Source organism: Parus major, chromosome 7, assembly GCF_001522545.3.
Source record: "Parus major isolate Abel chromosome 7, Parus_major1.1, whole genome shotgun sequence".
In the NCBI taxonomy this organism is placed as follows: domain Eukaryota; kingdom Metazoa; phylum Chordata; class Aves; order Passeriformes; family Paridae; genus Parus; species Parus major.
The window spans coordinates 11882952-12004847 of record NC_031776.1 but is presented as its reverse complement, the minus strand read 5'-3'; the positions used below and the strand labels follow the sequence as shown (position 1 = coordinate 12004847).

The window sequence follows — 121896 nt, the reverse complement described above, 5'->3', positions numbered from 1 at the left end:
TGCTGTGAATTCACAGCACAGTGGAACACTCCTAATCAGTACATAAAAGCTTTACTGTTCCAAGAAAGGAGAATTTAGTATTGCAGAAAACTGAACGGATCTATCCCTAGCGTCTAATCCAGGTGATAGGGCACCTGGGTGCCTTTTGGAACTTCAGCACAACAACAAACAAAAAAAAGCACAGTACTTGTAACAGCAGAGTTATTTGCTTAGAGAAACAACCCCTCCTTCTCCCCTCCCAGCTGGCTACTGACCTGCAGACTAGCCAAGATAGAAGTTTATACACCCGAGGGTTAAAGAAGAAAGTGGCACCACCAGCACCAACTGATATTCCTGTGAGCCTGCAGGTTTGACAAGGTCCTAAGGACCTTTGGGTGGGAGTTGTGCTGAATGGCACCTTATGCTGTCAAGCTGAAGGAAGTGCCCAGACCCTACAGGCACAACACACCACTATTTTCCACTGGTCAGTGGTCCGAGCTGCGTGGCCACAGTGTTGGGGACACCAAGAGCTCCACCTGTCTATAGCAAAGCTTGACTTTGTGTGACTGCACTAAGATGCTTCTACTCCTCTCATCAGTTATGTAAACAGAGATGTTTATCTCCCTAACAAGGACCTCTTCCCAAAACATGATTTATAGCAGTCTGGTTTGCTCCAAAACACACCAATAATTGTGTAATTAGAGAATAAACATACAGAATTTGCAGTAGCAATGCTCATGGTTTTGTTAAACAGTCTCAATCTGTTCTTTCAAAGAGAAGGCTCAAGTTACTTTTAAGTACAAGCACCACAGTCTAAATGTCTATACTCCATTCATATATTTATGTTGGGATTTGATATATTCTGACCATTTCCTCCCCAGACCTTTTCCCTTGTCAACATGCCTCGTTCTGAGGGTGGCACAACAATGAAATCAGATGGAGGCAAAGTGCACAAGCAAGCCTATTTCCTTTGCAGTCAGTCACTTCTCCCCTATTTCCTTTCAGGCACATCTGAACTCTGTAATGCTATTTCAAGACTTGCTCCATTATGAAGTTACTTTTACAGATATTGTTAACAATAACATAGTTTACAGACAATAAATGCTTGACCAGGATTTCTGTGCAATGAAAAAGCAGTTCCAAGAAATGCAACAATTTTAGTGCCCTCCAACATTCACTGAAAAGCTTCAGGAAATTAAAGATTTTAAGTTCTGCTTTGTGTAATAAGGAGATCTTGAACACAAGACTGAAAATTGCCTCATTTGCAGAAAGAAAGAAAGAAACAATTCCATTACATTAGAGACTCCTGTGTGCTGTTGGATCAGAGGGCTAAGCAGGTAGGTAAAAGATTCAGGTCCATTACATTTTTGCTTCAGTTTTCCTTCCTCTGATTTGGCTGGGTATTTTTCACTTCAAACACAAGATCTCTAGGACAGGGCCTCAAAGGTGACCTTTAGCACCTAGGCCAGGGATCCCTGGGTTTAGGCAGAGCTGGTTGGCTGATAAGTTTGAGACAACCCCCCTCCCCAGGTATTCAAAAGAACTATAATCTTCATTAAATATGCTTTTTTTTTTTTAGCTGTGCCTAATCAGTAAAATGACAGGAAATAAAGGACCTTGTTGAATCAAACTATAGTATTTTCAGAAATTCCAAATTAAACTCACTACATAGAAATCCACTCTAGTATCACCTTTGTCACATCCCCTTTGAGAATAGGTTTCAAAGGGTACTTTTGTGAAATAAAAATGGGAGTTTCAAAGGCTGAGTGGTCTGACCTGATAAAAATAAATAAAATATATACTCAACTTTTTAAGAATACCCCTAAATGTTCTATCTGCCTCTATCATATGGTTCCTTACTGATAATGTATGTGTTTTGTCTCATCTAAGTATTCTAAATGACAGAACTTGTACGTCACTCAGAAAAATCACTCAAGAAGGTAGATTTCTCAGCCAATAAATTATTCATGACAGATCTGGCATATTAAAAAAAAACCAACTTTCTCCTCTGACAACAGTAGTGTACTTATAAGGCTTCACATCTGTCTTTTGAAGAGTTGCAAGTACTTTATAAGTGCCAAAGAACCCAGCAGGAACTAGTAGCAGAACACAGAGCAAAGCAGATGGTCCAGCAAACAGTCTGAGAATGAGCAGGCAACCAAGGAGAGACAAAGATCCCACAACTCCCTTTCACACAAAACAGAGTATATATCCTCATTACAGAATCTCCTGTTACCTATTTCTTGGCCCCAAATAATTTGCTATCCCTCTCCAATTTCTTCTTGAAGACTATTTTCCCAATCAGCTTTGAGTGGGAATGTGCAGGCTCCCAGCATGGGGGCATGGCTGCCAGAGGAGTGTCTGTGCTGTAGGGCGAGTGTGACAGTGGTAGGGCTGCCACCCCTCCTTGGCAGCCAACTGACTGCCCTGAGGGAAGTGTGCTCAAACACCTTTTTGTCCCAAGAGCTGCAGGAAAGAAACGGCCTCAGAGTAAGAAAAGGTAGGAGACTCCACACTGCAATCCTGATCAGCTTCAGGAAAGAATGTGCTGTCAGAGATTTGGCTGTAACTCTGAGAGAAACTGATCCCATTGCTTTCTTAGACTTTAGTGGCAGTTTTATGAAAACATTTGTCACTGAACTGCTCATCTAACTGGGACATCCCCAGGGTGACTCCCTTTTGCCTGGAGTGCTGAAGGTGAGAAGGGTTTCTCCATTGTCTGTGGGAACGTGAGGAAGCAGGAGGGCTGAGTCAAGAAGAACCAATGACTATTCTGGAACGTGCTGATATCAGTCCAGCACCCAAATGGAAACAAATTCCTTAATTCAAAAACCAATAGTTGTCTGGCTATAAATATCCAGAATACCATTAAAATGAACCCAAAAAAGCTCTCTAACTGAATGGCTAATGTGAGAGAACTTGCCCAAAAGATACGAACAATTAACGTTTAATGTATTATACTATCAGTTTTGGGTTTTTTCTTATTTTCTTGGAATGTTTTAGTCTAGAGAGAAATGTGGTGACATCCTTTACAGAGGTCATTTGCATTTATAGTGTTACCTATCACCAGATTATGTTTTCAAAAATATATGTTAATTTTTTAACCAACATTGCTTAGCTTGTAAAAATAGCTGCTCCACACATCTTTTCAAAGGCTGTGTTAAATACATTTGCCAGGAGAAGTGTCACCTCTTCCACAAATTAATTTAAATAAGTGGCTTCAACAATGAAACCAGTCACACTTCTGACATGTCACCTAAATTTGCTCTTGGGGAAATACTCCAAATATGGCTCTGAAGACAGAACTGCTCACATACAACAGCTGGTAAGCATAGAGAGAGAGACACACATTATTAAAGAAAACCAAATCTATTCTAATGGGGAGCTGCAGTTCCTCAAAGCTTCTAGCAGAAGGCCACTTCTCAACATGGGCCAGAGACATGCCACAGTGTCCACAGGACTCCAGCTTCTGGCACAGAAATACCCTGGTCTCCTGCCTGTCCCATGTTTTGTCTGCCAGTTCCATGGAAATGTTCCAGGTCATCAGCAATAGTGTACAGCACCAAAGAATTGTATGTTTAAGTAACTACATCTTTCCACTGGTTGGAACTGCTTAAGTGTTGCATCACACCCAGTGACTTTCCTTGCTGGCCATTTCAACAGAGAATAGACCTAGAGGGTTGTGTGGGGTCATCAAACATTTCAGGAGTAGAGATTCAATCCACCAAATAAAAAACAAAACAACACATCAAAAGTTTAAAAGAACATGTTTAGATACTCCAAGCTCTCTACATATAATTTTAAAAACGAGTATAGAGCTGAAGACTTTAGATCAAGTATTTAATTTAATTTCCAAGAAGCTTTTAGGTATGTTTGTCAGGGAGCCAATTTTAATGACACTTTAATCTTCTGCTTAAAAAGAGAATTGGAAAAGTTAAAAATAGGAGTAAGATTCCACACTCTGTTTTTATGGATTTTGAAGAAAAATCATGCCTCTGCCAGGTACCATGAATTTAAAGCTAACAGATCTCTGGGTTTCCTCCACTCTGAGAATCACAAGTTTTGCCTTTGCTGTCACTTAGCTAAATTTCACACAAGGCTGGAATAATTTGGAACCCAAATCAGCAAAACACAAACTTTCAGCTAAGAATATGTCTGTAAAGCATTTTTTTTCAGTAAGCCTAAAAACAGGTGTCTTTCATCATGTGAGACATTTTGAAAAGCTTAATACTGCATTCAGGTGTGGCTGCTTATGGAAGTAACAGGCAAGCTGTGCATCCCATCACATTGCTGTCTCTCAGTCTCAGTGCTGAATCCCTCTTTTTTTGTGTGTGTGTAAATTCTTACTTAGCTCAAGCAACCATAAGCCACTGCCTATTAACTTAAATGTTAATTTTAAACCACATCAGAAAGTTTGCTGGGAGCAAATGCAGGAAGGAAGCAACTGTGTGTATAGTTATTGACACCTTTGCTCTATTCAAAATGCAAATATCAGTGAAATGACTTCCTACTTTTCTTACTTATCCCTTATTCCTTTATTCTGGAATTCCTTTATTATTATTTTATTTTTATATTTTCTTCAGGTAGAAATAGCATCCTTTCTGTAGTGTTACGTGATCTGAAACCTCTGTCTCATCTATGAGTAAACAATCAACTTTTCTTGATAAAAATATCCTTCTGCAAATGGTTCTGGATAAGACCTACAGCTCATGTGTATTAAATTCATAAGAGATGGAGACCCATAGAAGATATGAACACTGGTTGCCAGGGGAATATATCATGTGCTGCAAAGAAAGATTATTGATAGCTTAAGAAGGGCACAGAAAGCTTTACTGAAGGAGTGTGTGGAACTGAATCCAGTCCTGGTACATTTCTTCTCCACTAGGAGGCTGAGGTGATCAACCTAATTATCAAAAACCTCTTTCCTAGAAATAGGATATAAGTGCTCTGGTTCAGAGGGAGCAGAGTGTAGTAGGCTCAGGAAGTATTTGTGGAGCCTATTTTATCTGTAGCAGTATTTCCCTTGAGCAGCAACTCTCATGTCTGTGAGAGCCCCAGGTTCAATACCCTTGGGTCTGCCAGGATTCGGAGTGGAATGAAACCAATGTTGTTCTTGATTAGAAACCAGATAAAGCGCAACCCAGAAGAGACTCAAACTCACTTCTTAACAATGAATCCACAAAGGTTGCAGGTTGACAGAAATTTATCAACTCACAAGAAACATGTTATCATCTCCTCTCCATTTGGCTCTACCTTTAACAGCATGGGGCACAGTCCTTAGAGCTCCACACCACAGACACAGAACCAGCAGCAAAAAACACTTCTATGGCATTTTAATCTTGCTCTGCTCTGGCCCCTGCAGCTGGGCCAGCCACAATCACAAGCAGCCCCAGAGCCTCCAGGTTCCATCACAACACCCAAGTTTTACCTGCACACTTTCCTTCTCTCCTTTGCCTGCTTCAACCCCCAAATGCAGAGGGCAAGGAGAAGCACACTGGCTACTCACTTGCCAAGGGGGCTGCAGATTGCAGATGGGTCCAGAATGGGGTACAGAGCAGACTTTAAAAAGAAACAAATTAAACCAAAAGCTGATCCTTCAGGATCATTTCAGCCCAGGAGAAGGAAGTCTATTGGAATAGCCTGTATTCAATAGAACAGAGAAGAAATATTGGAGATCCTACATATGAGAGGTTACCCCCACCACATTGCAAGGGCCCCTTGAAAGGTATTACACTCTTTAGTTCATCCTGAAGTCCGTTTCAGCAGTTAGTGACCACTATTCCTGCCATTCCTAAACTCATACTTCAAGCCAAATAAATGGAAGATTTACAAGTTGGCCAAACTCCTACAGTATAGCTATTTGCAAGAGTTCTTGTCAGTGTTCTCTCATCCCCAGAAAGTTCCTTGTGCTTTTGTTAAGCAGTAGCCTACACAAAATACACTTTCACAGGGATGCTTATTGAGGAGATAAAGCATCAGAAGAAAAGCAGTGCTTATTGTCATAAGCACATTGCAAGTCAAGTTTCTTCTTGGTTTGGAAAGGAAGTTTCTTCTCCATTTACATGGACTGGATGCACAGAAAGAATGAAAACTATAAAGGTATTGATGAACATCAGAGAAACCAGTATCTCAAGCCAACTTTCCAGCTGAAGAGAACCAGTGTGGCCCCACTGACTTCAACTAAGCTAAGTCCTATGCTACTGAAGCACAGTTGCTTATTGGGGAAGGGATTATGATTTCACTTGAAGTTATAAAAGGGAGCTGCCGGTGAAAGCCTTGGAAAAACAAGTAGTTTGCTGCCCAGCTGGTATGGACTTGTACAGCTGCACTGGCTTCAGGCAGGCATCACGGTGCTACATGATTTGGCCTAAAAACTACAAGAGTGAGGAAAAAATAATGGTCTCACCTGACTATTGCTTCAAATAGCCAGTGTTAAGCAAGTTCTGTCCAACAGTGCTTATCAGCATGGTCACAGAGCCCCAGCACTTTAAGCAGTATGTTTTCTGTACACAAGGGGATCACAGCAGGCACAGTGAGCGCAGGCAGAGCTGCGAGACAGCCTTTTCATCAATACTTTCCTTTCACTTTCCTACTAGCTTAACTCATTTCTCCAATACATAGAGGTTTGTCAGCTGCTACACAGAAGTCACAATCCAGCTGAGAACCTCACAGAAAGGAAATGCAGCAACAGTAGACCACTTTATTGCTCTTGGGAGGAAAAACATAACCAGACCAAACTCTCCCTTGGAGAATGTACAGCCCTCTGAGACAGCTCTTTAGGTAAAGTTATGTAAATTGAGCTGCAGTGAGCAGCTCAGCCTAACTACTTCAACTAATGCCTTTAAGTGGAGCCCATCTGTGGCTCTTCTCTGGGTCCCTGCTTCAACTTCCAGGAGAGGCTGACCTGCAGCATGTGGGCTGAGCACTAGCCAGCAAATAGCTCTAGTCGTGCCACACAGACTCCTGCTCTGGCGTGGAGGGATCTGCAACAGCCAAGCACAAAAAGCAAGATGCCTGAGGTCTGAACCAGCTCTGGACAACATGAGTTCCAAGGGTAGGCTTGCTTTCTACTCTTCCCCTCCTGCCCCCATCGCCGGTGCAGCGCTGATAAGAGAGGGGGCAGGGGGAGGGCCGCAGCTTTTCCACCTCTGTTACTCTTCTACTCCGCTGCGCGCCCCTTCCCCTCGGAGAGAGGCAGCACGGCCACCAGGCTGCCCCGGGAGAGCCGGGGTCCTCAAGCAGAGGACAGGCGGGGTGGAGAAGCGGAGCAGACTTGCAGCAAGGACAGCTCCGCACAGAGAAAGAGGGAGCTCCGGGTGCCGGGGAGCAGCGGCCGGGCCAAGGGGGTGGGGGCTGCTCCCGAGCCCTGACGTAAAAACTAAGAGGGGCTGCCCGCTCCGGCTTCTTAAGGAGCGCGGCGGCGGCAGCGGGCTCGGAGAGTCCTGCCCTGGCCGGAGCGCCGAGGTAAGCGCCGAGAGCCGCGGGCGGAGCGGGACGGGAGCGGAGCGGGGGGCGGGAGCGGCGGCGGAGCCGGGAGCTGGCCGGAGCCTCGGGAGCCGCGCGGGACTGCCCGGGGATGCTGCTCCGGAGCCGGCACCGGCTGCCCCAGCCGCACGGCCGACGGACTATCCGTGAGAGCTCCAAGTTACATGATAATAACAAATTACCTGATTAACTTTTAAATTATTGTAAGGCATTATCCGTGACGGGAAGTGGAGCAGGAGACTAAACTGCGAGGAGAAGCAGGGATGGGGAGAGGGTGGGAAAAGTCAGAATAAGGAAACATAAATAGCACTCACATATGCACAAACTTCAGTGTATGGACAGAAATACCTAAAGATTGGAGGGTGTAGGGGAGGAATTGCATGGAAGCATTCACCACATGCACAGATAAGAGGAGAATGAAGTCTGTCATTTCCTGGGCACGTCCTCCAGCTCTCAACTAACTAAACATACAATCTTGAACCTCGTGGAAGACTAACATCACAGTGCTGCCTGAGTTTGACCAGACCATAAGGACTAGTGGCCTTTGCTCCTGGCCCTTACTAATGCCATGAACATCATACTTTCAAGGGAACTATTTCTCATATAAATGCTCTACCGACTCCCTGCCCAGGGCTGTGCCTTTGTTTCGACAAATCCAGAACCCTTGTCTTTAGCCAGTTTTGAAACTTATAAAGTTTAGAATAGGTGCTGGGAAGCAGAAAATGAAAAGCAACCAGTTCAGTTTTTAACCTGTACAAATTAGATGGGCTCTGTCAGTCACAGAACCATCACTTGAAGGATTTTAGTATTATTTAGTATTATCAGCCTCTTTTAGTATTATTCCTTTTTTGAACACTGTTACTGTTGGGGCTCCCCACCCACTGTCCTAAGTCTGTCTTCTCACCCTCATGGTCATACCTGAGACTGCTAAATTGCTTTGAAAACCAGAAACTTGATAAAGTTAACTTGAAAACATCTCAGTAAATAGATATATGTGCATACTGCATGGCATGTATACATAGGTGTCTGTGCCCAGTGGAAGGGCTCTGATGCACAAACAAGAATCAAGTAGTGACTCACAGGATGTTTTTGGCTTGGTTCTGAGAAAGAAATCAAAGCCTGCCTTGTGGAGTAGGGTACAGAAGAATGAGGTTTCTTGGGAATCTTGGGAGCAGCAGGAGGACATATTACTACTGCCACTGTCATAAGTGACATCCACTAGGCAGAGCAGTGTGGGAAGAGCAAACTGTCCTTCTTTTGTTCCTCAAATGCGATGTTCAGGTCCAGGGCTGTCAAGCCAGTCCTTCTCACAACACCCAAACTCAGATTAAAAAGTGACTGTAAGCAGCTGGGGATTAAAGTCTGAATACCTCAAAAATGTTCCCAGAACCTGACCAGGTAGCCAGACGGGGTGGCCTAGGTAAGAATAACATTGCTAGGACTGAAATCTCTGAAGATCCCTTTAGCTCTACAATGAAATATATTCCACAAAGCAGACTGCTCTTCCCTAGTCTCACACACAGGCTGTGGCTGGACTACTTTTCATGTACAGTCCCTCTGCACATCAATATCTGGTTCTTGGCATTTTTCTTCACACAGCAAAGGAAGACTTCTTCAGGATTAGTCATGGAAGAGACTTTCTGCACAAAAAACAGTTGCTTATCTAGCTCCTTAAGAAGTAGCTTCCCCACCCCCATCAACCAAACTGAAAATGTAGAAGCACGACAGATCAGTACATACATTAAACAGAATTTTGTTCTGAATGCTGATCTCCACAAATGGGAAGTTTTCCATATGTCATGAGCTACACTAAAAACAACCCCCAAACTCATTCAGTATCAAAAATGCTAGAAGCATGTTAGAAAATGCAACAGAATTACATACTAGAAATGAAATCTGATAGAGACAACTGGGCCTTTCTGTCCACAAAAGGTTATCATTCTCAGAAATTCTACCCATCCATTATAGATACTACTTAGTAAATGTTACAGTTTTAACAGTTGATTCTTAGTGATCTGCAATACACATCTGCACTTTTTTTATATACATAAATACATCTCAGCACAGGAAACACATGGACCTGTTAGAATAAGTCCAGAGAAGGGCCAAGAAAATGATGAGGAGGTGAAGCAGCTCTCCTGACAAGACAGGCTGAGAAAGTTGGGGCTGTTCTACCTGGAGGAGAACAGGCTCCAGGGAGACCTTGTTGCAGTCTTCCAGTAGTTAAAGAGGGCCTATAAGAAAGATGGGGACAGGCTTTTTGCAGGGCCTGTTGCAAGAGGACGAAGGGTGATGGTTTCAAACTGAAGAAGGATCAATTTAGATTAAAGAAAAAAATCTTTTACAGTGAGGGTGGTAAGACACTAGAACAGGCTGTTCAGATAGGAGAAGATGTCCTATCCCTGAAAACAGTCAAGGTCATGTTGGGCAGGACTTTGGGCAGCCTGATGTGGTTGAAGATGTCCCTGCCAATGGCAGAAGGGTTGGACTAGAGACCTTTAAAGGTCCCTTGCAACCTGAACTTTTCTATCATTCTATAAGCATGGGTACATGTTGTACAATGCAGCTGCTATGTGATGGCTTTTAGCCATCTTTTCTGCCTTTTAGCACCTAAACCACTCCTAGTCAATGGATGAAACTGAAACCTGCAATAATTAGAACCATTAAAACACATTTTCAACAAAATTTTTCCACCTGCTGTCCACTGATCCTTGTGATTCTGAAGACTATTTTAAAGGGCTCATAAAACTTTGAGAAAAGCAAGACACCTAAAAGCTTAAATTATGTAAAAATGAATGGATTTTTATTGAAAAAGATTAGGGATCTGTAAAACAAAAATGGAAAAAATCTTTCAATATTATGAACTTCCAGATGAGACAGTTCATCATTCAGATCTGAGGATGATTAAACATTTTTACATGTTTCTGCTGCACAGAGCATTGCAAATCCTCTAGTATTTATATACATGCAAAAAGCATACACAAATCTTTAAGGAGCAGAGAAACAATATCTGAGTGCCTTGTATATCATGCAAAGTAACAGGATGTTATTCCTGCATCTAAGAGTGAGACTTTTCCAGCTTCTCTTGGTTTTCTTATATTTCAGTGACACAATGCATCTTGGAAGCAGAGGAAGAATCCACTTCCCCATGAGACTCACCTGCTCTCTCCTGCTCATGGCAGTGTTCTGTGTGACACCTTTCCTCTGCCACAGTCAAATGGATCCACTGGCTCTTGGGCGGGCAGACCCCCAGTGCTGGGAATCCTCCTCTGCTGTTTTACTAGAGATGAGGAAGCCTCGCATTTCTGACTCTGTCAGTGGCTTTTGGGACTTCATGATATTTCTGAAATCCTCAGAGAACCTGAAACATGGAGCTTTGTTCTGGGACCTAGCACAGCTCTTCTGGGATATCTATGTGGACTGTGTGCTCTCCAGAACCCATGGCCTGGGGAGAAGGCAGCTGGCAGAAGCTGAGCAGAAGACAGCTACAATACATTCTCAGTTCACAGGGAAAAACCAAGGTCACTACTCCTTTAATATGCATCTAATTGGCAATAATTAGACTCTAGTGGGAAAGAAAAGAGATTGAGGCCTATTGTTCTATGTGGTAATAATACAGAAACAGAGGACAGTGCTGTGCAAAAACACCCTAACTCTTCCCTGTGAAGTGCAGAGCTGTGCTTATGTTCAATGTGATCTCAGTAAAATTTGACATCCAAACAACCTGAACTCTAACAGCAGCCTTTAAGTTTCTTATTGATAGGGCAGGAAAAGCAGCAGAAAGTGGAATACAGGAGGGTTAAAAAAAAGAAGGCAGCTCAGCAGCTGAATCACAGAATCACTATGTTGAAAGAGACCTTCAAGACCAAGTCCAACCCAGCCCTAGCACCTCAATTGGGCCATGGCACCAAGTGCCACCTCCAGTCTTTTCTTAGACACATCCAGAGATGATAACTCCACCATCTCCTCAGGCAAACCACTCCAATGCTTCATCACCCTTTCTGTAAAAAACTTTTTCCTAACATCCAACAATATATACCAATATATTCTTCCACACCAGCATTTTTACCACAGTTTTGCTATGAACAGGCTAGTTCTGAACTCCACATTCTGAGAGGAATGCAATGCACTGTACTCTTGGGGAGAGTGTCAGACTTTTGGCAGAAGGCTAAGGGTATGTCTACTTGCCATCTAGCAGTCAGCCACTAGCTAGCTTCCATTTCCATACTGGTAACTTTACCCAACATACTATGGAAACAGATCTAGGACTTAGATGCATGCAGGCTTTCAGACACAACTACAGCTCCAGGAACAACACCACTACCTGTGATACTAAATGCTGCAATTCCTGGTCTCCAGGTTCCCAGACCCCTCCATATACACGTCAATTACCATCCTCATTCTCAAAAGGAAGATAACAGTGTAGCTTTTCCTAAATCTCACTCCCAAGGCTTCAGTTCTGATTTCGCTACCAACAGATATATCCTTGCCTGGAGAATATCCACTTTCAGGTGCTATAATTTGATGGAGAGGTAGAAGTGCTGTTGCCATCACCAGCAGTGTAGAGCATGGGCCCACAGTGAGAAGGTGGAACTGCCTTTACACTGCAATGGATTGAGACTCTTATCTCCACTTCCTTGAGCAGTGTCTTATTTTTAAGATGATTGGGGGAATGTTCACAGAATAGCAAAGAGTCCCTCTGAGCAAGTACCCATTAGAGTGTGTCTAAAAAATGGACTAAAACTCAGGACTCTCACACCCCAAGGACAATATATCACTGGACCATCCCGCTCTTGCCCACCTAAAACATTTTTGAGTATTGAAAGCTAGAATCTAGGATAGGAAGGACTGAGAGGTCCTTACCCTATTACCTACAGGCGATATCCTGAACTTTGAGGTAGGAGTTGAGTTTGAATCGACCCCCTCAGACTGAAAAACTCTCACACACACAGGGTAAATTTCTAAACTATGATGGTCAAACAACCACTACCTGCATTTTAAAAGTAAGAACAGGATCCTATCCTGCTCTGCAAAGAACTTGAGTATTAATGGGATCTTTACTGTGTTGGCATGCAGCACAGAACCATTTCTAGTTTCCAAGTGGTCTTAGGCATCACACAGACAACAAGTTGCTCAATCCTTACCAGACTGACACACTTCTGGGTGCAAACAGAATGCAGCTTTAAACACACAAGACAGTACTATTGTCTAAAATTGAGATAACCCACCAGGTTAAAGCACCAGATTAACTTTTGTTTGGGATTTCAGCTTTGAATATCACTGTCTAAACTCCCCCTTAGCCTTTTGTTTATGCCTGGCTCTACATATCTATATTACACTGTGATTTTCCTAAACAAAGAGCTTTTGTTCCAGTCAAGATTAAAGAGTCTGATGTATTCTGAAGTATCAAATTAAGGGTCTTATGATAAATTCTGACTACTCTTTACTCTTATACAAAGAGATTTTAAGTACCAAGTAGTCACAACCTCTTTGTTTTTGTGATTTGTAATCAGTTAATCTGGTTTCTCTGTACAACTGATAAGCAACAGTCTGTAGCTGGCACCTTACAGCAGTGACAGCCTAATTCATTTATTTTTTTTTTGGAAGAACTATCTAACTTCTCATCCAAGTCCCACAGTTTCTTAACAAAGCCAGTTATTTTAATCTTTGTAACCTGTGATCCTACTGCCTTATTTCACCAGTGAAAGCAGAAATCAATCAGTAACAGTTGCAGATAGTAATCATATAGCAAATGATGAGGAATAGAATTTCCACTTCTTATGAATAAAGAGAGGTACAAGCATGTTTTCTCAGCCCCACAAGCAGCACTCTAACAGCACTTAAATTACCTTGCACACTTCACATCTACATGGGTGGGTGTAAACAGCTTTCAGTATGCTTGTTCCAGAAATCCAAACACAGAGCAAATATTTTTTTGCTTTATGCTGTTACTTTTGCAACAGTTGATAAGTTTGTGCTTCATACTCAAATTTTTAATTTTATTCATCTTAAATTGTTAAAATTTCAATCTGTTTGAGGTTTGTTTTGGTTTTTTTAACTACAAACAGGATCATAAAGCAGGAATAAGGAGTAATCTGTAACCTGCATTCACTGTAGTTCTTTAAACATATCACTGAATTGGAAATAGCAAGTCAGAAATCTGAATTTGGCACAGAAATACTGATATTAAGGTGTTATTATTAGAATTTAATTTCAGAACTAACAGATAACTCCTACTTGTGAAGACTGAGAATCATGAACTTTTCTAAGGAGAAAAAAAATCCTCCAAGCAAAAAAAATCCCCAAACAAAACAACTTTATCACATCTTAGAGGCACTTCCACAGTTACCCATACTTGGTTCTCCTGGGAAACAATTCTCCCCAAGTGTGCATCAAGAAGTGGGGGAAGTAGCCCAGTTCTAGACTTACAGATTCAAACACTGTTCTCTGGACCAGTCAAACCCCTCCAGGTTTTTGACTGCATTCACGTTCTGAAGATACTCAAAATCTACACAATCCATGACAAAGACTACAAAATCAGAACAGCTGAATATGAGTAATCTGACAAACTGTCTCAATCTACCTAAAACCCTGCTTAACCCAGCAGCAATTCAACTTCCCTAGAACTTCTGCAGAGAAGCGTTAAGCAGCTTTAAGTAGAGACAAGCATGGAGAGTTTTTCAGTTACCTGGCCAAGCTATCTTTAGTAACTCATCCCTTTCCCCTAACAAAATCAAAACAGTATGAAAAAGCAGGTTTCATAAATGTATTTCCAATCTATTACAACACTGTAGTTACATTACCATTATAATAACTCTTAACCAAAACAAGAGTTTAGAACCACAAGGAAAATATAGCTTTTGTACTCACAGCAATCTTTCAGAAGAGCAGCTATATAAGATTCTCCTCAAGAAGCCACATAGCACATCCTCCCTAGAAACATCTGAAGATTACAAAGACGAACCTTCTGCTTCTTTTTTCCTTGCCCAGAAGTCCCACTGCCCACTACCACTCAGTGGCCTCAGCTGTGCACACCTCCCTCACAGCTGCAGGTGGTTTGGCTCAAGACCAGCCCTTGCACCTGGCCCAGGAGAGATATAATTTGCTATCCCAGCTCTGCAGGATGCCAGGATGGGTAGTGGGCCAAAGGTTATTCTACAATTGAGGTCTGGTAAATAAGCAGGTATTGTGTTAATCAGTTACTTTTTCAGAAGACAAATATGTTTAAAAGAAAGAAAATCAACCTGCTGCCTTCTAGAGATTATTGCAAAGAAAACGACATATAGTTCCTCAAGGAAATAATAAATGTGCTTCTAGACAGTGTGAGCGATCTCACCCGCTGAGAGGTTGATAACATGCCAGTGAGTTAGTAGGATTCTGAGCAGACTTAAGCACTTTGATTCTGCTAATTACAAGCAGAAGAGTTTTATTGGAAGACTTAAAGAAAAGGTCCATACTGGGAAAAGATCAAAGTGACTTGACACTGAAAGGCGACATGCAAATGGAGGGATATGGCTACCAAAGAAAGAGGCTTGGGGGCAATGCTGATAAGCAGTAGCTAAAGGTAGAGGAAACATTAATGTGGGAAACTGAGTATTCAGCTGCTCTTTGCTGTTTGGAAACTATTTACTTATATGCATTTTCATGTCACTTTTCAGGGACATTTTCTCATATTCAGAGGTCACCAGTTCTGAAGAAGAAAGACTTATTTGAAGATTTAATAAGTATCCACATACATAAGAGTAGATCTATATTACTTGGAAGAACCACTGGAGAGCTAGGAAAAAAGAGGAAATGACACATTTAGTCTAAGCTTTTGATTTGCAGATAATTCTAAACTATTTTTCTTTATGTCTTGCATTTTAATCCCCATTGATGTCAATTTATGTGGTGGAAGAAGGCATGTAACCTCAAGCACTACATCTCTGATTGACTTGGACTTACGGGTTTTCTTAATTACCTATTAATTTAGTCTCCTTACTAAACTGCATGATTTATAAGCAGTTGCCTACTTCAATCTGTGTGTATATCAGGCTTTTTGCAATACATGTGATCTGTTCAAACTATTGTCTTTTGGGTGCTGAAACAGGAAATAACTGATCCTTCAATAAAATATAGACAAGCAGAGAAGGAAGTTGTCAAAAATCTCCCCTGGCTCCAAGACAGGACTACAGAAAAGATGGTGATGTTTGGTTGTATGCAGAGTTCTACACTTGTGCAGAGCAACTCCTGCTCAGAAACATCATCCTACTAAAGAAAAATAGTATACTTCTACATGAAAAATACCTTCCAAGAAAGTTTTCAGTTTTCCAGTAAAAGGGTTACCAGGTTTTACCAGCTCCTCTGCTTTCACACTTAAAATGTTTAATCCCAAAAATTCTCATACATAATTTGCATTTGCTTCTTTTTTTAGTTCACAAGTTCTTTGTAGAAAAATCAATCTCTTCTGACTCTTATTGATAACCCTAATAGGCAATTTGATATTAAACTAATGCAAAACAACTTATGGCAGGTAACATATGATTGCTTTTATGATAGAAATTATTTCCATTGCCAGACTGGCGGGATGAAACTATGAATTTCATCTTTACTAGACTAATACATTTAGTTGTTCAATGAAAGTGTCTTTCCTTGAGCATGTAGCAATATTTGGTGGGGTTTCTTTATTTTTCCAAATGCCCACAGAAAAACTGGCTTCCGGGTTGCTCATCAACTTGCAGAAATAGGTTCAAGTAACAAAATGTGTAAAGAAATCTTGAAATGGTTACAGGCCTGAACAAAATAAGGCTTAATCACAGTCCCATAGAGGGAAATCCTGACTTAAGGAAGCAAACAAAAAACTCTAAGAGCAAACCATTTGAATGTTCAAGAGACAAGAGAACACTAAAGTAGGATAAACACAGGAACACACGGTTTATTGGTCAGCAACAGACCCCCAGTTGCAGCCACAGGGTATGAGAATGCTTTACTACTACGAGGGAGGGTAGCAGGCAAATTGTTACAACAGATCTGCTCTCTCCTCTACTGATGTTGTTAAATAATTACATGATTACAATATATCTAAAAGCCTATTTGCAACTTTGTATCAATATTAGATATTATATATCTTCACTCACAGTCCCTAAGGCTACCACAACCAGCACCTGACAAAGAGTGTTAAGGGCTGGATGCCCCGGGAGTAGAGCTGATGTTACCTGTTCCCATATGCTCCCAAGCTCTAGAAAATGTGAGATCAGACATATTATCTGAACAGGTCCTGTTTATTGAGATGTTTTCCACAGGGCTCTTTGGGCAGATACCAGTACTTCCACTTTATATAGGTCCTACCTGCAACAAAAGGATCCCTCAGGAAACGGCTCATGGCAACTTTCTTCCTTCAGACAGAAATAGCACTATGGGCCAAGATGATATTTAATTGAATAATTTTTAACATTAAAATGAATTTTGCAATACTTCTCTGCTTCAATAAGCTTCTTAATTAATAGGCTGTAGCAAAATTCAGCCTCTGACGCAAAGGGCAGGAAAGGATATAGAGGCAAGACTGACAAAACAGACGAATCTCTAGGACAGATCACACTATGGAGAACATTTGGAAACTGCTGATGTAAAGAGACAATCTGTGTTATTAATTGTTCTGAAATAAAAAAGGGGATGCAACTAACTACATTTAAACCCACAAGTGACAGAGTGAAAGTGATAAAAGTGTCTATATTAAAAAAAAGCAAGGGGTCTCAGTATGAGATGAAAGTAGATCTGCTATACAGGAACATTTAAAAATGTCATTGTGTTTAAAGACAGGATATTGCCTTCTACCACTGCTCCTTATAAACTTCATGGCAGATCTTTGAGTGAGCTAGGATTGCTTTTGCAGATACTGTTCCTGGCTTACTGTTTCTCAGCCAGTGTGTCAGAAGAAGGATGGCATAAACATGTCTGACTGAAGTTCCTTCACTGTCAGCTGAACTGAATAACAACAAAATAAAGACCTTGTGATTTTGTCCCTTTCATCTTACAGGGATCTGTGAGCTAAACATCTGCTTCTTAGCATGGAAAAAAATTCTTTAAGTATTTACATACTGACATGAAAGAAGGATTCATGGTAGTCCAGTAATATCTCTTTGTAAGAATTTGTGCTCCAGGTCTCTTCAACATTGCTTCAGAAATTTGTCAGTTGCTACTGTTTCCAATTAAGTTTAATTCAGATGAAGTTTAAAGTTTCCCAGTTTAATTCAGAGGAACACACTAGAAGGAGATTTAAAGCCTCATCAGAAGCTGATGATCAACAATTAGGTTCCTTGGATTGTTGTGTGCATCTCTTGGCACTGGCGTATTGCCAAAGCTACTAAGCTTCTATCTCACAGTATGTTTATGTTATGATATGGGTATATCCACTCTCCAATTACCTCATCACTATTTGTTCTCTGGGGTCCTCCCTCCTCCCTCAATAAGTTTCTTTTCTTTAATTTTCACTCTCTTTACCACTTTGTTTGCTAGAGACAAATCACTTATTAGCTTCCAGTAGCATATGATTATTTCTTGCTGGAAAATTCTCGAGTGTTTGCAGGATGTGTCATTCAGGCCTCCTTTGAGCAAAACTAGCAGAAAGAATGAGGAATGCTCATTAATCTTACTACCACAGTGTAAGGTCTTTCAAGAAGATAGCTGAGGTACTAGCAACAGAAAATAAGATTTCTAGCCTCTTTAATGAATCAGGCAGTCCCTTTATCTTGATGATTATAACTCATTCTGAAAAATACAACACAAGGAAAATCTATATGGAAAATCAATGTGGAGTTCTTTGCTAAGCAGCTTTTCTTAAGCCCTATGCTTTTCATTAGCCTTTTCAAATCACATCAACCTAAACACTGTTTGATTATATATGAAACAAAGCTTCAGAATATAAAATTTACCTAACTTTTCTCCAAGATCTTCCAAAAATATTTTGTTCTCACCTGAATGAAATTGATTTTCTTTGTAATCACAGAAAAAATTCTGTAGAAACTCGGACTGTCTTCTTTCTTGGAAAGCTGGTATCATTTCAGTGACATAACTAAAATCCTTAAAAATATGAAAATTTTCTCAAACCATAAGTGGTCTTGAGCATAATAACTTACTTTTTTACTATTTTTATACACCTCCCACCAAAAAGTGATAGTAAATAACTCACTGTATATTTTTTTCTCTCTGAAGTGGTACTGAATAATTTCAATTTCTCAGGTCTTTAAAGTCATTCTTTAAGGAAAAAAAAGTTCTCGTTGTTGCTGGCATCAATGAATACAGCATCATTCCAAGGAAGTAACTTGACCATGGGATATCAACAGCTAAAGAGAGAGAGAAATGGGCAATTGTTTGCACTGCTGAGGAAGTCACAGCACAGGAGCTGGAGATCACCAACAGAAAAGGAACATAGCTCTCCAAAATGCTCCAGGTAAAGCCAGTAAATGCAGAAATCTGTCATGCTGTGTTATTACAGGCAACATCTGAGACACTTTAAACAGTATCTTTTAGAGACATGGCATCAATTACCATAAGTAGTTCACTGAAGTTGTAAGGTGAATGGTAGTTTCCATCATTTACAAGCTGGTGAAATTACTTGGTTGATGAGGTCAGAAAAGGACCTGCAAACATGCTCAGCTGTAGAGAAGAACTCCTGGTGCAAAGCACTTTGCTGGGCTGAAAAGTAAAACAGATTTTAAGTCTTTCCAAGCTTTTGGATGCTGTTAGAGCACTAGAAAACTCTTTATAAATCTCTAAGACCAGCTTTTTCTGTCATATTCCTTATTACATACTCATTATCAAAAGTGAGGCATCCTGAGTGTTGAACAAAGCTCTGCTGTGTAAGACCATTGCTTACAGAGGGGTTTTGTACTGATGGAAGTCTCCTAGGACTAGAGTTATAGTGTCACAGAAGTGGCAAGAGCAAAAACCTCTCATGCCCTCACCAGTTTAAGTTTGGTGTGATTGACTTAATTGACTGCCAAGGGTGATTATGTCTCAGGAGTTCTGATTCATCAAGTTCCAAATCAGTCCAACATTAGAGGCTATGTTTGGAATATGCTTTACCTTACAATATAGAATAATACTACAAAAGCTAAAGCAAGATTCTGAGTTTCCTCTGAGGGTTACATAATTATGAACAATATTATGGAGTAAATGGGATGAAGGTAAGAAAACAGTGACAAGATGACTGGAGAACTTATACCTGGTTGGATTTGGAGAGACAATGTATCCTTCAGTTTGATCATTAGCAGTTCCAATTCCTCTCTGACTTCCCTCTCATCAGGTGGTATCTGCGTTGCAGTGGGAATAAGAACTGCACTCCCCATTCCACCAAGAGAGTTTTCTGTCAGTTTAGGCAGATATGTTTGTTTCTCTTTTGCTTTGTTACGCTGTCCCATAAAGGGTTTGTCACTCCGCAGGGACACTGACTCCAGTGGGTCATCTGAGAACATAAATTCCACTGCAGTGGGAACCTCAGGTGTCTGTAAAAGTTGCATTCTATTTACAGAGTTTGGGGGATTCAAACATTTCCATTCTGCACATGTTCTGGAAGTAGGCCTTATTTGGGCAGGATTTAATTCACCCTGCATTCTCCCTTCCAGCAGAACATGTGGATTTCTTGGCATTGTATTATGACACTGTGCAAAAGGATGCTCTGATGACTGCAACATGGTCTACAATAGACAAAACACAGAAAATATGTTGGTAAAATAATTGATATTTCAGTTTGTCAGTAGTACTAAAACAGCATTGCAGAAAATGCTACAAAAATGCTATGGGGGGAGATATGTAAGCATTTTATTTGAAATAAAGGCCTTTTAAGAATCTCAGAAATAATTGCAATTATAAGAATCAATATAATTGAAAACAAAATATTTTCTATAAGATGATTGTATTACATCCCAGTAAAAGACAGCAACTAGGAACAACATTTTATTTCTTCAATACCAGCACTTTGACTCTTCTCTGAAGAACAGACTGCAATGAAGTATCTAACACTTCTGTTGGAAACACTTATTGGAATATTCATTACTTTCATTGCAGTAGTATTTAAATGTGCTAATGTGGATATCTGTGCTAGATGCCAGATGTACACAGAATGACAAGAAAATCCTTACTGCAAAGACCTTATCTGCTTTCCCTGAAGAGAAGAACCTAAGATGAATGAAAATAGAAGTAGAAGGTACACAAAATGGTATTAAGAGTGCTGGCCTACAGGAAAAGCAGTTGTTAGTGTTCCGTAATGGCTCATAACTGTGACAATTCCTGATATATTTATCACTATACCTTTACTTCTTCTTTCATGAGCTGCATTGTCATTTGCAGGTTTTCATGGCTTACTCTCAGTCTTTGGAGTTTTGCCTCTATTTTGTAGGTTTTTTCTTCCTGGCAGTTATGAAGAAATTGCATTTTGTCCTTCCATTTGTTGAACTGCTTCTTCATGTACCTACCAGAGATACAGGAGGGTGGGATTTTTGCTAGACCAGACATACACAAATATATGCAGTCACAGAAATGAGCAAACACTTCAGCACAAACTTTATCCCCTTTACTTGTTCAGGAAATTTTTGTCAGCTTTGGGATTAGAGGCCAATATTTCAGGAGCCGGACTGTATCCATGGAATTAGCAAGAGCATTAATATTCCAGATGAGGAAATATGAGAGCTGAGTAGAACTGTGGCCAGGATTAAACCTTGCATCTTGGGGTTTTACCTTTCCCACAAAGGTGGCTGCAACAGGAGAGACAATAGCAATCCCTCTGTATAGAAGCAAACTACTTATAGCACCTTCCTGACCTGCAAAAGATTCCCATTACTTGCCTGGGCAACAATAAAGTAAAAGCAGCTTCTACCCCTTTGAGAGAGTTTTGTCTTGCTTGTGGTATTCTCTGCAGTTTCTTTAATGAAGCCAATAGCTTCTGCACAGGCCACTGAAAAAGGATTAGAAGTGCCACCGTCCCACGCACATCAGAGATTTAGAAATTACCTACTCAGAGCACAGTATGGCAGAAACACTACTCATAATTCTGTTCTAGTTGTGATTTCTCTAAGAAGTCAGGGTAGAAATAGTTTTGCTTTCCTCACAGCTGAGATGCAGACAGTAATGTTTTTGGACACTACATTAATAAACAATTGATTCATATCACAGATCTGAAATAGTTATCTGCCTTGCTTAGTTATATTCAGAAGTTCACCTGATTCACTTCCTTTTGGTTATGCTTTAGCTTAGAGACAACAGCTTCATCAGTTTCACTTGAATTACACAAGATCTGTCTAAATGGGGCAGCAAGTCAGACCATTTAAAATTATAATTAATATTACAGTGGTCCCTTATAACAAAATTTGAGGGTTCTTCACTATAAAATGCTGTCCTTCTAAAACTAACTCAGAGCCCAGTTCTGTGAACAGGTGAATGCTGGAAGTTGGTCCACAAACAAGAATAAAGAGCTTCCCATGAGTCATATGATTCATTCACCCAGTTCTGTGATAAGCTCTGGGTCAAAGCAGCATTACAGGAGCAGGTGTCCCAAATATCCTCTCAACAATTGCTAATCTAAAAGAAAGCTGAAGATCTTTGCCATATCTCTTTATTTTCCCAAGTGAGAACAGACTTACAGTGAAATTGCTATTGTTTAACTCTAATCTTGGTGTGCCCTTGTGTGAACTTGGAACAGCAATTGTACTTGGAATGAAAGGGAACAGGAATAGAGGGGACTGAACATACCGAAGAAAATAAAGAGAGAAGATTCAAGATCGAATTCTACACTTCACTGTAATTCCATCACTTTCAGTGGTCATAGGCATGGTTCTACAGAGAGCACATTTATATACAACTACAAAAATGAAGGAGGGGAAGGCAAAAATGCAAGTAAAAGGCAAGCATTCTTGCTCACACACCAGCTTCCCCCCTGCCATGTCACCCAAGCAAACAAGCCTCCAACAAGACTTTTAATTTAGGAATTATTATTTTACAATGTTAAAGATTTGACTATTAGAAGGAACTTCTGTGATAAGCTATAAACTTATACGCTATATAAGCTGTGATATACCAATAGTTATTGTATTCATCCTATTAATCTCTATTTGATGTAGAGCATAATTTTTAGAAAGAAATTCTACTTTGATTTAAAAGCTTCATGCAAATTATGAAATCTGTTTTGATTCATTCAGAGAAAATTTTGAAAAAGTATGATATTCTGGCATTTTTATGTGGAGGAGCATCTTTTTGCCTAAAAATTACTTTTAGAAAAATAAATTAGCAATTGCAGAAATGCTGATGAAAGCAAACCAAAATGTTTTGCTTTGCCATTGTTTTTCCAGTGATCTTAATCTAAAATTTTTGTTGCAGAGTTTTCATTATTCACACTCATTTGATAAGTTTTTTAATCTCAAAATCTCCAAAGTATGGAAAAAAAATCATCTGTCTTCTAGCCCTCCAGCTGGAGCAGCACTGCCCACCAATCTTCAGGCAGTGTACAACTGCATTTACCTACCTGCTGTCACTGTGAATGCTTTTAATGGACTCACGCATTTTTAACACATCTGCTTCAAAAGAAGCTACTGCCTAAAAAAAAAAGAAGTATCTGTTCATAACTTTATCAGCAATAGCATTTCATTTTTTCATGCAAGTTTTATTCTAGAAGTGCATGGCAAATTTTGCATTTGGTCTGTTTAACAGATTTACTAGTTAACCTTTTTAATTTAGTGTATTACAATCAACTAATGCATTGAGGTATTTCTAATGACTGGGAAAATTATTCTATAGAACAAGTTCTTTGTTCTATGACAAATTTAAGTGAATGAGAATTTGTTTGAAATTAGAACAAAATCCATACTCCCAAGAATTTCTGCAAAATGGGAGTATTCTGATTTGGAAACAATCTCTCCCAAGTCCCACAACTGCTTTGAGACAAGGAGATGGAGAAAAAAACTGTATGTAGAAGAGAAAATAGAAACACCTGCTCTCTAGATGGAAGTAGCATTCTCTGGACCATACAGAGAACAGAAGCCCAGAAGTCAGGGAGACAAAGACTTTCCAGCTAAGCTACCTTTGAGGTATTATGTAAGTTGTGTAGGAATCAGGGCTGCCAGGAAACTATGAGACTAAGAGCTGGATCTTCCAGGACCTCCATATTCATCGATTCTATTAAAAGCAATCATTGGACTTACTGTCTACATCTTTTCAAAGTGGAAATAATCTGCACTATAAGATCTTAGAAATCAGTACAAAACTGCTCAAAAGGAATTCTCAGCTCAGAGAGAAAATAAACAAGAGAGCAATGCACCTGAGAGAATCCCAGCACAGGACTGCAAGTCCTATCCTGCTGCTTTATAAAATGACAAATGCCAACCATCAAAATTTTATGTTTAAGCAATGTCTGCCCACAACTTCTCCTGCAGATATCTGCTGGCACAATACCTTGATCTGGGAAGCAGAGTTCTAAAAGACAGGTCTTCCAAAGGGCAGCACAGGAGTAGCAGCCAAAGGAATGACCTGACACACAGAGGCTAGCTCTGTGTTACTGCACGCCTTGGCTCCTGGGAAGAATGAGATGAGTGGATGACACTATCTGGTTAGAACACAACTCAGTGTTCCCTGTATTCTGAACCAACATCTCAGAAAACATAGAAACAAAAAATTGTTATGTACTTATTTTTAGCTATTCTGTCCTACCCATTCTTTCAGCATTGTTTCTTTGGAGGGAAGCTGGGAATGGTTTAATGGAGACCTTTTGTGCATCAGCTATTTTAGTTGGAGTGGACACTGCTCTGGGTTTATCCTAAGAGGGCCCATTCTGTCCTCTTGCTATTTCCATGGTAACAAAAGTGGCCTGAGTCTAATAGGAATTCAGGCATTCTTCTTTGACATTTGCTTGAAGTAGGAAGACATGATGGCCTTTTTTACTGTCAGAATAGCAAGAGGACTCCAGACTCATCTAGACTTTAGTGTGCTACTCTATGACAGTTCAAAAAACCCCGAAGTAAATATTCCTACAAGTGCTTCTGAAGGTTGTGGAAGTTGAGGAGCTAGTGACTAATCTTGGGAAATCTTGGGAAGAAAACAAATTCAAACCTCACTAAGTTTACAGATGCCACATTTTTCACCATAAGCAAAGAATTAACAGAAAGGTGAAGCTGTCCATTAAATTTTCACTGGAATTAGAAGGCAATAAGATAATTAACTTGCTAGGTCTTCTTCCCAGCTTTAGTACTATTATGTCTTCACGTTTTACTCACCTGAGCTGTTGTCTTGCCTTGCTCTGGTGTCTTGTTGTTATTCTCACTCTTCTGCATTACAGTCCTGTTCTCAGGTATGAACCCGGCTGACTCTGGGACACAATTGTTCACTTGGAAAGACACATTTTCAGGACCTGGCAGTGATGAAGCACTCAATTCCACAGGAGGACTGTACACCAACGGGGAAGTAATGAGTAGGGAAAGGATCAGGACTCACATGATTTTGCTACCCAGGATGACCCAAGACAGACTGATGTGCTATTGATTAAGCAAGAAGTAAAGTTTAGCTATGCCTGCTGGCATATTCTGGTTGAAAGACTGAAATTCCTGAAAACAAATTCCACTCTCCCAACAGAATCTCAGCAACAAGCTCTTCTTTCCACCTACTTTATTCTCAGTCCAATTTGCTTCTTCTTTTTTTGCTTCCTTTAGCCAAGAGTTAAATATATTAGGAAATACAGCTACAAAATAAGCAAAGTATCCTGCTGTTCAGTCCATTGTATGCTAGGAAAAGCCTAGATGTTTATTAGTCCCACAGTGACACCTGTAACAGCAACCCCAGATTCTTCTTTGTCTCATTGCTACCCAAGCAGCCAACAAACCCCTACAGAATTAAAGAGAAATCTCAATTGCTTCCACAAAGATTAAAGTACATTCAAAATGATTAAATATTGTTTTGTTGCTGAATACAAGAGAGGAAATATTAACAGCAAAAGATGTTTTGCATTTCACCACATTCTAAAAAACAAACACTGAAATAATATTCTCCATGAGGATCACTGTAAATATCATCCATTGGTCTTACATAAAATATTGTTTTCTAACTGAAAACCTACCAGAGTAGAACAATCCAGTTTTATAAACAGATTTTTCTCCTCCTTCACATAAAGATGAAATTAATTATTTTAGAGAGGATTTTTTTCCCTATTTCAGCCTCACTGAAGCCTCATTTGGAGAACACATGTGAGATGCAAGACAGTTGCTAGATCTTTATACAAACAGGAAGGAATCTCACCCTTTGTATGTTGCTAGAGCTAATCTCCCTTCAGTTTCTATACTTAAGTATCAACCAGAATCTCATAGCAAGGAAGGAGAAACTACTGAGAAAATTCTCAACATAACCTCCAATGCTCACTATTAGCCACTATGATCAGTGGAAATACAGTAATGACTTTAAATATTAACCAAAGCAAAAGAAACAACCGATATGAAATAAGAGGAATGGTGAGATAATCTACTTGCTATTGGAATTCCACAAGCCTGCAATTTAGTGGGACTTGAGCAGAATGCTTGCCAGTGAATGCACTGTGGGTCATATGTGGTAAGAATTCACAGTTAATTTCCAATGGATTTGTCACAGAGGAAGTGCTTAAAAACCCATGCAGTTGTAAAGGCAGCAAACATTTGCAATGCTTGATGCTAGACTGAATGTAAGAAACAGAGCAGAGTGAAAGAGACAACATAAGGAAGGAGGGAAGCAAGACACAAGCTTGTTATATTTTATAAGACAACTGATCATTAGGTTGTCAGCATGGTAACCATAGTTAAGCTACAGAACGTAGCAACGTGTAGCAACTTCTCTTTTTAATAAAAAAATCATGACATGGTATCTCTCATAAAAAAATCCCTTGCTCAAAGAACTTAATCAAGCAATATTCCACAGCCTGAAATTATAATTATTATAATTCAGAAATTATAAATTCATCTGAAACCGAAACTCACAAAGTCTTTTTGTGAGCAGGGAAGGGCCTCTCCTCCACTGACTCCAGAGCTGTCCTTCTCTGAGCCTCTTTCCTTCTGCAGCGCTCTTGAAACAGGTTGTTCCTGATAGTGCGGAGAAAGTGCTTTGCATTGGCCTTTGCTGACATCTATTGGAATGAGGGATAATAAAGAAGGAAGTGACTTTCCAAACAGATAATGCCCAGAAACAGACATATTCCAAAGCAAAGGGCCACCTGTTCACCATCTGATGAGGCTCATGGCTACTATCTGAGCCCTAGAAGGAGAGCTGAAGTGGGTAATGCTGCAAGACCACAGCCAAGAACAGCTCCAATTCTTTTATGCAAAATACTGCCTGGATCAAAGGCAACCTGGAAATGCCTAATGCAGGATTTTGGTAGTTACAATGATTAAGCTCACAGTCTCAGCAATAATTCTGCTGACTAGTATCTAAGACGAAATACTTTTTTTAAAGTATTAAAAAAAGTATAAAGCATTTGTAGATATAGCCTTCCATGGCTCACATCCTCCTCTCACAGAATACAGTAAAATACACATTCATTTATCACGGGAATGACAGGCTCATGTACAACAACTAAGCCCAGTAGCTGTATTATTGGAGGATACAAAGCAGTTCTGCCTCAGGTGACTGCTGTAGAACATGAGGTGAGCCCTGACAGACTGAACAGGAAAACAAAGAAAACACACCACATGCCTCCTAGTGCTTCTTAACGTGGTAGTAACATTACCACAAGGTGTCAGCAGGGTAAGGAAAAACTCTGGTGATATTTCAAACCCCCACTCAGTAGCTCAATCCCTGAAAAAGAGTGTAAAAATTTACCCAGATAAGGACAGCATCTGCTAAGAGTGGAAGGTATGGGGATAGCAACTTACTGCTGATTATTTTAAGTCCAACAAAACAGATACAAAAATGGTATCTGTCATAGTGAGTAGCTTATCTTTTAAATTTTGGTATAGATTTTGGCCTGCATTGTAATATTTGGCCTATAAAGTAATATGTACAGGGTTTGTGTTAGAGTAGGGCTTAATAAAGGGAACCAAAGTTCAGTGATTAAATTGCAATTCTGCAGCAACAATGTGGCTGCAATCAAGGTTGCAACATCTCCTGTCTTGCTTTATCTCTCTTGCCCTTCCTTTTGGCGCTTCCACAAACACACATTCCCATTCACTCTCCATTCACACTAATTTTAATGTCTCTACTTTGAAATCTCTTCATGAGGAGGTCAGTTAACATTTGATTTTCCTACTTTCTCACAGATGGAGTATGAGGAAGAATATTTGGAGGACTGAACTGTTATTTTTAATGCAGATATTGAGCATCCAGATATAATTTCTCACAACATTAGCAACAGGGTTTTGTTTTCAAGAAGAGAGCAATGAATTGGCAAGAGTATAATGTTAACCCAGACAATGGGTGACTACAAGAGCAGTCTAACAGTCTTTAGTTTTAGTGCAGCCACTGGCTGCCCAGGTATCTTTCACATTAACTGCAGAGGATTGGGAAGGAGACCAGGAGATAAAGATTTCTAGGGAAACTTTCTTAAGTGCTTTCCAGCTCATTTACTGGAACAGAAAGATGCTGTGATACAGATCCACAAAAAGCCCATCTGCTGCTGTGTGCTGCTGCTGCTGTGCGCAAGATCTGGAATCTCCTGCTCAAAGCAGAATCTGGTCTTCCAAACACAAATTCCCAGTGTTGCACTTTGCCATTAATATGATGATAGCATAAGTTGTAACAGAATCCAGGTATGTGGTCTTACTTGGGCACATGCTGCCTCTTTATGCTGTATCTCTAAGTTAGAGAAACAAATGAATCAGAAAGGTTTACAATAAAGTGGAAAAACTGAAGACATTCAGAAAAGAGAGAAAAAGAAAGACATTTTATGCAGGAGTTTGTATAACTTTAGGATTAATTAATTTCTGGATAAGTCTGCATTGGGATTGGGATGAAGGAATATTGTGACATTGAGGGGACTTTTATAGGATTATCTGCTAACAAAAAACTTGCCATAAAATTCCTGAAGAAGAAGACTTGCACTGGGATATTTCATAGCCTATTCAGTTACTTCGAAACAAAACACTCATTCTAAAGTTAGAAGCCTGCTTTTGTCCTTTTCCCGTCCCCCTGTTACCAGACTAATAACGCTAATATGTCATGGCTGTTATGGCTAATACACACATAATTTTATAATACATGTAGTTCAAGAATCTACTGCCTACTTGCCTACATGAAGAACCTCAAGAGGGAAATGAACAAGTACAATAGGACTACCTGCACACAGTGTTCCATAACAGGATGTGATCTCTTGTGTGGTTTGCAGAGACGGCCAGTGAAATAGCAGGCTTGGCAAAGGTCAAAATTGAGACACTTTAAACAGCGATACCTGTGAGGGAAAACAAAGGGATTTATTTACCTCCCCACAAGTAAGAACTTGGTGTAAGTAAAAGTGATTACTGGAAACCCAGATCCCTGGGCCTGAAATGCAAAGTAACATCTTTGTTAGAATAATGACTTTCCTCAGCGTTCTCTGAATTCAAGTTGTTTTGTCCAAATGATTGTGGACTTTTCTCCTAACCCACCAATGGTTTTGATCTTATTTATTTGCTGCATTCAAATGCAGCCCATAGAAGAAACCATTGTTCTAGCACCATTTCCCATTTTTCAGAATGAAGTTACAAGTTCTTATGCTTCTTATGCACCAGTTTACCTCTATTTGCTGCTCCCATGGAACTATAATATTGATAGGATAGAATTCATAAACAAAAACCTAAAAATGCAAAAAACTAAACCTTACTAATGCAAGCTTACTATTAGTGAGAATATAGTAACAGTAAAATGCTTTTCTGAGCATTCTGATCAGAAGGTAATGGATAGTGTCCTTTTTATACCATTATGCCATTTTATACCTTTACTTAGATGACAAGATGCTAAGATGGAAAACTTAACCAGCTAGTTAATACAATTTGTTACCAAAAAATCACTAAAAAATGAGATACACAGGTTTAATTTGCTTTACCTTTGGACCGCCAATTTACCTTTGGCAAGATTTCACAGTCTTGTCTGTGCTAGTGAGCTAAAGAGAAGTAGCATTGAAGGCTTGAACATTAGACTGCACTTGTTCTCTCTATCCCTCTTTTCTGGTTAAATTAGATTATGTCCAAAGTTTGTTACTTAGTACTTCAGTTACAGCCTATAAGGTATGTAAACAATGGTAAGAACTAATTATGTGGATGCCAAAGACCACTGACACACCTGATGCCTGTAATGGGGAAAACATTGCAGACTCTGCATTTAGCTTGGTGAGAAACCATTTCTGTGGCTGATAATCTGTAACATGTAGGGAGCCACAGGAGAACAGCAGGCTCTGATCTCAGCCAAGACAGGAATTTTTCTTCAACAATAGCAGCATTCAAAACCTAGAAAAAATACATGTCTCAAGATCATACATTGAAAAAAACTGGTGTTTCATCTATAATCTCTAATAAAAGCTCTGATATTGGATTTTGCTGGCATAAATTTTCTATTCATGTAAAATATTACTGGGTTCCAAAGGTTTTGAAATAAATGCAAGTGTCCTCAGTACTATCTTACTGAATTTTTTTTCTACAGATACAAATCCTCCCATACTGTAAGATTGATGATCAGCCCCACGTCTTACAAGTAGATACTTGGGGATGTTACGTGGTGATACACTTGAAGTTTTAATCAATCAACAATATTCAGAATAATTTCCCAGGACATCAGAATTTCACTCACCCCATGGAAACAGTCATGAATCGCAATTTCCACACAAGACAGAGTGCAGCCTTCTCCCACAATGGCTGGGATCTACATCAAGAAGAAAGGCTCACAATCACCTCAATAAAAAACAGATGTTCCCATCATGCTCTGCTGTGATAGTGACAGCACACAGATGGTGAGGTATCTATAGCAATGTCATTTCACACACTGTTCTGAAGAAAACCCATTCACATTCATACCATCAGTATGCAGTTTCACAGTTCAGGGTGTGTCAGAATGATTTGTTTCCAACTCACTGTAATGGATAAACATACTATGTTTCCACACTATAATACTGAAGGACAACGAGTTTGAATCTCAGAGGTCATTTTCAGATCCCATTTTCAGCACCAGTTCAGCTGGAAATACCTGTATGTTAAGGCAACTTGCTGCAACTACAAGCTATTCTAGCGAGTACAGATATCTGAATTTTGGAGTTGCTTTAGGAACAGTTGTATCCAGCTGTTTCCAGGACCTGTAAGCTCAGGCAACATGAATGCAAAGAAGCAATCTCTAATGCAAGTGGTTATTTTGAGAAAAGGGACAGAATTTGATTCTTTTACCTACTTTGCATGATAGCTCCCTATGTCCACAGTGTCTTATTAACTTTGGTCCCTGATAAGATAATCAAATGTAAAAAGTATCAATCATGAGGGGTTTTTTTCTCCTAGGTTAGTACACTCCTACAAAATCTGTTATGTAACAGCACTGCAGCAACAATACCTGATTTAAGTCTGTTAGCAGGCTTCTCAGGGCACTGCGGGTAATCAAGGTCTCCTTCCCATCAGGGACAGCATAAAACTGGAAGAAAGCTGAAAACAAGGAAAAAAAACCCTGGAATCCTGGCAGAGCAACAACTCTCTTCAAGCTATCTTCAAACTGCTATGGTAATTGCAGTCTATCAAATAAACCCCTCAAGAAAGTTGCACTTTATTATGTACCTAACAGGCTATCAGTGACTGCTGTGACCATACTTCTCCCTATAGTGAGGGAAAGAAAATAAAAGCAAGGAAGAAAGCAACAAACTCATTCTTACAACATTAGGAAATATATTTAAATATGTTTATACAAGAAGTGCTCTATTTAAATTGTAAATTGCTAATTAAAACCATGGGGTTTCTGTTCTTTTGTGCTAGGCAAATAGAAGTTCTACTTAAACTTTACTATGACCTCTTCAGAGGCTCTTTATTGCAAAGATGGCTACAGATATTGATTGAAAAGCATTATTCTCCATCAGCCTTTCTCTATAACTAAGCAGTCAACATGATTTACTTTTTTCATGGCAGAGCTGAATTTTCTTTTAAAATAAAAAATTACAATGGAAATTTTCCTCAGTGTTCAGTATTTCAGGCAGTGTATAAAATCATACATTTCCCACCTCTGTATTTAGCCAGTAGAGTGTCTCCTGAAAGGGAAATTAAGGCAGCTGCAGCAGATCTAGTTTTGATATACCCTGTTCCAGACCTAGGAAAATGAAATGTTACTCTACATTCACTGCGAATAAAAAGACTGAAACTTTTAAAGAATAGAATATTACTATGTAGAAAGAAAACTTCAAAACAAGTATCCTTTATATATATATATATTTATATATTTATATATATATTTATGTATATATATATAAATATATATTTATATATAAATATATAATATATAAATGTATCCAAAGTAACATTTGAGTGATATTTTATGCCTAGAACCCTTTATCACTGAACATAACTTCTGAGTTAACTGTTCCAAGTACCATGCAATCATAAAACAAAAAGACAATATCTCCTTCAAAGACTTTACATTCCAAATAAAATATAATTTTACATTTACAGTGTATGTTCTACTTTTTTGTTTGTTTGTTTTTGGAAAGCCTTCCCAAATACAGTAGTGAATTAAGGATACAATCTGAGTTTTACGTATCTTATCAGGCAGCTCCACTATGGCCCTAGTAGTCTGCACTGAGCTTCTCTTGGGCTGATTACACTTAATTTCACTGAAACTCGGTTTAATCAAAAGGATATATAGAGGAGCAGGACATTTAGTTTTGACCATTGTATAATAAATAATGTAGATTTAGAACCCAATTTTGTGACATAGGCACCAAATGAAAAACACTATTTTTTTTGTGAAGCTAATGCAGATATTAATCAGAAACCACAAATCAGGAAATCCTAGAAATCTATATTTAAGACATTACTTTTGTAAAGCTTAAAAATATTGTTACATAAAACTGTTTTCAAGAGTCTTAGATAAACCCACATTGTGTAAAGCTGCAATATAGTCTCTAAAGTATGAACTGCATGGAAAAATGTTGTTTTTCCAGAAATTTCAAAGGAAAAACTCCAAGACTAAAGCTAAAGTATACAATCAAATTCCCTTAAGATATTTATGCAAGCTTATTAAGTAAACTACCACACAAACATGGAAAATTCCTATGTGCTCCTCCTGTGAAATACTTTCCAGTGTTTATAGTGGAGAACAGCACTCTACAGAGAAAACATGATTAGAAAATTAAAAGAAGCTTTTTCTATCTTATATACACTTCAAGAAATTTGTGAAATTCTTTTTAAAAAAAGAAATAGCAGCAAAAAGAAAATGACAGTCTTAAGAAAACAGACTAAAAGACCAAGATAGACCTGTTAAGAAGATTCTTCTAAATAATTTTCCTACAGTGCACACAAATTACAAAATATGCTTGAAGTTTCTAGCTTTGTCTCTTAATACACTGTTTATTCTTAGCCTTAATTGATTATTTTATGAAAAGAATTGATAAAACGGGACCTTAAGCAGTAGTGATCATATGAGTAACGAATAATACTTCAAGAAAAATCCTGCAGAACACTTATATATCATTTACTTTCAGTAAAAAACTTTGCTGATATAGATGGGAAAAATTTCACCTGTGGTAAATAACTTGTACAATGAACTTTGTCTTTTAAATCTGATAGAATCACAAACCAATCCTGCCTTTAGTGAATTAACTCATTATTCACAAATAATACATAAGAAAAATACACTCTGAGAGCCATTTCCTTATTTTTTTCAGAAACTTTGCTATTCACTAATCTGCTCATCTTAGTTATGAGACATCAATTTTGTTTCATAATTGGTAGATTAACTTTTTAAGGCTGAGAAAAATGAATAATGAAAAGTGACTGGCAAATTCCTGACCTGTACATGGGTACTGTTCTCCAGATGCAAATCTGGATTCTTTTTTAGGAGTATACCAAATTATCTTGGAAGTCAGAAGAACTACTCTGCAAAGGTTTTCAGAGAAAAAGTCAGCATGAACTGGCAAAAGTCTGGATTTCCAGGTAGTTTTGGGAATATTTGACTACTGTTTTTCTAATGCAGTTTTGTGACTCATATTTCTACAGCTGAACTACCCCTTGTTTTCATACAAAGCAAAACCTATCAAAATGGGAGTGTTTCACACAGAAATTGTGTGAGAGTGGTAGAAACAGACTTAATCTAGCAATACTTGGGGTTGGAGCAATATGATCTTTAAGGTCCCATCCAAAAAAACATTCTTTGCTTCTATGGTACTTCAATGGATCTACATTTATTCTTCTTCTCACCTGTCATACATGGCTACCAGCAAGCTAAATGTGAATTCAGCAGCTCTTGGATCTACCTGGCCTGGTTTTTCTAATCTTGTCCTTTGGAACAGTTTCATCAGCATTCTAGAGATTTGCTGCATGTTCAGAGAAATCCTCTCTTCCTTCTGGCTTTGTTCACTTGATAGGATGTGCTGAATCAGAGAAACATCAATCAAATCCACTGTGGGAAAATTAAGGAAGAAATGAATGAGGGTCCATGCCTTTTCATGAATAGAAGCATGACTGTTTTTTTATCAGAAATGCCTTGCTAAAACAAGTCTGTAAAATGAAGTCTAAAACAGTACACCATATACAAAGAAAACCAGTACCAGTATGAATTGGTACTTCCACATTGACACAGAGCATCAAGCAGATAAACCATATTAGGGCTGAGACCAGACTAAAAATATTCATAAGAGAGCATCCCCAAAAGAAAGAAATATACCCAAGGCAAACAAACTAGTCAGCTTCTCTGTGATACCCTGAAGACCTCACTTGCAATATTATGCATTTTCAGCAACACACAGTTTCAAATGGAAAATTCAGGATTTCCATGAAATTTAGCTCAATGTGGAATTTACATTCAGTAATTTCAAAGTGAGCTAGGTGACCGGGACTTCGTTGCACAACTCTGCTTGCACTGAATTCTCCCTCACTTCAAAGACAGGGTTACTAACCAGGATACTAACCAGGAGTTTTCTGGTCTATCATATTCTATTTTGCTTTCATTAATTCTTATAGTCCAGTCAATGCATTTTCAATAAGCCATGGTTATTTCCAAGAAATCAGCTCCTAAGAAACACGTTAGAATTTGACTTTTCATGACTGTAATAATACACAGATAAAGATTAAAAATTGTCCTTGATGTCTACATAGCAGGGTTGCAGATTGTAAAAATAAATCGATTCTCTCATAATTTTAGAATTTCACTAATGTATTTCCACTGACATTCAAAAGGAAAAAAAAATCAATTTATATATGAAGCACTACCTAGATCTTAAGAGTTCATAATCCGTTCTAAAACTCTAGGGTGGAAAAGGAGAGAAAAAAGTAGCATTATAAAACATGGTGACCACAATACAAATTTTATACAGATTCTCCTCCCTGTAAACACACAAGATTCTCTTTGACTACTAACACTGGCAAAGACTTTGTACTGAGCGTAGTTTTAGGGCTGTTCTGTATACGGAGCTCTGAACACCATTGAAGGCCTCTGTGAAAGAAAACAAACACACATTACAATAGAGTGGTTCATTCAAAACTAACTAAAACTCAAAACAACCAAATTTGGAGTTTCAAGTTGATCAGCACTCTGAAGGAATATTTTGAGGAAAAAAAAGAAAACAAAAATTAAGCATTTTCTTTTTTTTTTCAAATAACTTTGTGGGGTGAACAGTCTTCTTGTAAACAGTGAGTAAACAGATTTTAACATAGAGATCATACCAGCTTCTTTGAGAATCAAGTTTATTCATAGATCAGAACAAGGCCTGTGAGGGTTATGCACTGCACATACTTTTAACCAAGATCATAATGAAATCCTGTTTCTTCAGGCAAATAGGTTTGTTGATCAGAGACACTCTTCTGCAAGGAAGTTTGTCAGTTGTACAGCAGGGTTATGGTTTTGGATGCATATTGTTTCAAGCACTAAGCAAATCTTCTGTGAAGATCAAGATGTGGGATTCTTGCAGAAGAAGAAAAGACATTTACTAGAGTAAATTACTTTTGACATCTCTGTTTAGAAAACCCACTCAATATGCTTAACCAAATCACATACCCTTATATGATTTCAGCTTATTTCTTTAACATCACTAAAGGTTGTTTTTCTGAGTGGAAAATAAGACATGCTGACCATGACCTATGCCTGATACTTTGCACACATAACTTGAACTTCAAGACAAAAAAACAAGGCTTGTTCACTAAACTTCAGAAACTAGAAAGGGATTTATCTGTTATCCTTCTGTCCTCAGAGACCCTTTCTCCCTGTACTTCAGAGAGGAAGAACTACACACAGTTGGTTAAGGTTAAAGATAAGCAATAAATACGTATAAATGAAAAAAATACTTCACCTGTTCAGTCTGGAAAGGAGCCAATCTGTGTGCAATGGTTTCCAAGAAATACACCAGATTAATATTAATAGTCAGCAAATTATGGGCTCTGCTGGTTCCCAGATGCTGTCTAAGCTATAGAAAGATGCCAATAACTGCTATACCATCTGTTTAGTCCTGCTCTTGTCATACTATGTTTTGTGATATTATTTGGAGATGTAGTGTAGCATGTCATACAACGTGAAAAATGAGTTTTGACTTCCACGCATCATCAGTTCTCTTTCCTCAATAAACTGATCCAAGGCCCTTTTGAAAGCAACAGAACAACTCCCACAGTTTTCAGTAGGCTATGGATTAAGTTCCAAATGCTTATTTTCAAATACAAATGCTAGAAATATACATATGATTCAACTCAAACACCTTCCATCCACAAGATGATTCTTGAAGTGAAGGGAATCTGTTTTAGTAACCATCTGCTACTTAATTCGAGTCCATCCTTACAGACAAACTGTGGCCCCAAAGTGGGGCATTCTGTGCCTGTCAAGCACAGTTCCAGAATTAACTTGTGAGGACACATAAGTAAAATAGTAAAGCATTTTAAAATTATTATTGATGAGAGGCTATTTAGGGACATTATAATCCTTCATTTCTCACAGGAGGGGAGCTTTCCCTCTGGACAGAAAACCAGGATGTAATCATTCTGCTGTGGGTCAAATTTCACCTCAAGAAGTATAAATGCCCTTTGTTGAGTAGCAGACAAAGGAGTTCCTAAACACACAGAAGTCTGGTGATTCCTGACATCTTCAGCTGGTTACCTGCTATTCTGAATTTTGAGCTATTTGCCCTGTGGCAGATGAGGTACCTGCTGAGATTTTGCATTGAAAAAGGAAGTGTATGGCCATCCTTCATGCCTATTCCAAAGTACGGAAAAAAACTTAGCATTTAGTATAAATTAGGGATCATGGGCCTGTGTGCCTGACCATTCCATAAACTGATGTGATAATGGCAAGGAAGGTGTCAGGACAGATCTAACAATAAAAGTAGGACATTACAGCTGTGTAATCTGTCATTTAAGTGCTACAGTACAGAGATTCTCAAGGTGGCATGATTTCATTAAAATTCAGTAGTTTCTGTTCAAAAAGACACAGAAATTCCTTTTGAGAAAAGTTGGGAAAAAATAAGAAAAATCCTTACCCCTCAAGTCTGGATCCATTTGAAATTAACAGATGGCATTAGGCATTCTATAACAGAACAAACCAAAGTGTAAAACCACATATTCTAGGCAGAGACATATCGAACCATTCAAATTAAACCTTTCAATCTGAACAATTCACTGGATGCATTTCATAAATTAAATTAAACAGATTTACGTTAAACAAAATCATTTTGGTGCCATGTGCAGAGAAATTCCAGCAAATTGCAAGCTCTCTGCTTAGCATAAAATAGGAGTAATTCAAGTAATGGTAAAACTGTAGCAGGGCAAAACCAATCCTCAAAACTGTTTTAAGTACAGGAGCTGACATCTCTCACTATTAAGAGCCCAAATTTTACATGCAGGGTTACTACACAGTTCATAGTGTACAATTTCAGGTCACAGAGGGCATATCTACATCAGACTCTTTCCAAGATTCATTGATTGCAATTACTCAAAAGTATTTTCTAAAATTCTCAAGCAGAATTAAAGTTTTAGGCTGAGCTGGCATTATTTCTTTCTGAGCTGATACAGAAGGGGAAAAGGAAGCTTAACCATGAATATACTTATTTAAACAACTGTGAAAGCAGAAGTAGTTACGTCCCTGTAACAATGGAAACTGAATGTCTCCCCTCAGGATTTATTTCACTAATGTTCTAAAGTACATAATATTTCCAATCACAGAAATATAAACATTAATTAACTGCAGCAACTACCTTTCAGCTAACACTGCAGTTTCAAAGCACTAGGTATAATGGATCTAAGTCACACAAGATTCCAAAGGCCATCTATGTGGCTTATTGTGCAGAACAAAGTGAAAGTTTGCTCAAATAAATAAAAATTAGGTAGCTGGAAATTATCCAAAACTTAAGTAAAAAAATTGTTGTTAAATCTGAACTTAAACATATGTTCACTACTTACATTTGATATAATCATTGATGATTTGTCATAAACATGACAGAATACTGGCCAATTATGAAGCATAAGTATCCAATGATATAGAATTATTGAGTCTACCATAAATATGCTTCTCACCATTTTAATTGGTGAAAGCTGCAACTTTGTGTTTCTGTCCCTAAATTTCAGTCATAACCTAAATTTAGATACTTAAAATACTGAGATACAGATCTGCTTTAATAGTCTTTTTCATTCAAGACTATAATGCCACAATTTTTATTGTAGTCCTTCTTTGAAAGGAATACCACTATGCTTCTTTTCCACTCTTCTATTTTCTTTCTTACTAAGGCTTCTGCAGAACTACAGCTCTGACCAGCATTTACACAGGCACATAAGTTTGCCTATAGATATATATTCATATGCAATATATATGAAAATATGATACAGCTGTTCCTAAAATAGCTGCAATAGTAAGAGCCTCTGCCATAGTTTGACAGAAAAGTTCATGTACAGAAATCAATGAAATCAGAAGACACAGAGAAATGAATTAAACATAGGTGTTGGTGAAAGCTACATGTAGCAATCTAGAAGGTAGACTTAGACACACACAGCTTGCCTTCTTTATTTTCTCTGTACCAGAGGTACATAAAATAAAGAAACTGGATGGAATGAATATAAAAATATCCAGATTAAACTCACTTAAATTAGAAGTCATTAGAATTTGTTCACTCAAATAAGAACAGATCTACTGACTTACTGAGTTATACAGCATGCATAATCTATGAGTGCTTGATACTTACTGTAAGATGACCAGATCTCTATCCAGTACAGCACAAGGTCTAACATTTAAATTATCCACATGGAAAACCACTCTATAGTCTTGTCCTAGGTTATTCATGATCTCAAAGTTAATCATGTGTTTATGTGTTTTACCAAACTGGCCATCATTGTACAGCATCATATCTTTAAATCCTCCCTCCAAAAAGTTATGAAAGACATTATTAATGTATGTACAGTCTACATTTTCATATACAAAACTCTGTGGACAGTCCAGATCTCTACTGCTGTAGGAGTGTCTGGGTGAAATGAAGAGAATCTACTTTAGTATTAGCACATGAATACAATATGAAAGCAGAAGCAGTATCTGCTGCCCATGAAATCTGAAGTAACTTTGCCCATTGACACACTATTTCAGCTCATTTGTTATATTTCAGTTACTTGTGTGCTTTAATAGTGAAAATCACTTTAGAAAACAAACAAAAAATAAAAATTATGTGCAAATTTTCAGGAAATAAAATGTTACAGTGAACAATCCTGGTCCCATTAACATGAATATTCTTATGTGCACAACAATCTCTTGACTCTTAGTGGAATGTGAAAGAAAATTACTTATATGTACCTTGCCTTACAGGTTCTCAGAATATGTACTTTAGCAAATAAAATGTATTTTGAAGCATGCTACATAATTAAATTAAAGTACAGAGAAAGACAAGCCACATGAAGTAAGGCAGAAACCTCCCAGCAGATCAATTGACTTGATCAGAGACTTTTCTTCTTTTGAAATCAGACAACATGTGATCAACATCTTAAATATGCACAAAAGAACCTACAATTACTTTTGTTTCCTGTGAAGGGTGAAAACATTCTATATTTTGTTCAAAGGCCAAAATTATTGTCTCCCCTTAAATACAGTAGCTGTGCTTACCTTCCTCTCATTACTTACTAAAGGTCCAGAAGTCAGATGACATCGCCAGAGAAGTCCAGTAGTTTTACAGCACTTAAAAGTTGACTTCAAGACACAGTTCTAAAGGTTTTGCTTTTAAATTAAAGCTGCTCACAACAAATGCCTAGCAAAGGCCCAGATCAAAGTATCAGGTAATTGTCTAAGCAGTCAAAACAGAGAACACTAATTAATTAGTAATAAATATCCTGAATAATTAAAGATAAAACTTCTTTGATCTTTGTTTCAAAGTGCCTTTTTTTTTATGGTTGGAGTGCAATATTTCTAAATTGAGAGGCCTTCACTAAGCATCTCCGGGTTGCTGAGAAACTGTTGCTATAGAGATTGAAAATGAGGTAGAAGCTGACACAGTAATGCATAAAGCACAATGTGCTGTAACAAAGAGTTGGGGCAGCTATACAAAGAAGAAAAATAATAAGCCCTAGTGGTAATGTCCAAGAGCAAGAATTGCTCAGACCAACCACAAAGCTCTTCAGTACACCCAAATGCTAAGGTTTATGAGCAATCTATACATAACATTTGTAAGACACATACAACTTAAAGCCCTTTTTCATAAATTTTTCAACAGTTACCATAACACCCAGATAGCAGGAGTCCTCAATAGCATGAATATCCTGCATACATAGCATGACTTAGAGACTTGTGAAAAAACATGTCCCAGAAATTGCATATTACTTATAGAAAACCTAAACTTACTGATGACTAAGTCAATTGTTGTTTTACAACTGTAACTAGTTTCGAATACGTTACCATATTTTAGCTTTCCTATTTTTTTCTTTCTTTTTCTCCTAAACAAAAGCTAAGGAAAAAAGCTTTTCCATTCACTTTTGCTTCAATGAGGAAAGACCTGAATTTCCATGCAGACCACTAGACAAATCCAGTTAGAATAATCCCAAGCAGCTTTTTCTTTCTGCTCCCAGCCTCTGAGAAGAGAGGTTTTCAGCTGGTGATTCAGAAGTCAGATAAGCCTACTTATATATTGCAGGAAGATTTATTTTCCCTCTCATTAACAGCTGTGCAGTGTTGGTGCTTGAACTGCAGTTTGTTTGAACTATCTCAACAGGCAGAATAAAAAAATTCAGAGAGTAAGATTGCTAAAGCCTATTCATATAGAAAAAGCCCAAATGTAAATACACATTAGAGAAGCTAACTTTTCTATCTTGAAGAAGGAATTATAGAAAAATCAGGTAGTTTGTAGAGACTACTAGTAGCATCCCTCCCTGCTATTTTCTCCTGTGACATCTGCCTCCAGATGCTCCTCAGAAACTCAGCCAATCTCCTGTGCACACACTACTGGAAACTAATTCCCTGGAGATCACTTATCCATTAAATGAATGGTTCCTAACCCTCGTCTTCAGGACTTTTTACAACACCTACCTCTACAATTTCCATGTGAACTCTCATGAAGATATTTAGAATAACATCTCAGTTCCTCTAAATGTTGCTTCTCCCATATACACTTTACACAGAACCCCGCATTCTCCCAGATCACTTGTGATACCCCAGGTTTCCGAGCTCCTCTTCCAAAGACCAATGAGACATCCCGCCTAGTCCTGTCCTACTCAGCCAGTAACTTCTCTTGGTTTCCTTATTTAAGAGGTCTTCCCCTATTCAGAACTTGAAACTCCATTTGAACAGAAATAATTAATTCATTGCAACTGTATGTAACTGTATGTAACAAAGAACAGGAAGCTTTCTATTTTGTTTTAAACATATATGATAAAAAATTAGCAAGTACAGTAACATTTCATTAACACAGTCTCCATCATTTAAGACACCAAAGATGCAAGTAAAAGTGGATCCACAACAATTCTGTTTAAACAAGAATTCAATTATTTTGACTTAAAACACACGAGTATTCTCTTGAAACTCATGAAATGAATAAGAAAAACATGGAAATAAAGATGAACCTGTCACTTTGGAGATGTATAAACATATTTCTATGTTAAAACCAATTTTGCCCAAGAAGATACTTTATTACAAAATGTACTGTGTTTCAGTACCTCTGAAAAAAAAAATTTGGAATTATAGAACTTCTACTCTGTATGTGACAGTCCTGCTCAAGATTTTCATATGAACATTTCAGGCATTAAACTATATTTTAACAACAGTTTATTGGTCTGAAGAAATAAGTGGTTGGATGCAAATGAAATCCTAGACTCATTAAAATCAGTAGAAACTTTACTTTGGTCTACAGGTTAAAAACGTTACATTCACACTGGGTTTGAAATATTTTTCTACCTAGAGATTTACTGGGGTTTTTAATGAGGAAAATACTGCAAAAGCTACAGCAATGTTTAGACTTCCTTCTAGTTTGCTCTTTTGAGCAATGGAAACACTATTTTAATAAGGGAACTTCCGGAATTTTCTCTTCCAGATGACTCTAGCTACTCTAGCTAAACTGACCCAGTAGGCAAGGTTTCCATTTCTGTAAAAAAAAGGAAAAACATGAGCTATTTTTGCTAGCCTCCTAAAATACTTCTGTGTGCAAGGAGATAAAGCAGGACACTTTGGGAATACTTGAACACCTGATATTGATGTCACAAGAGGCCACAACTGAGCACATTGCTGCTAGCAGTGGGAAGGCCTCTGCTTAGCATTTAATGCACAAGAGGAACAGGACAGCTCTACAGAACAGCAGTACCATACAATTAGAGAGCAGATAAGGAAGGACACTCTTATCTAATAGGGAATTCCCTGTCTGGGTTAAACAAGGTCATGATTAGCCAAATAATTAAATTCTGCATTCATCAAGGATATCTTATTGTGTCTGTAGTCCTTTCCCAAGAAACAAGCATGGATGACCAAAAGACTTTATGCTTCAGTAGAGGCTCTGGGCATCTAACTCTGAATAGTTTCCCCATTCTTCAGCCTGTCCTTAATGGAGAACAGCTCATAGTACAGAAAGGGCTGATATAAAAGTACTGGAAAGAATCTGAAGGGAGGGAGAAAGAAAATAAACTAGGGAAAAGGTCTGTAGGAATGAAAATGAGAAAGAAATTGTGAGAACATTGGGAAAGTGCAGGAATTTCACAACCTGAAAATAGAGAAAAAAGTGAAAAAACAAAACTAAAACATGCTTTAGTGTCCATCTGTTCTTATTTTGATGAATGAGGACAGAGAACTTTAAAAGCAAATTAAACAGGAAAAGCAACAAAGAAACACTTGGAGAAAGTGTGGAGTTTTTATTCTGCTTCATATGGATGCATTTCGCTTATCTCCTTTAGTGCAACGAGCTTTTCCTAAATGGAAGAAAAGGCACTTTTAATACGACCCATTCTTTTAATCTGCTCTAATTACTAGCACAAACTTAAAATATGTTAAAACAATAATTCTTAGACATTACTAGTATGACTGAAGATCACAAAATCTGATTAAAGCTAGAATGTAGAGTTTAGGATCAGACTTTTTAAAAGTTTCAAAAGTACAAATGAATTATTTTTGTCTCACTAAGTGACAAGAAGTTCATGATGAAAATAATGCTCAATGATGTTTTATTTTCTGAAAAATCCCTAATTCTAGTAAGGTCTGGCATTCATTTATGAGGAGTCACAGCCATAAAAATGCCAAAAGATATGTCTTCTAGCACAGAAATACTCTGAATACCACATAAGCAAAATCAACATAGAATGTGGAAACATTAAACAAAGGGCAATATTTCTGTTTTGCAAAAAAGCCTGCAGAACTCTGGAGTGCAAACTCTACACTTACATAGTAGTGTAAACTTAAATAAGTAAACTTATTTTATCATCTCTTTTTTGGGCAGAAGAACAGTTGTCTGTTTGTTTCAATATACATATACTACCTTACACTTATAAATACCCTGTTTTTACTGTGCATAAGTGCACATGTGCTGTTTGTACATCTAACACTTAAAGGTTTCAGTGTTCCAAGTTGTATTACGATGTGCCCATAGGTGGCAGAATGGGCATACACGAAACTCAAGAAACCCTTACCTGAACCAGCTCATGGGATAAGCGTCCCAGAACTTTTTGGGTCGTTTCATTAATTTCTAATTCTGTCATGACTTCCCAGTTTCCATTCTGGAACCTCACTGGCATAGAGAAGATAATTCCTTCAGGAATGCAAAATTGACCTGAAGAAGAGGGGGGAAAAATAACAGAATACATTATTTCTGATTACATCACCAGTGACAATGCTAACTCCTACAGACTTGCAAAAATCTACAACTTTAAGATCTCATTGTAAATGGAGACAGCCTTTCTCAATCAACAGCTTGAAAAAGAATGTCCCTTTTACTGTAACTTTCAACTTTTAGTTATATGTGCATGAATCAGCATCAGATGGGTTTGGGCTGCAAGGGGCCTTTAAAGGTCTCTAGTTCTACTCTCCTGCCATGGGCAGAGACATCTTCAAATGTGTCTGAGCCCCATCCAACTTGACTTTGAATGTTTCCAGGGTTGAGGCGTCTCTCACCTCTCTCAACCTGGGCAGGCTGTTCCAGTGTCTTATCACATTCATTATGAAAAACTTAATTATATCTAATCATAATTGACCCTCCTTCACTTTAAATCCATTAACTCTTGTCCTATTGCAACAGATCCTGCTAAAACGTTTACCCCCATCTTTAATTGTAAGAACTTTTAAGCACTGGATGGTGCTATAAGAGCCTTTTCTTCTGTAGGCTGAACAACCTCAAATCTCAGCCTGTTTTCATAAGAGGGGCATTCATCCCTGTGATCATTTTTTTGTGGCCTTCCTCTGGACCGTCTCCAATAGGTGTCTTTCCTCTGCTGTAATAAAACAATTTCTGTACATCTTAAAAAAGGGGAAAATTAATTTATTTCATAAGGGTTAAATGCCTGCTGTGAAATATTCCATTTATTGGTTTACATAACTACACAAGAAAAACACACTTTCATACCCTAGGCTCTAAGAACTACAAAGAGCTCTTGCACAAAACACATAAATCAGAAAAACATTTAAACTAAAAGACTAAGAGATAATCTGCAAAAAGACAATATTAACCTAAGAGATGCCTGTAAAAAGTGAGCATTATCATAAGCTCTATTAGATTTGGAAATTCTTATCATGAAACAAACTCCTGGCCTCACATCATTTGTTTTACAAGTTTTTATTAAATTAAAAACATTGATTAAAAAATAACATTATAGATAGGGGAAAGCTACTATATGCAGGGCAAAGCTACAAGAGAACATGTGAAGCAAAAATATCTTTACCATGACTAAATACTCCCACAGAAACAATCTCCTCAGAAGGAGAGCCATGGTACCAGTATCGCAGTACCGTGGCTATCGCATGAGCAGGTAATATTCCTGTACAATGGGACATCCGGGAACTCAGTGTACTCTGTGCAGACAGAAATTCTGAATGGATCCATTCACTACCAACAAAAAAATGGAGAAAAAAGGGATGAAAAACTAAGATGACTGCAAGAAGAATAGTTTCCTAGAGAAAAAAAAGAACTAAACCTGAGGAAAGAAAATAGTCAAAACTTACTCAAACTTCATTGCTGAAAGCAAGGTATTTTTACAGAGAGAAAAAAAAAGTCTAATAAAACATAGCTTAAAAAGTAACCAGTCCTACTTTCCTATGAAACTTAGGTCATTTACTCAAGTCATAACCTCTCTTATTTTATATGTAATTTAATATTTCATATGTAATTTACATATTACTGTCTTATGTAAAAACCCAGCCATGAATCAGTCTGCCTGTGTGAGACTCAGTACAAGCCTAGAGCACAGAAATGTCTGCTCTCCAGTAAATGCTAAGTCTAGACCAGAGTGGGAGATCCAGGTAGCCAGGCCTGGGTGTATGTCACATCTGCTGCCTCTCACTGCACCCACCCCTTCTCTGCTGCTGTTCTTTTCACAGGAAGTTATCTAGCTGCCAGGTTTCCTTTTCACATATATTAACAAATCATCTGTTTTGGGAAACTGACAAACATTAGTATGCTCAGGCCTATTCCAGGTAATTCAGGCACAAATACCTGTTTATACTATTTCCAAGTTCCTTCATGCAAACTAGACTTCTAAGTCACGACCTGGACTTACATTACTTCCTATAAACTGCTCATGATATAAGAGAAATCCACTTAAAATGTAGGAAAAATATAGTTATAAACAGAGTTGGCAGGAGTGTCAGAACTAGGCACAGCACTAGGAACTACCTGACTTCTTTTGCAGATGGAATGCCTCAGTTTGTGTTTTCCTTTATGTACAGTGCCAATCAGTAAAGACAAATCTTAAAAACAAAAACCTTTATTGATGTTTAATTACACAATTCAGATAAACTTGGATTAAAAGTAGTTATTTGACTTTACTTGAAAGAAATAAATCTGTACTGTACCTATCATAAATCATATTCAACAAAGGACGTGGAAAATTAGGAGGTCCCCGAATAGCACAGTCATAGCCATAAAGTTTTGCATGTGACAAATCAATGTAGCTAGACCCAGTAATATTGCCCCAAACAATCACATCTTTAACTCCTGTAACAAAGGAAAGTGAAGAGACAAATACTTTAACAAAATGAGCTTCAGAAATCCTCTTCAAAGTGAATTATTCAAATCTGTGCCCTGCCTTGCTAGCAGAAATTATTTGATCTGATAAATGCAACCAAGTTCTCTGTAACATATTAAACTTCATCACAAGCTGAAAAAGGAGCTTTAATTTATATCATCTTACTGTAAATAAGTCAAAATTTAACTCTTAAAACAGTAACAAATCATATTGCAAACATACAGAAACCTTCCTTATAAAATCCTGTAAAAGCAAATATATAAACAATAAAAGCAATAATTAAAAAAATAAAAACTACCTGCTTTGGTGCAAAAGGATTTTCTCAAAAAACCTGTTGATCGGCTATTCAGCCTATTAACTTGCTTTTCCATTTCATTAGGCTCCAAAATACCTACACTTGTCATCAATGACCAGTTCTAGCTATGCAACACTTACAGAATCCTGATGCTGAGCAGACTGTCAGAGCACACCTTTGCTACGCAGTGCAAAACTGTGCAAATATAACAAAGGTGTAACAACTGACCTGAAAACGAAAGTTAATTAACCTCAAAATAATATTACAACACAGTTACACTTTACTGTCATTATCTGCACAGCAGTATGTTGCCATGTTTATTCACAGCTCCAAAATAACAATGCACTACAGACTGCAAATGCAGTCTTGAAGTCCTAGTACCCAATCTGCAAAACAATTGTCGTCCCTAGCACATTTCCAGCATGAAATATACACCGGAATGGCAGGGCTGCATCTCAGAGCAAGCAAAAGACACTCTGGCATTCTGTAAAGCCAAGAAATTCAGTGAGTGCACTGCTGTGCATTTCTGCATGCGCATCAACTGTGTTCTGGAATGAAATATGTACTCCCGAAGGTTTGCTGAATTCCCCAAATGCTAAATAAACACTCACCTGCTGTGTTCACATTCAGCTTCCTGGCCAGCATGGCTTTAGCTGCACTCTCCCAGGATGTTGCAATGGCAATGATATTTTCAGGCCTAATGGATGGGCCATATGTCCTTAACATTGTTGCCTTAAGGTTTGCAAAGGTTTTTCCTGATGAAATTACTTTGACATCACTCTTGGCATTCTTCTCAATCAAGGGAGCATACACTTGGCAGATCTCACTCACTTCTCTGATGTGGTTCTCACGGGATTGGACTTCAAGGTTTAAGGGGACATCATCAAGAACAATGATAATATCAGCATCAATAAAAGCCTGGTCTATTTTTGTGTGCTCTGAAATACTGCGGAGAAGTGGGAATGCCATGTCTTCAGCTTCCATTACGATACCGCAAAGAATTTCCTTAAACTGGTCAGTGTCAAGCAAATGGATGCTGATTTCTGTGGTCATCCCAAACACTTCTCCATTTGCCAACAGAGGGATCAGATGATAACAGATTGGAACTGATGCGCTGGTAAGAGAGGATGTAAAAAAGTTGCAGTTAACAATGAACCACTGCTTGTTTGGAAGTATTACATAAATACAAAAGTGTTAGTTTTTTACTTAATTACATTTAAAGACACCATTAGCTTGCATCCTTTACTGCTCTTTTTGTCATTTTAACAGGTTAAGAATTAAAACAGTTGGGTTCTCCTTTCATTTGAAGGCTTCTCCATCCTGTGCATCTCAATTGATGCCGTCACTTAAAAATTGATGTCTTTATAGAACCACAGTTTTTTAATGTGCTCTAATAGGACTACTAGAAATACAGGAATTTCTTAAAGCTCCAAGAGACTTTACCTACTCTGATATTTCCAACAACACTTAATGCAAGACAGTTGTGCTATAAAATTGCTAGCTTGTTTTGTAAATACCTGTTTTTCCCTAAACTGATGTGAGGTGTAAATGATGCCTGTTCATATCCCTCATTTGAACAGGTGTAAAGCGTAACAAAACAATAAATTATTCCTAAGTTATATATTAATTGGTCATTGTGAGGGCTACAGAACCCAAGTCAAATCATCAGATTACAGGGATTTGTGCTTAGTTTCAGATGGTTACACCAGTTATATGTGATAAGAAAAAGTGCATTCCTCTGAAAAGAGTAGAAGTTCACAGGTACTCTCTTCACTCTCACCTGGTAATCCAGATCTGCATAGGCTTGATAAGACTTTTAATCTCTTCATCGTCTTTTACAATTTCAAGATATGCCTGCAGGTTCTCCTCAGCAATGTCTAACATTTCCTCCATCAGCATCATGGAAGTGATGCCATAATATCGCTACAAACAAAAGGGATGATCTCTAACCAAATTATAGCCCAAACCCATCAAGGTAATTCTAACAATAGCTTTATTTTACATTTGAAAGAGGAAAAAGGAAAAACAATGTTGTAAAACATGGTCTTACAGTATTAAAGGCAGCTTATTACCTGAGCATATTCCAGAAAATCATTAAGTCCTCCCAGAAGCTGACCCTTCCCTCCACGGTCCAACAGCTCTCTCCAAATGATAGGAGACTGTCTATGTTCCCATCCATTTGTTTCACAAATGTCATGAAGCCACTGCTGATGTAAACATTCCCACCAGATGTTTTAATACATCATATTTGATAACATTTAAACATTACAGCTACAAGCATTCTTACTATTTCCTCTCAATATATAATTACAAGGTGCTTCAGAATTTATGTACCAGTGGGTACAAAATGGGGGAATAACACAAAGCAAGGTATGGTGATACACTGGGATAGCTCACCTCAAGGTCTTGATTTCACTTAGTTGTCTTAGTGGTACAGAAGAGAGCAGTGTTGTGAAGCAGCAAGTAATCTGAGGATTCTTACTCAGCCACAGAAGGTAAGTAAGGTGAAGAGGTTAATTGCTTTTCACTGAACTGTTCAAGTTACTTGGTGGAGGTGTCAAGCAAAATATACAAGGTAATAAATACCACAATACTGTCTGTGTCATGGAATAAGACTGCAGTTTTTTCAGAGCCTTATAGGTAGCATGTCTACAGCATAAGTACTCAGAAAGTACATCCACGCTTTAAACAAATATGTGATATTTGTTTTTTACTTCCACTGTAATTCAAAACTCTTAAATGCCCCAAAGGCTCTTGACAAGAAACATCTCGGAAGGTATATGTAATCACAGTGGGCAAAAGATTTACAGATTGAGCAGTCATTTATACTGTAAAAAAAAAAGTCAGAACAGACAAGCAAGCAAGCAACCAAAACCACCTTGACCTTTTTCTTGACACAATACAACTTTAGGCTAGTCCACACTTTGTGCCTATTTTCTGTGGTAAAACTCAGAGACGTCAGTTGCTCAAAACATTGTAACCTTTCCTCTGGCTGGCTCTCCTAGCCAAAGCTGCTCCTGCAGCACCTCTATCCACATAGCAGACCACCAATAGAAGAGAAGAAGAAACGTACTACAGATAAGCACATTTCTTGGTTTGTAGAGCACTGGGGCACCTATCGGCGACCTGATTTACAATTCCTTACCTCCCACCTGTCAGGCTGCTGAGTAATCTTGTGAAACCTGAAGTTGGGCAAGTTAGTCTGGAGATAGTCAGCCAGGAGTTCAGCTTTGGCATAGTATGGGCAGTTTGCCTTGCCTGTGAACATAGCAACAGCAGCACAATTGGATGATTTTGTCATTCACCGATAAGAACTTAAAAGACTAAACGTTGTTTAATGTGAGCCAGCTAAGGAGGGGTAATTCTGCAGGTGAAACAGACTCCCGAACCAGCGTCCAAGGGGCCGGGGAGCCCACTCCTGGAGGGACAGCAACAGGGAGGCTGACGCCTCACCGACAGCATGAGGGGGAACGCTGACCCGGGACCGGCTGAGGCTGCGCGCCGTGTGGACACGGCTCCCGGAGAGCCCCGGGCACGGGGGTGAGCCCGCAGAGAGGGGCAACTGCGGCAAGCACGGAGAGCTGCCCCCGCCCGGGTCCCGGTACAAGGTGCTGCCGTCGGGACTGCCCCGCCCGGGTCCCGGTACAAGGTGCTGCCGCCGGGACTGCCCCGCCCGGGTCCCCCCTCACCCGCCACCACGAATTTGGCCATGCGCGCGCCTCCCTCCAACGGCCGCTTCGGCGTTGCTCAGCAACGCGCCGCGCGCAGCGGCAGTTTGTCCCTCGGCACGCACCGTCCGTCTCGCGCGGCGCGCCGGGAGCTCGCGGGTCAGCGGGCCCGTGTTACGGCGGTGCCGCGTGCGAGGTAACAGCGGCCGCCGGCAGCCCCGGCCCGGCCCTGCCCGGCCGGCGCCGTCCCCTCCGTTCCTTCCGAGTGCTCCGAGGCGCTGCGGAGCCGCCGAAAGGTCTCTGTCCCCGTGTACTGTCCCGGCCTGCTAGGCAGCGCTCCCAGGGTCAGCGGGAAGTGATCCCGGAACCCAGCGGCTTCTCCCCGGCGCCGGGAGAGCGAACGCCCGCGGGTGTGCAGTGAAGGCGGCTTTACCCTATGGCATGGCAGGCAAGCTGGGACAGGCTGGCGGGCGGGATCCCGTTACTCGCTGCTGGTGGTCTGTAGGGGCTCTCTAGAGCCCTGTCGGGAGACGCCTGTGCATGGGGAAAGGTCCTCTAGGAAAAGGCTCTGCTTCCCGGAGCAGGCAGAGCAGCAAGGAGGAAGCAAGAGTTGATGCCCGGGCTGTCCTTGCGCTGAGATGTTTGACTGAAATGTAGGAGACCAAATAAAAGCCCCTCTGCAAGCCAGTTTCCGAGGATCTTTTACTAAATCTTCTCCCTTTTTGTAAGAATGCACAGATTTGGCAACTGAAACGGTGGGAATTGAAAGTCTGGTAACTAATCCATAATTTTCAATTGTTTTTACAGATGAGTGATCTTGTGCAGTTTCTCCAGAACTGTTTCCACTGGTAGAGTCATTGGATCCCTTACTTTGAGTTGGCATTTCAAATCTATTCATGAGGCATTAGTAGAAATGAATAATAAAATAAGTTATTTGTTAAATACTGTTAGATGTGTGCATAGGTACAGTTCTGTGCTCATTCCCAAATCTTCAGCCACAGCAAGAAAACACATTTTGTGGATTGGGAGATACAGAGATCCCTTAAGAAATGTGAACTTCAGGAAACTACTTTTAAATATTTTGCCTTCTCTGCATGGGTCGTCTCTTCGATTTCTATCTCAAAAGACAGATGTTTATAGCACAGGTGCAGAGGCTTTGGTGAGTGAGAAGGCTTCCCAGAGCTCCTTAGAAGTTGAAAAGTTGGATGATTCTGGGAGCTTCAAACCGAAGCATGTAGTGAATCATAGTGACCCATTCTTTACCAGTCTCCGGAAATGCACCTGTCCTTCCGATGCGCTGGACTTGGCTTCGGAGGCAGCTGTTTCCATTAAGCACTACACAAACTGTTTAACCATGACCTGGAGGCTCTTCAAGAACCTGTCAGAAGAGCAGCAGCGCTACGAGAAGCAGTTGATCTTTGAGCACCCGGCTTTCAGGAAGCTGTGCCAGCAGCTGCTGCGCGACGCGCGCAGGATGACGCGTGGGGACCTGGTGTTCAGCCTGCACGCCCTGGTGAACATCGGCGTGCCACAGAACACGCTCCTAGTCCAGACCTTGGTGAGGGTGTGCCAAGTAAGTATGAAAATCCTTCTCCTAAATTTGGGCTGAATTACCAGTGGATCATTCTGGGACACTGTGCAGCATCAGATAGAGTTGGATTACATCCCTGGTTTAGTCTGAGGTTCCATGGAAACAGTTCCCATATTGATTTGTGTGTCCTTCTAATTTCCTTAACTTTTGAAACCACTGCCTGATTTCAGATTTAAAAGAGAAGTTTCAAAAATCATTATCACTCCCAAAACAACTATTTTTGCCTGATGTGAGACCTTGTGGGCTCTGCAAAATTAGAACTTGTAAATTGACTTTTGAGGGGAAAAAGAAAAGGGCAGGTACAGATTAAGAGTGGTCAGGTTTTTTTTCTGAAACTTTTCCTGGTTTGAAGTAATCCAACATTGTCAAAACTTTTAACAGGAGAAGCTCAATCAACTGGATAACCGATGTATCTCAGTTTTGGCAACTACATTAGCAGGGATGGATAAAGACAAGAATGTGAGCGCTCTTCAAGCTGGATTACAGTGAGAAAAACACATCTTTTGTGTCCTTTGTATTTAAATGTTTGAATGCATGTCTGTTAGAAATCACCAAGGGTATCTCTACACATAAAATATGGTCTGTGTTTTTAGGATTTAAATGATCGTGTGAGGTAAAAGCTGTGTTAGAGAGTGAATTTTGGCACTGTCTTTGCAGTTTCAAGGAGGAGGATTTCCATTGATAAAGAATGCTGTAATGCAGGGTCTGCAGGGGATTGTGTTCTGACTGCAGCTCCACCAGTGTAGTTTTCTTGTGATGTTGATCAAGCCCCTTCACATATCTATCCCTTTTTCATCTGTGTGCAGACACGAGGTAATGAGACTATCTTGCTTAGGGACCTGTCTGATTTTTCATGATAAAAAACATTGTTTAACAGCCTGGTAATATTTTCTTACAGTTTAGTAAGTGAAAATTCACTGAATTTCACTGAAGTGAAGACTATTTGTGTCCAGCAAGTCCCTCTGTGTAGTGATTTATCAGAATAACTTTTGGTTTTTTTCTGAGCCCATGCAATTTACATGTGTAACCAATCTGCTCACTCCCATGAGATTGATTTTACTGAGGCTATCACAAAACTTGCCATGGATTAGTACTTTTGACCCTGTATCACGTTCTACTTTGAGAAGGTGGATGTGATACCCAAAAACCAGATTTTCCTGGAAGCGCAGGTACACAGTTCTTAAAAGTTGGTAGAAAGCAGGAGTCCTGTCTACAGTTTTATATCCTGATGTCTAGAGCTCTGGCCCATTTGCAGGGATTAATTTCACTGCCTTAGAAGGTGACACTTCATATTTCTGTAGGTGTGTTTACCTGTGCAGGTATACTTAAGGGTGGTTCAGACATAACAATTACAATACCACCCACTGAGCCAGAAAAGGAGGTGCTAAGAGCGCACATTGATCTCTGAGTCATCTCCTGTTGAGCCCACAGCACTCTATTTGGTTTTATTCCTCACTTGCATCCAGTTGTTATCTGGGTCCATTCCTGAGTTTCCTGTCTCTTTCAGAACTTGTCTGCACATGGATGAGCAAGATAAAAAGATAAGATTTTTAAAGATAAAAAAGTGCAATTTTCTTTCTCTGCAGAAGGTTGTTAATTCCTTGGGGCTTAACAGCACTCATATTTGCACTGTCACATGTGCTGTCTGGTCAGGTCCCTCTGCTAAGTGTATCAGCAGCAACATTCATCTATTAGATTAACATTAAGAAAGCATTTATAATTGTCTCCATGTGTAAAATATCTGTGCTAAAGCTATGTCATGCAGAGTTACGTTAGCATTTCAAAAAAAGAAAGATGGGAGAGGAGCAGTGAAGAACAATGGAGGTACTTAGCTGTTTCTGCTGAAATGAGGAGAGCTCTTGTGTGTGTTTCCTCATCAGGTTACTAGTGGAGCAGCGCATTTCAAGTCTCAGAGACATCTTTATTCTGCAAAACCTGATGAAATGCCTGGGGAAGGATGCTCCAGTTTTTCTGAAAAAGAAATTAGAGGTAAAGTTAGTTGGAGGCTCTTTTTTACTCCCACAAAGCCAGTGCTCTTCCATCATTTATAAATTGTGTATAGTTCTTTGCAGACACTGAAAGAGAAAATGTAATAGAAAGGTAACTGTATTTGCCTAGCTATATCTGTAGGAAGAACTTAGATTTGGAGGCTGGTAACAAAAGGCATTGAGGCAGTAAACCAGCAGTGCCCTCCCCTCTTTGGATTGGCCACATGGTGTTTCATAGAAACACAGGCTGTTTCCTGATTCCCTTTCCCAGCCTTTGACTGAAGATGAGGTGACAGAAAGCTGGTCTGTGATGGGGCTGTGTCCAGTAACTGTACAGGGCAGGAGGACTGGTTGGAGCGAGATGCCAGAACTCCCCAAGCTCATGATCTTGTTTTTCTATGTATCTGATAGGTCCCCATGGAAATACAATGGCTGGGAGCAAGCTGTAGGTTTTATGGCAGGGTGTATTGGGTTTTGTCCCCTGATGTAAAAACCCTTTTGGAAACCTTCTCTTGAACAGGACCTGCTAGTGTTTTCATCATGTAACTGAAGGGCTCTGACATCAGAGGTTTTAGTAGCATTCATGAAATATAAAACTGAGAGGAAAATAACATTTGCACTTGTTAACTAAAGGGAGCACTTAATTTTCTGAGCCCACAGGGTGCTATTTTTTTTACAGGGCAATTTCTTATGATAGGTGCATTTTGTATTTAACCTCTGATATGTATTTAAATATAAAATACTGTATTTTAACAGCCAATATAATTTTTAGTTTCATTTTCACTATCACTTGTATCAATCAAGTGATGGCTTTGATAAGTGAAATATCCTTTCTGGCATCAGAGCTGACCTTCTCTGCCTCAGTCCACATTAGTAGCTGGTTGTTTGTATAAAATACAGGCCACTCACTGCTGAAACACTTTGGAGGCTCACAGTTTTCATGCATGTGCAAAACCATAACTGGACTACTATGAACTTTTAAGTTAACTGTGTCTGTTTTATTTCTGCTACTTTCTTAAGAGCTGGTAGAAGATGTGTATTCACAGTATTTGGAAATGACATTTATTGAGACTTTTTTCTTTTAAAATAACCATATAAAGGCAAATAGCTGGAAACTTGTGTTGTGACACATTTCTAGAGCACTTGACCTGCTATAATTGTGTATTAAGTAATTGACAGTAGTTATTATATGCTTTTACTGTTTTTTGCTTCTTTTTCTTTCATATAATTCTGAACTAAGGACTTTGGGAAAGTTTTGGTGATTATGTCTTCACCAGAAAGCAATGATAATATACCTGAAGAATGAAGGATTTAACAAACTCTGGTTCACTTTAGATGGCAGTTGTGAGAGAAATAGATGGTTTGACTTTTCCGAATGCTCTGCGTATGTTTTTCGCTCTTGCTGCAATGAGTTATTGTTCCCTTCCAATCCTGAATCCCTGCAGTAAAAAGATCCAGGGTAAGAAAAGAATATGTTAATTAAATTTCCCTTCCTTATACCAAATTCTTCCTAATTACCTCATCTCACTTTTCTGATTTCCTTTAAAACTCAGGAAACATCTTTGTTTTACAGGATATTATAGTTATGTGGAGCCATTGGACAAGCAGCAGGACAGAAAATTACTGATCAATAATAAAAGCAAATAGCTCTTGTCATCTCTTCCCTTCTTAACTTTTATCTGAATTACATATTTTTCTTTACATTTTTCTGTACACAAGATCTATAAAAAATAATTTAATTTTAGCAAGGAAAAGAGATTTCAAATAAAATTTTATGACAAATCTGAATTGGAAATTGACAGCTTACAGGATGGATTGGTGACTTAGTGTTATTAGTTGGTAAACTAAAGGGAGAATAGCATTTCCTTGATTACTGGATTTAATTATTGAGTGCTGCTTAAGACTTAACCTCATGCTGTAGCCCATAAAAATATTAAATGAAAGATAATGCTTTTATCTCTTCTCTATACCTTTCCAATACATTGCTTAAGTATATGTGGTCAGTATGTGTTGATTCATGTTTAAAATACATAAAAATTCGTATCTCAAAAAGCATGAAGGTAGCATAATGGAATTCATAATAGAAATTACTCAGAAGCATTAAGGCTGCTTATACAGTCTCTATTTGTCCTGGTTGTTCATATATGATAGGACACAATGTTTAATTGCACATCCTGGTTTCTCCCATAGGACTTTCACCACACAGGCCAGGTGGCATACACAGAGGGAGGAGTGACTTTCTTCAGTGTTTTTTTAGTACATGCTGAAAATCAAAAATCCCAGAACAGATGACATCCTGGGAACACAATCTTCTTACTTATTTTGTTAATTTGTCCCCTTTTACTGATTAATGTATTGTAGCTTGATTCTGGTTCAGTTGGGTTTCTTCTGTCTCTGTTTCTTAATATGTTTTAGCTCAGTTGAGCTTTGCTTGGCTAGTCACAGTCTTCCACAGTTTCTTATCATATTTTTCCCCTCCTTCATCCCTTAACTAAACTGTTCTCACAATGTCTCAATGTCTTCAACCTACATCTCCCATTGCTTTTTATCATTTGTCCTTCTTTGATTTTTTTGTTACAGAAAATGTCCATGATGTTCCATTTCGGCAGTTAATTCTCATTCTGGAAGCTTGTCACACTCTCCAGTACCGTAATGTAAAACTGTTTTCAGCATTAGCAGACTATGTTCATTCTACTGCCTACCTTTGGGACAAAAGACAGGTAAATTTTTTGAGACCAAACAATCTGTAGCAGTACTAATAGAGTATTTGATGCTTCCATCTTTCTTCATGTTTGTGCTTGATCTTTGGAGAACAAATGTTTATGGATACCAGTCTGATGAAGCTGATAGTTAAATTTTTTAAATGCTGTTCTATTTATTGATAAGTAAAGAAACAAAAGTTTTGGAAATTTTGCTTTCATTAAAAATGTCCTCTATGAAATCAGCAGGTAGGATCAACTTCACTGGTTTTCTTGACTTATAAAACTATCTTTTCTTTTAGATAATCCTTTTTCTCTCTGCCTGTGAGACACTTGGCTTTCAGCCTACTGAATTGCTGGATATTTTTGCTGAGAAGGTGACAGAAGACCCTGATTTCCTTAACTTGAAAAACCTTTTCATTGTTCTTCGAGTGTATTCTCGACTCAACCATGTTCCCAGAGTCCAAAAGCACCTGTAGGTTTTCATTTAGAGTGCCTGACAATATGTTACATAGTCACTACAGAATAATGTATTGCAGCTAGTATTTAATTTTATTTGTGAAAGAGCTCAATCCTGTTTCATTTATCTGTAAGGTAAATTGCTGTCTTTTCATGTTTTTTTTAAATATGTTTTTTTTTCTCTAACTGAAAGACTAACCAGGTTCTAGACTGACAAGGCTACTAAATCTGTTGATAGGTAGCTGTATCCTCAAAGTAAGAATCAAACACTAATGTTTAATAATACAAAATACAATTATCCAAGATAATAAAGATTTCTAAGTTGTATTTTTGTTTGAAATATGTATTTTATGTAGCTTTATTTGTGCACTTAGATACTTTTCTTCTCCTTTTGGAAAAGGTTTTTTGAGACTCTTCATAGCTGCTTGAATAAGTACCTGCCTCAGATTTCCAGCACAGAACTGCTGAAGGCAGTGTATTCACTTGGCATTTTAGGATATCTTCCCTGCCGTGCACTTGATGAGTTGCTGCAAAAGGACAGCAAGGATGAACTTACAGCGTCAGGTCAGACCTTACTTTGTCATGTTCTTGTTTTAAACAGGATGCCTGCCTGTGTATGTAATTTGTTGTAATTGTGTTAGAAGATAGAAATTAAAGAACACAAGCATGATTAATATTAAATTTGAAGTCCTCAAGACAAAGCTAATGTAGTGATGGTGATCTGAGTGATCTGGGTCTGCACTGGGGAATCGGGCTTATTGTCTTGGGCCCCATGGTGGCATTTTAACAGTTTAACAGTAGGTATGCACTTAAATGTAGGAAGTCTTTGCAAACTTTAGTACCTGGAGTTGTGAGTAAAAGTGGGATTTGGAATGCTCTGAGTTATAGTAAGGTCCTTGGAATGGTTTGTAGAAGAATTTGGTTTCCACATGACAATTTTGTACAGCTAGTAGAGTAGTCAAGTGGAATTTGCTATGGTAGAACAGACTATAAAACATAATAAAATGAAAAATTCTGTGGGATAATGTATTGCATGTAATATTTTTTGTATCCTTTTTCAGATGAACTTAAAGAACAAAACACAGTGATGCTTCGCTGTGTGAAAACGTGTATGGAGCTTGACAGCCCTTCTTTCAAAAAGCCTGCATTTGTGCTGACTGAGAATTTGTCCTCATTAGTATCTCTTAATCTCAGAAAAGCTCAGGAGGCACTGATAGAACTTCTGGGAGATGAGAACATGTTTCGGCAAAATGTTCAGCTGCCATACAGATATCATATTGGTATGAAGTGATATTACTGTCATATTATTTTTAATATGGATTTATAATCCCCAAAATAATAAGATGGTAATAAATTTCCATAGGGTGCAAGTGATTAAAAGTTTAACACTTTGAAGATACAGTCTTTTAACAAATGATGTCATTGATTGATGAATTTACTTTTAATAATGCTTCTGTTAAAGTTTTTAAGTCCATTTACTAAAACTTTTATGATTTCTCTTGTTTACAAAACTGCTTTGGACTTTTTTTCAGGCATCAGTAAGCAGATGTTAATTGTACATAAATCCAATGTGGGCAACTTTGAGAGAGTTGACATGTTAGTACCAAATCATGCTAGAAACAAAGCCAAACAGCAGCTGCCTTTTTTTTTCTTTTCTTTTCCTCTCATGTTTCTTCTCTGAAGTTCTGGCTAAGATTTATGCTCTGCTTTCATTTATGAAAGGGGATATGACTTCTTTTGGTTTCTCTTTTCTTTTGATATTGCCTCATTGCCTTTTTTTTTTTTTTTTTTTTTTTTTGGCCAGTCACCCAGCTTACCAGTTCTTCTGTACTAGTAATAATTTTATTCCTAAATATTTCTAATGAGGAATTGGATTGCGGGAAAATCTGAGTAGGCATGACAGACAGTGATCAAGAGCAGTTTCTTTAAATGATGATTTTACTCCATAAACTTAAGTCTGCAGTTTCAAGAAACAAATTAATTTTTTTCTTGAGATGGGCAAGCTATAGCTTTATATTCATTGCAGCGAGGGAAAAGCTATCAGTAATAATTTAATTATTAGAGAACAGCAGTTAGAAACAGACCACTGATGGTATCTATTAACTTTTTCAAATGAGCTGTTCATTTGAAAACAATTTGAGCAATTAATGAGTTCAAATGGCAACATTAATTTTAACCTCTTGCAGAGTTAAATGTTTTGTTGTTTTGTTTTCAGATTTTGAAATCAGAATGGATTCAGACAGAAAGAAAGTGCTCCCCATAACTCCCAGAGATGATCCTCCTGATTCTCATGTTCAGAGGTGTCTTTTTTTGCATATTTTTTCTAGCATGCTAGTTTTATTTGCATGTATCCCATCCAATTACTTTGGTTCACTTATTTACAGAAGCAAAGTAGATAACTCAGTTATTATTTGTACTCACTGGGCTATCCAAAAGTTTCCATACCAGTGCAGAGCAACAATTCATCCAGCTCCTTACCTTCCTTTAACAGAGGCTAACATTTAACATTTCATAGAAAGAGGCAGGAAACATCACAGTGATCTGATACTCTTGTAATGAATGCAGGTAGCAATTTTTTAAAAAGTGTTTGTCCAATTAAACATTCAGTTATTCTCTCAAGTCTCAAAAATTTGCATCTCAGTGATGTTATGGCAGTTAATTCAGCTACTGAAATGTAATTTGAATAAAAAGGATCATCATATCCACATTTTAGGTGATTAATTTAATCTTGTGTAGAAGACTGACCTCTCAGTAACTGAAGCAGGGACATATATCATTTAAGTAATGCTTAAGTAGAATTGGGTAATATTTAACATTTATGTGCTGGATCACTGTACAGCAATGTATTTTGTACAGTTTGCTTTTTGATAAAAGGAGAGCTACTGAATTGTGTAACAGAAACTCAGTGTTCCAAGGCATTCAGCTTTCCTCACCCTTCCAAATAGGTTATAATGGCAGGAAGTGACTGATTCTGAATATCATTAGCAAAGGATCAAAGTAAATGCAGAATCTGTCACATTAATGGAGAATGTTGAATGATCTGTTCCCTTCTCATTGTGGGAGAAGTGGAGATCTAAGTATCTAATTCTGCTGTAGGTATTTGGGTAGATGCTGGTACTTGTGTGAGCCTCATGGAAGAAAAGAATCTAAATTACTTAAACCTGAAGAAGGAAGAGGATAATGAAATTTGTGCAGTCCTGATATTTTTGCCTACCAGAAAGACACATGTATATTCTGCAGTGCTAATGGACATCATTGAATCATTGTCTTATAAATGATTATTCTGCATTTGTACAGTGAAGTCTTCTTACTTTCCTTGTTTGCAGGTTGGCTTTTCTGTTTGCTCCTATGTCTGCCTTCTGTCTGGGTACAACACACCCCCGGGGGAACTTGGCAATGAAGAAGCGGCATCTAAATAAACTGGGCTATCGTGTGATTCTGGTGAGAGGAGCTCATTACTGTCTCTGTTTCAGTTCTGTTAGCAGCACAGTGATGAGTATGTTTGGTAGATCAGGCCTTGTTTTACAAAGTATGAAGGTTCACCAGGAATGGTGGGCTTTCTCCAGAGTGATAATTGTGTATCATTTCTAGTTAGAGGGTAGTGATGCTATCACTAGGGAGAAAGAGAGGGGGACTCTAAAAGACAAGCTACTACTTACCATTAGCAGTAAATAAATCATTGAGGGAAAAAAAAAATTAAGCCACAAATTGCTTTGTACCTGAGAAACTAATGTGTCTTTGGCTTATTTCCCCAATTTTTATAGAATCAATGATTCAAGCGAACTCGTTTTCAGAATACAACAACTTCCTGTGGCTTTTTCATTGTAGAGTGCTTGGTTTGTAGGACAGGGTAGTTTGGACAATAGAAGTAATGTACCTTGTCCTTTTACTTTCTTACAGATCCAGAACAAGAAGTTTCAGGAAATGAAAAATGAAGAAGCAATTGAGTTTTTGAAAAGAAAAATTTATTCAGAAGATGCTTTCTCTTGTCCTGAAGCAACTGTGCAGGATAATAATTAAAATAAACTAATTTTGTTTCTCCTGATTTCTCTTTTTCTTGTGTAATTTTTGTAAGGATTTTAATAGAAGAGATAAAAAATTTTATACACAACTCCCTTCTCCACCATATTACTGAGTAAGAAAAGTTTGCGAAATGAACACTGCCTGCTGATAGTGGGGGCTTTCTTTTGTGAAGTGGGAGCAGATTTTCTTTAGTGGAAGGAAATAATTGATCCAAAAAGCACTCTGACATCTATTGCTGTTACAATGTCTTAATTTAGTCTGTACTTTGCTTACCCTCCTGCATGTCCCTGCTCAAATTTCTCTCTTCTCTTGAGCTGGGCCAGAGAAAAGAATTCAAGTGCTGTTGGAACCTGGCCTACAGTTAGGCACTAGAAGGATTTCCTCTCAACTATATAGTTCTTTATGTAGAACTGTATATGGTAAATCAGTAAATAACTAAGCCTAAGTAGCATATTAAAAGATGCAGTCATGTGCAACTGCAAAAATCAATCTTCCTCAGTTTTCAGAAGTTTAGGCAGTTAAGCCTGTTTGCTGTGGGCTTTTCCTTTTGAACCCTTTACTTCACTGCTACTGTAATAGATTTTGATGCTTCTTACTGCAAGAACACAGATCTGCTGTGTCTTTATTAGCTGACTCCTTCTCTCTGTTTCTCTGTTTCTCTGATATTAGTAGCTCCACAACTATTAAAAGAGGTGTTGCAATACTCAATTTGTTCATTACACCCTGTGATGCATCTGCACTGACCTGCTATGCAGTGGTGCAATTGATTGGGTTGGCAGAGCTCTAGAACTGCAAAGCAGCTTTGGACCTTTGATAGGAAGGAGCAGAGAGAACTGATACATCTTTCCTCTTCTTGGTAACATGTAAGTGACAAAACTGCATTTTGTTCTGCTGGAGTTGCTCAAGTTGGTAACAGCTTGCTTGTTTCTTCGGCGTAATCAGATCTTCACTCACAATTTTGCTGTAGCAGTCACAGGCCCATGGGCATGAAGGGAAGCAGGGAATCAGCACTACTTTCTACAGTGACTCTGTGCTGCCTAACCGTGGTGCCCTTGCTTCACTTGCTAAGCTACAAGCACTGTGTTCTTTGTCTTTCTGAAGTAGCATGGACACATGGTTAAGGTGCTGCAATGATGATATAAAAAAAAGGTATTACAGTAATGAGATAAGGTGGAAAGAAACAATATGCTTAGAAAAATTTCAGTGCCCAACTTTTTGTGGAACATGTAGATAGAATATGGTGCATATTTATGTAGGAAGCAATGCTACCAAAACTGCATGGTCACCTCTCTGTAGCATAAAATGTAGAGAGAGCTGTTCAGCATTTCAGTCTCTGAAATGCAGCGCATGCAGAAAAACAGATTTGAGGAAATTGTTAAACTTAACAGCCAGAGCAGAGGTCATCTGCTTGACTGGATGAGAAGTTTGTTATACTCCCTTTTTGGATCTTCTACTTTAAGGAAGCATTGTCTGTGAAGCAGGCTAGTCTGTGCTGTTCTGTTCTTTGAGCTGGACTCATGGTCCCAACTGGCACTGGAGGATGTCTGAAATATTCTGTGCTGGAGGGCCAGGTAGCACACAGAGCTATGTTTGAGAAAGTACCTGGTGCTGTTCAAGCTGAAAACTTGCAAACCAATACTGCACTGTCAGCCATGGCTTTTGCCTGGGCTGGGGAGCTGCTCCCTCCAGCTGCTCTGAGCTTCTCAGTCAGGTCCTCAGTTGTAGGTATGTAAATTCAGGGACAGAACACAGGCAGGGGTGACAGCAGCCTGGACAGAACTAACCACCAGCAGGCACAAAATGGCACAGCATGTTATTAAATTAGCTAATCACTATATATTCTTTCTTAAATGCCTTGTGAGTAGGTAGAAACTTAAGTAGTATGGAAGTGTAGTAGTCTGTTGTAAGGATCACCTTGCTTACTAAAGTTTCTTGCTCTATGCTCTCTCAATAATTTATGTCATTTCTATGTCATCTACATTGATTCAGAGTTCCAAGCAGTATGTAGCTGCTGCCAGAGACTTCAGAGCTGTGAGTTTCTTGGATCTTTACATATGCTAAAAGCTAGTCTGCTGAAAATAAACCCATATTTTTCAGGTGTCTAACTTACGTAGTAAGGAAGATCTAATCCCCTGTTCAGTGCATTACAATCCATATTTAGAATACCATTCTCCTCTCCTGAATCATTACTAAAATAAGTGGGAGACTCACAATGAAGATCAACAATAATTATTTTGCGTCTGTAATTATGGGGTTTGTCACTGAGTGGAATGCTTGGTATGGAAGGTGCAAAATCCCCTTTCTAAGCCAAACAGGTACAAAATAAATTATTTTAGCTGACCCGTCAGTGAGGCTAACTAGAGATGTAAGCTGCATCTTTTTCTACCATTTTCATAGTCTGCCTCCAGGTTCATGAACATGTGTTTCTAACCTTTGCTCACACTTGCAACACTTTGTAAGTGCAGTGGCTGGAAATTGTTTCTCAATGAGGAGCGTATGGCCTTATTTCATACTGCCCATGGATGTATCTTATGAATGGATGAAACCCAGACATTTGCTGTCATGTTTGACTGACTAAAGGTACTTAAAGGGTGTATTGAATCTATAGCAAGCCAAGGTTCTTAACTCCATGTGGAATGAAAATAGGTAATTCATTAAATAAAATAAATTGCTGAAGCAGGGGAGGATTTTTCAATGAACTGAAGGCTTATTAAAGAAAGTATAGGGCTTGGAGTAATTATGTATCTATGACTTAAGGACAGGAGACTCAGCTACAAAAAGCAGCCATCTATTTGACCAGACTCTAGGAAGGCACTGTAATTTATTCCTGGGCCACAACAAAGTCAGGAAAGTAGAAGCATATCTTTCCTTCATTCTGAGCTATGAAATACTGGACTTCAGTATTTGTCCTGCCAGTCTCAAAGAAACAAATACTGCCTTTCATGATTCCTGGTTTTTACATGCTCCTTGCTATTAGACATTATTTCATTCATAAATCTTGTCTTATAATAAAACAGTAAAGTGTCATGATAAAACTGGATTATCTGGTAATTTTTTCCTTGAGAATAATGTGTATACTGTTTACCCTGTGAAATCTCCACATCATCAGAAGGCTGTACATACAAAAGGGTGACATGGTTATATCATTGTCATATATCACAAAATCAAAACACTGAGAGAAGGATTTACAAATCTAAGTTACATGGCAAATTTCACAGGCCCAAGGATCCATGTTAAGCATTGCAGGATGGGTGAAGAGGTCTAAAATGAAAGCAAGAAACAGGCAGAAGATGTGGGCTGCAAAGGTCAGGAAATTTCTTGCATTAACAGAAAATAAACAGGTATCATCTGAGCAAAAATGAAACAAATTTTGTGAAGTAATGCAAAATGAGAACAGTGAGTGTTTGGAAAAACAAATTTTCTCCATAAACAGATGGATTTGCATACCCTGATGATTTGCAGTTCTCTCCTGCTTGGATTTCCTCATGTTTAAAACTACTTTTGAACACTAACTCCAGCCTCAAGGTATGAAATATTCTGTCCACTCATTTCACAAGAAACACACAGGAAGTCTCTTTAGAATTTCCACCTTGGTCTCAAAATGATAAAGATATTCATAAGTGACTGGGAAAGAAAGACTAAAAGTTCATTGCAAGAGTGTGATTTTTTTTGTTAAGAAATAAGAATCTAAACAAACTGGATCTTGATTTAAAGGCTGTTTCTCATGTATTACAACTGTTTCTGCATGGACAAAAGGTTTAGTAATGGTTTGTATGCAGAGACCTAGAAATGTGGCTCTGGATAATTGATAAAGTGAAGAAAATACTAATTGGCTTCCCCCACCCCCTGGTCATTGCAGTAAGTATTATTGTATATTGCCATTTGTTAATATTGAGCTATTCTCTTTGCACACAAATGTCAGTGCATGTAAGCTTGCATGAACTAGGTTCCACTTTCGATACCCCTTTACTGACCCTAGAATATTGGAATTAAGATAGAACTGCAGAGTTCAAAAAAAGGTGGAACATTCACTCCTAGGTGAAATGTGCTGAAATCAGTTATTTCAGAACAAAACTGGAGCCATAGTTATCTGATTGTTGTGACATGCATAGTTTTAAAGGGACTACGGTACTTAAATGTAGGTTTTACTGAACATGTATATCTTGTGGTATTGGAGTTTTTTGCTGTAGTAACCACAGTGATTTTAGTAGTTCTTCATCTCTTTTAACTGATGCAAATATAATGGAATTCTGAACTATGTTTAAAATCAGTCCTTCTAGTTGTAGCAGGTTTTCCCCCTTTTTTCAGTATTTCTTGGCAACAATGATATAAAGTGAAAATAATGACTGTGGTGGCAATTGTAAATAGCCAGCCAGAAATAATAAAAAGGAGAATTTGTATTTGTCTGCAGCAGAAGTCCTTGTGTCCACAGATAACCAGTGAGCTTTCTGTTTCATCCTATTTCCACTCTCCAAAAATGCTCCTATGAGTACTCCAGTAACATTGTTGCCATGGCACCTATTAAAACCTGGATAAACTCTTGCTTTATGAAGCAAGATGAATTTTTTTTTTTTTATAAACAGGAGAATTTATTTTCACTTTTCACTGCTATAGGTAAGGGACTCTATCCATCCCTACAGACAGGGGCATATTTTACTGAACATTCCTGATTCTTGAGTGGGTGTCATAGTTTCTTCTTATCAATTCAATCCACAAAGGACACTTCCGAAATCTTCTGTATTTCTCCATTTGATTTTCATGGTACATATTCTGCTGCATGTAAGATGTCACCTGTTCTCGATCGTGGTTTACAAAGGTGGCGAAGTATCTGGGGACTGTGGGGAAAGGGGGAGAGGCTCCTCAGCTGGCTTAGATTAAAGTCAGGGTACTGCAGTAAATATACACCAGCTGAGGCAGTGGCTCTACAACTTCAGAGCAAAAAACTTCAAGTGTTAAGTGAGCACAGTAGGGAGTGGCTAGTGAATTGTCCTCTGACTGCACAGAGGCTGGTGTAAATAGCAACAATTTTCACTGAACTCTTGATTTGTGCTGACACACATGAGAAATGATTCAGAAAACATACAAGATGTGGTGGAGTCCACATTTGAAATGGCATTCACATAATAAAATACTTTAATCTTTAAAATTATATGTGTTGAAAACCAATACTGGGTGCTCATTTGCCCTTTGTGGTTGCTCAGCAGTTAGATGTCAGCTTTATCAGAACAGCAGGTCCTTGACACACAGAACTCTCCAGAAAAGATGAAAGAAACATAGACCCCTTGCATACCGCATTGTATGGGGCAGAAAGAGGGTAAAGATGATGCATTTGTATTTCTTGTTTTAGAATATGCTTCATTTTGCAAATGAATGATTTGTTCTAGGGACATGCTAACTTCTAAATGAATCTTCAGTCTGGGTCACTTCTGTATAAGTGTAAGGAACGTGATGGAGAGCTGAAAAGCAGACAAAAAAACTTTGTGTGTGCATGTGTGTTTGGAGATTTGTTCTGTATCAGCCTGTGCTCAAGGACTGTACAAAATGGTGAATGCCTCACTGACGTCAGCAAGAAGACTTTCTTCTCAGAGGGCAGTGATCCCCCCAAAGGGTAGTATTGAGGAGGATGAAGGTGGGTTCGATTTCTGCTGATGCAGAATAGAAAAATAACTTTCCAAAAATTCTGCTGTAGGTTTGCTACTCGTTTGCTGAACCTAATAACTCAGCATTTGAAGGGAAAAAAGAGAACAATGAAGGTATGAAAACCACTGTCTCTGAACAGAGATAAAGTGATCTGACACCAAAGTAGTAGTCAGACATGGTGAATCTGAATTCAGCTCCATGCTCGCTACTGCTTCTATGTCTCCTCACAGGAAAGGCACTGAGAAAGTCCTTGGGGTACACCCAGATTCCTGGTGCTCTGCACCCGTCTCATTCTTGCATGACTCCAAGGAATGCCTTGTTTGGCAGCAGAGGCACAATTCCAGCACAGCCTGGTATCTGTGTTCCCTGCCTGTATATTAGGGATGCCCCCATGCTGAGTTGCTTGGATTTATAAGGTCTGCCAGGCAGAGTTGGCTCATGTTTCAGATCTACTCCTCGTAAAAAGAGTAGGAACAGCTCAGACATGAGGATGGAGAAAGTCTTGACTGTCTTTGCTGAAGAACCCCAAAGCTTGTGATTAACGCAAGCCATGTCAACAGCTTTACTGCAAACCTACCCAGTCATGTCACACAGTAAGCTCTTCAAAGCTACACTATCCAGTCCATTACTCAGATACTATTAGCAGCAATTATTTTTAACAAAATCACACACCAAAATACAAGCTGTTTCTACTGCATGTCACACCTATGCATACAAATCACACTTCAAACCTTGCTTACAAATTCTTTTAGGCTCATTTGCAAAAATACGCTGGAAATTCTACTGTCTGTAAGTTATGCAGAATGGACTTGTTTGACTTGGGCAAGATTCACTTTGAGATCTTCTATCAGGTACTTTTGACCTCATTAATTATCTCTGGGATTCTTCAAGGATATCATAAGCATTTTTAACAGTTTCTCATGGTGGTTGAGGGATTTGGACATTACTCCCTTGTATGGCCACACATACATAACTGCATGCAAGCAAACAATACATTTACACTCAGTGGTGCTGGCATTGCACAGAAAGCTCAGTGTGTCTGTCATTGTTGATAGAATGAAGGACAAAGGTTAATATGAACATGTTTTATAGCTGCAAAAGCTAATTACTTACAGTGCAGTGTGTATTGTTTGTGTTTAAGAAATCGTATGCAAGCATATTCACATCTAATCATAAAGTATTTTAGCGCTTGTAACAGAACTCATTAAAAATAATCTTGGCTATTCTAGGATACAGTGCAGTAAGCTTGTTTTTTAACTGCTAAGCAATAATGGAGACTTATGTGATGTCCTTTACAGTTCTGCTAGTAGGAATACTATAATACTAATTTATTTACATACAAAGGTAATTATTATATTTAAAAATACAAGCCAGATTTTTAATGTTACATGACATCTTCTGTAAAAAGGCCTAATTAAAACAAAAAGTGCATTATTATGACAGCTAAAGCTTTACAAGATGTTTTGTTTCTTCACAAAATAGAGGATTTTTGCTTAATTCTTGCCCACTCAGAACAACAACACAGGATCAAACACTTCTGCAGATTCTTTCCCCCTAGAGCAACACCTTTGAAATCATGAGTTCTAATCCCGTCATCAGAAGGTATTCTTATAAAGGAAAATTTTTAGGACTGGAGAAGGTGAGTTAAAAAAATAACTTCTTTTTCTGACAGTTGATTCAAGCATATTAAAATCTTTGAGAAAATTGAATCTTTGAGCAAACAACAAGAAAAATATTCTGCAGCCAGCCTTGTTTGTGTGGACCTGGGGTTCAGCGATTTACCATTGCACCTGGAAAGCACTGCTAATACTTTTTAAAGTTTGACTGCACAATCCTTATGAAGAATCATTTCCCATAGGATTTGTGTTTACATAAGGATTGTAGGATTTTGTGCACAATTCCTTGTAAACATGATCACCCTTAACTCCTAATATAGAACCAAAATAATTTGTTACCTTGGAGTAACATGTTGTAAATATCATCTTGGATTCAGACTGTATGTTAAAGGTCAAGATCCTTAAGCAGTGATATTTTGCTGTCTAAAGGATGAAGTAAAAATAATCATTCAGGCTGCCTGTTTTTAAGGAAAGACAATTCAGTACTAACATTTTTCTTTCCTGGTTAAAGAAAATGGTGTCTGAGGAAGCTGGTCTGCCTAGCTAATTAGACCAATACAGGTTCTGTCAGCTTGGTTTCGTCCACTTCCATAAAGAGCTGCTTGCTGAATGGGTATTTGGAGCTCCTTTCTGATAGAAAAGCTGTCCAAAAGCTGTATCACAGGACTTGTGGAGAAAAGGCAGGTGTTATTTCCCATACTGACACAACACACTGGTTATTACACTTGTTCTCAAATATATGAGTACAAATATGCATGTACATAAATGCTGTAAAATCTATTGAGACATCCTTGAAAGTGTCTGTAAATGTGTATTTCTTGAAATTGCTAGATCATGTGCCAATAGTCAAATTAATCCCAGTAAGATAAAGCTTACGTATCCTGTGTTGCTTGATGATCTGCAGGACATTTAATGTTGGCTTAATGGAACTAATTTTAAGGTTTGCTAGTAATTTAATTCCAATCTAGTGTATGTTGGCTGGAATTCTTCCTGGTTTGTGATTATTTTAAAGTCCCAAATGTAAGGTTAATGGGGTGTTTTTATTGTAATATCAGAGACAGAGAGGACAAAGAAATGTCGGCAAGATGACTCTAGAACAAAATTGTTGTCACTCAGCATAGTTTCCAGTATATTTCCATTTATCCTAAGATTGTTGCTGGAACTAATGACATTTGAGAACACTTAGCACTGCCAAATCACAATGGAGTCCAGAGACTTTCAGTAAAACCTTTCTGTAACGGAGCTGTGGAAGCTGAAGGCTTGGAATATTGAGGGGAACAATGATTCACACTGCAGACCACACCACATATTCCTGAATACACAAATGCTACAGAATTACATACGTATATATGTATGTATGTATGTATGTATGTATGTATGTATATATAAAAACTTGTAGAATGAATTGGAATGTTTTGAACACATAAAACCAGAAATCTTTTGGTACTCCTAGAAAAAGACCTATAGAACATTCTATCTCCTCTGACAAGACAACGGAGACAGACCTGTCAATTCATTGTGTGCTTCCCCCAAGTAAAATTACAGTAATAATCAGAAGATATTTTAATATAAAATATATAAAATAATGTAAAATAGGTGAATTATCTACCCCCCTCTTCAGTGGCGCTCAAGTCTAGGACTTAAGGCACATTAGTCTGCTACTGTTTTGACTCCACTGAGTGATGATTCTGTTTTGGACACATATGGTGAGTTTTCTGCAGCAATGAGAGAGAAGAAAATTTAATGGAGGATTATTTTTTCTGAATCCAAATGATGATTTGAAAAAATGTTGATAGTTTTTAATTCAATCTAGTTTAGTTAGGTTTTTAGTTTCAGAATGCCATTTAGTTGTGAAGTGGGAAAGCTTAACATGATGAACTGATGTTTGTGGAGACACACAAGTGTGTACATTTTGTTGTCTTTTTAACAAGCTCTTTGTCCTTGAAAGTAACATACAGCTCAGTAGGGAATCTGGGCGCAGGTAGTTACTAGGATCAAACTCATTGCTATATGATAATTGTTTAAAACATGTGGTATGCTTCAGTATGCAATCTTTAAACAAAACAGTTCTAGCTTGTGGCTGTTGCTACACAGACTGTATGCAGATAAGTCACAAATAGCTGAGCATATGTGTGGTGCAAGGTTAAAACAATAACAAGCAGGTCGAATCATTCAAACACTGGAAATCACTTTGACTCCAGGCCAAAAGCTTAGCTGGAGATGATATCAGTATGGGATAAAAAGAGGATAAACTAACAGGCTTAGCAGCCAGCTTGTTGGAGTCAGCATATAGTATCTATACTTCCAGCAGTACAGCAGATGGTCATATATTTAAGGAAGCACCAGACAGGGAGTCAGGAGATCTGAATTCTATTCCTGGCTCTGCAGCAATATTCCTATGTCACCTTGGGGAGTCACTTTTTCCCCTTTTTTCTTAATCTTTTAAGTAGTGGAAATAATATTTGCTTGTCTAACAGGGCAGTTGAGAGGCTAAACTGATGCTGAAAAAAGTGCACTGAAGCCCTGAGATGAATGTATGGAAGATGTGCAAAGTAAACTTGTTTGGAGAAAAGGACATCACGTGGTTTCACATGGCATGTTTGTGCCACATATTTACGACCTTTCCTCTCCCTAGAAAGTCCCGTTCCTTTTTCCTCACTATTTTCAAGGAGAAAGTAAATGGATTAAACTGCCTTCCACATTTTCTAGAAAGATAAGCAGCTGCCAGTAAGAACCTGACCAAAGAACGGACTTTATTACTGAGAGACACATTATTTATGCCCAAGAGGGCAATAGGCTTGTTGAAGTTAACTGTTCATCCCAAGATATTTTTTTTTTCATTGCTGGTGGAATAATGTCTCTAATGGCTTTTATTCTGAATTCAGAAGTGCTGTTTGCAAGATGAAGTATTGTCTTTTACGAACAAACCTTCTGCTGAAATCCCCAAAATAAGTCCATTTCTTAAATCAGAGAAATGTTCATAATTATTTGCACAGAATTTTCATCTAATGCCCATTAAAATCAACTAGACTTCAAAAGAATCCGAATCAAAGACCTAGCAAGCAGCTGTCGTTTCTTCTGAATTTGATACTTATTAAGCAAAATTATGCTATCTATCTATCTATCTATCTATCTATCTATCTATCTATCTATCTATCTATCTTCATAACTACTTGGCATCATAGGAGTGAGGGTTTCACCAGAGAATAAACAGCTTCTGCCTTCAACATGAAGGTGGAAGCTTTGGGCTGGAGTTGAATTTTAGCACTTATTGTAATTTGTTCAGTTTCTCTTTATGCCTCCATATTTATTTTTTTTTTTTTTGTTCCTAGATTCTGAATCCCTATCAAGGGACTGAACCCCAGTTTAAAGCCAGGTATGTTAAAAGGGCACAGACAATACTGCAGAAGTCTTAAAAACATTAGTCTGCCTACCAGCAGAGGTGGAGACACAGGAAACAAAAGCAAAGGCTATCTGAGCAGATGTCCTGAGTGTTAATAGGAACTTCCAACATTCATTTGTTTACCTGATTCCTCACAAATGAAGCTGCATCTAATTCTATAAACTTGACTTCTTTCAGCTCTTCTGGAAGTCATTGTGGGTTGGGTATCTACTTAGAGAGAAATACTCAGCATTTTCAGGACCAGGCTGTTGAGAAGTTTGCAATAAAACAGAAGTGGTCTGGTGTGATTTATGAAAAAGAGCATATTCTTCTCTTGCCTTCACCCTGGTTTTGTGAGAACATACTTTTGAGCTAAGTTCCTCTTTTATACTGGGACAGTTCAGCTGCCTGTTTCCTTGATAACAGCCTTTGTAAAAATGTAAGAGGACTTCATACTTTGATGAGAAGATTCTATAAATATCCCACAGTTACAGCATGGTGTCATGTCCATACATATGTACACAAACTGACTTACTGGAGACTCTGCACCCCAAATCCATGCAGTTTTCTTCATCAAATCACAAGATAGTTTTAATCCAAGAGAGAGGATGAGAGAAACAATTTCTTTCTGAACAACTGTGCTATATGTCTAACTACAGTCTACAAATGTTTACTCTTGCTATGTGAACTAAACAAGACATTAAATATTTCAGACAGTAACCAGCCCACTTTTTTTTTTTTTTTCCTTTATATATAACAAAAACACTCTTAATGAGAGTCATAAGTCTGTGGTCAGAGACTGATCTGGGCCAACTGAGAGTGGTTTAGATGAGACTCTGATGTCCCAATATTTCCCATTTACAGGAGCATTGGTTGTTCTTTTGTGTCCTCTTTTAAGTTAGGTAAGTGACAGAACTGCACTTAAGAGGTCACAGAAGTGCTCCATAAAGGCACAAACACAAAAAGAAAGGGAGTAAGAATGGAGCTTGTTTTTATGCTCTTTCAAACTAACCATCATGATTTGCCATAGGTCTTGCAAGTAACACTTTCTTGAAATACTAACAATTTTGCCACAAAACATTTTCAAAGTTAGTAATTAGAAAAAGTGTTTCAGTAAGAACGTTGCTAATTGTGTTTGTGGTTTTGGGGTATGGAAGATAAGTATTTTAAGAATTAAGAAAAAGTAGAACTATTTACAAATTAAGTTAATGATTCATCAAGGGCAGGCTGTCTTCCAGGATAAGTCTAGTTGTATATTATAATTGTATAAATTGTGTGTTCAGTCCAGATCTGTCCTCCTCCTCTTTAGTTCTACACTGTCAGTGCTGGATTCTTCACACAAAGATGTGGCTTCCTCTTGGGATCATCTTTTCTCTGGGGATACTAATTCCTGGAAAATTCAGCTTGAAATTGCAATATGACAGGTGAGTGTGATCGGGGTTTCATGAAGAATTGTGTGTGCAATGAAAGTCACAGAAATTGTGTAAGAATAATAATAATTATGAGCTGAAAAACTGGACACAGGGTTACTAAGCTGCAAGCTTTGCAAGATTGGGAAAGAAAACATGAAGATGGGAAATGAAGAATGAGAGAATCAAATCCAAGCCAACAAAGACATAGCTACAGCTGTAGGAGCCACAGAATGGCCCTCAAATGCATCTCAGGATGCTCTACTTCCATTAGTTGAAATTAATTTGTCTTAGCCTCTTTCATAATGAACTTTGAAACCAGATGGTGCAGGAGTAAAATGCTTTTTCTGAGTATAAAGCAAGGGGTATGACTGAGCAAAATTGTATCTAGTAATAAAAGACAGATTAGGTTATGTGAAAAACATAGTGAGGACTTGTTGGAGATCTGAAACAAACTAAAAAAAAAAAAAGCTAAGTGAGTTACTCCAGTCCATCTTCACTCCAAGGTGTTCAGAAAATGAGATTATTAAATTTTTTATTACAGGTTAATGTTTTGAAAAGTATGAAATCTCTAATTATGCTTTATTTTCCATTCTCCCTGCCAGTTCAGAAAATGAGTGATGTAAAATTATTCTGTTTGCCTATCTAAACTATTTTTGTTTCATTCACCCTCAACTTTCAAGGAATGATAGGTTACTGCCATTGTGGCAGCTAGGATTTGCAGGCTGGGCATGAGCATTGTCTGGAGGCCACCTATCCACGTATAAGTTTATACATGGAAATTTCCAAAGTAATACAAAGAAAGCAGTCTGGTATTGAATGCCTCTAGATGAATTATATCCCTAGAATATAGTCATGAAAAGGACAGAAAACCAAGCAATACCTACAGCAAGTAAGTTCCCTCATAGTGTACCCATTCAGCAGCTCTCCTGGAAAATCTCCTAGCAGAGCATACAGAGTCACTAACTCAAATGTGTTATTTCCATGGATAATATTTAGTCTTTAGATTTGTATCAGAGATGCAGTTAGAGCCTGATTTCAGTGAATAGAATTCAGCAGATCCCTGCTAATGTATTTTCCATTTTTGTTTCTAATTATTGTCCAGAACTGAACATGTTGAGTACTTGCATGAAATTTAAAAACAGGTATTGAATGGTGTGACTTTGGGTGCGCAGCACCTGCACAAAGACCAAATTATTAGTAAAGCCCATTTGCATTGTCCTCTGCTCTGTTTAACAATGAAATGAAATATCCAACCTATGAGCATCCAAGGACACACAGCTTATGCTAAGAACACTCCTTTAATTTGTTAAGAAAGCTTAACTGTAGAATTTTAAAAACTGTAGTTTTCATGGGGTCACATGGGCTGACTTTGCACTTCTCCAATGAGAAACTTAGTCCATAATTACAAACAAATGTATGCTTTCTAATCTTAGTTTACTATTAAAAATGGTTTGTCTCCACACTGGCTATTGTGAAAGGTTTATCAGTAAATAAGAGCTGGCCATCTGGCAGCAATCTGACTGTCTGGAATTTCTCTGATTTGGTATAATTAAGACATAATGTCAATGAGGATAGAAAGATATTACAGGATATTGTTTCCCTTCCTGATAGACAAAGAGCAAAGCAAGCCTAGGCATTTACAGAGAATAAACTCTGAACTGCAGCTGAATGTTTATTCTGCTAGTAAAGATGTTTATCCTGCTTCTACAAGGTTTATTACAAAGACATCATGACTGTTGTACCATTTCTGTGAGCAATATAAATGTAATCATTTTGCCCCACAGATATGGGGCTATCAGCATCTCATAAACCAGTAGTAAACTGCCTGCTTTAACTATCAAGTTCTTACTCAGCAAAGGTGATATTTTCAAGAGAGATGTAAAAAAAACAGAAATCCCCCTATTTTTCTGGGGATAAAGTGAATGCATAGTGAATTCTATTTGTATGTATATTAAGCTGATAATTGTACATTCCTGCATGGAAGCACAAAAGATGGCAGTTGCAGTTCAGATGATGAGAACATATTATGTTGATGACTATAATGACCATGGCTTGCTTTTGCAACAAGAATTTCTGTTACAAAAGCTTTAAAATGTAAAATGTTAATTTTTTACACTTGTCCAGTAAAGACTCCATGGAACTCTCTAAAAGAGACTGTGAAGCAGTTTTTGGTTGCTAGCAGATAGGGAAGTTTCTAGTGTTCCTCATTCTATTCTGTTCTCATCAGTACTGTATAACTGGTCTCCCACCTTTGAGTAATGCACTGTAGCCATCAACATCCACTCCTCACTCTGAAACCCTTCCACTAGAAACATCACCCTTGCTCTCAATCCTGGAAAGCTGATCTGAATGAACACTGGAAAAAAAAAAAAATCCTACAAGGGCCTTTTTAACAGAACAAACATGATTTGCTTTTCCTGCATTTCCATAATTTTAATTTGTTCTTTGCAAACTTTAAATATTTTCATCAGGATAGGTGGAAGATAAATACATAGGGTCCTTCCACTTCTGGAGAGCCCAAAGGTTTAACTGGTGTCACTGCAGGGAAGCAGTCTCTAGCTTTCCTTTTCCCTTCCCTGTCTCTTGTTACTCCTCTGCTTTGGAGAAGAGATATTTAAAAAATATTTAAATATTTTAAATATTTTCATTTAAATATTTTCAATCTGATGTAAATGAAGTAGATGTAGTAGATGAAAGTTTCATGGGATCTCATGGAAACATATATTAAGACGCTGGATTCTGTGTGTCTTTTCTAGAAATATAAAATGTTATATTCTGAACTGGAAATTTTTATTTCATGTGAATTGAGTAAGAATATGCAGTTCTGGAGACCATAATATTCACTATTTTGGAATAAATTTGCTATTCTCATGACAAGCACTTTGTGGACATCTCAAGTTCTTAGCAATGTTAATTTATCATGACTAGCAAAAGTTTCTGCATGCTGAAATAGACCAACCAAGCAAAAAGTTAATCTGGAATAATTGAATAAATCCCAAATGTGAGAGAAAAAAAGTGACATCTTATAAAATAGTTTATAATGTATTACCAATGTCCTCATTTTGGCCCTGGTCCTGCAAAGGCAGAAACACACAACTGGGCTCATGCCAGCAGTTGGCTTCTGTGAAGTTGGTATGGTGAATAAAGCACTGACACTGGCAAGGAAGCAGAGTGGCTAATGTTCTAGTAACAAAGTCACATCACTCAGTTCTACTTGCAGCCAAAACATTCCACAAATTCATAATTTGTGTTTTTGTTGGAACAGCACTGTTACATGCTCTGTCTTCCTTCTACATAACAAAATCTATCCTTTTGACTTATAAAATCATGGATACTTGAACAGACTTTAAAGCTGATCCTGTTTCTCTACTGTATTTTCAGGGATCAAGTTTTGCTTATTATGCCAGAAACATTTCAGCAAGTCCAGCATCTTCAGCTTCTTTGCAGTACTTTAATGGTAAGCTAAAATAACTACATGTGCCCAATGAGCAGAATGGGGTTTTGGCCTGTAAAACAGATATGCATATAGCTTATGATAGGAATAAAGGTTAAAGAAAACTAGTAAAGGCTTTTTTAAACTCTTTTTTTTTTTTTTTTTTTTTTTGTCTTAGTGCAATGTGGAATTGCCCTTCTGCTACTCAAAGGAATTTATGTGAAGACATTAGTTTCTTTGCATGGCTCTGTTGAAGTGCTGCTCCTTATCAGTGGTTCCTGAGTCGATAAAAACACTAAGCCTGTGCTGTGTGCTCTATGAACAGATGACTAGAGAGTTATCAGGGCAATTTGAAGGAAAACTTCTTTCATTTGCTGATAGGCAACTCTCTAATATATTTCTCAGTCTGAAAACAGAGCTTCATTTGTGCATTTCTTTCTTCTCTGCACAGCTGGATTTGTGGAAGCCCCTGCTGCCTGAAGACTTCAGGGCTGGGGAAGACCTGCACATAAGGGTCCCAGCCCCTCTGGTGCAGGAAGTGAAAGACAACTTAGATCAGCATATGATCTCTTACAGGTACAATCTCCAATACCTTGATGGGGAAGGTTGGCTCCAACAATCTTCCTTGCTATCAGAAAAGGACCAAGCCCTGTCTGATAAACAGTCAGATAGTACTGGCAATAGGACCTGACCTTTGTTCCAAATGCCTCTGACTTACCTAGACCAGGCAAACACAGAGATGCTGTATGAATCTTTAAAAGTTCATTCCCCTCTGCCCTATGTATTTACCTTCCACCTATCCTGGCAGTGAATTTGGAGCTGCAACCTGAGACAGCCCAATCTGTCTTTTTTCCTGCTATGGCCTTCTCAGTGGTCACTGAGAGGATGGCACTTGGATATATGACTTAGTTTTTTAGTCTAAACTCAAGAGGCCAAACCACTGGTGTAACCACTACTTATTGGAGCATGCTTTGCTCTTGGAAAGCATGTATATCTGAATGGAGGGTCCTTCCACTTCTGGAGAGCCCAAAGGTTTAACTGGTGTCACTGCAGAGAAGCAGTCTCTACCTCTCCTTTTCCCTTCCCTGTCTCTTGTTACTCCTCTGCTTTGGAGAAGAGACTTTTCAAAGTGAATATTCAGCTACTTTCTTCAAAAGCTTCATTTTTCTACCCCTATCCCCTTTACCAGGCTGGTGAGAATTTCCTGGTACCATCTGCCAAAGAGAGACATCCCAGCTTGGGACAAAGATCCCAGTGGCTGATGAGCACTGTGAACACAAATGGGAGCCACAACCTGCAAATGTCCCACAATGTTTTATCATACCTATGCAGCCACATCTTCCCTAACTTACAACCAGGAGATCTAATCCAGATACAAAGAGTGTTTATAAAGGCAAATGGGATTAAATAAGATCTATTTCTCACACAGTCCTGTTCCCATTCGGAATTGACTTTTTTAGGTAACCATTAGCTAATTTAATTTAGCTGTATTTAATATAAATAACCTTGTAGTCATCCACAGCTGACAAATGGCCTATGGACATATACTGACATTTACCAATCAAAGATGAGTTTAAGAAAGATTGGTGTCACTTCAAAGCTGTTTTGAGTTAAAGCTGATCTTGACATCCTGCATCTTGCCTGACAAGTTCCTTTAGCAAGTGTGAGGCCCTGACAACCAGAGATGAAGAGATAGAAGGTTGGAATCAGTACAAATTATCTAGCATGAGGTTTAGATATTCAGTGCTATGACAACATTCCATTCAACCTCTTTTTTATGTCAAGACTCTTAATTTTCTAATGGTTTCAACTGATTCTAGTGGAAATTTAAACACTAAACTGAAATTAGCAGCTCAGCTTTGTTTTCCCTTGGCCAACACTGTATTTACCTTACAGAGGTTTCTGAAGAAAGAGAGGAATAATTATTAGTCAAGATGAAAATTTTGTGTTTGTATTGCAAAGAAGCTGAGTACAACAGTAACAAAGTCCCCATAACAGATTCAAAGCAGGAACCACCCTTTAGAAGGCAGTTGGCATGCAGGGAAGGTAACATGACAGGTGTATGATGATAGAGACATAAATGACAAATTATGATAAGGACATCAATAATCCAATTGTGTCAGACTCTATGGTTTCAATTCTCCAGAGCACTGATAAGGTATTTTGTGTGTGTGGTTTCACTTCATGGAAATTTTCACTGCCTGAATTTTAGTTTGAAGTTTAGATGTGAATAAACATCAAAGCTCAGACAGTCAGCTGTAACTGCTGTTAAAAGTTTCTTATGTGCAGTTTCCAGAGATGCTGATAAGTGCCACTGTCAGCAGAAAAGCCTGTTAGCATTTCCAGCATTTGAGATCAACGGTGTTGGAGCTACCTTTGCAATTGTCTTATCACAAGCATTTACAATGAGTGCAGATTTGCAGCAGTTACAAGCGGCTGATTGCAGTGAGAAAGAACGGCCTCTGATGCAAAGTTCACTGAAGCCAAGGAAAAGGTTTATTGACTCCCTGGATCACGGAATCATGCCTGTGTTATACTAGTTTCTGAGCTATTTTTGTAGCTAAAAACCAAAAAGAGATATTTGAAGGAAACAAGGGGGTTGTTCTGATTTTTGCGAATTGCAATGAATATTTCTGTGAAAATTTTACAAATTGAAAATGTCGCAATAAAATACAATGAAACCCTAATCTTAAATTTTTCTCCTTCACTTCCTTTTCCCAAAGATGGTATTTTCAGAGTTTTGCTCAAAAATAGAAGAGGTGAAGGAAAGAAAATCTTGAACTTTTTTTTCTTGGTAGAAAATTAACAATTTTAAAAAATCTGGTAAAAAATATTATTGTTAAAACCCTGTGAAAATCTCATCTTTGAACTTTGTTTTACTTGAAAGTAACCATAATATTGATGCTGATGATTTTGCCAGGCAAATCACAGCAGAAGAGGTTAAATCCTTTAGTTTGCTGATGTAAACAATGTACACACCATAGCAGTTCTGGCATGTTCGGGATTGTTTTCTCTTCTATCTTCCCTTTTCCCCATTCTTCAGAGTACTAATACCTGATGTGCAGAAACTTGTGGATGAGAGCATGCCAAGGGAGAGGAGCAGCCACAGACAGGTCTCAGGAGGTTATGCCTACACCGAGTACCATCCAATGGAAGAGGTAAAGAGGAACCTAAGTCTGCTTGTGTACTTTGCTGTTTTCTGTTCTGTAAATGTCACAGCAGGCAACACTGTGTTTGCAGAAAGCTCAGCTGAAGTCAAACCTCTTTAATGAGGTGGACGTCTTTCTGACTTCCTTCTTTAAAGAATCAGTCCTTACTCTTTGACTTAAATCCTAGCCTAGTTGAATTGAATATGGATTTGCCATTGATTTTGATTAAATCCTCAGTTCTTTACTGAACAAAATATAAATGCTTTGTGTGAAATAGCTGCACTGTTTTGCAGATAATATTCTGTGGTTCATTTGCTTTGCTACCTTTCTACCTACCTTGTCATTCTTTAGTATTGATTAATTTAAGTCCCAGTTTGTTTGATGCCGAGTCAAATGACTACTGTGGTGTCTGGAACTCCAGTGAGGAAGAAGAGGTGAACAGTGTGAGATCTTTAGAAAGATGTCGTTTCAGGGCACGTTTTTGACTCTTTAGGAGAAAAAAATGTCATGGGGTAGGCAGTGATGGTTTCTTGGTGCCATGTTTCATGCACCAGTTGGCAAACCTGGAGAAAAGCAGAGCATAGTGGTAATTCTTTCTCCTAGCTGCATAATAAAAGTGAGAGAACAGAGACAACCCTCACGTATGTTTTTCTTGAGCTACCCATTGAGGATGGCTGCTGCTGACTCAGATGTGGAAAATCAGTGCTGACAGGGAAGAGACTGCAGTACTATTTTGAAAAGTTGATGGTGTGGCTTCTTGTCTGGTGCACTCAACAAGAAGATGCCCAATAGGATGGGCGTGTTGAATGAGATCCAGAATGGAGTATCTATTGCTATATTGCAGAAATGTTCTCTTTTAACACCCAGTGACATATGGCCATGCCTTTGCACAGAGGCATGTGAAACACCTTCCATGCCTATAAGTGAATGACAGACTGAAATAAATTATGAGGGAAATGTTGCTTGTCTAAAAAAACCAAAATGCTTTAAGCTGGAAATTGAAGTGGAGAAGAGAAGGAAACTCCTACTTTGGACAAAGAATTCTTTGCAACTATTTCAGATTTATCAGTGGATGACTCAGATTCAGAAGAACAACAGTGAGCTGGTGACTCAGCACTTCCTGGGGAAGACATTTGAGAATCGAGCAATGTATTACCTACAGGTAAGGGAGGAAATTTCCCTTAATAGTAGAATATATCTTAACAAAAAAAGTACTCAGGAGAAGGCAGGATTCAGATGTTTCCTAAGATAGCATTCATCCCAATTCACTGAACAGGAGATGGTTTTACTCCTCCACATTATGGTAAGATTTGCCAACTCTCACAGACACTATCATTATGTGCTTGCTATTGCTATTATGTACTGAAAAAAACAAATTTAACTGAAGCCTTGTTTAGAAATACAAATCAATCTGAAACTAGCTTGGCAACAGCTTTGTGTGAGGATAAAGACTTTTGGTTTGTTACTTTTATTACTTTTTACAGCAGATAGCCTTTCTGCTAGCAATATTCCATGACTTTTTTTTTTTAATTGGACACACTGGCGAAACCCATAGTCTTAATATTTGTGTTAGCTATTGTCTAATTTGTTCCTATCATTGAGTAGGTAGATTCCCTACCTTTTTGTTATTCCCTTTCTAAAAAAATAATTTAAAAATCTTCAACTAGGAGCAAGCACTCCTGTGAATGAAGAATACAAATGAAAAAGGAAAAAAATGGAACTGTTCTATTAACTGTTCTATTGACACTCCTGCTCAACAAACACTTTAAAACTCATGCCTCGTGATATTATAGAGATGTGGTTATTCAGAAAAGAGCTGGTCATAAAGATGTATGTAGTAATAATACTAATACTAATACTAATACTACTAATAATAATAAAAATAAAAATAGTACTTTAGATGGCTCAATGGCATATCAAGGCACATCTTTTACTTTTTTGTATTACATTAAGCTATTTTATTGTAATGTAACAGTTTTTAAATTATCATATTTACATTCTCTCAGATCAGCCAACCATCAAATGAACCCAAAAAGATAATTTGGATGGACTGTGGGATTCATGCCAGAGAATGGATCTCTCCAGCCTTCTGTCAGTGGTTTGTAAAAGAAGTGAGTCCTTAATCTTCCATTTAAATAATAAGAAAACCATATCACTTTTGACACTTCAGTTTTCTTTTCCATTGTGGTACCAAGAATTATGCTTTTCTGTTAAAATGTGATTTGAAAAATTACAGTACAGATGTCTGTGGAGACCAAAGTCCAAATCATGGTTTGAAATATGGGACAATATTGATGTGCCAGTTCCTCCACCTGAATATTTCCAAAGCCTTCCAGAACTTGGTAAAGCCTCTCCTTTTCCCACAGCGCTGTTGGATCAAGCCTCTCTGCATAAAAAGTCACAGTCCTCCTGAAATAAAGAAACCCTAATCTATGAGATAGCAATGTTCCATGTGTATAGAAAGTACCTGGCCCACTGAAGATCAAGTAGATGTTGGGTACCATGGTGATATCCAGGAGTGAGTGATCACTTGACGATAGTTCTAAACTAGCTCTTTTCAGTGATTACCACTAAATTCTCTGCCCAGTGCTCTGTATTTTTTTCTTTTCAGATTCTTCAAAATTACAAAACTGACCCAAAGATAAGCAGATTTCTGCAGAATTTAGACCTCTATGTCTTGCCAGTCCTCAATATTGATGGCTACATCTATTCCTGGGAAAAAGTAAGTAGTGAAAATCCAGGAACTAGAGTGAAAGTTAGATGTGCCCAGCATGTTATGTTATTTTAGAGAGGGTCATAGAAATTATACTTAAAATTATACTTAAAATTATACTTAAACAGAAAACAGCTATACTCACTAAATCCTCTTATGGCAGAGAGATTTGTTTCTTCTGGCAAATCAGTGATCACTTGAGATAGCAAAGCTAAATATTCCTAGCAAATGTCATGAGACTTGCAAAGACAAAACCACAATTATTTTTGGGTTTCTGGGGATGGGATTACTTCTTTGATAACAGCTCAAGGCCTGGTTAGTGGACTTAAGTATGTCTGGAAGAGTCATTCATTCCTCATAAAAGATGCCAAGTAGCAGATGGGTTTTAGCACCTTTGCATGGGACAGGAGGAAACTTGGTCAAATATCAGGCTATTTGGCTATGAAACAGGTGTGCCTTCCCAAATAATCATCCTTTTCTGATACAGAGAATAATTCAAAATGTTGGTATCCAGCCATTCTCACCATGCTTCCAGGCCCCTGTGCCCAGCTGAAGCATCTTTTTAATGCAGGACCTACCACCATGTGGATTGGGCTGCCTCACAGCTTGCTCCCCAGCAGGTGTGGGGTGTATCAAACACTGCACTTGGATGCACAGGTAATTCAACTGGGAAGCTCACACAGGCAGCACAGTGAGGTCTGCAGAGAACCACATATAGCCATGAGTATAGCAGGGAACCGAGGAGGAGTAGTAAGATCAACTAACAAAAAAAGAATTAATCTTCCTGAATTTGAAATATATACTATTGTCTCTTATTGCTCACAAATGCCAAGTTTTGCTTAGAGTGCCACACTGCACAAAAGCAGGTGAGTACTACAGAAAAACCATTTTTAAAAAAAGTAAAGAGGGTCAGAAGGCTTATTTCAGGTGCACACAGGTTTGTGATGACAACCTGGCTGTAGTAGATGAACCATTTTGTCACTGAGCTTTATCACCTTGCACGGTGGAGTTGTATTCTTACAATACCAGGGTTAGTTAGAATGCAGAGATCAAAAATAAAGGAGTATTTACACCATATAACCACTGGGCCATATCTATCATTGAGCTTTTATTATGTAACAGAAGTTACTTTTCTTCAGGAGCGTTTGTGGAGGAAAAACCGTTCTCCATATGGGAATGGCACCTGCTATGGCACAGATCTGAACCGAAACTTCAATTCATCCTGGGGCAGTAAGTTTGAAGTAGTTCATATCATGAACACAAATGTAAAGCAAGAGTAATAACTAGTTTCTGAAATAAAATATAGTCTTATAAGAAAGGAATATTCTTCATGTTGTCATCAAGGCATATGTAAAAATAAAATTGTTTTTTCAGAATATTAACTCATTGACTTTCAACCAATATTTATTCTTGTGAGCAGAAAATTTCTCTTATCTAACTATACCTCTGACTCACTGCAGGAGCAAGCATCAGCTCTAGGCAGGAATGTTAGGAGTTATTCACTTAACAGTCAGTATTTACATTTGCCATGAGTTTCAAGGAGCCTCCGAAGCTTTCCTGGTGTGTGGTGCACTGTGATGGTGTCAGAGTGTTTTCATTGCAGACATCCTGTAAATCCTGCAATAAATATTTCAGTCTTATTGCTACCTACTGAATGCAATGCTAAAGTCCCACTGAGCTGTCTAGTCCCCTGCCCACAGAAACACATGCCTTAACACCACAACGTAAATTTCCCAGTTCCCTCTGAACTGGTGCTCTATATTTCTCCATTGATTCAGTGTTTGTATTACTCCCCAGGTGTTGGTGTATCTTTTAACTGCAGCAGTGAGGTCTTCTGTGGATCTGGGCCAGAATCAGAGCCTGAGACAAGAGCTGTGGCTCAGTTTATCAAAAGCAAGAAGAGTGACATTTTGTGTTATTTAACAATTCACTCCTATGGACAGCTCATCCTCACTCCATATGGTTCCACAACTAAACCTCCAAGTAACAACGAAGAACTGGTAGGGCAAAACATTCATCTTCTACTTTTCTAGAAAGCAAGTACAAGCAGTAGCATGTGGTGCAACTTTACTTGCACTCTTGCCTTTCCTTCAGAGAAGCTGGGCTTATTCAGGGACTTGGATCCCAGAGTTACTGCTTCTCTGTTCAGCCTCAGTAAAGTTTATTTGCCTCAGAAATCCTAATTCTTCATCTTAAAACAGGAAAACGGAACTACTGCAGATAGGGTTAATGCACAGTGAGGTAAGTGGAGAAGAACACCAACTTCTGCTGCATACAAGAATGAATTTGCACTTTAGGATGCCAGCATATTATACACATATGGTTATCATGATTGTGTCCAGAAAGGGTCCAAACATGCTCTCAGAAAAATGGGAGCAAAGTAAGCACCTGTTTCTTGGTTACTTCTTCCCTTAGTTTCTGAGTGTTCTGATTTAAGTTCACTTACGTGTGTATTTATGAAGATTCCAGGAGCTGGAGCACTAGTCAAGACAGTGAGGGATATGGGTTTGGACTTCATATGAGTCACTGAAGAAGTCATTTATTTTGCTTATGGATCAGTTTCTAAGGATGGTGGGCTACAGAGTCTATGGCAATAAAACAAGTAAGAGGTCAATCATTGCTGTAGTCAGTACCAGTGTGTTATACAGCACAGACTCTAAATTCTCCAAAATACAGGCTCTAGCTTTACAGTAAAGCAAATAACATCTTCACCTAGTAGCAGAGTAATCTTTAAAATTTTAACACAAGTTGCATTACAAATAATCAAGAACAATTTGTCCAAATGTTTCTAATGGGTTCCTCCAAAGACCTGAAGTAATATCAAAACTTAAAGCTGATCATATGTAAATATAGAGCTGAAAAAGACAAAAATTTTGGTCCACTTCAAATAATTGCCAAAGGTACTGCCACTGATACCAATGCTGTTCCTATTCTGAATTTCCAGATGCAAGTTGCAAAGGAAGCAGCTGCTGCATTGACAGGAAAGTATGGGACCAGCTATAGAGTAGGATCAACTGCTTTAATTTTATGTAAGTTTTTTTATGTTTCGCTTTGAATGCTCTGTGTTTCAAAAAATTGTTGTGTCACATCCATTAGCAAGTACTGTTTTGCTGAGTTTCTACTTTGAGTAATATTTAAAGGGCTAGTTTGGTGCAACATGTCAGCAGCAGTCATTTGAATACAAGATAACTCTGTAAGTTATAATGCTTACTTCAGGAATGAACAAAGCATTGACCAGAAGCTAGTTCCTACATGGATTCCTCACAGATCCATCACAGGGGACAGAAGGAGACTGGTGATAGATCATCCTGACCCTGCTGAAGTCAGCAACAAAACTCCTACTTGTCTTCACTGGAATCAAGCAAAAATTAAAATCCCAATCAGGTCTACAGTTACTCCATCAGCCATTATCACATGGCAGCTGCTTGCAATTCTGTGTGAAATATATCAGTTTCAGCCCTGTTCCTAATAGACTGGATGGCCACATCACGAACACATCATAGCTAATATGAGTTGACAGCCTTTACAAAGAGGATTGAGGGCCATAGAGACTGCCTAGTAAACCCAATATTTTCCCAGTAAGCAATAAGTCACGCTAGTCAGTGAGAACAGTAAGTAGTTGGCTCCAGAACCCATGCAGTTTGCATATTCCAGTGCCTGTCTCTACCCATCCCTGAGTGCCAGTCCCTGAGTCACATGCTGCATGAGCAATGTGCTGTAAGTGTAATGCAACCTGCCTGTGCTTAGGGCTGCATTTTGCCAGGGTTTGTACCTATACTGAATACATAAGAAAAACAATCCACAAGGAAGATGAACAGAGATGGAGGGAAAAGCCAGAAATTTTTCAGATTTGACCAAAATTATGCTTAAAAAAATAAAAATAAATTCTAGCTGGTATTCATGTAGGAAATGAAGTACAAGAACAGATAAATGTCCAGTCCATCCTGTACCCCACACTAGTCACAGTAAAATGCTAAAAACACAGAATCCCTGAAACTCATCTGTTATAGTACAATACCATGTTATGAAGAACTGTGTCAGTTAGGAAACTCCAGGGGAGACTTTTAGTATAGCTAAGAATTACAGCACCTAGAAACTGTTCTCTGTGTCACAGTGATATATGGTTACTGCTTAGTTCAGGGATTCTGGTATAAACTTGTACTAACTATAACAAGAAGTATTTTCAAAGAACCATGCTTAATACAAATATCTCCTCTCTATTTTTAAATTCACAGACAATAACTCAGGCTCCTCACGGGACTGGGCCCACACGATTGGCATTCCGCTGTCTTACACATTTGAACTGCGAGACACGGGTACTCATGGATTTGTTCTCCCTCCTAACCAAATCCAGCCCACGTGTGAGGAGACTATGTTGGCTGTGACAACTATCATAGACTATGTTGATAAGAAGTACTTCCCAGGTGGAGATGTGGTGCTGACCTCCAGCAGCTTGGGCCTGAGCCTTTGCCTGAGTATTGTATTTATATTGACCATCTCTTAAAAACAGTTTAGAGAACCCAGCAAGAGACTCACATGAAAAATACAATTTCCGCTCAAAAATAAAAAAAGTTACATCAGCAAAGGAACTTAATGTCAAGTATTTTAATAATCATAAAAATTATCATCCCATATAATACAAGGACTTGTGATTTGATAGCTATGTTTTTGGAAGAAGGAAAAAATAAAGAGGAGTGGCAACTTCCCAAGCTTCACTTGCTGGCTCTGCTAATTCTTTAAGCGACCTTAAAACATTCATTCATGACAAGTACCCATGGGTACAGAGCACTGTTTCTCCCTGGATCTTTAGAGCATGTTTTCAGGGTCTTGTTTAGGCCTGTGCAGCCCTTCTGTCAGCCACAGTCCTGATCTGTCACAATTTTCCTTACTGCCTGAATCTGCCGACTTCTCTGTGTTGCTGGCTTTAGCAGGATGCTTATGAGATTTAAAAGTTCTGAAATCCCACTACAGAAAATTGGATGGCTTCCTTATCCTCCACTTTCCTTCCCTAAACTGCCACACTGGGATTTACTAGAAAATACAGGCCTCAAAAGCTGGTGAAATGTCATGATCAGGAAACCATCTACAACAGCCTGAAACAAGCTAAAGAGTTTAATTGGTCCAAGCATGTAGGGACAGAGAAGTTTGGCCCTGTCTCTTAGGTGCACTCAGATTACTGAAGATAGAAGGTGCCCAAATCCTCCAAAAATTTGAAAGGGAAAGGGAAAAGAAAGATAAGGATGGGGTGCTATTCCTACAGAGGAGACCAGAGTATTACTTTTTTGCATTTTCAACTTCCAGAATTGATTGGTGGTGACAATTATCCTACTTAATTTAGACTCCTGAGGGATTTCATCACAGATTGTACATAACGAAAGTCTATTTACAAGGTTTCTTTCTTACCAACCACCTTAATCCTTTGGAGCTGACTGTACAGAAGGGGGCCCAGTTGTCTGTTCTCCAACATTTGGGAGAGCCTGCAGCCTTCAGGGAATTGCCTGGGATCCTCATGCTGGAAGCTCAGTGGAGTGCCAGAGGAAAGGAAATATTTCAGCCCATTGAGCAGGGACTTTCCAATTGAGCCACTCAAAAGGGAATGCCAAGGTAAGAGCCTCTGTGTTGTTACAGCCAATGCCAGAGGGTGCAGAGCATTCACTGAAATAGAGAAGGGCTATTTTAACCTGTACTCTGCTTTTGAATCCAGGATCCAATATCCCAGAAATATGTCCACCAGGCTTGGCTACTACAGATAACAGATGGGGGGTTTTGTTGTGATAGAAAATGAAGAATCCAGAGAATAGGAAAAAAAAAAGTATGAAATGTCTGCTTTTCTTAGCAAATGTCAAGATAGCATTTGAAAATTTCAAGAGTGCTAACCAGAGATTTTTCAACAAAACATTTCCAGCTTTGGGGAAGAGAATGCTGTCCAATTCTCTTCCAGTGTTGCCAAGAGAAGGATTTGTATTACTTTACTATAGTATGGTTAAAAAACCCCACAAAATAAGATACAACCTTGCAGTCATTTTTCCAAAGCACATCCTATTATCATTTTGTCTGTATTATTAGCTGACAAATCTCAGCTTCTGTGTTCATTGTCCACAGATTATTACCAATTGATGTAACTAAATCTGCCTAACTCCTGCAGGTTCCCCAGAGCATTGTCTTTCCAGACCAACCACTCATTTACAGTAAGACCCGTCTGTTGCTGGGCACTGGAGCAGGTGTCACTAATTAGCACCTTTCCCCACAGAAGCTGCATTCCCTAAACCTCTGTTTAGTTTAGGATGTGACTTGTAAGTCTTTATGTTTGTATTTGTATATTCTGTTTTTGGAAATGTAAGAAATCAGACAAGTCCATCTGGCCCATGGCTGTGAGCTATCTTTAAGCAAGTGAGATTTGACCACAAGTGTTCCATAGCCATTTGCTGGTGAGGTGCATTGAAGGTCCCCAGTGCCACCAGCAGCAGATGGCAATGTCCTCTGGGAAACGATGCCCACATGCTGACCTTGCCAAAGCCAGCCCAACCTGGGTTGCCGCCAAACATTTTCCATATCTAACCCATGACTACAGTGGTAGAAAAATGCTGCCAGTCAGGGCTTCTTTTCTGGATTCAGAGACATTGAACAGCTTCTGTGCCTAGAGCCAGAGAGGAAGTGAGCTGTTTTTGCTGATTGTAGGTATCTTTTTGATAGAAATGTTTATCACTAAAAGATACAACCAGGTGTGTCCTAAAGTTAATTAGCAGGCTTCTGTGGAATGGCTCAGTCCCTCACTAGCTCTTCTTGTTGTAATAACATCCATTAGGCATAGAAAGATACCTCTGAACATGGCACTGAAGCAAGAGGATATGGGGGGTTTTTACCTCCAGTATTGCCAGCATTCAAGAATCACAGAAGTGAAGAGGAAGTCTCTACCAGGAAAAAAAGAAAAAAATGGCAACAATCATTACCTAAAAGAATGTCTGATCATTATGCAGATAGATACAGCTCCTTGGATCTTTTAGCAATGGGTCACCCCCTTTGCACAGGGAAACCACAAATGAATGTTTTGTGGAAGCAGCACCTTGCCCCCACTGACACTGCAGAACAGACATCCTGCAAGCAGTGCTTACAGCCCATCTTAGGAACTATCATTGCACAAGCAAGGCAGAATCACTAAAAGACCAAAACTGCTGCAAACTGATGTTAAAAATTTTACATGGGCTCTATATTTCACATACCCTCCCAGTTTGCTGACTTCTCTGTGTATCTGTTGAGCTTGTACAAGAGTGATGTGTATGGCTGACAAAAATCACTGCAGAGATGGTGTATTTTATCAGCTGTGTTTTGCAAAGGAAAATTTTAAACAAAAATGTAGTGTGGACGTCTCTGCTGAAACTCCCCTTCCTTCATGAATCCTGACTTTCTCTCCTCTGCATTCCTTTGTTGCCTTCTCTGGCCCTTGAGAGTTCTGCTTTATATGAAATATAGAAAGAGCTTCATTCTGATCTCTTGATTATTAGTGGAAGCACAGCATTATCCTACTAAGACTATAGCAGGACTTTAGATTAACCCATGTAAACATATGTGAAACAAAAAGTTGTCATGGAGAACTAGAATATTTGTCTATTCATTGTAATTTCTCCCTGTGATTTTACCAAGATCCATGCTCCTTCCCCTTTTTCTCACCATTAAATACCTGTATTGTGCCTGCTTTATTATATAATCAGTACTGTGAAGGTTTAATTACTTTTGGTCATTCCGGTTATTGAAAGGGCAATTCCAGTTATGAGTAATAGTGTTCTATATCATCCTTGTTAACATTTTGTCTGTAGTACAAAAATAAAGATTGACAAAAGGACCATCAGTGACCTCATTCCATTTCACACAAGGAGCTCCTCTCTCTGCTATTTTTTCCTCTATGCTATGTTAATTTCATACAGTCCTCAGGCTCTAACAAGTTAGCAACACTGCCCTCATTAGGGAAAGTGAACATATCACAAGGGAACTATATTATTAAATGAATATGTGTAGCCTCATTTCTTAGAGCATCACATGATAGAAGAGCAAAAACCTACAGTTTTGAGAGGATGGTAGAAAACACCCCTAGCAGATCACCTGCTGGGGATGCATTTGCAATTCAAGTTGTTACTTCCTGATAAGCTGCTTATGTTCCAAATATCATTCTTTTGTGCAGATTCTATTCCGAGTGAAAAACTCTCAGACTTAAATATCTGCATATGAAAACTGGGAGGAGTCTTAACCAGAAGAAACCTGCTCAGAAACACAGAATGTTCTCAGTATGTTCCAGACAATTTTCCAAACATAGTCTGGAGGCCTACTTCAGACAGAAAGGTCAACCTCTGACTGAAAATTAAAGTATCCTTAGCTGGTTTTGGGCTCCCTTTAGCCAGCAAGCTGTAGGTACATGTAGTCCTGGTAAGCTTTATCTCATTGCCCATGTCTTCTTTTGTCTTCACCTAGAGCTGGGTTTCCTTGACTGGGAATGTCTGGGATGTCCAGTTGTATCATACACAAAAACAACAGCAGAACCCATTGCTTTATTGAGACATGCTGTTCTAACAATTTCCTTCCTCATAAATGTCTGGCTAAGGCTACTTTGTTTTCATTATCACTAAGCTGAGAGGGGAAAAATAATAGGTCAATATTACCAGGGATTGTGATTGGGCATCAGGATTAGTAAACTTGGGTACTCTTAATGAAGATCTTGTCTAGAATACATTTTATATTTATTGTATCTGTCTTCCAACAAATCTGTATGATCCTTGTTGGTATAAAATATCAAGAAATAATTTGATAACAACCTATCATCACTTGCTCTAGCCTGCCAAATCTCATAGGGTCTGTTTATGTGCATGGTAGGCATTCACAAAACCCACTTCTTTTCTGAAAGCTGACAAACAATATGAGTGCACTATTCAGAGGTGGCAAGCGGAAAGAGTAAGTGCAATGTCATCATCACAACTTTTCATTCACCTCAGTACTCTGACCTAAGTCACATCCCATCACAGCTGCACTCTGTTTTGTGGGAATACCTCAAATGAAGGCAATGTAATTTAGGTGGTTAAGATTGCATAGTATCAACTGCAATGGAAAATCCCTAGAGGATGGATAGCATTTGTGAAAATGTTGGATATTTATTGTGCTGACAAAGGTGTAAGTACCCTGGCTTCAGCAGTGGGAATGAGGAAATGGATAGGTCACAGATGGACTAATCATGCCACTTTCCTAGCTTTAGCTTCTTCTGCATGAGCATCTAGAATAGACAGCCCTTGTTTTCAAAATGCAAACTCTTCCTGTTCTCAAACACCCATACAGCTTTACCTAAGAGAGTTCTGAGGAGGAAAAGGATTACTGATGAATGTTACTTATCTCTGATTAGTGAGGCACAGGACGGAAGGATAAAATTAATGAGGGAGATACTGAGCACAAGCAATAACCAGACAGCAAGGAGCACACAAATAGGCAACACACTCTGTGATAATTAGGTGTAAAAGTCTGTTTGCCAGAGACACATAACAGAAGTTCACATCCTGAGACTGCAGCGCAGGCCTTTGTGTCATGTACTGCTCGTGCCAGGGCAGGTCAATCAAAATGCAGCAAGTATTCCCCATCCGTTGCCAGCACTAACACACAAAAAATGTATGTTTGTGTTTTATGTCTGTGTTCCTAGCTTCTAAACACAAAAGAGAAATTAATTTATCTATGAAAAGGCCACTTTACTCCAAATTTTATCTTCTCACTTCAGTCACTGCTCCTGCAAAGTCTTTAGATTTGCCTCTTGGGACTTTTTTCCCCCCAAACTACCCAGTTAAAAACAAATGAAAGAAATTTTTTTATTCAGGTTTTGTGGGGGCTTATGCTTTAGCTTCTGCTTGGAAACTGAGTCTTCACTTGGAGTCCCTTGTGGTTGACCACCTGTGATACAGGAATTGCTTGTGGATTCATTGGTGTTTGCTTCAGCAGTTACCTGTGACACTGGCCTGAACCAATCACGGTGTGACTGTGAAAGCATTTAAAGGGACCATTATCTAGATGTAGAAATCTGGGAAAGCCAGCTCGGTGTCAAACAGCTCACTAGGAAATATTATAAAAGGGTCATACACAGGGATAACAAACCATCCCACACCAGAAGAATATAATTCCACTGGGGACATGACTGCACAGGACTGCGCAGCCAAAATGCATTGCTTGGCATTGCTCCCATCTCAGAGACAGGTATTAAGCTATTTGTGCGTGGACAAATCTATCTTGATGTATCTTGTTTACTATCTAGAAAATCCCATTCATTTCAGAAACTTGTTAGTGTCCTAAATTCCAAAAATATTATCCAAGAATATTCTTAGCATCCAAGCAACTGGGAATCAATAGCAGTCTTGAAGAGCAAGATTAAGAATAAAGTTTAATAGCAGTTAATCATGGAAAGCAATCGAAACAATTTTTTCATATAATTTGGAGTGCCAAATTTAAAGGATTTTTGAATGGTAAGGGCATCTCCATCATGATGATCATGTGTCTTATTGAGTAGGACCAGAGTATTATTCACTTTTTGTGACCCTGAGTTATCAAGGACATGCTGGGCAAACAGCCAAGGCACTACAAGCTCCATAACAATAAATCATACTTAAAGTTTACATGATGGCTATGCCAGCTGGAGGAAGGCTAGACCTTCCAGCTCTGGTAACTGCTTGACTTAGTATTTTTTTTAGTGCATAAGAAACGTTATAAAGTAAAGCATATATCTTGCAGGTGGGAGAGAAGTCATGCAAGGTAATCAGCAAAGATGTAGCAGAATGATGAGGTGGAGAAGCAGTGAATCCAAAAGCAGTTCGGAAACATTTTTTTTAGGGGAAAAAAGTCAGTAAAACCCTTATGGCTTCATCTGCATATAGGACTGTCATTGTGTGTGCCAGCAGAACAGATAAAAAGATTGATAGGAGTCCTGTGCTATTTAAAGGCCATGGAAATATATGGAATCAAAGAAGTTAGAAATGGAAAATGGAATTCTATCTGTCTCCAAGGATTGCTCTCTGGGGTGCATTCCTGGGTGTGGTTGTTTAGTTAAGTCAATAAAGCCTCAAGATTTCCTCTTCTATGTTCTCTTTTCAGCTGTGGAGTTGTACCTTTGCCCTTCAGTTTTCAACCTTTTCCAATGTGTATGACTCTGTTCAGCAGATACAGTTTTCATATATATACTTGCTTTGTTCAGCAGGGTTTACTTGTCTTAGTCATTTCTGTGGATCTCATGGACTTCCAATGGTTCAGGACAGCCACTGGCTTCACCTGTTGATTATCTTGTGACACACAGTGTCCCATGGATTAAAAAAAAAAGTTCTAGAAACTGTCACTTCCATTAGACTATATGGATAAGATGGATAATGAAGGTTTTTTTCAGTAGTAATATATAGGTTTTGTCCAGGCTACTAGCAATCCAATAGTTATCTACTCTATGCTTTCTTTATAATATCAGCAAAAAATTGAGTTTTTCAACTATCTGCCAAGGAAAATCAGGAACTCCATTTGAGTTCTCTAACTAAGCTAGCTGTTGAGACAATGCTCATTCTAGCCCTACACCTACTGGTGTAATGTCACTCAAATTGGGCAGTCTGGTCATCGCCATTGATGTTACTCTTCAGTCCAGGTGAAGGTCCTCTGAGAGGATCTATGTTTATGCAAAAGTGACCAGAAAAGCACAAATTATTTATTTTCTGAATCAGCTAACATGGCACTTTACCATGCTGTAAACTTTCAGGGATAGACACCATTTATTTTACTACCCTGTACATGAAATACAACATCTACTGCAGAACTATTTTTGGGTTCTGTTTGAACAGCAAAAATATTTTTTAATGTGACTTCAGTACCTCCAGTGAGGCCAACACTGTGAAGCCCACATGGCTACTGAAAGTGTTACTCTTCATAGAAAGTGAGACTATTCAATAAAGCACATGTGAACTGAAGGGAAAGAGATCCCACTTGCATAAGGCACCTGGCAAGATGGACCACAGAGCACAGAATGGGCCCTACTCACAGCCCTGTATTCAAACTGAGACACAGAGCTTTAAAATTAAAAAGGGTTTCAAAGGAAATCCAAGCTCAGATCTACTCTGAAAATACATAGCATCCTGGAGCTTATCAGTATTTTCTGCCTATCACATTTCTTCCACAAAGTATTTTTAATAATGTAGTGCAAATTTCTCATTCTGGTTTTCTAAAGAAAAAAACACGAAAAGCATCTGATATAATGTTTAACAGGTATACCAGTGAAATACACCCTACTTAAAGGTCTTTTTTTTTTGAGGGACCTTGGATTTCTATATGCAGTGCAGCAGGTTTTACTTATAGGACTGAACCCAAATGTTGACATGGTGCCATAGTATTCTTTCAGATTACTGACTCCACCCCTTTGTCAGCTTAAAACACACAAATACTTAAGAGAATCCCACCAGCAGCATTATTATGATGCTGTGTCAGGAGGAGGCTGCAGTGAGCTCATAAGGAGTTTTGACCTCACAGAAAGCAGAGTTTCTCAGAGGACTCTTCACTAAAGAACAACGGCATTTTCTATCTCAAGAGTGGATTTAGAAACTGCTTAAGGAGAAATCATCCTCTTTGTTGAGCAGTCATTTTTTCTAGATGAAAAATAAGGGAATTTGTAAAACCACAATGTACCTCCAAGATGTAAATATTGTAAATAGGTATTGTTTAATATGTTCAAGAGGAAAAGATAGCTGAGTGTAATTTAAAAGGCAATGTTAAACTTGCTGTGCCAACTATTCCAAATTTAAGCTTGAAATTAGTCCAGCACACCAACAGTGTCTAAGAAATTTCTAAGGTTTCTGTAACCATGGTAGCTGGGTGGCAATGGGCTTAATCCTGCACTCATTGAGTCCACAGTCAGACTTCTCCTGGGCTTAGCAATGCTGGATGTGACCCTGTAAATCCTAACATACTTGAGCCCACAGCTTGATTTCTAAAACTTTTTTACCCACTTTCCCACGGCAAATTGGATAGGGAATTCTGTGGAAACTATTCACTTGAAAGATGTCCGGGGGAGATTTCTTTCATTCAGCAACAAATCCCTGACTGATTAAAAGAACTATGTTGACAGCCCTACAGGAAGCCATGCCATCCACTCCTTGGGCAGCAGGCACTTCTGGCAACATGTGCCAATTTAGAGGACAGGGAACAGTAAGTGAGGGGAATCAGGAGTCAGACAAGGTCCCTGGAAACTTCCAAGCTGTTTTAAAAAGAAGGGAATTGTTGCCTTGGTTAATGCAATTCCCAGTCTCTCACAGCCAACTAGACAAATCAACCATTATATTAAAACATTTATATTGTCCTTAGTGGATGATGATAAAATGTAATGATTAGATAATATGCAGGAGTACACATAATAACTCCTCAACAAAATCACCAGGTCTGTGGTATAAAGATGCCTCTAAAACCCCAGGGCCATAGACATAAACACTTAGGCTCTAATCACCTTCTGTTTTTATCCTCTTTTCCTCAAGAAATAAGGCCTGAGAGATCATACTGTCTATCTCCCAGCCTCTCCTTAATAACTTGTGAACCAGCTGGCTGCCATCAGCCAAACTGGCAATTTGAAAGAGGTCACAAAAGCAAGAAGTTCTTGCAAGCTCCATAAGAAAAGGTGGCTGCATGAAGCACAAACCCCATGTTTGTGCCTTTGAGAGGGAAAGGGGTGCACTTCGAGGTCAGTAATCAGGACTTGTTTGAAAAGAGCTAGGGGGACTCCTCAAGAGAAGAACAGAGGAAATTGTGAGTGCCTTTTGGCACACTTATGATAGAAATTGAAGAGAAGTGGGTTACAGACTGTGTGTGGGCAGGGACACAATTTCTGAGAAAACTAGACTTCATTAATTCTGCTGCTTGGTTGTATTATTGTTTTCTGCAAAAATGATGAGGATTATTGGACATAGCTGGTAATTGCATTACCAACATGAAAAGGCCTTAACAAAATCACAAGGGGATGATGAGAAAAGAAGCTCCAATACTGAGAAACCGTGCAAAATGTCATACAGAAGAAGAGCCAATATCAACATATAACTTACACTGCATGTTGACTAATGTAATGTATGTGCTGAATGCCCTCAAAAATAGGAAAGGTCATTTAGAGTAAGGCTGGCACCTTCATAAATTGGTGCTTGTTTTTGGACATACCTGAGTTCAGCCAAAGGTTTTCTGAGAGTTCTTTGACCCCTTGGGAAGCTGGACAAACTGAAAGACCTTACTCATTACACTTCCTGTGGCTTCCTGTGGAAATATTAACTCAGAGCTGACCATTGCATGCTCCAGAAACATACTTTAACAAGTTTCAGTTTTGTAGGAATATGCTTAGTGCATCAGGATAAATGCTTAGAGATAAAGCAAGCATCAGCCCTGAGAAACCACATCCTTCAGACAGATCTAAGATGAGGCCTGTGAGAAATGAGGAAGTTATAAACTACACAGGAGCTGCCCTTATGGAAGTGACTGAAGAGTCAAATTCTGCTCCCATTTGAGGCTTGAAAAGAAAGAGCATGCCTGTAGAAATGATGGCCTTTTTTTCCAATTTAAAGGCAATCTGGGAATAAAACCATGTTTCTACAAATTTAGCTCCTGCTGAAAAGACTGTCTCACTCTTCAATTGTTAAACTACTGCTTTTTAAAAAGCAAACAGAAGGCAAGGCGGGGAGGGAGTTTTGCTCTACAAGGAAGATCTGTTAAACACATACCCCATATCTTCATGAGATGACAGGATGATAATGTGAACAACTTTTTCTGTTGCGTGTCACAAGGCTCAAGGGGACTACTAATTCCCTTTCCTACAATGACTCAGGCAAGGATTTCCCTTAGTTTTGTTATTAGCCTAGTTGCTATTTTTCCTCCTACCCATTTTGTTGCTTAGGAGACTGCTAGTCATGAAAAAACTCCACAAAGAAAACAAAATTTAAAAAAAAACCCAAACAAACAAAACAACAACAAAACAATAAAAAACTCAAAAGACAACAACAAAATAAAAAAAACCCACAACACACAAAAAACCAGCAAGGCCCAGTCCTGCCACTGCTATCCCAAGTTATAGAATGTTGAATGCTCTTGCCTCCTGGGATCTGCCTGCACAGAAGGAACATGCTGTATTAGTATAAATAGTTGCCAAGGAAGCCATTTCTCAGGCACAGACACAGTTGGCTCTCCAAAAGCCAGGTAGTATAAATTTATTTTTTGCATTTTTGGAGCAGTAACAGAAGTTTCTCCAGCTGAATCATGTAACTGGGCAATGACTTCTGTGGTAGAGGGTTGATTGGAAGACAGTCATAATTTCATTATAGTCAGAGCAGCAATTTCCCTGTCAATACATTAGGACTGTGTAGTTCTGTAATAATTATACTTCCCCATGAAAATATTAAATCAAATTCTTTTCCCAGGAGGTTTTTTAGTACACATTCTAGTTCACTATGATTATGAAGCCCCACAATAACTTTTCTGCCATGTTTTCATCAAGAGATCTCAACCTGCTTTCTGAGACTGGTCATCATAATTTTCTCTCTTCCCATTTTTTTATCCTCCCTTCCCACCTCTCCCTTTATAAAAGGTGAAACTGCAGCCAAGAGCTCTGGTCAACAATAGAGATGCTGAAAATTCCTGGATTCTGGTCCAGTCTTCTAATGACTAGAGTCATGACCATCACTCTAAAGAGAAACCAGAGTAAAATTCTGTACAACACTTCATGCGTGGTAGAAAATGAATCCTGCATTACAAGTCCTGTCTTTTGTTATTTTCTCATTTTTTAAAACGACCAAATGGGTAATACCTTGATAACGAGTCAAAGCTCTTTAGATTTCAAATCTCTTGAAAATTCTGGTTCTAATTTTAGGATCCAAGCTACAGGTTTAAGAAATTAATGTCAGGCTCCTGTTCTTGACATGCTGAAAGCGTGGGTTTCTGGCACATGCATTAAAAAAAGGATGTGTTATAAATTGGCTTCCTAGGGCCTGAGGACTTTGGAAAAAGACTTATTAAAAGTTATGCAGCATTAGGAAGCAGAACACGTTCAAAAACTTCTGCTGTACAAGATGACTCATAAGGTTATACCACCGATTTTGCTAGTAACACCAGAGGAAAATTATGTCCTAGATCAAAAACACTCAGATGTTGTGAACTTGTTCCTGGGGAAGGCACATGACACATTTTACCATGATTATTTCCTTAGCTGAATGAAGTGACTGAGAAAGCAGATAATATCAGCATATCCAATATGGATAAATTCTTATGTCTTGATCTTGCTCTTATTTGTAGATGCTGACACATCTCCCTTGGACTTCAGGAAAGTAGGACTGACACCAATATAGCTGTTCTTAATTTCCTGCTTTCTTTTCCACTGCATTCTTCCTATCTGTAGCTCCCTGTGACTTGTCTTTTTAGATTCCCTCTCCAGGAAGATTGTTCATGTCTTCATATCTGTTTGCCTAAGCCAGGGTAGCTCTTCTCCTTTAGATAACATTTGCTTATGATCCAGCGGTATCTTTGGAAGAGCTGGCACTTTCAATGATCTATCTGAAGCATGGACAAAACAATGAGACTGTTAATGCCCTTTCAAAATTACTGTCTTCCCACTGGCAGGAGCAAGGACATAGATGGGTTGTAAGTGAACCAAAATATATGATCAAGAAAGAACAGAGACTAAAGCACTTTCCCAAAACAAGAAAGCAGATGAGGTTACATTCAAAATATGTGTTCCATCGTGGAGTGACAATCTATGGTTGAAGACACAGGGTCATGACCAGCCCACCTTTCCTTTATTGTTAAGCTGGGAGAATTTATGTATTAATTTCTATTTCTGTAGCTCTTAAGACCAATACCAAGGGGTCAGGGCCATGCTATAAAAGGTGTAGTGACACTTAAAACAAAGACAGCTCCTCTTCCCCATAGATAGCACATGCCTTACAACCTAGACAGTATGCAGCACAAGGAGAGTGACATTGCAAATGGGAGACATATGGGGGGCAAAGCAAGAGCCAAGCCAGAGACACTAGAGCAGGCTTGTTGTTCAGTCACAGGCAGAGGCAAACATCCTGATTGATGTCTGCTGCAAGCTAACTGGGTCATGCTGGCTGAGGGTGTGAAGCAGATTTCATTTTCATTGCCATCCTGCTTTGCTACAGGCAGTAGGAATAGCACAGTATGAATTCAGGACCTCATAGATAGCTGCCTGGAACTGACAGTACACTCCCCTTGCCCCTATCACAGGGAGGGAGTTTTGCTGAAGTATGGTTGCTTTAATTCCCCCCTAATTTTTAATGTAAGCAAGAATAGCTGAGTCAGATCTGAAAGTCAGGTCTTATGGCTCCAGCTCCTGGACTTTGAGCTCTCATCTGTCTGTTACCTTCCTCAGATGGGAACTGCTCAGCTCAGCTGGGAACACTTCACATCCATGTTCTTCGCTGATTTCCTTTGTAAACCTGTTGTGCCTCACTTCTTTAGATAATAAGTTCTTCAGTATTATCCTCACTGTAGTCTGTGTGTACAGCGCCAAGTATGACATGGCACCAGATCCTTTCTTGGAGTGTCCATAATTTACAAAAATCCAAACAGAGCTATAGGAAGGGCAGAGGAAAGAAAAACAACTCTGAGAGGTTATGGGGAGCATAAAAAGGAAAAAAAAATTATCAGTGTTCCCTTACCTTTTGCCATGAGGAAAGGGGTAACAGCTGTGGCAGCAGCTATCAGGAATGTCCTTAGTGAGGGTGAGGGAGATGGTAATTGTGGTTGGTGGTAAACAGCAGGCACCTGTGTATCTCACAACACCAGTCCTTTTAAAATTCATTTTAGCCTCTCTTTTTACAGCTTCTACCTTTTTCCCCCTTTATTTTAATCAAATAGAAGCAGTTGGAAGTGGGGCCACTTCTGAGTGCCCAATGGTTTGTTTTGGGAAGCTGGGAAAATACAGTTTCACTTCCACCTCCTCTGAAAGGGATAAAAAACATCTCAGACCTTACACAGGCTACTGCTTCCTTGTGGATTGTTATTGCAGGGTTAAGCCCTGTCTTAAAAGGGGAGAAAAACTTGTATGAAAAGTGCCTGGAAGCTTTTGACCGGTTTATAAAAATAGCTGCCTGAAGGAAAAAAAGAAGAGAAAAAGAAATATGAAAAACAAACTCAAAACCAAATAGTTTCTAGTGTATCCATCTATTGCAACTAGTGTGATATTAATAGAACACACACCAGCAGGGAGTGGGAAAATAAACATATTTTCACTCATATAAAGGGACTGCCTAAATGACTCACATATGCAAAAATAAATGGCTCCCCATGATAATCTGAAACTATACTTTATCCACATAAACAACTCAGCTTCTTAACTGTAACCTAACATGTTAAATTCACTCGGTTTTTTTGAGGGCATGGACAGATTGAGTGATCAATCTCTATTACACTGAGCTTTTTTTTTTTTATCCCTTCCTTACAGTGCCATTTTTCTTCCCACTAGACATTTTAGTTCATTTCCCTGAGCCTTCTTCAGCTAAATAGCTGCATTTCAGACTTCCAGAAAAAAAAAAAGAAAAAAGATATCAAACTTCCAGAGAGGAATGACTGTGAGTGCTGTGCATGAGAGGGGGAAAATATAGCAAATAAAAATGGAGTAAAAGGGCAATTGTTAGCATTGCATGTGGTGCACTTAGGGATAATAGCTATACATTCCAGTTGCATAATGGAGATGTTCAGGGTCAACCAGGTGCTGGCTTCAGATGCTGTAAAATCAAGAGGCAGAGGGTTTTTTGTCTTGTCGAACTGGCAAACAGGTATTCCCCCAGAGAAATTGAATGAGGACACAGCAATTAACTCTCCCGTTCCTGCTAATCACATCCTTAGCAACTGCATGGTCACTATGGTACCAACAACATCTTTTGCTCAAATCCTTTCTCAGTCATTCTCCGGGCAACTTTGGCAATGGTCAGAGCAGAGGTGACGTGCACTTGCTGACACTGTGCTGAATGGTTCCATCAATCTCCAATCTGCAATACTGGACACTATTGCCAGTGAGGATGAGCTCCAAGGATAGAAAGGAAGCCAGTAAGTGTCCAGAGAATCTGTGCTGTTTGCTTCTCAGAAACATTGTGCAAATGACAAATGCTTCTCTACAGCCTCTCTGCTCTAATAGTCTTAAATGTGAGGCTAATGAACTTTAGCTTTCAACACCATTGAACCTCATTATACTGTAAATACCCTTTGTGTAACATCTTTTTGTGACTCAGATACCAAAAACAATAATGAAGCTATCAGAAAAGAAGGAAAGGAAAAGGCTACAATCTTAAAAAAAGAGAAGCCAGTCAGATTCATCTTTCCACAGCAAGTATTTGTCCTGGAGGAAACAGCAGTGAAAAATTATAAAGGTTGTAATGGAAAAATGCTGCATATTGAGACATTTATGGATGCTCACAGAATCAGAAAATAGCATACAGGAAATAGACTAACAATCTGTCCTTGATGGAGTTGCTTAGAGTTGTTGCTGAATCTCTCCTGTAAGAGGCTCAAAACTCCATGCATTGCAGATATAAACAACTGGAACCTGCTTTCTTTCACTGAACAGGAGGGGCTCGAGGCCCTAAACTGTAACTGCTTTGAGTGCTCCAGTGACACAAAAGAGCTAGAAACCCAGCCCTCACTGTCTGAAGTGTACTGCTGATTCCCTTGCCTCCCCAGCAGTTTAAAGTCGTGAGGGAGAATTTACTCAAGACTCCAGCCCTTTATTTTCAAATCTCAACATTTTGGTACACAGAAAGACAAATTTGACTATCATTCAAGAAGAGAGAAGGAAACAAATGTTTTTAGGAAGAAGATGGATGTATGTAATCAAAGTATATGAAGTCTGTATCAGGACACCACGCAATTAAAAGGAATAGGAGGAAACATTCCATGGCAGCATATTTTCAGTATCTCCCTAGATGCAGGACTATGTCCTGTGATAAAGCTGATAGTGATCATTTTTGGAGGCGGAAACCACAGATGCTTTGTGGACCTCGGGTGACAAACATATATTTTCACATGTGGGAGATAACATTAAAATGGAAAGTATGGGCACTAGGAGGTAGTCAACTGGAGCAGTAGTAGTATGACTGAGAGTAAGATGAATACTTAAGAAGGATTCAGAGTGCACATCTTCTGTGTCAGCAGTTATTACATACCCCTAATTGGAAGACCTCAGTTCTCCATTTTCCTGATAGATAGCTGCAACACAGATGTCCTGAATGATGTATACACCAATCACTCACTGATTGCTGGACAAACATTATCAGAGTGTCAATATTTGCTTTTTTTCTAGAGCTATCATTGTTTGAGAGGGTGTAAGTCATTTTGGATAATGCTCTACTAGAGATGTATTAACTAACTCAAAGACGAAAATCATCTTGTATGCCTACTCTGTGCTATTTTCATTGCATTTTACTTTACGCTGAAAACAACTGCTAGTCATGTGATAAATCCAGAACCTGAGCAATAATTAGTGATAGTGGAGGTGGAGATAAACCCGTAATTGCAAGTTTGGTCAGCTTACCCAAAGCCTTCACCACAAACTTTATGGAAAACACTGCACACTATTTGCATGAAGTTGCAGTATCCAGAGTATGGTAATTTGACAGGGTGACTGAGCTGTAGAGCTCAGTGCAATAATATTTCAGTTCATCCCATTGGTCCTGCAATATGTAGGTAACTGTATTTCATACTACAGTCCCCCAAGGTAGATGGAAGTTCACTATGATTCTGGTAATAAAATGCCTGAGGAGTTGCCTGCTGCACTTGGAAAGAAGACAGAAGTAAAGTGGATTGCAAAATCGAAATACTATGGTCCTGGCTCCCTGACATAGGTCAAGAATATGCTGTTTGGAAGTTGAACACATATCTCAGATCTAGAAATCCACAGCACAACACCATTAGTTTTGAAAGGACAGCTTTGCTACCCATGGTTGTTTTGCTCACTTCAACGGTTTTACTCAACCCTGCTCTATAATCAGGATACAAATTGACCTGGTATACAAAAAAATGTGCCTTTCAGTAGGTGTTTAAATTAATTATTATTCTTATGAAAATCAGTTGGGAAGGTGTTTAAATCCACGACATGTCTTTTTACACATGCAGAAATTTGGTTTCATGAACAGCAACTTCAAGCATTTGAAGTAGATGCTAAAACCTATTGCTAAGAATCTGACAAGAAACTTTTGTGTGTTTTATGCTAGAGCTTACACTTACGTGAAATATTACCAAAAGCCTGCTAAACAGGAATTTGTCCTGTCATTAAACTGGTAAGTGCTGGTTAGTGTAAGTCATGTTTTTCTTCGTGAGTAGTCCGAAGAGAGCAAGAGCCTCTCACAGTTCCAGTTACACAGGATAGTTCAAACATTAAAGCCTGTGTGTTCAGCTCACTGTACATTCTTGGGACATTTCCCAAAGGATCAGACATTTCAGTAACACCACAAAGTTCCTTGCTTCCTCATTTTTCACTTCTGATGAAACTTCCTCTATCAAAGACCAGAGCTAATTATCCAGATTTAATCAACAGAAGTATTTACATTTCAAAATAATGAGACCCACTCAGCTGGTAACTTGTTAATTAGTTCCCAAGCATTCTCCTTTTATCCTCTTGTGCTGCAGTGGTGCAGCTGACAATCGTTCCAATATTAAGAGAAGTTATTTGAGAAGTGTTATCTCAGAGTCCTATCTTGCTCCAGGATCAATTTACACCAATGTGTTGATTACAGGAGAACTACTGATTTACCTAGAGGTAAATGTCTTTATGTATCAGACAGTCTTACCCTTCCTAACAAGTTTTTGTCTTGTATTTTTACATGCTGAATGTCTGCAAAGCAATTAGGTATCTGAATTTAAGCCTCTCTGCCTAGTTATCGTTTAATAATGCTATTCTTTCACTCTGGAGCTCCTAATACTTGAGGTCAGAGTCATGTTTACAGAAAAGCTATTTATACCACTTTATTATTCAGTGCCATTTTTTTTTTCTTAATTCTACATACAGGCTCTTCTACCCAGCTATATAAAGGTACCAGAATATACATAAGAATTTGTCCATAAATATTTTTTCCAGCTCCTGACATTTCAAGTGTGGATGGACATAAAGAATGAGGATCTCTTCCCCATTTCTGTCCCAGTACTAGTATAGTCTGAAGTACATGTGTTGGGTTTCAGTCTTCTCCAGCAGCTCCCTTAGCAACTGGAAAACTCCAATTAGTCCTCAGTGCAGGATATGCTTGACTTGCTGGTAATCAGTTGCTCCAGAGCTTAGATTGATTTTGCCCTGTGATTATAAATTCTCCCATCAGATGATCTCAAAAACAAGAAGACATTTCAAGAAATAAGATCAGAATGTTTTACTCAGCACACAATTTCATCCTATAACGCAGCTTTGCAAGGCATGTAAGTGTGTTCTTATCTTCAAGCACAATTAATCACCTCTTTAGTAACAGGAAGTTTTTCTGGAATTGGAGATTACATCTTCTCTTTGCAGTTCCATACTTGTGTGGTTGTGTTTCCTTTTTCCTTTTTCCCTTTTTCTTTTTCCTTTCTTTATATTTTATTTTAAATTAACATTTCCTCTTTTCTTTTTTCCCTGTCATACATAATGCAATGATACAAACTTCTTTTCTTTCCTAAACATGGTGGGTGGGCAAGGAGACAATTATTTAAATTATATGGTGGGGGAATAAGTTATAAAAATAGAAGCATATTCCTAACTTTTTAACAGGAATTTGTATTTTTGAAACATTAAAAATTCTCTGGAGGCCCGAGGACTAAGTACACATAAGATTGTACCTAGCTTTTTAATTAATTGTTTATCTTCTATAAATTAGTTACATAACTTTCTGAAAACCAGAAATGAGCACCGAGAAGCTGCACAAATTGCAAGTAAAAGAAAAGCAAAGAAGAATTTTTTATTTTTTTTTCCATGCAAAGCTTTATCCTTCCCATGTCTCTGGGACATCTTTTGAATACCCATCTAATTTTGAATGTTTCTGATCATGGTAAAAAATGCTGCCACACGTTGCAAATGTGGAAAATATTGCCAATATTTTAAAAATATTTGAATAGAAAACTCTCATCTAATCAGACATTTAGAGACTACATGTGTTGCCTGTAAAGCCAATGCAACGATTCTGATCTTCACAAAAGTGTGATCCAGCCCTAGCACAGGCTAAAATTGTGATTTTTGGATCTGAGTTTCAGGGAGCAAAATTCTAGAAATGTAATTCATGAACTGGAGGATTCAGTTTGGGTGTATTTCACTTACAATACCTGAAAGGAATCTAGTCACTTCCTTAAAGATAATCTCATGTTTTTATAAGGGTTACTCATGAGGATTCATTTTATCACAAGGTTTCCAGCTTGTTTGTCCATAGGAGGAATAAACCTTGAAGAGTATCAAGATCTGATAGCCAAATTTCTGACAAGCAGTGAACTAAGTGCCTATGTATGCAAAAGCCACTCATCTCATGAATGCTCCCTGATTCAGTAGATAGTTCACTAGAACAAAGAGAAGTAAGAATTGGGGAAGGGGGATTAATTAATCAAGTGGTTTTTCCAAGCAACTAATATTCTTTTTTTCCTGACTCCTTTGCCTGCACTTAAAAAAGTCATCATCCTTGAATAGTCTATTAATAGCACAAGCATTTGTAAGAGTGGACTCTGATCCACTTTCACTGTTAAGACAAACCTTCCAATGACACCAGAGAGCTTCACCCTGAAATACACTTTTCTCATTGACTGGTCAGTGCTCAGCTTTGCTGTTGATTTCATTAGATGCACATCATGCACCTATTTATTCAGGATCTAGAATGAGAAGTGAGAGTTACAGAAAACCTGTTCTGAACTACTGTAGTTTAATTTGGATATTTGTGGGATTCAGTGGAGAGCCAGCAAGACTAACCTAGTTATGTTCCATAACTATAGTTATGGAATAAAATATTAGCCATTGTCCATCAGGCCCTGGTCATATAATTTTTCAAATACAAATAATCTCTGTTGTAACTATGAATAAACATGGTTGGGGTTTGGTTTGCCTTTTTTTGGTTCGCTTTGGTTTTATTTTTTTTTACTTTTACATGACATTTGGACATTTGTTCCCACAAAGAACTGTTCCAATATTTGACCTTAAATTTTGCGAAGTAGCCTTCTACACCTCCCATATTTAATTCCTTCAGTTCAGCATGTGCAAGGTATAAAATTAAGCAGCTCAAGGATACTTTGAGACATTCTGGTCTGTCATCCGCACAGCAGCGTGGGGGTCTTCTACAGATATCCACAGCAGCAAGAAAACAGCTGGGTTATTGTCATATTAGTGTTGTGTGAAGAAGATAAAAAGAGGACTAGCAGAAATAAAAATATCTTAGAAAATATTTCAGTGTAAAGTTAGGGTATGTGATGGGAAGGTAGAGAAGCCATCATTAGATAATCTAGAGTTTAAAACCTACTGTATGTTATTTGTGATTACTAAGTTACTCAGAAAAAACTTCCTTGCTCAGCCTAAGGCTTTGAATATCCTTATTTGCAGTTCTATAACTTGTTCACTAGCTCCTCCATTTGATTTTGTACTTTTTATTAGAAAATTCTTCCTTTATGAATTTGAATATTCGCAAGCTACTCTTTAGCATGCTGCTTACACAGAGGAGGTTGCTCAGTAATGCCATGGTCCCTTTTATTTACTTCTAACTTCAATTGCTTCTTGTCAGCATTAATAGATAACTATTTTTACCATCTGGTTTTCTTCATCTACTAAAATCTTATTTATATAGAAGTGTCTGGCAGCTGCAGAGTCCTCTTCCTACCCTTCTCTCCACAATCTAATGTGTCCTCACTCCAGAGATTATAAGAAGTGTTCCAATATTCCCTTGTATTTTAACGCTCCCTCATTCTCCAGGAACACCTATTACACCTCCTTCCGTGGTCATAACACTCTGCCTTCATCTGTTATTATTTTTAAGCTTGTGGTATTCAGACATTGATATTACTTATCTTTGGCCATCTACCTATTTTTAACAGCTCCTCTGCTTAGCTCCCTGCTTCAGAATATACCACTGTGATTTCAGTTTAGTTTTCCCCAATGTCATCCATCATCCCTGTTCCTACCTTTTAGAACTGGATACAGAGTTAAGATGCTAATGGGGGGAAGATATATGGAAAAGGAGGCACTCTTTTACCCAAAAACATGACTACCCACATCCTACCCAGTGTAGACAATTCCTGCCTGATCCTGCATCCTGCAATGAGATCTGAGCTGTGTGGCCACAAACCCCTTCCCATAATTAGATAAGTGCTGCATTTTCCCTTATAAATGCCCCTCTTTATTATCAAGACATTTCAAAGCTCAAAAGCTCACATTTCTTTTTTTCTTTTTTTCTTTTTTATTTTCCCTTTTAATTTTTTTTAAAAGCAATGGGACAGCTGATTTTACCTAGCAATTTTTTCCCTGTCAGGAAAATGATAATGAAAAACAATTTCTACTCAGAATTTTTTTTCAGCTATTCCATTACTGAACCTTCCATTGGCTCACTGGAAACTGTGAGAGAGGGTTTGATTCTTTTCTGTGGAAAGAACATGGAAAAAACCTTGCTAGGCTTTTTGTAGCAAAAGAACAATTTTGCTTTTATCCAGGATTTTGCTTCAATTTTGTATAACATTTCTTTGAAAATGCATGTCCCAGTTTCCTTTTAAACTTCTTTATTCTGTTCTGCTACTGAAAAGACTGCAGATGGAAGGGGAGAACCAGGAACTCCCCATGTCAATCAGCTCTATTCATTCAATGGCTGTATTTATTAGTTTCATTAAAAACATATTGAGCAGGCCTGGTTCCTCAGTTCTGCACGCCTACACAATCCTGACTGCCTTGCCATCCCCCTGTCAGTAAGGGCTCTATCCTGAGGCCTCTCTCAGCTTGAGATTCCACATGAAACATGAATCCAAGAGGATATCACATGCTTTTAGGTCTTGTTGGAAAGGCTTCACACAGCTTAATGGGTGTGGAGGGGCATGGGGACAGTTAGATGAGGAAAAAATAAGTACTCAAGATGAACTGATAATTCATTTTTTAAAAAAAGAAATGGCAAGAAAAGGTCTGTGTAAAGCTTGGGAAATCTCTCCATCGCTACTGCCATCACTGAAATGAATGTACATGTAGCATCTGACCAGCACATTGCTCATAAACTGTGGTTTTGTAGGAAATAAAGCACTTTGGATTGCCATCAGACAAGGGAGCAGTTCTTGAGAAAGGCTGTTAATTTGCTACATTTGTAATGCTGAGGCATGAACTGGTACCCGTCAGAAAACATTATATTCCCTATATACCTCCTCCTGTTATTAAAATCAGAACTATGTGGAAGACCAGAGCCACAGGAGAAACCAGCTACTTATGGGGCAAAAAGAATGGGTCCCAACAGAAGTATTAAAACTATATTGGCTGTCTTTTAGCATTTTTGTTGGTATTTTTTTAAAAAAAAATATTTTTGTTGTATGGCAAAATACAGAAAGTTTTGTAAGAATCAAAAGATCTCCACGCTCAGGACTGAGAATTAAGGTTGGAGTTTAAGTGCTACTTAAGTTGAAAACTTACCTAATAGCTTTAGTGGTCTTTAGCTCAGACACCAGGCTTAAGATGACTTTTCAGGAAAAGAAATTTATTTCTCTATTCAGCCCTGAAGAGTGATCCATAAGAATCTATCTGCTCAGCCACACTGGAACTTAACATCTTCCTCTCTTTGGAATCTCTCTTTCCATAAACATCAGACTGGATAACTGCTACCTAAATACCCTAATGTCCCTTTCCTTTTCTTAAATACACATGGATCACAAACTTTAACACCTACCCTCTTACAAGTCTATAACAAAGAAAGAGAATGGAGATTGCATTTATGCCCTTAAGCACTTCCAAAGATGTATCACATACAATCTCTTCCATACATACCCTCTTTTTTTCTTAAGTGGGTCGTAGCGTATTAACCCACAGTGTGTTACATAACCATGGTACATTTTTGTCTTTTATGGCAATAGAGATTCAAGGATACAGCAAAAAATATCTGCTTTCTACCAAACAAAAAAAGAATCTTAGTTTTACTTTTCCTGCCCTCGAAATGTTTGATGTGCACAGCCTGATTGGGCAGAGGTCCACTGGCATCACAAAACATTTATCAGTATCACATCAGCATGGCCTCAGCCAAGACTGAATACATATGCACCCTGATATTTATGTGTCTGTGTGACAAGAAGTAAGTCCTATTGAGACAGAGAGCTCATCCAGTTCACAAGCACATATTTGGTCCTTTCCAGATTACACACAGGCCCCGAGTAATGCATCACACAATTCCAACAAAGGACACAGCAGACAGGACAAGGCAGGGAGGGGGGAAAACCATGGCAAGCCATGCTTTCAGCTCCAGTATTGGTAGTTCACTTACCTGGTGCTGCCACTGAAGCTATCACTTCAGCCCTTTGGCAGACAAGAGAGGAGAAGTTTAACAGGATATAACTTGATTGAAGCCAATACAAACCAGGAATGACATGGTGTTGTAAACAAATGAGCAGACAGGTGAGACATAGGAAATCAGTCTGTAGCCTCGGTGTCTTTGGAATCTGATAATTTCTTTAATGCAGGTACTCCTGTCTGGTAGAAGAATGCTATCACCCCTGGTTTAGGAAGTTAATGGGAGGCTAAAGACTCCAAATACCTATAAAGATATTTAGGTATTGAATTCTACTGTGAATTTGGACCAAAGTGACAAGTTTACAGAGGCACAGGAGTATCTGACTTGACACACAAAGTTTCTTAATACCACACATGTATTACACTCAGAAGAGCTTTGTTCCTCTCCTAACATCACTTAACTATAGGGGTGGGGTAGGAGGATGTTCTTAAGGATTGTGGTACCACCAGAAAGGTAAGGAGGGAACACAAAAACTTTAATATTCCTAAGTACCTGCATGTATGCATATGTATAAATACATGTGCACATACGTGGGTTCACACAGAAAGCAGTGATGGTGCTGATGGGAACTAGCTGTTCACTCTGACAGCTGCCAGCACACAAAATGCATGTCAGTCTGGTTCCTAATAGGTGTGTATCCCCTTGCACAGCTGGAGATGCTTGGCATAGCTAAGAGCAGCTACAGTCAATAAGCCTTAAATTTAAGTGGTGCAGAAAGTAGTTTAGTCCTCAAATAGCACTAAAAAATAGTTCTTCTGGGTCAGCTGTGGGGCATAAGGCATGTGAAGGAAGAATCATAAACATCCTTGACCTGTCAAGTGTTTTCACCAGCCATAACTTTTCACCAAACAAAGCAAAACAAAAAAACTTCATAAGCATAAAGTGGTTTTGGCATCTGACTCTCCTTGTTTTCAGTCCCATCACACTGTAAGACAATTGGCACCCAAATCAGATGAATAAAAATTATGGCACAGTCTGAGGGTCACATCCTTTTACTGGAACCAGATACTTTTCTGAAACTATTTACAAATTCTTCTCAGAAAAATCAACACAAGGAAAAAATAAATAACTCTGCCTTAATGTAAAATCATTGTACTTATAACAGAGGGTATTGTACCAATGGCTAGAGTTACATGAAATTGGTTTTGGTCAAGGAGAGATGCTGCTCCCAACTTGGTATTAAAGTCAACTCAAGTCCCTTGCAGACTAGGCTGTGAATTTCTAGAAACTGGATTTAGCATAGAATTCAGTAATAAAAAATTATACTTTAAACCATCCTCTTGGGCTTGCCCACTGTCAGTAGAAACCTTTTCCTCACTGTTTATTGTTAATTTTTGAACTTCTTTTAAGTGTACCATCTCTATCCTCCCCACAGAAAGAGGAAACCAGCATTAGGCTTTCACAGCAGAATCAGCTGGACAAAATGTCTGCACAGATATTAACACATTTTTGTGTGTCTGCTAGAGCTGTGGAGCAAGTGAATTCCATGGGCATTCTGTACTTATGCTATTTACCTAAAATGTCTGCAGTAGTGTAGGTACAATCTGACTCTTCCACATCCTCGTACAGTTGCTCATACAGCGCCTCATAACATCTTGCTCTACTCAAAATCAAACTTGAATTGAGGTTTTCTTTGAATGTTTTGTCTTCATTGTCCTCTTCCTCCCTTTCTCTTCTGTAAAAAAAAATTTTAAAAAAAATCAATAAGGCATTTAAATCTGAGTGTAAATTTTTCTATTAAATTGACACAAACATACAAGCAGTTTTCTTAGAGCTGTTGACTGCTTTTCATCTGTTTAAGCAGCTTCCAAGCAAGTACTTCTGTATGTGAAAATAAGGTACTTCTGAAAAGTGAAGGATAATTGGCCAAAATCTTTTTGACACAGTGAGTCACTGAAACTGATACCTGATTAATTAGGGGCACATTCTCCTCTTGATCTGTATATAACATAACTCCACTAATGTCAAAGAAAAAGCTGCCCTCCTTAAGTTTGTCAGGCAGCACCTACCCAGGGGCTGGTCTTTTGCTCATGGGCTGAACAGAATTGCTCAGCCTCTGGATGTTTTTTTCACCTGCCCACTGCTGTGGGTCAGCTTCCTTCTGGACCATGTGCCTGGCTCTTGCTGCCAGTAATACCCAGTGCAGGCAGTGGCAGTGAAGGAGAAGGCCAGCCCAGCCTGGCTGCTGCTGGACATCTGAGGCACCAAGCTGAGGTGGCCTAGCTGTCAGGGGCTGCAGAAAGCAGGGCAGCTACTTCTCCCACTGCAGATTGCTGAATTTTGGTCAACACTTGGTCACAGTGACATAGTTCCTGTGATCTCCTGGTGCTCTCCTCACAGACAGCTGTGGCTGTCAGGAGAGCCCAAGAGCAGCTGCTGGAGGAAATGGTGCTGTGTGGCAGAGTTGGCAGTGCTCATGTGGACATAGAAACACACCTGGAGCCTCCTGGGGCTGCCTGCTCAGCAGAGCCTACAGCTCACACCACTGAAATCTCTTATCTTTCCCCACACAATCTCCCAAAACAGTGCTTGTGTGTCTGCCTTTGAGCACCCACTGGCCCTAGGTACTACACAGGCAAGGCTGCGGGGGAAGTATGACAGGGCCATACCAACAATTTAACAGTAGGGACAGCCAGACTGTGGCTCTGTGTTGAGTTTACTAATGAAAATGTGACTTGTGGATGCCTAGGTGGTGGCAGAGTTCAATCCATACCATGGCTCAGGTGAGCAGGCACCCAGCATTAGGAATGCTGATAGAAAAGCAGACGAGGGGGGTAATAGCAATGCCCACCACTAAGAGTGTGGCTTTTTATAATTCTTTGGTTACATTTTATAATTCTTTGGTGAAAATAAACCCTCTTCTGGCTCTACAGAAAACCTGGACAGCTTTGCAATGGGGGAACCCAAAAGAGTGAGGTAGGGGGTGGCAGAAGAGGGGTGACAGAATCACTGTACAGGGAAAGGGCAGCATGGCTTCCATGCACCGGGAAAAGACCCACCTGATGGGAGGACATGTCATCCCGTGCTTCCTTTCAACCCCAATGCTCCTGCTGCTGATGGCCCCACTTCCAGCTGCTGAGGCCCTGAGCAGGGCTGGCTCCCACAGTCGATGCCAAAAGGTGCCCAACAGGACCGGCCGGCAGTGCCACAACAGCTGAGGGGAGACAGGCGCCATTCTGAGGGCCCTGGGCTCTCCTCAGGGCCTCGGCTGTGAGGCGCCCGAGGGCCCCGCTGTGGGCCCTGCTCTTCACAGGGCTAGGAAGGGAAACTGGCACCTGGCAGCGTAACAAGATGGAAAAGGAGAGAAATGAGTGGGCTGAGATGATTTGGGGAAATAAATTTCAAGATAAGCATCAGAAAATAAAAGCAGAATGGAACCAGTTAAGGTTTATTAATTACCATTACTTGGGATCGCAGGGTGTTTGAGGGGACGCCTTAGTGCTCCTTATGTGACTTTACATGGAGACAAAAATCTGTAGCCGAGTCCTTCCGTTCTGTGCCACAGCTCATGAACTGTATTTAGGTTACACACTGGGAGCTCTCACTGTTTCTCAGAGCATCAGGTGGTGTGCTTTGATCATGAGGGCTGTGCCCTCCTTCTTATTCCAAATTATCTTCTTTCTAGCAGCTCCTTCTGCACCATAAGCCAGCCACACTCTTTTAGGGTCACAGGAAAGAGGTGTAAAGTAAAATTTATTTTTGGGACCAAAAATATTCACCTGAGAAGGCCAAACGTTCTCATTGCTGAATTTTAGCTACTTGCATTTATTTTGCAAGGGTGAAAAACCTGTTGAAGGGCAGGAAAGTTCCTATTTCTCAAAGATCCTTCCTGAATATTCTAAAACTATTTTAAAATGGTATCATAACTCAACTACACTTCTCTTTGCTTGTGGGCTTAGTACTAGTCCTAGGTTTCATGACACCAGCTAGACTGAATCCTGAGAGAAGGGCCTCCTGATTACCTCAGTAAATTAGAAATACTAGATAAGATCTTCATACCAGAAGGCAAACATTTGCTTGGAGTGGGACTCTGCTTTCCAGTTCCCATACTCTATGTTACTTGGGGATCTCAAGTTGAATTCTTGTTCTACCTGTTTGAGATACTTTTGTTCAGTCTGCACCTCCAAAAAGTCCAGCAGAAATTCAGCAGATAAAGGTAAATTTGAGTTTGGAAAAGTATTCAAAGCCCAGAAGAATTTTAACCTCAAGGCTAATTAGCTGCATCATCTTTGCCTTGTTCAGTTTTATTGCCTCTCATCAGTGAATATTAAGCTGACAGAACAGAAGCAGACAATGAATCTGAAGCCATGCACAGGGGTACATGAGGAAGACTCTCTGAAAACAGGATGTGGCTGTTATGATTTCAGACAAGAGAGTTCCAGAAAAGTGAAGTCAATGGACAAGCCATGGAGACAGAAGGCCCCAGGAAGTAATTGTTCCAGTAATCTTCATTAGCTCTCAGTACCACAGAGACATATGATGAGGCACTCGAGCTCTCACTCAGCAGATATGGGTTGTGACTAGGCCTTTGGAAAGATTTCATGCTGTTAATGAAAATGCTGTTAATGAAAAATTGTTTATTTCATATCAAAACTGACATCTTAAAAAAACAATTAAACCCAGAAGTTTTTTTACTGTAAAAAGCAGTAAAATAAGTCGGCAAACCTTTGCTTTCATTCACATTTAATGTTGCTCTTGTTTACTCTCATTAGAAAAAGGTGAGTAAAGCCAAAAATAAAAACCACAATTAAAAAGAAGGATTTTTAAAAAAAAAAAGAGCAGAGAAAAACCTGAGAGAGCTGGGGTTGTTCAACATGGAAAAGAGAAGGCATTGGGACAGACCTCACTGCAGCCTTTTAGTACCTTAACAGGGTTCATAAAAAAGCATGGTGGGACTTTTCATATGGGCAGATAGTGACAGGACAAGCAGTAATGGTTTTAAACTAAAACTGGGCAGGCTTAGATTAGTTATTATGAATTCTTTACTCAGAGTGTGGTGAAACACTGGAACAGGTTGCCCTGGGAGGTCTGGATGCCCCATCCCTGGTAGCGTTCAAGACCAGGCTGGATGGGGCTCTGAGTAACCTGACCTAGTGGGTAACATCCCTTCCTTCCCATGGCAGAGGGATTGGAACCAGATGATCTTTAAGGTCCCTTTCAACCCAACCTATTCTATGACTCTGTGTCTGAAAAGTCATGCTTGGTTTACACATGGTGAGTTTGCATCAGATGAGCTCAACAGAAGACTCATATACAGTTTAACCCTAGGAGTAAATTAATTTTTCTTTCCTCTGAAAACTGTACCCAACAGCAGGAGTTGCCCAAGGTGTGTGACTGTGTGCTACTGAAAAATTTCAGAGAGGAGGCGTTAATTCACTTTATGCCTTTTCCTCCACCCCAGGGAAGTGTCTGACAGCTATTCCTGCAGACTAATAAGCTACTTGCTTCTAAATGGATGTGTTTGATAGCAAAGCATTGTATTTTCTGAAACTTCCTGGAAAACAAGCAGGTTATATGCTTACCTGTAATTGATAATCATCCCTCCAGCTGGGTTTCAGGCTGTGCTGCCCTTCAGAAGGTTCTTCCAGAAGTCTTTGGAAGTCCCTCTCACAGGTGGGAGAGCAAAGGACTAAATTACACTAGAATTATCTTTGTCTAGATGTACAGTCATGTAATATGCAACTACCAGACAGATCAAGGTAGGTGAGACGCCAAAAACTTCCAGAAGTTCTCAAGGAAGAGAGAAAGTAAAGGAACCTAGACCTTGTTTTTACAAGGAAAAAAGCTATAATGTGGAAATTCTATTTGCAGAAATAATTCTGTCAAACATAACTCCATTCATACTTACATCGTATGAATTGATCCACAACAAAGCGACTATTTCTTTCAACTATGACAACCGTCTCAATCACTCAAACTCTGTGACACCAGGATACCACTGTCACATTGAAGCAGACAGAACATGGTCCAGTTTTGACCATTTGGAACACAAGCCAAAAATCTGGACCTATGCTGAGCCCTTTTTCAGTGCTCAAGAGCTGTTTGTTAACATATACCCAAATTACATCCATCATTAAATACCTGGTACAACCTGAGCGACCAAAGAAGCCATGGGCATCACTTCCTCATTGTCTTCCAACTTTACCATATGGTTTTTCAGAAATGCTTCACAACACCCCAGTTCCTTTTGCCTTCAACTTATCCCCTGGAGTGGGTTACCTCTGGATACGTCTCTCTTCATTAGCTACAGAAGGAGTATAGGCAGGCTAGAGTGATCATCTGACTTCTAGATGCAGAAGTCAGGAGGGGAATCCTACCGTCTGTCTGTCTGACATAAACAATACCAGCAGGTTCCCCCACAGGGCAAGTGAGGCATGTTGTCCCAGAAATGAAACCCAGCCAGCTGGCATCAGATGGGCCCTATAGAATGTCCTGCTGCAATGCCCACTGAGATTGCTGCAGTATGTGAGCACAAGGCAGGAAAAACCTAAAGGGATATTGGCCTGTCTTGAAAATGTAATTTCATTTTATGTCATGACACTGCAAAGTATTTGTGCTCAAAATAACTGGTTTTACTGCCTAAATGCGTTTTTAGTACTTGAGCATCCAGGTGGATTCAATTGTGCTTGCAATTTTGCAGACATTAACGAGGGAGACTAAATGACTGAGGCGGGGGAAGAGAACAATGCTGCACTCCTGTGAGACAGCATGACACACGGACTAGAGCACAGCACAAGCTCTCAGGAGCCTCAAAGTCTAGTCCTGTTTTGACCACTGACTGACAAATGTTGTAAAGCTAAGCATGGAAAATAAAACACAACTGTTCTCTGTGTCTTTTACAAAAATAATACTGGCTGAAATCTCCAACAAGTGTAAACTATCAAATAACAGAAATCACTGACTCCAAAAGAAGCAGGATTACAAGCCAAATTCAGTCAGCTTTTAAGAATAAGAACTTCCTTCCTGAGCATCTTTTCCAAAAGCAACATGTGACACAGCATGAATATAAGCAACACTTGAACTGTTACAAAATACATTAAAAATAAATTACTTAAATCCAGAAATATGTTTCTCATGGGCTAAAGCACACTTAGAAGTTGTATTTTTATGTCAATAACTGTTTACAGAACCATAGCCTTAACTGCTACTCCAAAAGCCATTTCACTCTTCACAGAAGTTTTCATAAAGAAATAATGTACAAGGCACACTAAATACTGTCGGGCCAAACACATTCTACTGTTTATTACACATATTACATTCTTAAATAAAAATGCGTCACATAACATTTTTGCATAGATATCTTACAATATACCAATTTAAAAAAGAATTATGAAACAGACCAGTAACAAAAATAAATTTTTTCTTCATTAATAATTTTGTAACATTAACATACCACCATCATATAATACAAATAATATTTTTAAATCTTAAGACTTTTTGTACAGCAAAAAAACTGACAAAGTAATATATTTATATATATATATATATATATATATAAAAAGCTTAAAAAAAATAAAATGTCAAAAAAAGGCAGAACTGAGGGCTACAAGATTGGGTACTTCTGTGATATATTAGAAATACCAGAGTAGGCCTGAGAGAACGTGACCGAGGGCATCTCCGAAATGCACTTGTCAGACACATCTGGTAAAAGAAAAATTATAGTGCAAAATGAAAGTCCTTCAAGCAATGTTGGTTTTTTTTTGTTTGTTTTTGTTTGGTTTTTTTTTTTGTTGTTTTTTATTTAAATAGGGAGCATTCATGCATTTTGTTGTTATTAAAGAAAAATTTCCCAAACAAAAATCTAATGTGTGGCAGACAGCAAGAAAAGTTTCAAAGAACAAGAGGGAAAACAGGTCACTTTGCAATGAAAAAAAAAAAAATCTCAGCCTGCATTATTATTTTTTCAACTAATAAGATAAGCAGATATGCAAAACTAAGGCCTTGTTTCTAAGAGAAAAGCTGTTATGGTTTATATGCAGTGATTTCAAAACCAGGTACTTAAACTGGTGCAAGAACCTTTCTGTAGAGGTATCTTAATTAGCTGAAGCTTTTCTTACACATCAGCTTAACTGCACAGGATGCCAATGCAAACAATCCAGGCAATCACACAACAGGTGCAGCTACAAAGGGATTTAGCTAGACTGACTCTAATGTAGGGCAGCTTCCCTGGTAGAGACATGGCCTTGGTAGCAAAGTAGTGTTTAAACCAGTGTTTTGATCTACTTCCAGAATCTGACAGGTCTGGGGATTTAAATACAGAGCGACGGGTAAAACATACGTTGCAAAACATAAAGATCAGCCCTTCAGCCATCAGGCCTTCCAGGGACTGCGTGTTAGCTTTTAATTTCCCCGAAAGCCCAACAATAAAGGCTAAAATTGCCATGTTTCTGTCCATTCTAGTTCCCTTTAGTGTGTACATGCGAAGCCCTCATCCCCCACCCTTCCCACCTCCCCTCCCAATCCCCAAATTTGCAGCCTACTCATTCACAGTACACAGCAACATGTATTTCCCAGCACTGTTGAAAACTTTCCTACAGGAGCTGACATGATTCCTAAAATGCAGTGGCAACAGCAAGTGCCCTCCCTAAATGAAAGCAATAGGCACGGTTGGCTACTACAAACTGTAAGTCAGTAGCTCGGTTTGCTCTTCTGTGTAGGTATATACAGTATACTGTTGTACATCCACACCCACACAGAGACAGGGTAGAGAACCTGTTTTCTGGCAGTATATAGAAGTTAGGATCAAAGCACTTAAAAAAAAAAATCATCAAAGCTTTCATTTTGAAAATCGCAGAGTTCCAACTTCAATTATTACACCAAAAATGCAATCAACAACCATTAAGGAAAACTATAAAACCCTGTTTCTAAAATGATGCCTGCATTTGAAAGTTTTCAGGTAGGGAAACTCATTCTTGAGGTGATAAAGGCAGTCTACTCCCCATTTTGACATTTTTATGTATATAATTTATATATACAACTATATCATTATATATATAACTTATATAGCACAAGTATTCTCAAGACTTCTTCCTCTAAGAGAGGAGGAAATTCTCAGCTTTACAATACAGATCATAGTACCTGGTAGGCCAGATCCTACAGTCCTTACTATGCTAAGTCTTGCTACTGAAGCTTGTGCAGAGCTGTGGAGGAGAAAGACTGCAGTAGTCATCCCATAACTATTAATAAAAAGAGACACAAGTGTGACAAAAGGAAGAAAACTATCCAAGTTTGATCTGGAAAAGATCAATCATGAATAGTAGGTTAAATGCTAATGAAAGACAGGCAAGACTTGTCAATGAGTAGTTGTAATATCTTGGGAGAAAAATATTTCCATTTTTCAAGACAGAGTTAAATAGTTATTGTCAAGCATTGGGTTTTTTCTTTGTATGTAGATATCTTTACAAGTGCAATTCTATCTGAAATCAGCAAAAAGTACTTTAGAAGTTCTGGGTTAGAGCATCACCCCGGATATGAAAGCTCAAAAACAGTCCTACTGGATGGAATGACAGAATGTGCCAAGTCCTGAATGAAATCAAGAGTAAAAGCCCTTGATCCACTGAGTGCTGGCCTCATAACATTAAATTATTTACAAAATTTTCCTCTTATTAATTTTTTTAAATTTAAAGATTTTGACATATATTAAGAGAAGAGGAAGGGAAACACTTAAGGAAGTTGGACTTAATCAGCTTTGTCAAATGTACCAATTACCACCTCTTTTGTATACAGACAGTGTGTTAAATAGGAGGAGCAACCTTTATATTAGATATAAACCCCAAATTGTCTAGGTTCAGATAAAAATGAGGGAGAAAGCTGATTCTGTAGATATCAGAAAGGTCACAGCTAAGATAGACTCAATCACTGCAACAATCACATTGATCAACTCCATTTCAGCTATACACCCTAGTAATGAGTTAATTTTTTTATACCTGAAGTTAAAACAATTCTGAAAGCAAGGATTGAAGGATCCTCTTGCATTCAAATTCTTCTCCATCTGTGTTCGGTCAGTGTTTCCCACATTAAACAAAAATGTGCTACCACGAGAAAAACAGCATTTCCAAAAAGTCTGAGGAAAATAAGAATGAATGAAAAAAAAAGTTCACCTTTGTAGGAATCTGTTGGCTTAGATTTCAGGTCCTGGAAACCATTTCTGAGACATCACATGGATCTTCCAGACTAGCAAACTTGTTTCCGTAATATCTGGCTGGTCCCTGCAGCTGTGACACATATCAAGGTATGATATTGCTTCAAACTGGTTGGGGGTTTTTAAAAATTTCTTCTAGGTCTCCTTCATGAGGAAACCTTATAAAGTTTAACAAGGATGAAATTCTCAGAATTCGCAAAAAAGCCTACAGATCTGCCCTACAGTCTGTTTCAACAGCACAAGACTATGAAGAAATAGAACCAGTACATATTTAATCAGTGGGAGCTGTGAAATGAATCATAGAAACACAGAAAAATTAATATTGGAGGGTACTTCTAGAGGTCACCCAATCCAACATTCAACTCTTTGTTTAAAGAAAGATTAGTGAGATCAGAGTGCTCAGGGCCTCATCAAAGACATTGAAAGAATCTAGAATTTGACTTCAGTTGCCAGTTTAGCTAGGTAATGTCATTGTCTAGACTGAGTACTAGCTACTGAAAAAGAACAACTCAGAGATAATGAAAAATACTCTGGATTCTTCCATCCACTTTTAGACTAAGCTTTATAAAATATACCTGATATTTTATGTTGCTCCTTATCTCCTAAGGGGAAAACCAAACAGAACAAAGATGAACTGAAGTCCTGTTTTAGTGTAAGAAGTGACTAAAATACAGCATCATATGTCTTCATATTTCATACAGTACAAATGAAACAATAAATTTTTTAGTTCAAAGTGAACCACCAATGATCATATTGAGAAAAACAGAATTTTGCTAGCCAGCCCTCAAGCTGTCAGTACAGAAGTATATTTCTATAAGCATATTTTTATCCACAGATCCAGCAAATATGATTTAAAAACGATTTGTAACAGTGCTTCCTGAATTATTTTTATTAGTCAGTTTTCAAAACAGAGTCTTGATTTTGTCTCGGATAATGGAAAAATCCAGACTAAACAAATTTTATGAACACTGTCACAAACTAAGCACACCTGGAATATTCTGTCTTGGTCTCCCCATTACAAGAAAGTGATTGACATATGGGAGCAAGTCTAGCAGAGAGTCACCACAAAGGTAGTGGAACACATGATGGATGAAGAGAGGCTGAGAGACATGATTCAGCCTTAGCAAGAGAAGGGTAAGTGTAGATGTTATTGCTATCTCCAAATACCAAACCAAGACTGTAGAGAAGAATCCAGACTCTTCTTGGAGGTGCACAGTGGAAGAGGCACTGAAAACAGGTTTGAAAATGGAAAATTCCTATTTGACACACAGATTTTTGAATTTTTGTTGGTTTTTTTTTACTGTGAAAATAGTTAAATATTGGAACAGCTGCACAGAGAGGTTGCAGAATTTCCATTCTCAAGGATATTTAAAACTGAGATGGATATGGCCGTGAGCAACCAGCTCTAGTTGGAGATTGGCTAAGATGGCTTCTGGAGGCCCTTTTCCACATGCATGAATCTATGATTGACTTCTCTGATCCAAAATACTATTTAGCTAATCACAAAAATTCACATTTGTTTTAGTTGCTTCCTCTGTGTGCACTATTTTTTTGAGACTTTTAGCTCAATTTGTTTTCATCCTATAGTTCCATGGCCTTGGAAACCACAATCTGACTTCCTTATAATGGCTTCTCTTTTGCAAATAGGCATAAATCTCACATCAAAGGAAACAATGTAAAGCTTCTCCTTTCTAGCTGGATAACTCAGTCCTCAACTGTCACCAAATTTATGGGTTTGCTTTCAAGAAGCCTTACACAGAGCCTTTCCTCTTTAGTCTGATTCTACTCATAATTTACTGACAGAGGACAACTGTACAACTTTAGCAAGGAGACACAGGCCCAGAAAGGAACTAACTATAGCAGACTATACAAGTTTGAAGTGCACAGTTTAAAATATCTGCAAAGAAACAAAACTTGTCATTGAAAGAAAACCAATACTGGAATGTGTCACTAATTATGCCTTTCCAAAATGGAGACTGCTTCTATAAAATACCAAAGTTAAGGTTCAAAGTTTT

The 121896-nt window shown here is 38.7% G+C and overlaps 6 protein-coding genes across 8 annotated transcripts in view; 3 read left to right on the top strand and 3 right to left on the bottom strand.

The window, feature by feature from the left end:
* Positions 1 to 9565: 9565 nt before the first annotated feature.
* On the top strand, positions 9566 to 15982 carry FAM237A (family with sequence similarity 237 member A). The gene is made up of 2 exons (XM_015634964.2): positions 9566 to 10985; positions 15123 to 15982. The coding sequence occupies exons 1-2, from the start codon at positions 10493 to 10495 to the stop codon at positions 15260 to 15262; spliced, it is 633 nt and encodes a 210-aa protein (XP_015490450.1). The 5' UTR covers positions 9566 to 10492; the 3' UTR covers positions 15263 to 15982.
* Positions 15983 to 16347: 365 nt separating this feature from the next.
* On the bottom strand, positions 16348 to 34941 carry DYTN (dystrotelin). Its single transcript, XM_019007415.2, has 13 exons — positions 33792 to 34941; positions 31601 to 31686; positions 30946 to 31034; positions 30199 to 30270; positions 29695 to 29858; positions 28714 to 28825; positions 26424 to 26569; positions 24702 to 24870; positions 22958 to 23028; positions 20752 to 20911; positions 19667 to 20138; positions 18991 to 19137; positions 16348 to 18785 (listed from the first exon to the last, which is right to left on the bottom strand). The coding sequence occupies exons 1-12, from the start codon at positions 33911 to 33913 to the stop codon at positions 19034 to 19036; spliced, it is 1767 nt and encodes a 588-aa protein (XP_018862960.2). The 5' UTR covers positions 33914 to 34941; the 3' UTR covers positions 16348 to 18785; positions 18991 to 19033.
* Positions 33969 to 50250, bottom strand: MDH1B (malate dehydrogenase 1B). Of its 2 annotated transcripts, XM_033516147.1 has the most exons (10): positions 50175 to 50250; positions 49631 to 49743; positions 48558 to 48692; positions 48266 to 48408; positions 47097 to 47599; positions 46018 to 46159; positions 44889 to 45052; positions 43644 to 43783; positions 34951 to 42929; positions 33969 to 33993 (listed from the first exon to the last, which is right to left on the bottom strand). In XM_033516147.1, exons 1-9 carry the CDS (start codon positions 50194 to 50196, stop codon positions 42873 to 42875), a joined length of 1419 nt encoding a protein of 472 aa, XP_033372038.1. In that variant the 5' UTR covers positions 50197 to 50250; the 3' UTR covers positions 33969 to 33993; positions 34951 to 42872. The 2 variants fall into 2 exon arrangements, with proteins under 2 accessions (XP_033372038.1, XP_033372037.1); XM_033516146.1 differs by lacking the exon at positions 50175 to 50250 and having other exon boundaries at positions 49631 to 50053.
* A 60-nt stretch (positions 50251 to 50310) lies between these two features.
* FASTKD2 (FAST kinase domains 2) lies at positions 50311 to 60935 on the top strand. 2 transcript variants are annotated; one of them, XM_015635178.3, is made up of 12 exons: positions 50311 to 50449; positions 50961 to 51726; positions 52126 to 52229; positions 53625 to 53733; positions 55068 to 55191; positions 56313 to 56452; positions 56734 to 56906; positions 57291 to 57454; positions 57952 to 58170; positions 59106 to 59190; positions 60217 to 60331; positions 60791 to 60935. In XM_015635178.3, exons 2-12 carry the CDS (start codon positions 51067 to 51069, stop codon positions 60908 to 60910), a joined length of 2013 nt encoding a protein of 670 aa, XP_015490664.1. In that variant the 5' UTR covers positions 50311 to 50449; positions 50961 to 51066; the 3' UTR covers positions 60911 to 60935. The 2 variants fall into 2 exon arrangements, with proteins under 2 accessions (XP_015490664.1, XP_033372011.1); XM_033516120.1 differs by lacking the exon at positions 50311 to 50449 and having other exon boundaries at positions 50624 to 51726.
* Positions 60936 to 72853: 11918 nt separating this feature from the next.
* On the top strand, positions 72854 to 86952 carry CPO (carboxypeptidase O). Its single transcript, XM_015634117.1, has 11 exons — positions 72854 to 72975; positions 76345 to 76420; positions 76848 to 76972; positions 79440 to 79554; positions 80606 to 80707; positions 81552 to 81656; positions 82157 to 82267; positions 83398 to 83488; positions 84056 to 84258; positions 85203 to 85287; positions 86494 to 86952. Exons 1-11 carry the CDS (start codon positions 72896 to 72898, stop codon positions 86760 to 86762), a joined length of 1362 nt encoding a protein of 453 aa, XP_015489603.1. The 5' UTR covers positions 72854 to 72895; the 3' UTR covers positions 86763 to 86952.
* Positions 86953 to 116952: 30000 nt separating this feature from the next.
* KLF7 (Kruppel like factor 7) overlaps positions 116953 to 121896 on the bottom strand; it is a 66298-nt gene continuing 61354 nt past the window's right edge. The window contains exon 5 of the transcript XR_002001982.2: positions 116953 to 119954. The gene's annotated coding sequence lies outside the window, so the exon portion shown is untranslated. The remainder of the gene's footprint in view (positions 119955 to 121896) is intronic.

Excerpts from the sequence above, each read along its gene's own strand:
- FAM237A (XM_015634964.2), top strand. The coding sequence starts at position 10,493 with ATGCAAAGTAACAGGATGTTATTCCTGCATCTAAGAGTGAGACTTTTC. Across the intron at positions 10,986-15,122 it reads GTTCACAGGGAAAAACCAAG|GGACATTTTCTCATATTCAG; the intron begins GTCACTACTCCT and ends GTCACTTTTCAG.
- DYTN (XM_019007415.2), bottom strand. The coding sequence starts at position 33,913 with ATGCAGCAAATCTCTAGAATGCTGATGAAACTGTTCCAAAGGACAAGA. Across the intron at positions 28,826-29,694 it reads TTCCCCATTACAGGCATCAG|GTATCGCTGTTTAAAGTGTC; the intron begins GTGTGTCAGTGG and ends TTTCCCTCACAG. Across the intron at positions 24,871-26,423 it reads CCTGCTCACAAAAAGACTTT|TCCTCCTGTGGAATTGAGTG; the intron begins GTGAGTTTCGGT and ends GTTGGTGTACAG.
- MDH1B (XM_033516146.1), bottom strand. The coding sequence starts at position 49,786 with ATGACAAAATCATCCAATTGTGCTGCTGTTGCTATGTTCACAGGCAAG. Across the intron at positions 48,409-48,557 it reads ATTTTCTGGAATATGCTCAG|CGATATTATGGCATCACTTC; the intron begins GTAATAAGCTGC and ends TTTTGTTTGTAG. Across the intron at positions 45,053-46,017 it reads TTGAATATGATTTATGATAG|TGAATGGATCCATTCAGAAT; the intron begins GTACAGTACAGA and ends TTTTGTTGGTAG.
- FASTKD2 (XM_015635178.3), top strand. The coding sequence starts at position 51,067 with ATGAATAATAAAATAAGTTATTTGTTAAATACTGTTAGATGTGTGCAT. Across the intron at positions 55,192-56,312 it reads CTGCAGTAAAAAGATCCAGG|AAAATGTCCATGATGTTCCA; the intron begins GTAAGAAAAGAA and ends TTTTTGTTACAG. Across the intron at positions 56,907-57,290 it reads CCCAGAGTCCAAAAGCACCT|GTTTTTTGAGACTCTTCATA; the intron begins GTAGGTTTTCAT and ends CTTTTGGAAAAG.
- CPO (XM_015634117.1), top strand. The coding sequence starts at position 72,896 with ATGTGGCTTCCTCTTGGGATCATCTTTTCTCTGGGGATACTAATTCCT. Across the intron at positions 72,976-76,344 it reads TTGAAATTGCAATATGACAG|GGATCAAGTTTTGCTTATTA; the intron begins GTGAGTGTGATC and ends CTGTATTTTCAG. Across the intron at positions 83,489-84,055 it reads CTTCAATTCATCCTGGGGCA|GTGTTGGTGTATCTTTTAAC; the intron begins GTAAGTTTGAAG and ends ATTACTCCCCAG.